The 101,250-nt window shown below is 44.5% G+C and overlaps 5 protein-coding genes across 16 annotated transcripts; 3 read left to right on the top strand and 2 right to left on the bottom strand.

Moving 5' to 3' along the window:
- Nucleotides 1-8,854: 8,854 nt before the first annotated feature.
- Nucleotides 8,855-18,175, bottom strand: RPUSD4 (RNA pseudouridine synthase D4). Its single transcript, XM_029956033.1, has 7 exons — nucleotides 17,982-18,175; nucleotides 17,455-17,620; nucleotides 16,174-16,375; nucleotides 12,186-12,279; nucleotides 11,966-12,110; nucleotides 10,699-10,796; nucleotides 8,855-10,202 (listed from the first exon to the last, which is right to left on the bottom strand). Exons 1-7 carry the CDS (start codon nucleotides 18,168-18,170, stop codon nucleotides 9,963-9,965), a joined length of 1,134 nt encoding a protein of 377 aa, XP_029811893.1. The 5' UTR covers nucleotides 18,171-18,175; the 3' UTR covers nucleotides 8,855-9,962.
- Nucleotides 18,176-18,281: 106 nt separating this feature from the next.
- FAM118B (family with sequence similarity 118 member B) lies at nucleotides 18,282-65,280 on the top strand. 5 transcript variants are annotated; one of them, XM_029956035.1, is made up of 9 exons: nucleotides 18,322-18,362; nucleotides 22,508-22,651; nucleotides 42,137-42,229; nucleotides 46,239-46,491; nucleotides 55,161-55,388; nucleotides 57,469-57,597; nucleotides 58,879-59,164; nucleotides 64,163-64,219; nucleotides 64,479-65,280. In XM_029956035.1, the coding sequence occupies exons 2-9, from the start codon at nucleotides 22,620-22,622 to the stop codon at nucleotides 64,490-64,492; spliced, it is 1,092 nt and encodes a 363-aa protein (XP_029811895.1). In that variant the 5' UTR covers nucleotides 18,322-18,362; nucleotides 22,508-22,619; the 3' UTR covers nucleotides 64,493-65,280. The 5 variants fall into 5 exon arrangements, with proteins under 5 accessions (XP_029811896.1, XP_029811895.1, XP_029811894.1 ...); XM_029956034.1 differs by having other exon boundaries at nucleotides 64,160-64,219; XM_029956036.1 differs by lacking the exon at nucleotides 22,508-22,651 and having other exon boundaries at nucleotides 18,282-18,362; nucleotides 64,160-64,219.
- Nucleotides 65,263-71,209, bottom strand: SRPRA (SRP receptor subunit alpha). Its single transcript, XM_029956032.1, has 14 exons — nucleotides 70,981-71,209; nucleotides 70,260-70,343; nucleotides 69,825-69,988; nucleotides 69,481-69,644; nucleotides 69,087-69,246; nucleotides 68,799-68,952; nucleotides 68,480-68,571; nucleotides 68,259-68,377; nucleotides 68,037-68,123; nucleotides 67,564-67,736; nucleotides 67,272-67,485; nucleotides 66,719-66,882; nucleotides 66,542-66,640; nucleotides 65,263-66,375 (listed from the first exon to the last, which is right to left on the bottom strand). The coding sequence occupies exons 1-14, from the start codon at nucleotides 71,095-71,097 to the stop codon at nucleotides 66,247-66,249; spliced, it is 1,920 nt and encodes a 639-aa protein (XP_029811892.1). The 5' UTR covers nucleotides 71,098-71,209; the 3' UTR covers nucleotides 65,263-66,246.
- Nucleotides 71,210-71,465: 256 nt separating this feature from the next.
- Nucleotides 71,466-78,749, top strand: FOXRED1 (FAD dependent oxidoreductase domain containing 1). Of its 4 annotated transcripts, none has more exons than XR_003900080.1 (12): nucleotides 71,466-71,583; nucleotides 73,521-73,741; nucleotides 74,424-74,534; nucleotides 74,800-74,918; nucleotides 76,063-76,157; nucleotides 76,435-76,536; nucleotides 76,886-76,962; nucleotides 77,145-77,305; nucleotides 77,436-77,565; nucleotides 77,798-77,902; nucleotides 78,227-78,385; nucleotides 78,507-78,749. XR_003900080.1 is itself a non-coding variant. In XM_029914670.1 (12 exons), exons 1-11 carry the CDS (start codon nucleotides 71,499-71,501, stop codon nucleotides 78,379-78,381), a joined length of 1,461 nt encoding a protein of 486 aa, XP_029770530.1. In that variant the 5' UTR covers nucleotides 71,466-71,498; the 3' UTR covers nucleotides 78,382-78,385; nucleotides 78,507-78,749. The 4 variants fall into 4 exon arrangements, 3 of the variants coding, with proteins under 3 accessions (XP_029770530.1, XP_029770531.1, XP_029770529.1); XM_029914670.1 differs by having other exon boundaries at nucleotides 78,127-78,385; XM_029914671.1 differs by having other exon boundaries at nucleotides 78,227-78,749.
- Nucleotides 78,750-82,311: 3,562 nt separating this feature from the next.
- TIRAP (TIR domain containing adaptor protein) lies at nucleotides 82,312-96,611 on the top strand. 5 transcript variants are annotated; one of them, XM_029956987.1, is made up of 7 exons: nucleotides 82,312-82,394; nucleotides 83,337-83,434; nucleotides 86,221-86,373; nucleotides 90,030-90,089; nucleotides 92,618-92,776; nucleotides 94,375-94,967; nucleotides 95,527-96,611. In XM_029956987.1, exons 5-7 carry the CDS (start codon nucleotides 92,710-92,712, stop codon nucleotides 95,692-95,694), a joined length of 828 nt encoding a protein of 275 aa, XP_029812847.1. In that variant the 5' UTR covers nucleotides 82,312-82,394; nucleotides 83,337-83,434; nucleotides 86,221-86,373; nucleotides 90,030-90,089; nucleotides 92,618-92,709; the 3' UTR covers nucleotides 95,695-96,611. The 5 variants fall into 5 exon arrangements, with proteins under 5 accessions (XP_029812847.1, XP_029812850.1, XP_029812848.1 ...); XM_029956990.1 differs by having other exon boundaries at nucleotides 94,375-94,953; nucleotides 95,527-95,642; XM_029956988.1 differs by lacking the exon at nucleotides 83,337-83,434 and having other exon boundaries at nucleotides 82,320-82,394.
- Nucleotides 96,612-101,250: the final 4,639 nt, after the last annotated feature.

Raw genomic sequence — 101,250 nt, 5'->3', positions numbered from 1 at the left:
TTGTCTCCGGCGGGCCTCCCCCCGGTCCTCACCTCCTGCTCCCTGCCTGACCTCCTGGCTCACATCAAAGAGGGGACCTCTTCCCCTTACTCTGCTCCCTGAATGGGTCCAGGCCATCCCGCCTGGGTCCTTGGAGCTGCTGACGGACAGGCGGTAATCGCTCCCAGAGCGCTGAAGGAAGGCTCGGTGCACACAGTTTCCGCAGTCAGAGCTGGCCTTCGCTGGTTCTCTGTACGGCGAGCCTGCTGTCCCGCTGTCCCCACCCTCAAAGCTCTTCCAGGACAGTCTGTGCTAGGAAAAGGGGTGCACAGTCAGCTCTGACACCCAAAGATGCAGGCGGAAGGCCCATGTGGGGCAAGGGGCCTGGGGGTTCCTACACCAGTGTCAGGAAGGCAGTAGAAAAAGAAGGGGTGAGGCCTGGCTCTGGAGGAGCTTATCACCCAGGAGGAATGGAGGAGGGAAGACCAGCAATAGAAGTCACTCACACTTCTGATGTGCCGAAAGCACATTACTGTAGCAGAGGCTACTAGACTTATTACCTTCATTTCCCCTCCATTATTTATTTATTGTCTTTAAGTTGATTTATTTTGAGAGAAAAAGCACAAGTAGGTGGAGGGCAGAGAGAGGGAGGGAGAGAGAGTCCCAAGCAGGCTGCACTCTGTCAGCATGGAGCCCAGTGCAGGGCTCAAACCCGTGAACCAGGAGATCGTGACCTGAGCTGAAATCCAGAGTTGGACAGTTAAACCGACTGAGTCACCCAGGTACCCCTTCCCACCATTATTTATTACATAGTATGTCATCAGCCTGTTTTTATTAGTCAGAATCATACATAACCATCAGTCAATGCTTCTGATCAATAAAGAGATTGCAGTTTTTTTACTACAATTGAGCCAAAATACAATCAACAAAGACCTAAGAACTAAGAACTTGACGTTAAGCTAAGCTGTGCGACCACGTGGAGGGTAACTGTGTATTTCCATTAGACATTTTGGTAGTTGAAAACAGCTTGACCATACATTCTGCATTTCTATAATGAACATAAAATGTAGTGCTTTTATAACTGAGTGTTTATGAATCAAATTCTATATCAAATTCACCGAGGGAGCCCAAACCACATCCTCTCTCTACTATCTCTCTCCACCAGAGAACAGAAAACTCCAGATTTTCTACTTAAAAAATATTAAGGGACGGAGACTTACAAGGTTGGGGTAACCAAAGTCGAGGTTATCATAAGGTTAAAGAAAGACAGCAAAAGACATCTGGAGGATACTTGATCCTTGATCAAAACCTGTAGCCACCTCTCTCTCTCTTTCGCCTGATCGAAAAACCGTGAGTCGTGTCTTTACTCTCTGCGTCTCCCTCTCCCGTCGCCCCTTTTTCTCTCCCTCCCTCAGGAAAAGAACCTACGAGGACTCACCAACCCGCGGGCCGGAGCGGCAGGGGCGGGACAGGACAACCCTTTGTCTTTTGACTGGAGCATTTAGTTTATGGACATCAAAGTAATTATTGACAGACAGAGCACAAGTTGGAGAAGGGACAGAGAGAGAAGCAGGATCCAGGCTCTGAACTGTCAGCACAGAGCCTGATGTGGGGCTTGAACTCACGAGCAATGAGATCATGACCTGAGCCGAAGTTGGACATTCAACCAGCTGAGCCACCCAGGTGCCCCTCTGGGTTATTTAAAATGAAGCAGATGCCTTGTTGGAATACCTTTGGGACAAGAGAGAGAAAGAGAGGGAGACACAGAATCTGAAGCAGGCTCCAGGCTTTGAGCTGTTAGCCCAGAGCCTGTCACAAGGCTCAAACTCATGAACTGTGAGATCATGATCTGAACCAACGTCTGACACTTAACCAACTGAGCTACCCAGGTGCCCCAGAAATCTCGATTTTGAACAGAGGGACAATAAACCCGGCTGCAGGATACTTACCATGGTCTAACAGGAGAACAGGAGAAACCTAATGGAGAACCATGGGGAGAGGAAGAGGGAGAGAGAGTTGCGAAGAGAGAGGGACGCAATACCTGATTGACTATTGAATATGGAAAACGAACTGAGGGTTGAAGGGGGAGGGGGAGTGGGGAAAAGAGGTGGTGGTGATGGAGGAGGGCACTTGTGGGGAAGTGTCCTAGGTGTTATATGGATACCAATTTGACAATAAACTATTAAAAAAAAAAAAAACCAAACAAACCTGTAGCCACTTTTTAGAGGAGGTCACCCAGAGAGGAATAAAATCTTGGAGACTGCTGCCATCTTGTGGCCTAATCAGAAATTGCAATTATTTTTCTCTTTCATTCACATTAGCACGGTAATAAAACTACATTGTAACCTGTGAAATAATCTAGATTCTACCCAGCAGGACTTTCAGAAATGGAAATTGACCACAACAGTTCTATGGGGGAAAGAATAATCTTTCCTATTCTTTTCTTTTTTAATTTGAGTGAGGGAGAACAGGCGCATGTGGGAGAGGAGCAGAGGGAGAGAGAATCTTAAACCAGCTCCACATTCTGCATGGAGCCCACTGCAGGGCTCAACTCCACGACCCTGGGACCTTGACCCGAGCAGAAATCAAGAGTCGGATGCTCAACTGACTGAGCCACCCACATGTCCCAAGAACAACCTTTTCAACAAATGGTGCTGGGGGCAACTGGCTGCCCCCCCTCCCAAAACTGGACACCTTCCTTAGATCATATACAAAAATTAACTTAAAATAGATCAGACCTAAATGCCAGAGTTAAGCTAGAAAACTACTAGGAGAAAATGTAGGAGGAAATTTCCATGACTTTGGGCTAGACAATTTTTTTTGTATATACAAAACCAAAAGCACACCCAACAAAAGGAAAAACGAGTTGGACTACATCATAAAGACTTCTGTGCTCAAGGTGATGTGGTCAGGAAAGTGAAAGCAAGAAGACACTTGCAAATCGTATGTCTGATCAGGGGCTGGTGCCAGAATAGATAAAGAACTCTTGCAACTTCATAAGAAAGGACAAATAAACTAATTTTTTTAGAGGGGGAGGGGCAGAGAGAGAAGGAGACACAGAACCGGAAGCAGGCTCCAGGCTCTGAGCTAGTTGTTAGCACAGAGCCTGATGCGGGGCTCGAACCCATGAACGTGAGATCTGACCTGAGCCGAAGCCGGAGGCTTAACCGACTGAGCCACCCAGGCGCCCCTAAACTGATTTTTTAAGTAGGCCCATGCACAGCACAGAGCCCAGTGTGGGGCTTGAAATCACGACCCTGAGATCAAGACCTGAGTTGAGATCAAGAGTTGAATGCCTAATTAACTGAGCCACCCAGTGCTCCCTAATAACCCGATTTTAAAATGGGGAAGATGTCTGAATAGATATTTATTCAAACAAAATATATAAATGGCTAATAAACATACAAAAAGATGCTCAATATTATTAACTACCAGCGAAATGTAAGTCAAAACCACAATGATAATGCCAACATATGGAAACAACCGGAGTGTCTATCGATGGATGGATACCAAAAATGTAGTTTATATACACAGTGAAAAAATAACCAGACAGTAACAGAAAGAAAGAGAAAGAGAGAGAGAGAAAATCCTGCCATTTGCAACAATATGGAAGGACCTTCAGGGTATTATACTAAGTAAATGAGTCACACAGAGAAAGACAAACACTGCATGGCCTCGCTTACATGTGGAATCTAAAACAAAACAGAGAGCTCATAGATACAGAGAATAGATTGATGGTTGTCAGAGGCCAGGGTTGGGGTGAGTGAAATATGTGATTGAGGTCAGAAGGTACGAACTTGCAGTAATTAATTAAATCCTGGGCGTGTCATGCACAGCATGGTGACCACAGTTAATAATTACTGTACTGCATATCTGAAAGTTATGAAGAGAGGAGCCTGGGGGGCTCAGTCGGTTGAGCATCCAACTTCAGCTCAGGTCATGATCTCACAGTTGGTGAGTTTGAGCCCCGCATCAGGCTCTGTGCTGACAGCTCAGAGCCTGGACCCTGCTTTAGATTCTGTGTCTCCCTCTCTCTGCCCCTCTCCTGTTCTCTCTCTCTCACTCTCTCTCAAAAATAAATAAACATTTAAAAATATATAGTTATGAAGAGCATAGATCTTAAAAGTTCTCATCCCAAGAAAAAGATTTATAACTATGGATGGTGATGGATGTGATGATCATTTTGCCATACACACAAAAATCGGATTACTATATTATATACTTGAAACTACTATGTCATATGTCAGTGGTACTTCTATTTAAAAACGACATAAGAGATTACTTCACATCTACTGGGATGGTGATCATCAGAAAGATAGGTAATAACAAGTGTGGGTGAGGAGCTGGAACCCGCACACATCGTGGCTGGGAATGTAAAATGGCGCAGCGCCTCTGGAATACAGTCTCGTCAGTTCAGCAAGTAGTAAGCAGTGTTAGCACGTGACCCAGTGATTCCACTCGAGGTATGTACCCAAGAGAAATGAAAACATACACCCACATAAAAACTTACAGATGAATGTTTCGTAAGAGCCAAAAAGTGGAAAAATCATTAACTGAGAAGTGGATAAACAAAAATTGGCAAATTTATGTCATGGAATACTATTCCACGATAAAATGGAATGAAATACTGATATATGTTCCCATGTGGATGAGCCTTAGGGAATTGTGTTGAGTGGGAGAAGCTGAGCACAAAAGGCCATATATGACATGATTTTGTTTATAGGAAGTATGCAAAATAGGCAAATCTCCAGAGACAGAAAATCAGTTGATGGGTGGTATTGCTGGATGTGAGTGGGAATGAAGAGTGACTGCTAATTGGGTGTAAGATTTCTTTTTTGAGAATGAAAATATTCTAAAATTGGATTAGATGGTTATCCAACTATGGGAACATAAAACCATTGAATTATACACTTTAAGTGGATGGATTTTATTGTATTGTGAAGTTTATCTCAAAAAGAGGTTTTTCAAATGGCAAATTTAATGTTTCAACCTAACCTATTATGTTAATTGGGCTCTTATAATATGTCAGGGACTATTCTGGGAATTTAATATGAGTTCATTTAATCCTTAAAATATCCAATAAAGGCACTATTATTTTACCCATTTTGCAGATGAGTGAACTGAGGCTCAGATAAGTTAAATAAATTACCTACTGTCATAGCCAGCATTTTAACCGGAAGCACATCTGGCTTCAGAGCCTGAACTGACTCCCCCCGCCCTCCTGCGTTACAGCTGCGTCTGTTCAGTAGTCACTTTGGGGGAATTTACAAGTATAGCTTGGGGGCCAGAGACACAACTTGAAAGACTTGGTGACTGCCCATAGGACGGTCACCGCCTGGGGGGAGGCAGACAGAATCACAGGCTCTGTAATGCTGTTTAAGATGTAATACTGTGACACTGGTTAAGATGCTCTATAGTATAGTATAGTATGTAAGAGTCACCTTAAGGTGGCGACCGAGCGGCCATTTCTCTGGAGGCTGGAGAACACGTGCACAGACAACCCCAGCCCCTCACCTGCAGACCTGGGATGTCCTGCCCCATTTGGAAGCAGCCAATCATGAAGCTCCAGCTTCCCATCACCCTGACAGACGAGGCAACCTGTTCCATCCTGCCAGGTCCCTGAAATGCCCTTATTTGATAATCTGCCCTCCCAAGATCAAACCCAGAACCCCCTCACCCATAAACCCTCCTCGCCCATCGCCTACAGGCGCGACTTCCCCGACTTCCCACTTCCCGGGTCATTGGACCTGGCCAGGGAACCGCAGAACCCAATAAAGGCTTTCTTGGCTCCATAACATGGTCTCTTTTTCCTCCCATCTCTGCCTCCATCTATTAAATCTTACATAGTAAGTGCTCAGTGATAAAGACAGTCACATGCTCTTGGTGCTTGGGGAACACCAGGATAATGGCTCTCCTCCGCATCACCTTCTGGGGATGCATGAAAGACTCTGCATTGAGAGGGCTACCCCAAGACCTGTTCCTTTCCTATTTATTGCCAACTCACCTCATCTCCTTGGTTGCTCAGACTCCCTGGGAATCGAAAGTCAACCTCTACCCCATATTCGATCATTTCTACCCCTTGGACTTCTGAGCTGCATTTTAAACCCATCTCGTCCACCCCAGGGCTATTCTCCCCAAAAACATTCTGCACACACCAACTGAGGAGTCCTACAGAGTGAGCTGGGAACAGGCAAAGAGCCCTGCAGGTGTGACAGTGGGAATCAGTCTGGGGGGAATCTTGAAGAGAGGTGGTATGAATAGTGTGGAGATTCTGATGTGTCGGCGTGTCTAGGCTGGAGTGTGTGTGTGTGGGTGTGTGTGTGTGTGTGTGTGTGCGTGTGTCGGACATACCGATGGGGGCTAGAAGCATGGGTTACTTGTGCCTTTAGGATGTGTTTGGGTACAAGTCACTGTGACCGCATCTACACAGAGAGGGGAAAAGCCCATGAAAGAGGAAGTTCACCCTGTGTGATCAGCTCCCATTAAAATCTATTCTCACCTCTGTGGACTGTAGCAGGTAACAGCATGCTGAGTGGGATTCGAGGGAGGAAGTGAACAGAAATATCTCATGGTACTTTGCCTAAAGGACCTTAGGCTGCAGTGGATGGGGGCATCTCTACAGAAAGCCACCAAGACTGTCAATCACTAGGGGACAGAAAGGTGAAGCGATCCCAGGGGAGCTGGGGGTGGAGAAGGAAACTGAAGGAATTTGCCTGGCCTTTGTCCTTGGCTCCTGGGAGGGAGCCTCTAAATCCACACAGTTTCCCACGTGATAGGAGCAGCTTTGTTATTTGGGGTGGGCCCTGATAGTGTGTGCTAACAAGTGACCCCGTGGCCTCCCAGGGAGTTTCCTGGGCAGGGCTGGCCTCATTAAAAGGTTAACCTTGTGACTGGAGGCTTGGGGCTTTGGATGGAGAAAAGAGCTAGATTGAGTTCAGTCAGCTGGTCATTGATCTAATCAATCCTGCGGAAGCGCTGAGCCCCAGTAAAAACTCCACCTGATAGTTTAAGTGACCTTCCTGGTTGGCAATACCCATCCAAGTGCCAAGAGGGTGCCGTGTACTGTCTCCTCAGGGAGAGGACACGGTAGCTTTAAGTTTAGGACCTTCCCAGACCTCGCCCTTTTGTCCCTTTGGCTTTCCCCACCTGTATGCTTTTATTGCTATTAATAAAGTGATAAGCATAGCACTTTCCTGAATTCTGGGAGTCATTCCAGTGAATTACTGACCGGGAACCCCCGAATTTGAGCTACTAGGCAATAGGCGTTCAGGACATGCTACCCCAAAGTAGGTACCTTGGCACACCGAATATTTCTGAGAAAATGGTAGAATTAGGAAGGTCACTGCCACCTCTCACCCCCTCACCCTTCATCCCCGAATTTGGGAGGTGCCCTCTCTGTACCCAAAGGAGGATCTCCTTTATCCAAAGGCAGAAAGATGCCAAGAATTCTAACATGCCTTGCTAGGGTTCCCTCAGTTTACAGTTACCTCACACCCCTTCACCCACCATATAGCATGACTACGCTTCCGCTCCTCATCACACCCAGCATAAAAATACACAAGTCTGGGGGCGCCTGGGTTGCTCAGCCAGTTGAGCATCTGACTCCTGATTTCAGCTCAGGTCATGATCCGTCTGTGAGTTCGAGCCCTGCATCTGGCTCTGCGCTGGCAGCACACAGCCTACTTGGGATTCTTCCTCTCTCTCTCTCTCTGCCCCTCCCCCGATTGCCTTCTCTCTCTCTCTCTCTCTCTCTCTCTCTCTCTCTCTCTCTCTCTCAAAATAAATTAAAACACATACACAAGTCTGGTTTTTTGGATCTTCATTTCCTTATGAAGACCCCCATGTGTAAAACTCATGCCACATAAATTTGTACGTTTTCCTCCAGCTGTATCTGGAGAAATTTTAATGTTTTAGATCCAGCCAGGGATCTCAGAGGGTTTGAAAGAGGACTTCAGCTGCCCCCATTCTGATCTCAGTCTGTACTTCCTGCTTCAGTCCTTTCCTCAAACAGGAACAATGGTCCTGACACCAACAAGACCCCACGGATTGACTCCAAGACAGCGATGGACCTGACCTTTACTGCCCACCTGCATGTACCCACCGGCCCCTGTCCCACGTTTTCCTCATATAAACCTAGGAGCATTTTTGGCACTTGGGAGATGGTCTTTGAGACGCTGGGCTGCTGTTTTCCTGGCGTCAGCCTCGCGAAATAAGTTCCTTTCCTGTTTCACCTCCACTCTCTGCCTTTGGGCGGACCTGGTCTGTTTGGGACCCTTTGAGGCGGGTGCTCTTGTTTCCCTTGAGCCCAGCACAGGTTGAAAAAAACATATTCCCCCCCTTACATTGGTCAGAAAGGCAGGGGATTGTCTGGGATCCCCTGAGCTTGCAGCTGGCATCTGGAGACGAGACTGGGGGGCAGCGCGCCCTTAACTATGGAAGGCTGGCCTTGCCCTGGGTAGTCAGTATGAAGTTACTCTGCACCAAGCCAGCACTTTTCCACCCCCCTGGGAGAAGGAGTCTGCATCCTACAGCCTGCTTTGTGGCAGCAGATGAAAGGTTGTGTCTCTGTACATCCTACCAGGCATTCTGGCTAAAAGGAGCCCAGAGAGCCCAGGGCAACAGACTGAGCAAATGTAAGATTGTGTTTTGTGGTGTCCCTGTCCTAGTTAGAACCACCCTGCCCTCTCTGACCTTAGGGAAATCTGGGGACCTGGGGATGGTCTCAACACTCCCTTCTGCATTTGGTTTCTGGAGGGAACTATCCCATCATAGGTGGAGGGAGGTGAGCTCAGGAAGAGGCGGTAGGATTGAAGAAGGAAGCACGTCTTCAGAGACGGGGTTCCAGAGCGAAACAGAGCACCAATGGGTGACCACCTAGGTTTGGGGACACGTGTTGTTTTACAAATCTTATTTAGTGAGCAAAATACTTGGAGATTTCACGTGAAGTACAGCTGATGTGCAAAGAACACAGGTTTGCACTGTGCAGGCCGCTTATACACAGATTTTCTTTGATAAATACGGTACAGTTAGTTCTGTCAATGTATTTTCTTTTCCTTATGATGCTCTTAATAACATTTTCTTTTTCTCTAGCCTACTTTATTGTAAGAATACAGTATATAATACACATAACTTACAAAATATGTGTTAATCCACTGTTATTGGTAAAGTTTCTGGTCCACAGTAGCTATTAGTAGTTAAGTTTTTGGAGAATCAAAAGTTATACATGAATTTCTTACTGTGCATTAGTGGGGGGAGGGGTCAATGCCCCCTCAAAGCTGTTCAAGGGCCAACTATATCTAGGTTTCCTAGAAAAAAATAGGAAATCTGTTTCCACATTGCGATACCCAGCTGGAGCTAACAGCTGCCCCCTCTGGATGGTGTGTGTGCTCCCCCCCAGGGCCTCACACCTCGCCTGCCGTTTACATCTGCTTTTCTTGCTTAATAAACACCCCTTGGCAGGCCCCAGTCACTCCTGGGGTGAGGCTCCTGGGCTCCAGCAGCAGAGAATCCTGCATTCTAGGATATGGGCCTACGAAATCTGAGACTAGGCAAGCGGGGCCAGAAGGTTTTGATAACAGATCCCAAATGTCCGTGAGGACAGTAACTGCTTCTGCATCTATCAGTTAGAGAGCCATGATATGCTCTTCCCAACCACAGGAACCTTCCTGATAGATCAAGAGCTTCACTGTTGGATGTAAACAGTTTCTGAGCACAGATTCTCTGCTGTAGTTCTTCTTTTCCAATTATTGACCCAATCTGCCTGCTCCTGGGCTCTCTTCCATCTTGGCAGGGAGGTTTCCTGCAGGCTCTTTCAGAGTATAGCCAGAGTACAGGTAAATATTTAGCCTCCAGTAAAAGCCCAGAAGCGGCTGGGTTTCTTCCACTTATTGCACCTGGACCTTCCGGAGTCTGTCCCCAGGGAGAAGTTAGCAGCGTCCACTAAACACAGTGAAGAGTTTAGGGGCTAAACTGCCCAACGGTCTTCACTGTGCTCTCAGACATTCAGCTTCGTTGTCCCCACTTTGATCCTGACTTGGCATCTGTAAGCCCAGCCGTCTCAGGGAGCATGCAAAGTAGTGCGGAAGCCTGCAGACCAGGCTGAGTTCCTCCTTCCTGGACTCCAGGGCGGGCAGGACCAGCTGGCGGGCGTGCAGGTGAAGGGGGATGTGGCGGGCCTTCGCCTGCTTCAGCCCCAGCTTCCTCAGGGTACCAACACTCAGCTTCTGTACAAAGACAAGACCTCTTCTTGAGAGCCAGGCCAACAGCTCATCCTTGAGCAGCGCGCAGGGCCAGAGGCCTTCCATCTAAAGCACCCAACACTAACTCCCCTGGAAGACGCAGTGGTGGAGAGCCCGTCAGGGACATTTCCAGGAAGGTTCGGAACCCAGGTAAGAGGACCGCCACACCAAGCAAGCTCGTGTCAGCCAGTGTTCTGGCCTGCCTACAGAACAGGCTGTAACAGCAAGACACAAAAACGCTCTTCGGCAATAGCGTGAAAGGCTGCTCCCCCCGCCCCCGGCCTCCTCATGAAACCTGAGACTAAGGGATGAGGCAGAGAGGTTTTGCTAACGGATCGTGCAGCTCCCTGAGAACAGTGGCTGTTTCTCTATAAGCTAGGGAACTTACACAGCCATGTGGGGACTCGCTTCAGGGTTTAACAAGGGGAAAGTGTTAAGTTCTGCCCCTTATCTGTTGCACATTGGGTCAAAGCAATATTACCTGGGGGGCCAGCTTATTCCAGTCCGAGTACTTGTGATCTCCAAGGATCGGGCAATCCAATCCAAAAGACAGGTGAACTCGAAGCTGATGTTTAATTCCTTTAAAAAAAAAAAGAGAGAGGGAAAAACTTGAATAGCTACAGAAACCATAGCACTGGTGACATCTGCTTCTAACCAAGTTAGATCGAAGCACCGTAAAACTGGCAAAGCCCCCCCCCAATAAAGTATAAAGAATAACAACAAACTGTAAGCTATTAGGAAGCAAACATTCTACTTACTGTTGAGCCTCTAAATTCCCCTCCCCACCTGCCGTGTTCCCTTGCACCACAGATAATCACTACCAGCAACTCAGTTTCCATCCCTGCTGGGCTTTGTTTTTTTTTAAATGACTTTATTACATAATGCTAAATAGTATTGCTTCCATGTTTTCTCACTGTAGGCAATATACAGAACATAAAATATATCATCTTAACCGTTTTCAAGTGTACAGTTCCGTGGCATTAAGTACCTTCACAGCGCCGCGCAGATGTCACCGCCATCCATCCTCAGAACTTCTTCCTCCTCCCAAACCGAAATGCTGCATCAATTAAACAACAGCTCCCCCCCAGTCCTCTCCCCCTTCCTCCAGCCCCTGGTAACCACTATCCTACTTTGTCTTTGAATTTGGGTATTCCAGGTCTCTCACTGATGGATCCATACATTTGTCCTTCTGTGTTTGGTTCTTTCACTTAGCATAAAGTTCATCCACACTGCAGCATGTGTCAAGAATTTCCTTCCTTGTCAAGGCAGAATAATATTCCATGCACGTATAGACCACGTTTTGTCCAGGGACATTGGGTTGACTTCACGTTTTGGCCATTGCGAATAAGGCTGCTGTGAACATTGGTGTACATTTATCTTCTCGAATCCCTGCTGTCAATTATTTTGGGTATATACCCCTGAGAATTGCTTGATTATATGGTAATTCTATGCTTAATTTTTTGAGGAACCACTTTGCAAATTTTTAAATAGATCTAAGCGAACTAATTATATCCCTCTGCTACCTAGTGTTTGCTTGTTTTTTTTTTAACAATTGTCCCTGTTGGAGCTCGCAGCCTCAGATTAGCACCAGAAACACACCCTCCAGCATGCCAGCTGCAATCCCAGCCCTCTCGCAATACCAGCTGCTCAGACGAAGCACAGAGCCCAGCACAAGGCCCTGGACAGAGCTGAGCGGCCCTGGGGTTTCACCGTCCCACGGATCCCACTGCACATCGGCGGCCCCTCACCAGTAACTGGCTGGAGCTCCAAGAGGGCGGAGGAGACAGTGCTGCTCAGCACCTGGTACTGAGTCACAGCCGTGTGCGCGCCCCGGCTGGCTCGGACTCTCACCATCTTCCCATTGTCCATGCGGTAGCCTGGGGACAGTGTCATCTGAAGCCAAAGAAATCAAGATATGTCGCAAAGGAAGAGCAGAAAACCCATCCCTCTGGGCCCCAGCTCACCCACCTTATAGTGCTGCTGCTGACCTTGCACCTCCTTCTCAATGATGGGGATATCCACGACTCCTGCCGGGGGCACCGGGACACGCACAGTGATGGCCCTGCACATGACACATAGACCCTCGCTTAAGCCACAGGGTGAGGGGAAAACTCCTCGGATTTGGCTACTTAGAGGTGTTAGCACTGGACCTTCTGCACTACCGTGGTCAGTTCTTAAGATGGGAGCATCTAAATGATCTTATCACAGCACTTAGCCTGAGAGCTTAATACAAACACATCCATTTAACTACTAAAGTAATGTATGCTAATTACAGAATGTGTGGGAGAAAACAGAAAAATTATATTAATATCATGGTCTTTCATTCTAGCCTTTAAAAATGAATATGTATAGTTTAAAACAAAATTAGGGTAATATGGTTTTGTATCCTGGTTTTTTTTTCTATTATTTTCCTTAAGTTTATTTATTTTGAGACAGAGACAGGAAGAGGGGGGAGAGAGAGAGAGTAGGGAAGGGGCAGAGAGAGAGAATCCCAAGCAGATTCTGCATTGTCAACACACTGCAAACTCACAAACTGCAAGATCACAACCTGAGCTGAAATCAAGAGTCACATGCTTAACCTACTGATCCACCCAGGCTCCCCATGTATCCCGGCTGTTTGGGTTTTTTTGTTGTTGTTTACTTTTTAAAGTTTATTTTTAAAGAGAGAGAGTGAGAGGGCGGGGGAGGGGGGAGAGAGAGAAAGAGACAGAAAATCCCAAGCAGGCTCCACACGGTCAGTGCAGAGCCTGATGCAGGGGAGCCCGATGCAGGGCTCGAACTCACGGACCACGAGACCACGACCTGAGCCGAAATCAGGAGTCAGCCACTCACCTGACTGAGCCACCCAGAGCCCCGTGTGTCCTGGTTTTTAAAAGACGGTCAGTTCTGACTGCACATGAAGTGGATGAACCAGTAAACGGATTCTCAGAACCGCTCCCGCCCGATCCGCCAGGTGAACAAAACAGGGGAACTGTGCTCTGAGTCACCGCAACAACTACCACCACGCAATAACCATTCCAGACCATGTCTGCCGAAGGTCTCCTTTCATCCCGGGGAAAAGACGCTCTAACCTGTCCTTTCGCTTATGCATCTTCTAGGTGAATCACAAAGGCGTCCTCCTGGGTACCTGGTGGCCTATCACTGACCGCCAAAAGCCCACTTGTAATCTCACACCCTGGACATTTCACTTTGGGTTGGTAGCAGTTTGGGCTATGATCTGACCTGTTCTGTCATACCTGGACTGAGTTTTAGCTGCCAGCTCACTCTTCCTAAGGATCTAACACTACTAATGTTCACTTACTACACACTCAGCGAATGTGAACAGGCACTGATTTAGGTGGGTACTAGTTCTCTATAGAAGAGCAAGACAAAAATCCCTGTCTTCGAAGAATTTGAAATCTACTAAGAAGATTCAAACAAATAACTGTAACGAGTTGCTATCAGAGTTAAGTCAGCAAAAGCTAACTGGTTGCCTACTATATTCTAACTTCTGGTTCTTGCACTTGGTATTTAAGGTCAGCATTAACTGGGTTCCAGTCAACTTTCCAACGTTATCTGTCACCATTCCCCACTCCAAACCAGACTGCGTGTTTTACCATTTGTACAATCTATAACACATTTCTCCATCTCATCTATCAAATCCTATTCACTCATCAAGACAATTAACTGACTTCAATTCTTCCATGAAGCCTAATCCTGAGAACGGTCAGTGATTCTGAACTTTCATAAACAATTTCCACAAATAACACTTTTTGACAGGCTCACTTATATGCATAAGAATCGTCTTAGTTTTCTGCCTTTCAGCTTTTACTGTGAGCTACATGCTGCGTTAAAACACTTTACGTGCACTGTCTCACTTACCTCTCTGCTCAACTCCATCATCCTCATTTTTCATATAAAGACAAAGCTTAGAGGAGTTTCATAACTTGCCTAAGAACTCCTGCTGGTAAACGCACAGCTGACACCTCAACACAGATCTTGCTGAGCACTTAGCTACTGCACTAAACTTCCTCCATCATCTGTAATCTCCTGGTACAGGGGTTCTTACATTTCATTCCTCATCAGAGTCATTTGTGGAACTTTTAAACTATAATGACGCTCACACCCATCTGATTTATGAATCAGGACCTCTGTGGGTGGGTCTCAGTGCAGAGATTTTTTGAAGGCTCCTGACTCAGAAAGAAGCTGTGAAACCTCTAACACAGAAAGAACGGAAATCCAAAAGATAAAAAGAATACCCATGAATCAAATAGAAAATTATAAATAATCCAATAGAACCTGAGTAAAAGAAATAAAGTTTGTTCACAGAAAAGGAAACTCAAAAAACATGAGAAGCCGGCAAACATGCAGACAAGTAACACTGCTAGTACATGGGAAACAGAAAACTGACCTTTGAAAAATGCATTGGGCTGCTATAAGGGGAGGTGGGTACTTACTGCTCTACTGGGAGGAAAATCTGGCCCACCTAATAGTTGTAACATTCAAATATTAAATCTTTCAACCTAGCAATTCCATCTTTAGGAATCTGTCTTAAAGATATACTCACATTTTCTTTGCAACAGGCTCAGAAAAATGGGAAGTTAACCAAACATCCATTAATAAGGAAATTATGACATAGCCATACAACAGAAGACTATAGAGCTCAAAATGTACACACAGGAGTATCTGGGTGGTTCACTGGTTAGGCTTCAGGCTGTTGATCTTGGCTCAGGTCATGATCTCATGGATCGTGGGTTCGAACCCTGCATCAGGCTCCCTGCTTATAGTTCAGAGCCTGCTTAGGATCCTTTCTCCCTCTCTCTCTGCCCCTCCCCTGCTTGTGTGCTCTCTCTTTCTCTCAAAATAAATTAAAAATAACTCTAAAAAAATTAAAAATCAATTAATTAATTAATTAAAAGCACACACAAAATGCTCTCCAAGATACATTTTCCAAGTAAAAAAAAGCAGGATCCAAAATAGTGCAAAATATATTGCCACATAATAATTCACTTACAAGTGCCCGGTATGACTCTGGAAATTTACACAAAACAGTAGAACAGTGATTGCCTCTGGGAGAAAATTGAGCAGATGCGGGAAAGCAGTAGGTATGTATCTTTCCTCCATTAAAAAAATGGAGGTGTGACTTCTGGGTGGCTCAGTCAGGTGTGACTTCATCTCAGACCACATCAGGCTCTGCGCTGACAGCTCACAGCCTGGAGCTTGCTTTAGATTCTGTGTCTCCCTCTCTTTCTCTGCCCATCCCCGACTTATGCATGCACGCACTCTCTTCTCTCTCTCATAAATAATAAATGAATAAACTTTAAAAAAATGGAGGTAAACCTAAATGTACTAACATGAAAAGATCTCCAAGACAGTTAAGTGAGAAAAGTACAGTGTCGAGGTGCCTGAGTGGCTCATTTGGTTAAGCATCGACTTCAGCTCAGGTCATAATCTCATGATTTGTGAGAGCACTGCGAGTGCTCTTTCTCTTTCTCAAAAATAAGTAAACATTAAAAAAAATAATAAAAGTACAGTGTACACTGTATAATGTAATACACATATGCACGTGCACACACACACACTCTGTATATACTAGACATGTATGTAAACACATTGAGTAAGGACCAGGAGAACAAAAACCAAACTATCCCAAGGGAAGGGAATAGAATGATAGAGTGGGTGGATTCTCCAGGAGGTTTTTTTGCTTTATCTTTGACTATTTTTCCATAGGTATGAAACCATGTGTTACTTATATAATTAATTTTCAGTAACTTTTATGTGCAAGCATAATTAGGAACCACTATTCTATCAGACTCCAATATTCTAAGCACTTAGCCTGTTTCCTATACTTCTCATATGCCCACAGATCCTAGCACAGTGCCTTCTCCTAACAGGGGGTCCTTCTGTATAAATGGATGAAGAGATAGAAGGATGCCTTCATTGATACCAACTCTACCACCAGTGATGGGCTTCATACCAATACTTCTTTGCCACCTGACGGGTTCTAAACAACTCTTGAACTTGATGTGCCACTTCCTTCTCCCATGCCAACACCATTACGCCTGTGGTTTCCTTGTCCAGCCGGTGGCACAGATGCAAGGGCTCTGCCTTGTGGCCACGAAGCATTTTTGCCAGGATAGGCAATACATCGCTGATGCAGAGCTGGACCCCAGGGCCACCTAAGAAGGGGAGGATCAGAGGTTTTAGTGGCCAGCAAAAGATCCCACCAAAGAACTCTGCTTAGGAAGAGTCAATGCTTTCTAGAGCCTTATTCCTGAAATGTGGTCCAGGAACTAGCAACATCAGTATGCCCAGGGAGCTTGCTGGAAAAGAATCTCAGGCCCCCAACTCAGATTATTAGATCAAAATCTGCATTTTAACAAGATGCCCAAGTGACTCACAGCCTATTAAACTTTGAGAAGCACTGTTCCAGAACATGTGGCTTTCTTCTCAGACATATATATACTTATTAATTTACTTGAATACTTGCAATAAAATCAGGAATCAAAATGAGGAAGTCTGATATTTCACTATATAAACACAGGCTTGAAAATTTGCCAAGTAAACTCAAGTGATACATACAAGACTGTGAAGCTCTTCTGAAGCAATACAGGCATCAAATCTTCCCTTAAGGAAGACAGACTTGATGTGAGACATTTCTCAGTACTATTCTATGCCTAAGTAGCCATTGACCTTGAGCAGATTAATCTTTCCAGGTTGCAGTTTTCTCATCTATAAAATGTAAATATCTGTATAACAATTATCTAACTGGGAATGAGAAGGATCACAGGACAAAAAGAAAACACACAAAACACATGGCGTTGTCTGACTTAATTTGTTCTGAATGCTTTTATTTATACCTCCCCAAAAAGCATTCTTCTAGTTCAACTATGCTTTTCCCTCCAGCAAATCCTCAGTTTTGATGGAAAACAACATGAAGACAAGAACCACACAGCCTTAGTGTCTCTCTATAAAAATCCCTGTGGAGGTCTGCACACAGTGCATTCCATAGATCACTGCTGACTGCCAAATGTTTGCAATGTAGGAACTGACCTATATATCCCAGTATCCTCAGTAGTGCCTTATATAGGACTATATAAGGTCCCTATAGGTCCTTAAGGTCTTACAGAGTACTCTCCCAAAGCTTAATTATTTTGAATGCAATGTTTCAAGGCGCCTCATAAGTAAGGTATCAGAGTTAACCACAGGAGTAGCGAAAACAGAACAGGCACGCCTCTCCTAACCACGTGGTCCTTACCATGCACAGGAAGACCGTAGGGTTTATTAATGACCACGAGTTCCTTGTCTTGGTGCACAATCCCTCGACTCAGTGCCTTAGCAAGCACGTTGGGGTGGACTCGCTGCAACTGCTGTGTGAACCGAACTAGTTCCTGCACTCTCCGCTGAACACTATTTGTGGGCACCTACGGGGTGAGAAGAGGCGACACGAAAAGACGGGTGAAGACCTTCAATAAGTCTGGGTGAGAATCCAGTCTGGGAATGACCATTTCTGCATTGGATTCGCGCCTTCCGCGAATAATTTGAGAGCAGCGGTGCGTGTCTGTCTTATTTTGTCCCATTGCAGTGCTCAGGAGCGAGGCCGCCAGAAGCCAGAGACACAGCCCCTAGGACGACACGGACCTCTTCCCTTTCCCTTTCTCCCCATTCTCCCACACTTCCTCCACATTTACTTAACAGCTGTCAGAGGACCCTCCTACCTCACTCCTAGCCAAGAAATCCAATTAACGCACTGCCTCTTGGGAGTTGTGGTCCTTTCGGACTCACCGACTGCTTCTTCGTCTTTTGTTCCTGTTTCTGGGCTCGGAGTTTCTCCGCTAACCGTTGGGCATTCAGGGTCCCAGAGGCAGCAGCGGCAGAACAAAATGGCTGGGAGACGAGAGTGAAGCGACGCCCTAAACACTGGCCGGAACCCCGCAGCCAGAGGCCCAGAGCATTACAGCTGGGCGCCGCCATCTTGTCAAAAAGGGAGGGGCGAGCCTAGACCACGTGCGAAAGAGGAGCTAGGGGGAGGAGGGGATGGGCGGGCTCTCAGGATCACGTGGGGTGGGGCGGGGCCTGGATCAAGTCACGTGGGGCGGTGCGCGCAAAGTGCGGCTGCGCCGGCCGGTAGCTGCAGCTGGAGCGGTGGCGTTTGGAGGAGACTCGGTGAGTGTGTTGGGAAGCCAGGCTGGGGCTGGGAAATGCCGGTTCATCTACGCTTTAATGTTTTCGCGTCTCTGGGGTTTCTTTTCTCGGAGAGCATTGTACTGGGAACCTTCTCTCCCTTTGGGAGAAGATCCCACTGACAAACACCTCCCCGCCCCCGCGCCCCGTGGAAGTGATGCCCCATAAACGCTTGACCCAGAGCCTTCTTGGGCGCCTACCTCGTCCCTCTTGGCAACCACATCTCTGGTGTCCGGCCAGTCCCCTGAGGAACGCGTCCTGTCACCTTTCATTTCCTTGCCGCTCGACCTTCGAAGATGCCCGGATCTCTGTAGCCTCTCCACCCCTCACCTCCTCTTTGTTTCAGGTTGTAACCTGTCCTTCTTTCCCAGGGATGATGGGGAGCTCCTCCGTTCTCCAGGGGTTCCAGCCCGTATTTCCTACGTCCGGAACACCTCGAGTTTCTTCTGTTCCTCCTCAAGAACTCATTTGGGGGGAGGGGGGAGTCTCCTCTCCCCCTACGCTTTCCCTGCTCCTTCCAAATAAGAGACTGAAAATACAGTACAGAGCACGCATCTTCCCTTCCCTTTGCTGCTTCCTTCATTTTTTCCCCTCCCTACTTTGCACCTGCCCCAGACCCTCTCTTACAAGGTGCAGTGTTGGGACTCCCGTGCCCAAACTGCAAGCTACTCCCTGTGATTTCACTCAGGGGTGGCTGAAAACATGAACATCTGGTCGGGAGTGATAATGCGAAAAATACCCTGGGACATAACCTGCCATTTGTTAAGAAACCTAATGGTGAGTTCCTAAGGGCTGTTCAGAAAACTAATGGATCTGTACTAGACGAAACAATTTTTTAAAGACTGCTTAGCATGAAGGTTCCCCGAGGATTTAGTTTAGGTAGTGGAATTAGGTTTGCAATTGCCCCCCACTTGGAAAGGGACCGTCAGAAAGGAGCCATATTGGGCATGCAATGAAGTTGAACAAGTAAGTGGAACCAGCCTATAGAAAACTTTAAGTTGAAGAAGAGTTGGAACTAGATGTGATAAGCATTGAGTGTTCGAAGCTTGTTGAGCAGGAGAGAGACTCCTTGAAGTTGGAATTCTGGAAATGAACCTGGCAGTTGAATGCAGGATGGATTGAAGAGGCAGGCTTTGCTAGCAGGGATATCAGCTGGGATATTTCAATCTAGACGATCAGGAAGGATGTTATGCTACATCCGGTAGTCTGTTCCCTCACACTGTACTGTTCTCTGAGTTGGAATTGCTTTTGAGTACAGGTCAGGATGGAGCATTGGCAGCTGCTGTTGAAGCCTGAGTCCCTGGAGGATTGCTCATGGGTTTGTTTGGGTTTATTTTTTGGGGTTTTTTTTTTGTGTGTGTGTGTGTGTGTGTGAAATCCACATCTGGCACACAGTAAACTCAGAACTATTCATTCCTTAGATGGCCTGCAGTGCCTCACCAGACATGTGTTCGATGTGTCTGAACATTCACATTGTCTTATTTCTGTCAGTTTTTGACCTGCAGAATGGAAGTGTGGGAGCAAATGTGTTTACAAAGAGTGGGAAGGAAGGCTTGTGTGTGTTTCTGTAAGAAGACAGGTGATCACAATATAAATTTGAAGAATCCTGAGGGAGGCTGGGAAAGAACTTTTCCCTTTTTTTTCTTCTCCCAATTTACAGATAAGACATAGATCTATAAAACGTGAGAATTACAATCTTTTACTGATAGGCTCCAGACGCAGGTTCTAATTTTATTAATTTCACTTAGGTACATGAAGCCTCCTTTTCCAATGTCAGGATTTAAATTCAGATCATTGTGTTAATTATGAACTTATGTTAGGTAGAGTACTTTTATGGTTTTAAGGTTTCTGCCTTAACTTGTGCTTCTTGGCATTCAAGAAATGACCCCTGTTCTTGCAGAATTGGCATTCTGTGGCACCAGACAAATGAAGAACCAACTCAGATGTCCATGCTGATGGCACAGAGCTTGTGTTCTTGGGTTTCAGGGTAACCCAAGGTACAGCCTGTAGTCCCTAAGAATTAAAAAAAAAATACTGGTCATATTTTTTTCCCCAAAGAAGGAACTTTCAGGTTTTTCTTTTCTTTTTCTGTAAGAGATATTTGAAGAACTCAAAGGTTTTGCTTGTTTGCTTGTTTTTCCCAGTACTGCTTTAGCCTGTATGGGTACAGAAGTTAGACCTTAATGCTTCTCCTGTGAGTCTAGGCATTTGGTCATTTAAAGTAGAGTTGCTCTCTGCATATACAAGAACTTATGCAAATATATTTTCTGTCTTTTGCTTTGTGATGCTATATTGCATCTTAATGCTATACTGTCTCCTTTCTGTACAGACAGAAAGCAGTCTGTTCTGTTTTCTCAGTATAAGGAAGAAAATTTGATTAGAGGGGTCTGGTGGTGTCTTCATCCTTAGAAAGTACAAATATCTTATTTACACAGATTTTGATATGTCATAATGTGTTCCCCAAAATAACCGTTTAAAGCAGCCCTTGAGGGGCACCTGGCTGGCTCAGTCAGTTAAGTGTCTGTCTTCCGCTCAGGTCATATCTTGCTGTTTGTAAGTTCAAGCCCATTATGGAGCTCTGTGCTGACAGCTCAGAGCCTGCAGCCTGCTTGTAGTTCTGTGCCTCCTCCTCTCTCTCTGCCCCTCCCCCGCTTATGTGCTCTTGTGGATGCTCTCAAAAATAAACATTTAAAAAATTTTAAAAAAAGAAGCACTTGATAATTCATTTTTGAGGATATTTCCTGCTGTGCAAGAATATGGTCACCTTTTTATATCACAAATATAAACAAAGAATGACTAAAAAGGGAACTTGTGTTTAAATATTACAAAGTGGAGATTAATTAGTGGCATGGGGGTAGTTTCTGGCTCCTTAAACAGTGATTTGCTAGTTGCAAATTAACCAGCAGTTCAGTTCCCTCAAGAGCAGGAAGTATTTGGATATCGTTTTATGGTGTTAGATTCAAGGAAGCAATTAGCAGGAGCTCCCTGGGGGTGTCCAAAAAGTGCAGTTGTTGGCAGCTGGGAGGTCTGGGGACTAGGCCCAGCTCAGCTGCTGTGAACCAAGCAATTTGGGCTCCAAGCTTCGATATGCTGAAGATTTTCCATTGACACTTAAGTGCTTTCTTAACAAATGTAATTTATTTTAGACTTACCTTGCATACATTTGGTATAAGCACAGAGAATCAGGATTCTGCTCTTGTTCCCAGAGTTTAACCTGATGCCACTGAGCTAACCTTTGTATTTGGAGGTCACCTCTTTGAGTGGTGCTGGAATATACCTTAAGATGTCCTCAGTGGGGCATGAGAGAGAGTGCAGATAGGGGGAAAAATACTAGAAAACAGTGGTTTTCTTAAACATTGTGTTATAACCTATATTCTGGATGTTAGTTCTTTTTTTCATGACAGCATTTTAAAGAGATTCCGTTATCCTCCTGCCCCTCATTGTACTTTTATTTGGCTCTTGAATAATGCTCAAGACAGGTCTGGTTTAAACTGGTCTTCCCACACTTTTCCATATCGTGGTGTGTGTGGAAATAATTGTTTCCTGGAAGAAAACTGGACGTGGCCCACAGAAGACAGCTGGCCGGGGAGCTGAGGCTGACCCCACCATAGGCTTAGGGGATCCCTAGCTTGTGGCTCGTTTGATCATTAGGAAGGTCAGCACTACAAAATCAAGGTCTTCGACCCAAACTCTGTTGAGAGGGAATTGTATTATTAGTTATATTTGTTAAGTCTGCTTCTAATTTATTTGTCTCTTATGTGCCTTTATGCTCTTGGCTGGTTTATATCTAAGGATCATACTTACCCTTAAAAGTGGCCTTTCTAAAAGTTTGTGAGAAGTGGTTCACTGATGAAAAGATGGGAAATACTTTGGTCACAATGTTTTGACCTCAGTAGATTATGGGCAGTCTTGCTCTGCCTGTTTAGAAGATAGAGAATTTCTTTAAATCGTGTGTTTTATGTTTTCCATGATAAAAGTAATATAGAAAATGTGTAAAATTTTTAAAAAGTGGAAAAAAAAATCACTGCTAGCTCTGTTTCTGAAATACAGTTAAAACGTTTTTTTCTCAGTTTTTTTTTTAAATCACGCATTTTCCCCCCTTAACTGTAAATTTCAAACCTTTACAGAAGTAGAGGACATAATGAACCCCATGTTTCCATCTGCCAGTTTCTACAGCCATCCCTCGCAGGGCCACTCTTGTTCTCCACCCCACCCTGACCTCCCAGATGGTTTTAAACCATGGGTAACACTTCAGTATGTACCTATACAAGGTAAGCACTGGTTTTTAACGAAAGCACACCACCATTATCACCCCTTCAGTGTATTTCTTAGTATCACCAAGCAAGCCCTTGACACAGGTTCGGTTGGGTTTCTCTTTTTAATAGTTAATGTGTTTGAATTGGGGTTCAAGAGAAGTTCCACGCATCATGCATATTTTTTTAATTAGAAGAAGAAAACTATGAGCTTTCAGAAAAGACATGTGACCTGTATCTGAGAGATGCTTAGAGCTCACTGGCTTAGAGCTTGTACTTGGGAGTCAGAAAGGTTTCAGAATCCTGGCTCTGCTGCTTGCTAGCTGTGTAACCTTGTGCAAGTTACTTAACTTCTCTAGATTCTTCGTCCTGTGAAATGTGGGTGATGTCTGCCTTAGGACTGTTGTAAAGAGTGAGTGAGTGAAAGTGGGGTAGAGCCATCGTGTAGAGCTTAGCACACAGTTAAGGCTCAAAAAATATTAGGAATGTCCTGCGTATAGTATAGCACCAGGCTTATAGATTTGTTTAAAAAGTCTTAAACAGAGTAAGAATCAATGGATTTGGAATTTAGTCTCATTCTGCCACTTAAGTGATACACTTCAGTGTTTTGGATCTTAAATTGCACACCCAAAAAGCAGGCGGGGTGAACAACGATGATTTCTAAAATTCCAGTGCTTGCTTAGAAGTAAGGCAGCTTGGTATTTTTAGAAAGAGACTGAGGTTTGCATCGGGCTTTGCCATTTATAAGTGTTTATTCTCCTTAGTTTCAGTTTTCTGGTATGTGTAACAGAATTAATAATATCTAACCTAGTAAGATTGTTGCAGTGAGCGAGGAGATCAATATATATGGTGCCTAGCATGTAGCAGGTATTCAGATTATCAGTCAGTATTTTATGATTATAAGTTAAAATAAGATCCATACATTGGAGCATTTTCAAGACTGGGAAGAACTATGTATTTTGTGGTGTTTATATAAATGGAGATCAGCACAGCATCTTAAGGGAAAAGGAATATACATCGGAACAGTTTAGTTGCTTAAGTTGAGTAAACCTATTGTCTGCATTATTAGAAAATTTGAACAGTAAGTTAAAAGATGTAGATTGTTGGTGTGTATCTCAGTTGTTAATGATTGGAACATGCTGTCAGTGTTTAATAATACTGTTAGTTTAATGAAAATAACCTCCACTGGCTATTAGTAGGGGTGTACTGTAACTGAGCTAGAAAACCAAATCCAGCTGTCCCTGGGTTACTCAGTTGGTTGAGCATCTGACTTCGGCCAAGGTCATGATCTCCAAGTTTGTGAGTTCGAGCCCTGCGTCGAGCTCTGTGCTAACAGCTTGGAGCCTGGAACCTGCTTCAGATTCTGTCTCCTTCTCTCTATTGCTCTCCAACTTGAACTTTGTCTCTCTCTCTCTCTCTCTCTCTTAAAAATAAACATTAAAAAAAAGAAAGAAAGAAAACCAAATCCACACTGGAGTCTACTGATCCCAGTGTACTAGGCAGCATTTCCCCAACTTGCTGGATGTTAAGAGTTGCCTGGTGTGCTTTTAAACCTCCAGATCACTCTAGGAATTTTGATTCAGTAAAATGCGAGTTAAAGCTCAGGAAATCAGTTGCGCTCCCTCCTTCCTGCCCAGCAAGGCCTGGGGCTAAAAAGTCATGTGTTTATGGATATGTCAGACAGAAGATAAGGTATAGAGAGAAAAATGGCAAATTTTAAATGTTGCTATTTTTTCCCTTTAAATTTTTGGTTTTTATCAAAGTAATTCAGCTGTATGGTTTAAAGAGTCTGATAGTGCTACAAGACTTAAAGGGAAAAAAAACCATTCCCTCCATTCTCCCCACCTCATAATCTCATTCCTTAGAGGTAGTCCCTCAGGCATTTTTTTTTTCTTTCCTCAGGTATTATCTGCATATTTCTTTTTTTAATGTTTGTATATTTTGAAGGGGAGTGTACGGGAGGGGCAGAGAGAGAGAGAGAGAGAGAGAGAGAGAGAGAGGGAGGAAAAGAGAGAGAGAGAGAATCCCAAGTAGGCTCCATGCTGAGCCCCAGGTGGGGCTCAGTCTCACAGCCCTGAGATCACGACCTGGGCCAAAATCAAGAGTTGGACGCTTAATGGACTGAACCACCCAGGCGCCCCTCCAAATCATTTGATACGTTATTTCTTGCTTTTTTGTCCCTGCAGTGTTCGGCCTGTTGCGCTAGATGATTTGTCTCAGCTCCACTCTTGTGTTTGGGTTGACCTTTGCCTGTTTTTCCCCACATACCTACATACCATTATTTTTTTTCCGGATGTTCCAGCATAATTGTCACGTTCGCATCAGTAACATTTTCTGTGAGCTCAGATGTGGTATTCGATGTTTCCTATGGAGAAGTTCTATCCAGGTATCATTCAGGAACATGCGCTGTCACCCATGTCCTGGTTCTTGGCTTATATGTTTATTTCCTAAGAAGTATTTGCCCATACACTTGTTTGATAGTTTGGAAATGTTATAAAGTTCTAGGTTGGAAATAATTTTCCCTCAAAATTTTGAAGGCATGGCTGTACAGTCTGGTATCTGTAACTGCACATAGTGATTCAGATCCATTTTTATGAGACCTCATTGTGTTGGCGTGTTTTTTTCTCTCTTACTGGAAGCTTTGAGAATATTCTATCCCTGATGTTCTGGAATCTCTTAATGACGTGGTATGAGTTTTTCCTCATCTGTTCTGGGTATTCAGTGGCCCTTTTCATTCTGGAAATTCATGTCCTTCAGTTCTGAGACATTTTCTTCTGTTACTCCCCTGATTTCTGTCCCTCTCCATCTTTTCTTTGATCCTTTTTCATAACATCCATTCTTGCTGTGTGGATAGGATAACTTCAAAGAGTTAAAGTTTTTCAGTTTTTGCTCTCTGCATTGGAGTAGGTATAAGATCCATTGCCAGAATGAATATCAACCCCCAAATAATGAATGGCAAGCCCCTGCACGTGATAGGAACTTCGTGCTTCACCCCACAGTTTAATAGATTGCACGAAGCTGTGCGCACCAGGACTGGGCAGGATCTAGCTAGCCTTCCACTCACTCCCTCCTCTGTCCCATTCACCCGATTTCGTCACTGCCCTCAGGCACTAGGAATTTACTGCTTCTTCATTCTACTATAGAAACATCTACTGCTGCTCTTTTGATGAATCCATAAGCTATTTGAGTACTATTAAAAGTTAATTTTACGAAGATAAATGAAGAAAAGTTGAAAGAAAAAATGAAAAGAGGGGCTGGTGTGTAATATAGAAAATTTACAGTGAAAGAGCAAGTGCAAACTCTAACAATAAAGTTTTTTTTTTTAATTGATGAGCACGAGGCCCGCATGCTTGCCCTTCTTCCAAGAGTTCCTCTTGAAAACTGCCAAAATAGCAGCGGTGCTTCTCTCCAGGTCGGATTACAGGGTGGTTTTCATTTGCTCTTTGCACTTTACTGTACTTGACATATTTCCCAGAGGCCCTTGGGGGGGGTCCTTTTCCTTCTCTAGTTGAGGAGGAGGGCCACTTTCTTTTCCCCCCCGCTAACGTGTCCGTGTGCGTGTCCCTTGGGCCCGCTGGTGCTTCTCCCTCCTGTTCCTCCTCCGTCTTGCCCTGACCTCCTTCGCTCTTTTAACAAAGTATGTTTTTAGGTCTTTCTAATCTTTTTTCCTCTCACCAATTTTTTTCCTCAGTTTTTTTCACTGCTACTTTTTAAGACGGATGCTACCTGCTTAGCAAAGCAGTGCTTTTAAAGCTATTTCTTCTGACTTAGCCTGATCTCTCTCATTGTGCTGATGGCCTCTGTGGCAGAGAATACCTTGATTTATTTTATTTATTTATTTATTTATTTATTTTTTAGCTCTCAGATTCTTGGCTCAGGTCTAAATAATGCTTTCATCTCAGGAGTCCATTTCCAGATCAAAGAGAATATGTTTTAGTTAATTTTTATTTGAAAAACAAATATCCTGAAAAGACTATCAAGCCCAATTGAGCTTACGAGCTAAAACCACTTTCCCGAGGTGCCTTTCATCCATTCTCTTGTTCTTAAGGATGATTGAAATTGCCTTATAAGTACATTTGTAAAGTATATGATAGTTCTTTCAAAATCAAAAAGGAATTGTGGGGGTGCCTGGCTGGCTCAGCCAAGCGTCTGACTTCGGCTCAGGTCCTGATCTCACATTTCATGGGTTCGAGCCCCACATTGGGCTCTGTGCTAACAGCGCAGAGCCTGGATTCTACTTTGGATTTTGTCTCTGCCCTTCCCCCACTCATAGTCTCTCTCTCTCTCTCAAAGATGAATAAATGTTAAAAAATAATAAATAAAAAGTCATTGTGTTGGTGCTTGCAACGGAAAGAAGGAAATAATCACCTATAACCCTGTGACCCAGAGATTACTTCTTCGGGCCACAGACCTAACACCACACGATAGGGAACAGGTTGTTGAACTGCTTTTTGACCTTTAAGTTTAAAGTATGTCTTAAAGTACCTTAAAGTACGTGAAGGACTGTGTAACAGGCATCTCCTGGGTCTGAAACACAGGAGAGATCTGAGCTGAAGATTGAGCTATGGGAGTTGTTAGCATTTACTTGGTACTTTAAGTCACTGAAGTGGCTGGAAGGGCAGGCGAAGGAATAGAGAAGTGATTCGATGGAGAACTGAGAGTTCGCTGAGGACCCTCAATGTTTAGGGATTGGACGGAGGAGGAAGAGCTTCCTCAAGAGGGACAGGAGGAAAGTCAGGAAAATCCTCTGTCCAGGAGAGAATGGAGTTAAGTGTCAGATGTTTCCAAGACCCAAAGAAGATAAATAAGTACTAATTATTTCACTTGAACACAACTGTTGATCTTTCCTGTACCAAATACAAACATATTACACTTAGCACGGTGTTTACAGTTCTCCCCTAGAAGGTGGAGACTTCTGAAGGGGATGGCCCTTTAGGGCGTGGTGAGATCTTAGTCATCTTTGGTGGGAGGGTATTGCATTGTGTGTTCACAGCATGGACTCTGGAGTCAGCCTCCCATTGTGTTAATAGCTGTGTGACCTTGACTTATAGCAAGTTACCTAACATCTGTGATTCATTCAGTGCTGTTATCTGTGGTTTCCATGGTAGGTGATGATAATAGTGTCTGCTTCATAGAAGAGTGAACATTTTAAGCTGCAGACACCAATGCCTGCCTCATTGTAAATACTGTGTAGCGTTTGGTGGAGGTGAGGTGGATGTGGTAATAGTAACATTGTTAGCATAGAGCCTGGCATTTAATGGGCATTTGAATGTGAAAACTCAACAACTTGGGACTAATAGAGTCGCTGTCGTTTTCAACTTTGTAAGCATATGCAGGATGTAGCCATGGCCAGGCCACAGCAAAACTGTAGAACAGAAGCGGACAGAATTCAGTGCATGTAGCTTTTATAAAACAAATCTATAGAGTTTTCACAAAAGTACTATGTGATCTTCGTTGATAAACGGAAAGATAAAGATTTCTGTAAGATTTAATGGATGGAGGCAGAGATGAGAGGAAAGAAAGAGACCAAGTTATGGAGCCAAGAAGGCCTTTATTGGGATCTGCGATTCCCGAGCGAGGTTCCGTGACTCCGGGAGTGGGGAGTCAGGGAAGTCGCGTCTGTACTGGAGGGGCGAGGTATTTTATGGGTAAAAGACTTCCGGTCCAGTCCTGGGAGGGCAGACCACCAAATAAGGGCACTTTAGGGACGTGGCGGATGGGATAGGTTGCCTCCTCTGTCAGGGTGATGGGAAACTGGAGCTTCATGATTGGCTGTTTTCAAACTGGCGCGGAACATTCCAGGTCTGCAGGCAAGGAGTGCGGGTCGTAGGGTTGTAGGTGCACGGTGTTTTTCCTACCCACAGCAAAATGGCCGCTCGGTCACCATGCCAAGGTGACTCCTAAGGTGACTCTTACAATTTCCAAAGCAGGTGAGAGTTTTTATGTGTAGTGCTGAACATTCGTCTTAAATGGTGGCTGGTGGATATCAGTCACAGAAGGTATTTATGTGGCATAAAGTAACACTTCACCCATTCATCTCGTTTTTATAGCTTATAAAATTAAAGGTATCTTTTAGACTTTAATTTGATCTCTCAGACCTTAAATTAATTAATGGTAGGTGCATTCTCATCCAGCTAGCAAATATTTGAGCATTTACTGCACTGTACAGACACTTAAATGTATAACAGAGATTGTGCTGGGGGCTGGGGAAAGGACTGTAAATAATACAAACTGTACTTTTCCTTAAAGAGCTTTAATTCTTATGGAAGAGGCCAGTAATTGCAAGTGTTAGATGCAGATAAGGAGCTGAATGGGGTGAGGGGGTAGATAACCAGCCTCTGTAAACCAGCGGAGGTAAGCAGAGGCTTCAAGGGTGGAATGGAGACAAATACTTGTAGAATATACCACCATAAGCCTTGTTCGGTGGGTGTGCCCCATGTGGCTGTAGAGCCTGGAGAGTGAGGGGGAGGGCTGGCTGGGATGTGGTACAGAGGACTGCAGATGTCAGGTCAAGTCTGTCTTGTAGCCATGATGTGAGGAGTTTAACTTTTTTTTTTTTTTAACATTTATTTATTTTCGAGAGACAAAGACAGATCATGAGCAGGGGAGGGGCAGAGAGAGAGGGACACAGAATCGGAAGCAGGCTCCATGCTCTGAGCTGCCAGCACAAAGCCAGATGCCAGGCTCGAACCCACGAACTGTGAGATCATGACAAAGTCGGATGGTCATCTGACTGAGCCATCTGAGTGCTCCAGGAGTTTAATTTTATTAACCACAGTGAGAAGCCATTGAATATTTTAAACTATAACTGAATCCACTTTGTGTTTTTAAATGCCTTTTGCTGCTACATAAGCTTCTTCTCTAGTCATGTGTAAAGAAAGTACTTTAGATAGATTTACTGTCTAAGATACAGAAGCTGATATCTTAGCCCAAAATAGAGGTACTGATGTCCTTGAGTCATTTGCAGGAAAGAGTTCTTGCCTTAAGAATCCACCGTTGGGGCACCTGGGTGGCTCAGTTAAGCGTCTGACTTCAGCTCAGGTCATGATCTCACGGTTTGTGGGTTTGAGCCCCTTGTCGAGTTCTTATGCTGACAGCAGCTCAGAACCTGGAGCTTGTCTTCGGATTCTGTGTCTCCCTCTCTCTCTGACCTTTCCCTGCTCACGCTGTCTCTCAAAACTAAATAAAAAACATTAAAAAAATTTTAAAATAGAATCCACCCTTGAATCAGTTTTCATCTTGGATATCAGAAACTTAACTTATATACATAAAATGATTTCTGTATAAAAATGGTCAGTTAGTCTCTGAGGATAGTCTTGAAACCTTCAGTCTGAAATCCTTTTGCCTGCTAGAATCAGGTTATCGTCACTCATTGCCATATCTGGAAAATGATAGTCTGAACACACTGTTCACAGGAACGTGACTTTTCCCACATTTCACTTGAAACAAGAAATGGTTTTTCATGGTTTTTGCTTTATTAAAAGCATTAATGGGAGGAGAGTGCACCTGGGTGTCTCAGTTCGTTAAGAACCTTACTCTTTTGATTTTGGCCCAGGTCATGATCCATGATCTCTTGGTTCGTGAGTTTGAGCTCCGTTGTCAGTATGGAGCCTGTTTGGGTTTCTCACTCTCTCCCTCTCTCTGCCCCTGCCATGTGCTCGCTTGCATGCCCGCGCTGCGCTCTCTCGTTCTCAAATAAATCTTTTAAAAAGTATTAATGGGGCATTTCTTTTAATAGGAAATGCTTTTTCTGTCATATGGGAAATTCTTGGAATTCTAATCATGAGCAGCATTTTGCATTTGAGTTAATGCATTCAATAAATCGCTGAATGCCTACTCTGTGCCAGGTACTGTCCTAGTGTTGTACCCAAGATTTCTTTATCATCCCCAAAACCCAGAAACCGCCAGGGAGACCGAGTCATGCATGCAAAAGCAAAGGGCTTTATTACGGGTTTAGGCTCGCTGGCGCCTAAACTCGGGCTCACAGACTTTACCGGCGTGGTGGATCCATGCTGAGAGCCCCGAACAAAGGTGGGGCAGGGCCTTTATGAGTTTGGGAAGGGGGAGTTACAGGAATCCAATTATTATTGACAGGTTTATCCAATTACAACATTTAGAGTGTTAACCAATCACAAGAGTAGACCCAGGACCCTCACATAGGGTGTAACTAGCCTTAAGCAATAGGCCTGCCCTTAGGAATGTTAAAAGTATTACAAGGGTGGTCCCTCTTGCCTTGGGCAATGTGTGCCCTTCTATTGTCTCAAACCTGTGTCCTTACATTAGGATCTTGGGAAATATTGTGAACTTGTAAACAAGATCCCTGCCTTTGAAAAGCTTACTTCCGGGGCGCCTGGGTGGCTCAGTCGGTTGAGCAGTCGACTTTGGCTCAAGTCATGATCTCACAGTTCGTGAGCTCAAGCCCCGAATAAAGCTCTGTGCTGACAGCTCAAAGCTTGGAGCCTGCTTCAGATTCTGTGTCTCTCGCTCTCTGCCCCTCCGCCACTCATGCTCTGTTTCTCTCTGTCTCAATAATAAATAAAAACATTAAAAAAAATTTTTAAGAAAAGCTTACTTCCCAGTGGGAAGAGGCAAATGGCAAATAATAAACATAATTAGTGTATTTATGTTACTAATAAATGTAATTAGTATTTTAGAGGGTGGTGTGTGCTTTGAAATAAAAAGAGCAGTTAATGCATTGAGTGGAGAAGTTGCACTTTTAAATAGGGTGGTCGGGGTAGCATCATTGAGAAGGTACAATTGGAGCAAAGACTTGAAACTTGGGAAGAGCATACCGGGCAGAGGGAACAACCAATACAAAGAAAAGCCCCAAGGCCAGAGTGTACCAGGCTTGTTGAGGACCAGGAAAGAGGCCAGTGTGTGCAGAGGAAGGGAGGGAGTTCCTTGGCTTTCTAGAAACATGTTCCTCAGTCAATTTCGAAAAGTTCAGAAGCCAAAATAAATGAATAAGAGGGCAGAGAATTTCCATTCTGTAAGTTTTCTGTGGATGGTAATTGATGAATACCTAGATTCGGGTCTTGAATTAGGTAATTCCAAAGTAACAAAATTTAAGTTCACTTCATAGAGCAGCTAAACAAAAATATCTTCTTCTATGAATAAGAAATGATGTTTGATCACATGCTTTCAAAACCTGGCATTTAGTAGAAACTGAAACTTAACATTCCAGTTTATATATTTCCAGGTTAAGAGCCAGAAGGCTTTGTTTTATAACAAAGGATGGCAAGGGTGCCGAATGCTCTTGTCTTTGAGAGGGGCAGTGATAGTGTGGAGGTTTGGGCTGAGGGAAAAAGGGCCCTTTAAGAGCAGATTTGGTTTACTTCCCTTATTTCTTTCAAGCTCGGTAGCTCTAAATCCTTTTAACATTTTTTTAATGTTTATTTATGAGAGAGGGAGAGGTGGAGGATGGAGAGGGACCGAGAGCAACGCATTTAACACTTATTTTTGAGAGAGTGCACACATGCGCCCAAGTTGGGGAGGGACCGAGAGAGATGGGGACAGAGGATCTGAAGCAGGCTCTGTATTGACAGCAGAGAACCCGTGTGGGGCTCGAAGCCACGAACCATGAGATCATGCCCTGAGCTGAAGTCAGATACTTCACTGACTGAGCCACCCAGGTGCCCCCAGTGTCCTTTGTTTCAGATGCACAGTGCACTTTCTAAAGAACCAGTTCATCCAGGGCGATCACTGAAGTTACTCCAGTGATACTTGCCATAGTCTTTTCTCATGTTTCTGAGTTTTATTTTTCATAGAGTATCTTTGTGTACTTTCTTACACTTCTTTCTCGTCGATTCCTTTCCCAGTGTGTCATGGTTGTTTTTTATATTTGAGTGCTATCTGTGCATTGCTGTTTGTTGTTTCTAGCCTCGTTTCCCATGAGGTTGAAATTGAAATAAGATCTCTGAAGAAAAAACGCTCAGAAGAATGGGTCTTTGAGTTTCTGAAGCAAAACATTCTACAGTTGACCTTTGAACAACACAGGTTTGAACTGCAGGGATCTCCTAGTTTGCAGATTTTTTTTCATCATCATAAGTGTACTCTTCAATCCCTGCTCCCTATTTCACCCATTCCCCTCCCTACCCACCTCTCCTGAAAACCATTAGTTGGTTTTCTGTAGGCTAAGAGTCTGTATCTTGGCTTGTGTTTTCCCCCCTTTGCGCCTTTATTTTGTTTCTTAAATTCCACATATGAGTGAAATTATATGGTATTTGTCTTTCTCTGACTAACTTATTCACTTAACATAATACTCTTTGGCTCTATCCATGTTGTTGCAAATGGTAAGATTTCATTATTTTTTATGACTGAATAATATTACAGTATGTGTTTATCACTTTTTCTTTATTCATCTATTACTGAACACTTGGGCTGGTTTCATAGTTTTGGCTATTGTAAATAATGCTGCAGTAGACATAGGGGTGTGTGTATCCCTTTGAATTAGTGTTTTTGTATTCTTTGAGTAAATACCCAGTAGTGCAATTCTTGGGTTGTAGGGTACGTCTATTTTTAATTTTTTGAGGTACCTCCAAACTTTCCCACAAAGGCTGCACCAGTTTGCATCCTCACCAGTAGTACAAGAGGGTTCCTTTTTCTCCACATCCTTAGCAACAGTTGCTGTTTCTTGTGTTGCTTATTTTAGCCATTCTGCCAAGTGTAAGGTGATATCTCATTGTAGTTTTGATTTGCATTTCCCTGATGATGGGTGATGTTAAGTATTTTAATGTGTCTGTTGGATGTCTTCTTTGGAGAAATGTCTGTTCATGTCTTCTGCCCCCTTTTAATTGGTTTTTTTGGTTTTGGGGTATTGAGTTGTATCAGTTCTTTATATATTTTGGATACTAATCATTTATAGGACATGTCATTTGTAAATATCTTCTCTCATTCAGTAGGTTGCCTTTTTGTTTTGTTGATTGTTTCCTTCGTTGTGCAGAAACTTTTTATTCTTATGTTGTCCTACCAGTTTATTTTTGCTTTTGTCTCTCTTGCCTAAAGAGACATATCTAGAAAAATCTTGCTATAGCCAGTGTCAGAAAACTTACTGTTTTCTTTTCTAGGATTTTTTATGGTTTCATGTCTCACATTTAGGTCTTTATTACTTTTTTTTTTTTTTTTTTTTAGTTTATTTATTGTGTGAGAAAGAAAGAGAACCTGGGAGGGGCAGAGAGAAAGGAAGAGAGAATCCCAAGCAGACTCCTTGCTGTAGGTGCAGAGCACGTCTCGGGACTTGAACTTGTGAACCATGAAATCATGACCTGAGCCAAAACCAAGAGCTGGACATTTAACCGACTGAGCCACCCAGGCACCCCTCATATTTAGACCTTTAATCCATTTTGAGTTTTATTTTTGTGTATAGTGAAAGAAAGTGGTTTAGTTTCATTCTTTTACATGTGGATGGTCCAGTTTTTCCAGTACCATTTTAAAGAGACTGTCTTTTTCCATTGTGTATTCATTCCTCCTTTGTCAAAGATTAACTGAATAATTGTGAGTTTCTTTCTGGGTTTTCTGTTCTATTCTATTGATCTATGTGTCAGTTTTTGTGGCAGTTCCGTACTGTTTTAATTACTCCTGCTTTGTAATATAACTTGAAATCTGGAACTGTGATACTTCCAGTTTTGTTTTTCTTTTTCAAGATTGCGTTGGCTATTCATGGTCCTTTGTGGTTATGTACAAGTTTTAGGATTGATGTAGTTCTGTCAGAAATGTCATTGGTATGTTGAATGGAATTTCATTAAATCTGTAGATTGTTTGGGGTAGTATAGACTTTTTTTTTAACGTTTGTTTATTTTTGAGAGAGCACAAGCAGGGGAGGGGCAGAGAGAGAGAGGAAGACCTAGGACCTGAAGCAGGCTCTGCACTGTTAGCACAGACCCCAGTGCGGGGCTCAAACTCACAAACCATGAGGTCACGACCTGAGCTGAAGTCAATGCTCAGTAGGCTGAGCCACCCATTTGCCTCAGACAGTATAGACATTTCATCAATATTTGTTCTTCCAACCCATGAGCATGGAGTGGCTTTCCATTTCTTTGCATTGCCTTGAATTCCTTTCATCAGTGTTTTATAGTTTTCAGAGTATAGTCTTTAACCTCTTTGGTTAGGTTTATTTCTAGATATTTTGTTTTCAGTGCTATTGTAAATGAGATTGTTTTCTTATATGCAGATTTGTTTTTGATAATATAGGACTCTACTGTAAATGTATTTTCTCTGCCTTGTGATTTTCTTACCATTTTATTTTTTCTAGCTTATTTCTTATAAGACTACAGTACATAATATGCATAACATAGAAAATATATGTTAATCAACTGCTTATGTTACTAGTAAGGCTTATGGTCAACAGTAGGCTATTATAAGTTTGGGGGAGTCACAAGTCATGTGTGAGGAGACAGGGTTGGGATACCACCCCTCATTGTCAAGGGTCAACTGAACTTTATTTTCACTGAAAAAAGGAAAATGGTTTGCATTCCTAGAACTGCGAATTAGAAGTGCTTTTGAAAACATTGCAAGGCTTTTATCCTTCTTCCTCCAGATAGGACTGTGTATGAATCACCGGAAAATTTAGTAGTATACCCTCTTATTTTTGAAAGGAAATACCACAACCTCTTTAAGCCTCCAGTTCCATTGTCATTCTAAGTGGGAAGTTCAAGAGCCTAGCATTTAGTAGACATTATAGCTTATTGTATGCCAAGATTAAAAGAAATTGAATACACTCAAAGCAAGCTTATTCTTAAGTCACTCTTTATTGGGTGTTCTGATAAGCGAGTTTTTAACATAATTAACCTAAGATAGGTGTCTATTCAAATTTTTTTAATCTTTGTTTATTTTTGAGAGAGAGAGAAAGAGACAGAGAGAGAACAGAGGAGGGTCAGAGAGAAGGAGACAGAGAATCCCATGCAGGCTCCAAGCTGTCAGCACAGATCCCAACGTGGAGCTCAAACTCACAAATAATCACAAACTGTGAGATTACAGACTGAGCCAAAATCAAGAGTCTGACACTTAACCGACTGAGCCACTTAGGTGCCCCATTCAATTACTTTTTATATGCTATATCTGTTTGTGATAATTATGCGCTTGAATATGAACTTGAAAGTAATGAATAAATTGGACTTGAGTAATTTTTTTTCATCTTAATGTTGAAGAACATTTTCTTTTCCTTTTAGTTAACTCTAACAGTAATTATAAAACAAATCTACTTTGTTATCTTCTGTCCTTGGTTTTGCTATTTAATGGGGTTTGTGTATTACAGACCCACAATGTGGGTACGTCTGAGATGTTTCACCTTATGTTGATGTGAATTCCCTTAATCATTACTAACATTCAGTACACTTAGGGCTTTTTTTTTTTTTAATGTATGTTTGTTTATTTTGAGAGGGAGAAAGTGAGCCTGAGCAGGGGAAGGGCAAAGATGGGGAAAGAATCCCAAGCAGGCTTTCCATTGTTTATATCAGTTATTGTCAATTATAAAACCAAAGTAGCGTGTCATGTATAAGGAGCAAAATTGGTTTGTTTGTTTTTTTAATTTTTTTTTTAGAATGAGCATGGGCAGAAAGAGACTCCCTCCCTCCCTTCCTTTGAGAGAGAGAGAGAGATTGAGAGACTCGTAAGCAGGCCCCACGATTAGTGTAGAGTTCAGTGTGGGGCTTCTCTCACAAACCATGAGATCAGGACCCAAGCCAAAATCAAGAGTCAGATGCTTAACCAGCTGCATTTGCCAAACTTTATTTTGTCCAAATAGAACTTTTTTTTAAATTGTCAAACTCAGTACCATTTGAGTCAGAAACCATAAGAAAGTGAAAAACCGGAGGGGACATTAATTAGGTGGGATATTCTTAGTAAACATTTTTATTTTTATTATGGCAGAACAGTCTTTTCTTCTTTAAAACTTGTCAAATTAACTCAAAGAGTGACACTCTATAATGAGGGTATCTTGAGGGATCACCCAGACTGGGGTGGATCTCCGTTTGTGTGCGGCAGGATCGCATGTGCTCTTTTGGCAAGAACAGGAAGTCCTTGAGGGTGTTGCCATACATAACCCACACTGTCTTCTGAGGAGAAATTTAGTTTTCAAGGAGTCCATAAAACATAAAACCTTGCCCTTAAAGATTTATGTGATCTCATTTTCAATGAATAGCCTGTGGCATTTGTGATGAAATTGTATGATTGTACTATTTGATACATGTAAAATATTTTATTAAAAAATCTCCTTCCTGGGGCGCCTGGGTGGCTCAGTCGGCTAAGCATCTGACTTTGGCTCAGGTCTCACAGTCTGTGAGTTCAGGCCCTATGTCATGCTCTGTGCTGACAGTTCAAAATCTGGAGCCTGCTTCGGATTCTGTATCTCCCTCTCTCTTTCTGCCCCTCCCCTGCTCATGTTCTGTCTCTCTCTCTCTCTGTCTCTCAAAAATAAATAAATGTAAAAGAAAAAACCCAACAACAAACGATTCTGGAGGCACCTGGGTGGCCCAGTTGGTTGAACATTCAACTCTTGATTTCGGCTCAGGTCATGATCCCAGGGTTGTGGGATCCATCCCTGCATCAGACTCCATGCTGAGGGTGGCGCCTTCTTAAGATTCATTCTCTCTCTCTCTCCTTCTGCCCCTCTCTCCACTTGTGCTTGCTCTCTCTAAAAATAAAATTTAAAAAAAAATTGAAAAAGAACAATTTTGCTCCTTACATGTTGTGTGTTATTTTGGGTTTATAATTGAAAATCACTTATATAAATAACATCTGAGTTCTTGAGCCTGGAATACCAATGTGGTTGATTTTAGGACTTGAATAAAAAGACTATAGGATTTGGGGTAAACCTCTCAATTCCTGAGAGTTTTTCAGAAACCCTACATCTGATGAGGTCTTTCTCATAGTGGTCTATGTGGGTCATTGCTTGGTAAGACACCAAGACTAAGTAGTATCAATCTGGCATTTTATCAGTGACTACACTAAAGCAGATTTTCAGGAAATGAGTGTGACAGACCTTCAAGCACATACTTGAGATACAGAAGTTAAGAGCAAACTAAGTTAACCAGAGGTAGAGGCAGTACTTCAAGACTAGGGTACATGGAGGAATCCAGTTTTTGCACATCTAGATGTAATTCCTATATATCAGTTTCACCTCTCTGTGTTACAGGGAAGAAAATGGAAAATTTGTTTTACACATACAGGAAAGGTTGCAGACTACATTATAGAACTGAATTTATCAACCACTTTAGTAAAATTAATTTGTTAATTGCCAACAAGCCTGTTGACTATGGTTTTGTAGTGCTTTATACTGGGTATCTTTTCCTTCATCCCTCCCCCATAGTTGCTGAAAACCAGATGTGTTGGAATTAGTCCAAAAGCCACAACTAGAGAGATTTGGTTTCTTCCAAGTCAGAGGGTGACTGTCTTTTTCTCTTTAAAAAACGAAGTTAACCCTTTTCTGTGTTTATGCTAGAGAAATAAGCCAATCTTTATTCTAGTCAAGATTTTATGTATTTAATAGAATGGGGGGGGAAAGCTTACTGTAAATACAGCTGGTCTTTTTTTATTTTAATTTTTTTAATGTTTATTTATATTTGAGAGAGAGAGAGAGACACACACACACAGAATCCGAAGGAGGCTCCAGGCTCTGAGCTGTCAGCACGGGGGGCTCAATCTCCTGAACTGTGAGATCATGACCTAAATCAGATGCTTAACTGACTGAGCCATCCATGTGCCCCATAGCTGGTCTTTTAAGGCAAGAGATGTACTTCTTCCTCAAGCTAGTCATTTGTAGATTTTGTTTTATTTCTAGGCAAAAATGCCGTCATTAGGACTTTCCTCTCCCGTGATTTATTCCATCCACCCATATACCAAAATGTGTTATCCTGAGTTCCTCTGGCCTGTCAGCTGTTTGAGATGAAGACTGCAGCCTGGAAGCATGAGGGGGGGGACTTCACTCTCACGCAGCAAAGGGAACCAGACCAAGAGCAAGAGCTACTGCCAATCTTCAGTGTTTCAAATCCAGAAGTCCTCTAGTTTATATGAAGTTAATTTCAGCCCCCTTTCCACTTGTCCCTTTTTCGTGTTTCTTAATGGATTTTTTCCAAGGATGCTCTCACCATGATTTTCCCCTTTCATTCATGAGGTTGAAACATTCTATTTCTTGCCAAGCTGACGGGTTTCAAAGTATAAGTGTTCTATCCTGTATGACGACTTAGGCCCTAGTTTTGTTAATGAGGTTGCTGTTACTTTCCTCAGCATTTACCAAATACCTGCCTTTTATTTTGCTGAACTCTCATGGCCTTGAAGGATTTTCCGGTGGCTTCAGCAGTAATTGTAGTAACAGAGACACTGCACAGGTAATTGCCTTCACCGTCTTGTGGCAGACATGCGTTTCCCACCTCTCTTGTACATGGCAAGCCCCACTGAAATGAAAACTCAGACAGTGATCATGGAAAGAAGTTAGTGTGTGAACTAGTTGATGCATGTTAAGGATTCCTTGTAGGGGGCGCCTGGGTGACTCAGTAGTTAAGCATCTGACTTTGGCTCAGGTCATGATCTCACAGTTTGTGGGTTCAAGCCCCATGTTGGGCTCTGTGCTGACAGCTCAGAGCCTGGGGCCTCCCTGAGATTCTGTGTCTCCTTTCTCTGCCCTTCCCCCGCTTTCTCTCTCTCGCTCGCTCGCTCTCTCTCTCTCTCTCTCTCTCTCTCTCTCTGAAAAGTAAATATTTAAAAATAAAAGAATTCCTTGTAAAATTTTCATAGTGTGGAAGCTCTTTATAAGTAACTGCATGTTATTTAGGGTAAGCACTAAAATGGATTTTTTTCTGAAACAATACTCTAGAAGAAGTAAGATACAGTTTATGCTCCGATGCCACTAGGGTGTATATGTGAGATTGTATGAGCATCCTTTTGTCTAAAGGAAAGATGTTACCTGTTAGAAAACAGGATGTGTATAAGATTACATCTAACATGGCCGTACTGAATTTCTTCTCATTTAGTTCCTAAATAAGAGGACCCAAAACATTGTAGTAACAACTTGTTAGGACCTGTTGGCCATATTCAGTTCTCTTAAATTATGTAGATAGAATGGACTTTAAGAATAGTTGACTCTGGGGTGCCTGAGTGGCTCAGTTGGTTAAGTGTCTGACTTCAGCTCAGGTCATGATCTAATGGCTCATGGGTTTGAGCCCCACCTCGGGCTCTATGCTGACAGCTCAGAGCCTGGAGGCTGCTTTGGCTTCTCTCTGTCTATCTGTCTTTCTCTCTCTCTCCTCTCTGCCCCTTCCCTACTCATGCTCTTCTCTCTCTCTGTCTTTCAAAAATAATAAATAAACATTTTTTAAAATTTTAAACAGTAGTTGATTTTGTAAAGAAAAAATAAGAAAATTTAGTATTCAGGTGCAGACACCAAGAATTTACCATCTATTAGAATCCAGGGAAAGCAGCCTGGCATATTTTCAGAAGAAAATGATAGGACCAGCCTAGGTAGATTAGTGGTGGTAGGCGGTATGTAACAAATAGCGCCTGTCACCAGAAAAGGCTGCTTCATTCAGCTTCTGAATTAGGTGAGTGCAATGATTACATCAACAGAGTGCTGGTCATGTAGCAGCCATCAAGCATTACCCAGAATTACGTCATGTAAATCTGCTGCCTGGAATGTGGGATCTTCTTTTTTGATAGTTTTGGCCTGCAAATTAGAAACAAACGGGCACCTGCATGGCTCAGTCAGTTGAGCATCAGACTCTCGATCTCAGCTCAGATCTTGATCTCGAGGTCATGAGTTCAAGCCCCACATTGGGCTCTACCCTGGGCATGAAGCCTCCTTAAAAAACAGGTGAGACGCTAAAACTTGGAGAACACTTTTAGGTTGTAATAGAGAGGTTCAGAGCGTGGACCTGAAAGGCAGACCGTCTTGGTTTGAATTTTGGCACCCAGCCTTTCTGTCCTTCAGTGTTTCTCATCCCTAAAATAGGATGATAATGGTACTTTATGACTCTAACCTCTTCTTCACTCTAGAGACCAGACTGGATTTTAGAGTAGAAAATGACTTCACATAAATTAAAACTTAATGGGAATATTTCAATATTTTAGTGGTGATTAACTTCGTAAATTGGGAAGGTGTTGACTAATAAATGATTTGTACATTTAAATGAAGGAAGGGTGACATATGCCTACTGTGTTAAATGCCCTACATTTAACACAGTAGCTGGATTGTGGGGAAAATTTCTTGCATTTCATTTGGTTGTTTTCTATTTGTCTCATCCTAAGTGTTTCCTGAAGATTTTGGAGATTCTGGTTCAGTATTTTGGGTTTGGATCTTGAGAATATACACTTTTCTAAGTCAATTAATAGATTTTATCTTTAAGAACATGTACATTTAACAAACCTCTCAGATGATTATTAAGAGGCAATTTACAGAGTTAGTAATTTGTGTGTCTTCTTTGAGCTCCAGCTTTTTAACCAACAGAATCAAAGATTTGACTAAAAGATGGTACACTTCCTAACTCACTTTATGATTTTGAGATTCCTATTTAACTAATGAGAGAATTCTGTCATGTGTGATACAGTGTGGGGTGAGGAGCTGAGCCTTCTATTTATCAGAAAAATTAATTCAGTAACTGGTAAAAAATGTTTCCATAGAGAAAAAAGCTTTCAGATGAAATAGCAACCTCAAAATAATTTGTACTAATTCAGTTGTTTGTTTCTAAATATTGATAATGAAACAATAATAAATCACCCCAAACTCTGGTAATATGTATTGTCTTTATTGTGTGTGTACACTGTTTAAAATACTGCTATTGTAGAATTAATTGTCCTTCGATTTAGCAAATTTACTAAAATTGTGAGCAGGTAAAACTTCTCATTACGATTTTCATTCTAATTCACAGTAATTGTCTTTTGCTAGCTATTCCATCACTTGAGCACAGTTGGTCATTTTTTCATGCATCTTTGCTTGATAATACATACTTTCCCACTTACCACAGTGTCTCTCTCAGAGTCCGCTCTGTTTAGCTAAGGAGACATGCCCCACTGTGAGGACTCACTTGTTCAGCAACAAGGAATGTCTAACAGTAACAAATCATTGAGGCGGTGATGTTTTTAGCTGACAGTAGTAAGTAGATAATTGGGGGCTATTAGCACACTTATCCATGGGTTGTTTTTAATCCTCTAAGTCTTCCTAGGCCTATCCCATGGGAGAATAACCAGTATTTCTTAGGCTCCACAAAATGATGGCCAGTAATTGACATGAGTTGACATAGGTTTTTGTTTTGTTTTTGCAGGGAGGTGGGAAGGGGTGGGGGGAGCCTTCAGGAGCAGAAACAAGATGACACTGTGTAGCACCAGTCATAATTTCAAGGTGAATTTAATTCCTTACGTTTGGGATGCTTATTAATTAGTGGATTTCTGTTGTGCAAGGGATACCTCTAGAACACCTTTAGGATATACAGCTCATTAAAACTGTTTAATGTGTGTGCTATTTTGAATGGTATATCTTAACAGATCTAATTGTGGTCTGTGGTGTTTAATCTATTTTAGAAACTGGATGGCTTCTACAGGGAGCCAGGCCTCTGATATAGACAAGATTCTTGGATTCTTCAGTGATGGCGCACCCCCCACCAAAAAGCCCAGGTAAACAGGGGAAATTACCAAACTTGCCCCACATCCCAGTGTTTTCACAAATTAATATTGGCCTTCATATAAAAATTAAATTATTTTTTTTAGATTCAATTTTTATTTTTATCAAGAACATGTATGTAATTTTAAAAAGCAGTGCTTCAAAGCTTATAATGCCTTGTCCCTCTACAGAGAGAATCACTTGCAGCTCTTTAATTGGTTTCTTTAATACTTCTATCCATATTTTTAAATATTGTAAATGTACTGCTATTTTTTAGTGTTTGGTTTTATCTCTTTGCAGTTAAGAAGGATGAGCATTGGGCTTGCTCTTCGGGGTCTTTCCTCACATGCTGCCCTGCCTCCCAGTGTTTTATATCAGAACTTTTGGTTAAGGCAGTGTTTAATAGGTACATTGCAGGACTGTATAAATAGTATTCATAGGTGAGCCTAATTATGTTTCGAAATTATACTTTCTTGTCCAATTTTTCCTGCAAGTTATTAAAGATCGTCTCTCTTTTTTTTTTTTTTTTTTTTTTTTTTGCTTGGTTTGCTTAGTTTTCTCTGTGCCTATCAATTTATCTTCAAACTCTGTGATAGAAGAGTAAATCTCTTCGATATGCTGACACCCATCACTAATTTGCTAGTTTAAGTTGTTTCATGGGTTTTTCCTTGTGGACGGTGTTCCACTGGGGATAGTTCTCCAGGCCTTCTGCAAATGGCAGACATTTGCCATTTTCCTTCCCTGTGACCTCAAGGATTCCTTAACACCTCTCCTCTGTTTCCTAGATATCATGTCGCCCTTTTTGGTATAGTCCTTCATCTTGCTGAAGAATATTCTCATTAGCTTCCTTAGTAAGGATTTTTAGAAAGAGTTTTTGGAGACATTTGCAAATGTCATTATCATATTTGTACATTTATTTGATGATTTGGCTGAGTGTAGAATTCTAGGGAGGAAGTCATTTTCCTTAGAGTTCTGAAGTTACTGCTTATTCTTTGCTAGCAGCTAAGTGTTCTGCTAAAGCAGGGACTCTCTACCGATTCCTGGTTCTTTGTCCTGTGACCTCTTCTTTTCTCATTGGAAGTTTGTAAGGATAGTTACATTATTTTTAGCAACCTGAAGTTTCACAGTGATGTACCTTCGTATGAGTCTAAATATCAGGTGGCTCTTCAAAGCTGGCTACTGATAATTCATTTTTGAAAAATTTTTTTCTTATTTGATAATTTCCTTTACAGTTTTTTTCTCTATTGTGTTTTTGTAGAACTCTTGGTATTCAGACAATGGACCTTCTGGACAAAGACTCTAGTTTTCTTATATTTTTCTATTGCTTTTGTTTTTATCATTCTACTTTCTCATGAAATTGTTTTCTTCCAACCTTACAGATTTTTCACTTGTTTATATTTTTAATTTCCAAGAAATCTTTGTGTTTGCTTCCTCCTTTTTTTTTTTTTTAAGTTTACTTATTTATTTTGAGAGAGCAAGAGCTGGGGAGGGGCAGGGAGAGAGAAAGAATCCAAGCAGGCTCTGCACTGATAGTGCAGTGCAGAGCCTGATGCAGGGCTTGAACTCAAGAACTCAAGATCATGACCTGAGCTGAAATCAGTAGTCAGATACTTAACTGAGTGAGCCACTCAGGTGCCCCATGCCCATCCCTTTTTATAACATTCTGTTCATGTTTTATAGATGCCTTTTTTCTTTTTTAATCTATAGGAGATAACTTTTATTTTCAATTTTTCTTCTTTCTCTGGTATTGTTCCTTGTTTCCTGCAGGTTTCTTTCTAATTACTAGTTTATTTAGATGTAACTCTCACGTTGGGGGCTTTGTTCAAATGTAAGGTGACCTTTCTTTGTCTGCTCATATTTGAAAAGAGACGCTAAAGAGTCCATTGGAGAACCTGTATGTGTAAAGGACGTGGCTGCTGGTGCTGCATTGTGGGTGTGGGTCTGTAGCTGAGGAGGAATCCCCACCTGTTAGAGTCTGTGGGTCTTTTCTCTCCCACTGGCCATTTTCCGCAAGAGAAGATGAGTGGATGGGGAATAAGGTTGACTGCCAATGCCTGAGAGTCTTCCTCTGGGAGAAGGGGGCAGGAGCGAGTCTTAACATTTCATATACTGACTTTCACTTAATCTCCTTTCCCAAGCTGTGCACAGTGTTCTCCAATAGAGAACCCTCTGGTTCAGCCTCTCTGGAAAGCAAGCCTCTAGTCCTAGAATTCTAACTGCTTCTAAAACAGCCTTGCAGCAAATTCCCTATTTTCACCCCACCTGCCCCTCTATCTTCAGATTTATTTGGACATTCCCAAGGTACTATAGAGGGAGTCAGCTCTCACCTTACAGCTCCTGAAATCTTGTGGGCCTGTGTTGTCTACTGTCATCTTTTCCTATTCTGTTTTTTATGAATTTATGCCTTCTAGAAAAATTTCTTTATAATTACTGGTTTTAGAAAGCATCCGAAATGAAAAGTGAGGCAAAATTACACCTCAAACCTATAATGGATGAAGTAAAAAAAATTAAAATAATACAGCACAAGCAAGTAAAAAGTAGAAATTATTATTCTCCCCAATCCCCACTTAGTTCACAGTTCTTGTGAATCCTTCTAGAAATTTTCTGTATGTATTGGCTTATATTTTAATATCTTGATTCCCTTGAACTGAAACTCATTTTTCATCATTGGCTTCTGATACCTATTATCAAGTCTTTCCCAGTAGACTAAACTTTTGAGATTAGGGACTTGATTTTATTCATAGGAACATCGTTAGTGCCTACTCTTAAGTCTGGTGCTGTGTAAATTTTTTAAATCTGTTGAATGACTGAATGCGGGAGTTGGGGATAGGGAAGGCAGTTCTAAAGTTTGTTTTCCCCGAAACAGGTTTCCCAAGGCTGTTTCTTATGCCGAAATGCAAATCCTTTTTCTATTTTGTAGTTTTGACAAAAGATTGAGAAAGGCAATTTCTTGGAAAACACCTGCCATTAAAAAAATTAAAGTGAATAAACATATTTCAGACAGATTGAAGGGGTGGGGGCTGGAGAACCAAAACACAGAAGCTTATGCCCATGCTATCTCTTCAAAACAGGACTCTGTGGTACTTATCAGGATAGGAAAGGAATGTTTTCCCTTCTTGTCCTAGCTGCTGAATAGTTTTTTTCTTTGTTTATGTAGGTAATGTGAAGCTCCTGTGTTTTCACTGTTCTCTTAGCTACTTTTTTTTTTTTTGCCTCAAGATATCTAAAACAAAACTGAAATGAGAAATTTGTTCCCATATTTGACTATCTTTCTCCATTTTATCTTAATAGTGTTTACAAAATCTGGGCTTAAATTTGGCTTTCTTTTATCTGGTTTTATATTTCCCAACAGTGGAAATTTGTGTGGATTTCTTTTCTGTCTGGAGTCCATGTTTTCTGAAATTCAGTGTTGGTTTAAAATATAATTTAGTTAGTAAAATTCAGCTGGGCTGTAATATCATCAGATCTTTTCCTACTGTTTGTGGGTTTTCATAGGTTGAGAGGACTATGAGGGAGAAAATTGATTTTAAGAGTGCCTTTTAGGATTCCTGAAATAGGTTTTTCAGCAAGTCCTGGCACAGTATTCTGGTCTTTTTGCTTAAGATACTCAGGAGAGGATGGAATACCTGGCTGGCTCAGCCCGTTAAGTGTCTTGACTTTGGCTCAGGTCATGATCTTACTGCAGTTCTTGAGATCAAGCCCCATATCCGGCTTTGTGCTGATAGCATGGAGCGTGCTTGGGATTCTCTCTCTCTGCCCCTGCCCCCAGTCATGCTCCTGCATGTGAATGCTCGCACCCTCACTCTCTCTCTCCCCCTCCCTCTCCACCTCTACCCCCGCCCCTTGTTCTCTCTCAAAATAAACATTTTTTAAAAAGATACTTAGGAGAGGTATCAGGAAGTGATACTTGTTCTCTTTGCAGTTAGGAAAGCGATAGCTGAAAACTGTGATTTTTTTCAGCAGTCCTTCCATGTGCCTCCTCTCTGTTGGATGTTCCCAATCCTCTTTGGTTGACTTTTTCAGGAAGCTGCTTCCAAGCTTAAAAACTAAGAAGCCCCGAGAGCTCGTGCTGGTGATCGGAACAGGCATTAGTGCTGCGGTTGCCCCTCAGGTTCCGGCCCTGAAGTCCTGGAAAGGGTTAATCCAGGCCTTGCTGGATGCTGCCATTGATTTTGATCTTCTAGAAGATGAGGAGAGCAGAAAATTCCAGAAATGTCTCCATGAAGACAAAAACCTTGTCCATGTTGCCCATGACCTTATCCAGAAACTCTCTCCTGTGAGTACCCTCCTATATACCCTGGCATTTGATATTTTTTGAAACCATGGCACGTATGCCGAATCTAATAAGAATATTCATTTCAAGTTTATAGAGCTGCATAACATTTGGCTCTTCCACAAAATGTCTGTTTATGGACTCTATTCAGGGTAATTATCTTGACCCATTTGTGTGTGTGTGTGTGTGTGTGTGTGTGTGTGTGTGTGAGAGTGGTGGTGATGATGATGATGGTGATATTGTTGTCGAGTGATGTGGAAAAGTTAGAGTTCGGAGCCAGTGGCCAAGAAAGAATTCTTGAGACATCTACCATACAAAAAAGGTGGCTTTATTAAAGCAAAGGGATAGGACCTGTGGGCTGAAGAGCTGCACTGGGATTGTGAGGGGTGACTGATTATTTTATATATATATATATATATATATATATATATATATACACACATACATACACACATACACATACTACTTGGGAGCTGGGGGGAGTAAAGATTAGGGGAAGTTACCAAAGGGACTTTCATATGGTGAAGAAGACACAAGATTCTGAAGGATAAGGGCCTCTTTGTCTTGTATGGTCTTCAAAATGCTTTCAAAGTCAGGTTTCATTTAATATATTTATTATATGTTTGGAAATAATAGAGTAGCTAAAGCATGTTGTAAATCTTTTTCTAAATTTCATTTATTTTTAAATTTACATCCAGGTTAGCATATAGTGCATTTAAAATCTTCTATTTATTTTTTAATTTGCATGTTGTAAATCTTAAGTCATATTTTTGAAGAAAATATATCTCTTAACTCATGAAAAAGTAAACTATTAATGTTGATTCCCATGCCCTCCTCCCAGGCCCTAGGGCCTGTAGGAAAGAAATGTCATTAAGCGTTAGTGTAAAAGAGAGCCATGTAAAAGTCATTTCCCCTTGGTTCATGACTCATTTCAGAAACCTAGTGCATTTTCTGTCCTCTTTATTTCCTTAATCTTAGTTGTGATGAATTGTTACTAACCTGGAATAATGTAAATAATTAATAGGCTTCAAAGGGCTCATGGGACTTCTGTCCCATACCATATACAGAAATGAACTCAAAACGGATTAAAGGCCTAAATGTGGAGCTAAACCTATAAAACTCTAGAAGAAAACATATTTAAAACTTAATGACTTTGGATCTGGCAGCAGTTTTTTAGACATGACACCAAAAAAGCACAAGGAAGAAAAGAAACAATGGATCTACTGCACTTTACCAAACACAGAATCTGTTAGGCTCAAAGCCCACTATCTATAAGAAAGTGAAAAGAGAGCCCTCCAGAAGGGGAGAAAATATTAGCAACTCCCGTATTTCCCAGAGGTGTAGTATCCAGAATATATAAAGAAGTATTATAACTTAACAATAAAAAGGTAAATAATTCAATTTTTAAATAGCAGAAGACTTGAGTAGACATTGTTCCAAGGAAAATGGCCAGTAAGCGCATGAAAAGTTTGCAGATCAGAACCACCTGAGGTGCTGCTTCACGTGGGTGAGGATGGCCGGAGTCAGATGGTCAGATAATTAAGTGTTGGCGAGGATGTGGAGAAATTGAAATCCTCATGCACTGCTGGGATTGTGAAATGGCGCGGACGATGTGGAACACAGTCTGGCAGTTCCTCAAACAATTAAATATAGAGTTACCATCTGACCAGCAGTTCCACTTCTGGATACACCCAAGAGAAATGAAAACATATGTTCGAACAAAAACCTATAAGCAAACGTTGATAACATTATTCGTAATAGCCAAAAGGTGGAAATAACCCAGATGTCCATCAGCTGTCGAATGAATAAACAAATGGAATACCACTTGCCAATAGGAGGGAATTCAGTACCGATACATGCTGCAACATGAGTGACCTTAGCATAGTGTATGCTGAGCGGGACCCATTTACAGAAGCCCACAAATTAGATGATCCCATTCATACAGAATGTCCAGAGCAGGGAAATCTGTCAGAGAAGGTCTAATAGCACTTGCTGAGGATGGGAGCAGGGATGGAGGGCAGCCGGGTGATATTTAAAGAGTACCTGGTTTCTTTTTGATATGAGGAAATGTTCTAAAATTGACTGTGGTGGCAGTTGCAGTATCTGTGAATCTAAAAATAACCATCGAATTTACACTTCAAATTAGTGAATTGTATGTTATGAAAATTGTTTCAGCTGTAGAAATAAAGGTAGAAGGCTAGAAAAACAGTACGATCCAAACCTTAATCAGTAGGAAGTGAGAGTGGCTATATACATATCTAAGAGCAGGGAGGAAAGAAAACATAATTTTTGAATGTCTTAAAAAAAATCTAAAATTATTGTTACATGAAAAGTCAGTTAAAGAGTATATAGCCAAAAAGCATAAGGGAAAAAGTGTTAGGGAAGTGTGTCAGCCAGTTAATTTGAAAAAATCTTTCTGAGAAAAAAAAAAAAAGGAAAGAGCGTTCACAAGGAAAAGAGTACTGTGCTGGCCTGGGAAGACGGGTCTCGGCGATGAAGTTCTGTTTTGGACTAGGTGTAGTGTTGACATGCCTCTCCACTGCCCTGTCTGGAGTGTTCTCTGATCCATTACCAGTGAAAGTAATGAGATTTAAAGTCCGTATCAAACATACCAGGCTGGGATCACTAATTATCTTCGGGTGAAGACTTATTATTAGCCTGGAAGTGTAGTTGTGGGTTAGTTGTCAGTTGCATTAGAGGAGCACTTAATAATCAAACTCTTTGGTCTCAAGACTCCTTTCTTTATACACCTAAAACTTTTTGAGACTCTCAAACAACTTTTGTTTATGCGGAGTATATCTGTCAATATTCACCATATTAAAAATTGAGAAATGTTTAAAATATTAGTTTACTTAGAAATAGCAATATACCGGGCGCCTGGGTGGCTCAGTTCATTTAGCATCCATCTAACTTTTGATTTCAGCTCAGGCCATGATGTCACAGTTATGGGACTGAGCCTCACATTGGGCTCTGTGCTGACACTTGAGGAGCCTACTTGGGATTCTCTCCCTTCCTTGCTCATTCTGTCTCTCAAAAAAAGTTTAAAAAAAAGTAACAATACATGTTAATGTAACTAACATGTTTGTGAAAAATAATTATATTTTCCAAAACAAAAATAAATTAGAATAGTTTTGTTTCACACTTCTACAAATCTCATTACTTAAGGTTGGCTTAATAGAAAACAGCTAGAGTCTTATATCTATGTTCTAAGTCTTATATGTGTGTTATATAGTTGTTTTGGTTTCAGTATATGGGGAAAAAATCAGGTCTCACAGATATGTAGTTGAAAAAGAAAGTATTGGGGCGCCTGGGTGGCTCAGTCAGTTGAGCATCCGGCTTTGGCTCAGGTCCTGATCTCGCAGTTCGTGGGTTCTAGCCCCGTGTCAGGCTCTGGACTGACAGGTAGTTCAGAGCCTGGAGGCTATCTTCAGATTCTGTGCCCTCTCTCTCTCTTACCCTCCCCTGCTCACGCTGTCTCTCTCTCTCTCTCTCAAAAATAAATTTAAAAAAAACAAAACAAAAAGAAAGTATTTTAATGGTATTTTTAGATAATTACAGATATTTATTATTGATACTACACTGAAAACTCAGTAAGTGGCGGCTTTCTTCCTAAAGATTAATAGCAGTATGGAATATGAAGTCAAATCTATATTAATCCATATTAATGGTAATATGCAATCTAAACTTTTCCTGTTTTGTTGCATTAAAATCCATGATCCATCTTGCATTTTTTCTTTAATGTTTGTTTACTTTTGGGGGGGAGAGAGAAAGAAAGAGAGAACAAATGTGAGTGGGGAAGGGGCAGAGAAAGAGGGCAACAGACGATCCAAAGCGGTGGGCTCTTTGCTGACAGCAGAGAGTCCAGATACAGGGCTCAAACCCGTGAACCACGAGATCATGATCTGAGCTGAAGTCAGACATTCAACCAACTGAGCCACTCAGGTGCCTCGCCATCTTGCATTAGGATGAATCTTCCCCCCATTTTTCACCATTTTGCAACATCGTGCCTTTGTCATTTGGAAAACATTGGTTTGCTGAATTTTATGTATCATCTAGATATTGATTGACACATTTCACTACAGAGTCAACAAAATTGCATCCATTAATAACACTACCCATCCCTCACAGGTATTTGGAAGCGGTCAAGCTCATGGTAGCAGAATAAAGTTATCTGAAATTCTGGTGTTTGCTTGAAAGCTCAACTTTTGACATTGGCAGCCAGGGCAGCAGTGCTCAGCTGTTTTCCTCGAAATGGCAGGCTCGCTTTATTTTCGCAAAAATGCCTGAGACAACCCAAATCTGAATAACTGTAGTCTGTCAGTCATTCCTTCAAGCAAAAATAATGTTCGATGAGAACAGGCGGCCGGTCGAGCATCCCGCTCAGCCACACAAGCGTCTTGCCTGCAGTCGGCCATCATACTTCTGTCTGCAGCACAGGGCTCTCCACAGACACTACAGCAGAATGTGCTCAAGGGGCAAGGTTTAATACTGTTAACAACTTTTACTGTTTCATTAAGGGCATCCTTAAGGAAAATTGAATTGTTTTTTTAAGTCTTTGATAGTGAAGTGTATGGTGATGATTGGCACAGTCTGGACCCACTGCCTGGATTCACACTATGGCACCAAGTTTTACCCACCACTGCTTTTGTACCACCAGTGGAAATAGCACAGTTTAAAAGACAAAAATCACCTTAATATTATTGTGAAAATAATTGTACTTTGCAGACTCATTAAAGAATCTTAGCAATCCATGGGGTCCATGAACCACATCTTGAAAACCACTCTAATAGAGGATATGTAAGAAAAAAAAAAAACAGGCAACCCAGAGGCTTTAAAAAAAAAAAAAAAGACACACTGGGCACCTGGTTAGCTCAGTCGGTTAAGCATCCGACTTCGGCTCAGGTCATTTCCTGGTTCCTGAGTTCAAGCTTTCTGCTGTCAGCATAGAGCCTGCTTAAAATCTTCTGTTCCCTCTCTGTGCCCCTCCCTCCCTCACGCGTTCTCTCTCTCAAATAAATAAACTTAAAACAAAATTTTGAAAAGACACAAATTTGGAAATTTGAACACTAGGTATTTGATATAAAGGAATTAATATTACTGCATTTGGGGGGGTGTGATAGATGGTATTGCAGTTTTGTTTTCTATGTAAAGGGGAGCCCTTATCTTTTAGGGAACTGTTGAAGTGTCTGTATGCTTGGGAATTGCTTCAGAAAAAATTCCGTGGGGAGGAGAAGGTGGCAGGGATGTGGTAGAGGGGTAGAGGGAAGCTTAGGTTAAATAAGATGGGCCATTTGTAGTAATTGTTGAAACTGGATGATGGGTCTAAAGGAGGGGCATTATGTTCTTTTTACTTTTACATGTTTTGAAAATGTTCTTTTTTATTATTTAAGATTCTAACAGCCGTAATATGGCAGGGTTAATAGACCTGTCTACTGGGCCAGTTTCTCATATGGAGGTGACATTGTGCATTCAATGCAGAGAACTTGGTTTAAGACTCAGACTTGGCATTTCAATGAACTAGGACCCTGGGAAAATCGCTGGACTCCTCAGAGTCTGTTTTTGCACCTGTAAACACTGCTTAACTCATGTGAAGAGCAAGTGAGATAATGTATATGAAGTGTTTGGCACATAGTAAATGCACTATAAATGGTAATAACCTTGGTGGGAAAGAGTCAGGGTTTTGTGTTTTACTGTATCTGGCATCAGAAAGATGAGTTACAGAGTAAAAGGAAATGAAGTAGAATTGGATTCAATTCACTGTTTTAAATGAATGAGAACATGTCCATTAAATTGTGTGGGAGTTTGGCATTTCCTTTTGACCGTGGAACCTCCTTGTTTGTTTTCATTCCTTTGTCTTTGCTTAGACTGCTGGTGGGAAATTTAGTTCTAGGGTCACATGCTTTTGGAGAGAGAACTGTTCATTTTAAAGTCCGAGGAAATCAGTACAGCTGGAGTCTCTTTGCTTCCTCTCTGTGTTGATACGCAAGATGTGATAACTTAACGTGATAGAACCAAGAGATAGCTGAAGTAAATGACCTCTAACACTTATTTCCAGGCTTTGACCTTTTTTGTATTTCTTTCCTTAGGAGCAAGGAAATATTCATACCCCCGATCACCTGTATTATCTGTGTGCATAATGGTTAACTGGCTCTAGAATACAGTGTTATTGAATGTTGTGTGTATGAATCAAGAGTACAAAATGAAGATATGAAACACGTTAAAAAAGTTTTTAAAATCACTATAGTTTTTATTTAATTTGAGACTTAATTTTGCCTTTTTGAGTGGGTATTATTTATGCACATTTCAGAAATCAAAATGATTGAAAAGGCTTCCGTATATTGCAACATCTCACTCCCACCATGCCTTTGTCTCCCTCCTCTTCCCACACTCACCCCTCCCCAGGGGTCACCAGTCTTACTGGCTTTTTGAGTATCTTTTCAGTATTCCTCTTCATAAAACATGCACCACCACTGCCTCCATCCCCCATGTCAACAGGTACATTCTTTTTTTATTTTTTAAATAGGTTTTTTTTAAAGACTATTTCTTTATTTTGAGAGAGCGAGAGAGAGCACAGGAGGATCAGAGAGAGAGTGAGAGAGAGAAAAATCCTAAGCAAGCTCCACGTTGTCAGCACAGAGCCTGATGTGGGGCTCAAACTCATGAACCATGAGATTGTGACCTGAGCTTAACCAAGTAAGCCACCCAGGCACCCCAGGTACATTCTAAAGGTACTGTTCTGCACCTTGTTTGTTTATTTAATAGTATGTCCTGGTGATCTTTCCATACCAGCCTCCTTTGTGTGGGTTCTTGGCCATATCAGTCTCCTGCGTATGGGTACTTCGCTTGTTTCCAGTTTTTTACTGCTACAAATAACAGAGCAGTGGTAACCTTGTATATGGCGTTTCATTTGTTCGAAGTATATCTGTGGGATATATTCGTCAAAATGGGACTGCAAGACTGTAGCATCAATGGGTTGTAATTTTGGTAGATATTAAAGGGGCATCATATTTTTGATAAGTGTGACTATAAATTCTTCACAGTTTCTGATCAGATTGTTCATTCTGATAAAGTGTTAGAGTCCCCAGTTGGTTGTCTATGGGTTGCTAGTATGTGATATAATTATTAATGCCATTATGTAATGAAAATGGACACGTTGAAAAATATGACCCACATTCGTAGCCACATAAATATGGTCTCTAGCATCTAGTTAGCCCTCGGAGAGGATCTTTGAGCCTACTGACAAGGTATAATGAGAAGCCTGTCTAATGGTGGACACAGCACAGACTAGTGATTGACAGACAAGATAAACTTCAGAGTGTCTCACCATCAAATACAGAGCTACTATTTCACCTCTGTGCTCTAGTTTTTCTACACTTTAAATGTTTACCATTTTCTGGTAGGTATAATTTTTAAAGAATGGGTAGTTTTTTAAAATACCTGGAAAAGTTAGGAAAAGAATTTGGCAAATGGAAGTATATTTTATGAATCTCCTTATGTGGTTCCATGGAAACGGATTTTTCTCTGAGCATTGTGCTATTCGATACCAAAGGAAGGTAGGGGGACTACTTTGAGGAAAAACAGAATGAGCTCATTATCTACGTGTCTAGCAGCTAATTGCAATTGTTTGGAGTTTGAATCGGAAATATTGGAGCCTTTATGAACTGATTCTTGCTTTGATATTATCCAGTGAAATGGTATTGCAGGAACAAGATAGGGATCAGACCTTGGTTGTGGTACATTACATAGTTACCTTCCCGTTTGGAATTCCTGTGTCCCTGCAGCCACTTTGTCTTTTAAGTTATGAAGCCCCCTTCCTGGGGCACCTGGGTGGCTCAGTTGGTTAAGCATCTGGTTAAGTGTCTGACTTCAGCTCAGGTCATAGTATCATGGTTCATGGGTTCAAGCCCAGCGTCAGGCTCTGTGCTGACGGCTCAGAACCTGGAGCCTGCTTTGGATTCTGTGTCTTCCTTTCTTTCTGCCCCTCCCCCACTCATGCTCGTTCTCGCGCTCTCTCAAAAATAATAAACTTTACAAAAAATTTAAGTAAAAAAATAATAATTAAAAAACAGTAAAGCCACTTTCCTACTGTATTATATTTCCTCATTATTTCTCGACATTTACATACATCCAGAATGAACCTGGTAAAGTATTTATTCAGATAAACCATATGTAAAGAAGTAGAAAGTCTATTTAGAACTCATTAGTGTTTGGTATTTTTAATAGGGGCAAAATGCACAATTTTGATAACCTTTGTCATATACAAAGTATTTTTCCTAGCATATCTGTAAATGAATTCCTGAATTGTGCTAGGGGAAAAAAACAGGCAGAGAGGAAGTACGCAGTTTTTCCTGAATCCATAGCATCTGTCAAAAGCACTGAGGATTAGAAAAAGAGACACTACACCACATTTTAGAGCTGCCTTTTAATCTATGAAAATGCTTATTTAGAGAACTTTTTTTTTTGATATCATGTAATAGTATCGATCACTTACTATGTGCTAAGCACTTGGCATGCATCAGCCTATTTTTCTTATTATAACTCTTTGAGGTAGACAGTATTTTATCCTTATTTTAAGTACAGAGTGTTCTCTTCAAATATTTACTCTATAATTGTAATTAAGACACCTACCAAAACACCTGGAATTAATTTTTCTCTTTCAAATCCCTCCCCAGAGAACTAGTAATGTTCGATCCACATTTTTCAAAGACTGTTTATATGAAGTATTTGATGACTTGGAGTCAAAGATGGAAGATTCTGGAAAACAGCTCCTCCAGTCAGTTCTCCACCTGATGGAAAATGGAGCCCTGGTATTAACTACAAATTTTGATAATCTCCTGGAACTGTATGCAGCAGACCAGGGAAAACAACTAGAATCCCTTGACCTTACCGATGAGAAAAAGGTAAAAAGTAAAGGATTAGTCTCTTCTTCAGGCTACTGGGTTGTCTTCAGAAAAAACTGTTTTCTAGTTGGTGTAGTATACGTTTACTGGGATTTATGTCAAGGTAGAAAGGAAGAAACTGGTCTTTGGTTGGATTTTTTTTTTTTTTTTTGGTTTTTGAGATAAAATCAACATAAAGCAAAATGCACAGATCTTAAAAGTGTTCAGTTCTGTGAGTTTTGACAATGTCACCGAATTTCAGAGCAAGGTTTATAGAAAGTCATTTGAACTGTAAGATCTCTTTACCATTCACAGGTATCGGCTGAGTATAATACTGATTTAGAGTTCTCATAGGATATATTCTTCATGACATCTATTGGAAATGTATGAACACTCCTTTATGAGGTCTGAAGAGCAACTTTGAAGCCAAGTGACAGCTGGGTTAAAGTCAGTGTTCAGTGGAAACCTCAGGAGGCTTTTTTTACATAGTTCATACTGTACCTACACCATTCACCATGACATTATGTTGATCAAGGTCAACTAGTAAGATAAAGCTTTTTATTAGACTGGTCACTTGAGTATGTCATTTGAACTTTGGCACCAATAAGAGATTCTGTAGATACACCAGCATTTACTTAATTGATGAAATACGGTGAACCCACAAAAGGGAAAATATTTTTATCACCATAAAAAGATGTTAGAGACGTGATTGAAGAAGAAAAAAGAAAAAAACCAGATTGTAAAATGCCACCAGGTTTCATGTGCCCTGCTTTGTATTTTTGTAATTTTCCTTGTACACTTTTTCTAAGGAACCTGCCTTTGTGTCCAACCTAGAGCCCAAATAACTAGAGTTTGGATAGAAAAGTGTTTCACCTGCTGGCATTCACTGTCCCAGAACACTGCCTCTGCCAGAGTGGTGGCTACAGTACCATTCTTGAAATTTCTTGTGATTTTGCTGACCTCGAAGTCAGATTTTGGAAGGAAATCAGATGTTAAGGACACGTAACAGATTTGCTATTTTCTTTCTCGTTTTCATCTTTGAAACCTCAAGATTTGCTTGATATTTTTAGCTCACATGAGAGCCATACTGAAGTCTAGTAGCTAAAGCCATTGCCCGGTAGTCAGAATGGGGCCTAGTGTTAATTCAGATTCAGTATCTCTCTTCCTCTTTACTATTTTCCTGACCCATACCTAATTTCTCTAGAATGTTAAAAGAATAAAGAATAAAATTATGCTTTCTCAGGGCCTTGAGTCAATGGAACCGTGGCATCCAGGTGGCTCTTGTTACCATTGTCACTAAGTGATCGTTCTTCATTGGTGGTCTTTTAAGTAACTCAGGTGACTAAAGTGATTCTTCCATTGCAAACCACCCTAAAATTCTGGAGCATCAGATGTTTTATTTGCACATGATAATGTGAATGAGTGATTTGAGCTGGGCTTGGAGAGTCAGGTGGGCAGTCCTGCTGCTTTTACTGGTTACCCACATAGTTGCAATCACTTGGAGGCTAGACTAAGACCCGGTGGGTCAGATGGCCTTGCTTCTACATCTGGTGGTGCAGGCAGTTGGCTGGACACACATCCCTAGCAGGCCAGCCGAGACCGCTTCACATGATCGCTGGGTTCTAAAGGCGGCAAAAAAGAACAACTCACGCCAACATTTTTCGAGTTGTTGTGTGCATCTTGTTTGCTAAAATCCTGTTGGCTGAGGCAGGGCAGTGGCCAAGCCTGCAGTAAGTGTGAAAAGGGACTACGCGGGACCTGGACACAAGGAGGCTTGATATCTTGGGGATCAGATCTGATACAGCCATCCATGGCTGTTGTGTCTTACCAGAGGTAGGAGCCCTATCATTTCTGTACATGATGGCACGTAATCTCTCATCTTTGATGCTTATTTCCAAGAGAAATCCCCAGATGTGGCTGCCATCAGTCCTAATCGCCACACCTGAAATGGAAACTGAGACCACATTGGGTTTTGCATTCTTGCCCTGTGATGAAAAGTTATGTCAGCAGCCTGATCATCAAAGCAGCCTCTTTCCCATGGGGACCTTTAAGCAGGTGCTCAGCCCTGCCAACCCAGTTGAGCTGTATTTGTGTTACACAGGTTCTAGAGTGGGCTCAGGAGAAGCGGAAGCTGAGTGTCTTACACATCCATGGGGTCTACACCAATCCCAGTGGCATTGTCCTGCATCCAGCGGGGTATCAGAATGTGCTCAGGAACACCGAAGTTATGGTGAGTCATGCTGATCTTGCTGGTCTCAAGAAGGCCTTCCTGGGAAATCTCTAAGTATACTGTTGGTCTTCATGAAATAACATTTTCCCCATGAGTTAAAATTGGAAGTTTAAACATTCTTTCTCTGCTTCATAGCTTGTGGTTGCGCAGGCCATCTTAGGAATTGTAGAACGTCTCTTCTTCTCCTCAGGTATCAAGCCGAAGGGTTTTACTTTGTTCTTGATTGACAGCCAGCAGATGGCACTCTGTCATTGGCACATCCTTGCAGACAAAGAATATGTTATTACGCTTTGTCATCGTTTGGTGTAGCGTAGTATGAATAACCCTCTCTCTGCCAAAAACAATTTATGTACCTTTTTACTGACCAGTCACTCCTTGAACATACATCCTAAAGAGACTGTGTGTGAATGGTCATGGGCTTGTGTTGAATTATCACACTTATTCACACTGCTCAGTGCAAAGAAATGAAAAAAAATTTAGATAGGGTAATAAAAATGCTTTGTGGAAAAGCTTGTTGTTGCTCTTTGGGGACACAAATTTTAGACTTACTTAGAAGCCAGGGATCTGTGGGGAAAATTCACTGGCTCCCAACTCTCCAACTCTGAGAACGGTGTATACTGGCTGTTTTCAGGACTGGACAATAGTATCTTTACATGATGCAGCAAAAGAAAGACCAGGAAAAGCATAAGGGACTTTTTTTCACCTGTACTTTCCCTGACATTGGTTTTAATTGCATCCATCATTGACATTGAGTAGTCCCTTAAGCAGAATCCTTTCTGATGTATTTAATGTATGTGTATATAGATATATGTACATTTACGTACATATTGATGCTCTAAGTGTCTTAGACATTTTTTGAGCAAATCTGGTGATGGGATGATCTTCTCTGGTGATCCATGGTTCAGTTTGTAAAGCAAAAAAGGGATCCAGAAAATGGAAAGAGTAAGATACATTGAAAATTTCTCGTAGTGTTATGGCTTCTGGGTACGTAGGTTTGACAAATAAACTATGTAGCCAATAGACCAGTGTCAACCCAGTGAAAGCCTGAATAGAGAGTAGTAGAATGCTTGGTAAAGATAGAATTTTAGACTAATCATCAACTTAACAGGAATAAACAAGATCAGACTCCTTCGTGGAATGAATATACCTTCTTAAATTTTCATTAAGTTGTCATCAGTCTGCTAAATGTAGTAGTTGTGAGCCTGTTGACCTTTTTATTTCAGATATGCCTTGGGTGTGTCCTCATGGTGTCGTTTAATATGTTGTTTCTTTTCCTGCAAGAGAGAGATTCAAAAACTATATGAGAACAAGTCCTTTCTTTTCCTGGGCTGTGGCTGGACTGTGGATGACACCACTTTCCAAGCCCTTTTTCTGGAGGCTGTGAAGCATAAATCTGACTTAGAACATTTCATGCTGGTTCGGAGAGGAGATGTGGATGAGTTCAAGAAGCTTCGAGAAAACATGCTGGACAAAGGAATTAAGGTCATCTCCTATGGAAATGAATATGCTGATCTCCCAGAATATTTCAAGCGACTGACGTGTGAGATCTCCACGAGGGGTAGATCAGGTAAGATGCACTTCGAGACTGAGAGTATTTGTGATGAGGAAAATCATTACCAACACAAGGACTATAATCTTCACCATATTTTGAAGGGAGATCATGGTTGGGCTTCGGGTTAGACTAAAATGCCATTTGGGTATTAGGAAAGTGGACCAAGACACATTCAAGCAGTTTAATATAGAAGTGGGAAGAATAAAAAAAATATTCAGCCTCACTAATTGTTAGTGAAATACAATTAAAATTTAGATTTCAGGGTGCCTCGATGGCTCACTCAGTTAATCGTCTGACTCTTGGTTTTCGCTCATGTCATGATCTCATGGTTTCGTGAGTTCAGGTCCCGCTTCAGGCTCTGTGTTGTGCTGGGAGTGCGGAGGCTGCTTAGGATTCTTACCCTCTCTCTGCCCCTCCCCCACTCATGCTGTCTCTCTCAAAATAAATAAACTTTAAGGGGCTCCCAGGTGGCTCAGTGTCAGTCTAGTGTCTGACCCCTGATTTCGGCTCAGGTTGGAGGGGTTATGGGCTCGAGCTCTGCTGCGGGCTGCTTGCTGAGCATGGAGCCTGCTGAAGAGTCTCTCCCCCTGCCCCTCCTCCCCACTCCTGTGAGCCCTCTCTGTCTCATTAAAATGAAAAAACACCCCACAAACAATACAACTTTGCTGTTGCATGTAGTATATATTCTTGAAAAGTTATATGTTAATAGGTATTTTCATTGTCAATCTGAATGCATATTGGGGGCCTAATAAAAAGTACAGGCAATTTTAATGTAGAGAGAGCTTTTCTTAAATCTGATATTATTCCCTGATTTCTTTTCTGAGTCACATTGCTTCAAGTGGAATTCTCCTATAATGAGAAATTCCACAACCTCTTATGTATCAATGGCTATGCTTTGATGAAACCAGGTTTGTAAAAGGCATCAACATAACTAAACACTAAAAAATATATCAAGCTTTTCTCCCGAAGATTTTAGAAACACCCCCCCCTTTTTTTTTTCAATTTTACTTATTTATTTTGAGACAGAGCAGGAGAGGGACAGAGAGATGGGAGAAAGCGAGGGGAGGGGAGGGGAGAGAAAGAGAGAAAATCCCAAGCAGGATCCACACTGTCAGCACAGAGCCCAGTGTGGGCTTGAACTCACAAACTGTGAGATCATCGCCTGAGCTGAAACCAAGAGTCGGATGCTTAACCGACTAAGCCACCCAGGTGCCCCAGAAGGCAGTTAGCCTACAGGTTATATTAGTCTCCCGTGTCCAGTAGAACGACTCATCAGGTTCATACATCGCCTGGTGCTCATCACCCCACGCGCACTCCTTAATCCCCGTCCCCTGTCTCACCGATCCCCTAACCCACTCTAAGTTGGTTCTCTGTAGGTAAGAATCTGGTGATTTGTCTCTTTCTTCCCCCCTTCGTTCACTTTTTTGTCTTCTAAATTGCACGAGTGAGATCATATGGTATTTGTCTTTCTCTGACTTATTTTGCTTAGCATTATGCTCTCTAGCTTCCTCCATCTCATTGCTAATGGCAAGATTTTATTCTTTTTTATAGCTGAGTAGTATTCCAGTACACACACACACACACCCCCCTTTATCCATTCATCAAGTGATAGACACTTGGGCTACTTCCATATCCTGGTTATAAATACTCCTGCTACAAATAGGGTGCATGTATCCCTTGGAATTAGTGTTTTTATATTCTTTGGAAAAATAGCCAATAGTGTGATTGCTGGGTTGTAGGGTAGTTCTGTTTTTAACTTTTTGAGGAACCTTTACACTGCTTTCCGCATTGGCCACACCAGTTTCCATTCCTACCAACAGTGCACAAGGGTTCCTTTTTCTCTACATCCTTGCCGACTCCTGTTGTTTCTTTTGTTGATTTTACCCAGTCTGACAGGTGTGAGGTGATATCTCATTGTAGTTTTGATTTGTACTTCCCTGTTAGTAAGTGATGGTGAACATCTTTTCATGTATCTGTTGGCCATCTATAGATCGTTTTTGGAGAAATGTCTGTTCATGTCTTCTGCCTGTGTTTTGTTTTTATTTTTTAATTATTTGTTTAGTTTTTGAGAGAGACAGAACATGAATGGCAGAGGGGCAGAGAGAGAGGGAGACACAGAATTGGAAGCAAGCTCCAGGCTCTGAGCGTTCAGCACAGAGCCCAGTGCAGGGCTCGAACTCACGGACCGTGAGATCCTGACCTGAGCCAAAGTTGGATGTTCAGCTGACTGAGCCACCCAGGCACCTCTTCTGCCCAATTAAAAAACAATTGGATTATTGGGGGTTGGGGGGTTGGGGGGGTTGAGTTTTATAAGTTCTTTATGTATTTTGGATACTAACCCTTTATCATATATGTTATTTGCCAATATCTTCTTATGCATTCAGTAGGCTGCCTTTTTAGTTTTGCCTGTTTCTTTTGCTGTGCAGAAGCTGTTTATTTTGATGTAGCCCCAATATTTTATTTTTGCTTTTGTTTCCCTTGCTTGCCTCAGGAGACATATGTAGAAAGAAGTTGCTATGGCCAGTGTCAAAGAGGTTGCTGGGTGTATTCTTTTGTAGGAATTTATATGGTTTTTAGAAAAGTCTTTCAAAAGACAAACCTTTGGGTTTGTCTCTTTTGTGAAAACAATTTGCTATTCATTCTTGGGGATGCTTTTTCTGCTGTCCTGCCGTGTTTCAGATTCTCCTATCGTTGGCCCACACTTAGGACTTATCAGTAGGCTTTTCCACTGAGCATATTCTGTTGTAATTGAACAAGAGGTACCTACCCAAGCTCTGCATATTTCTGTTGATCTGCATTTTGAGATCTACCCAGGGATGATGCTATAATTAAAAACGGTAACAAAATCCCCCTGTTCAGCTGTTTCTGTTAAACAAAATCTTTCCTTGACAAAAATCATCAGAAGTAGTCAGAGTGGCACAAACTATTAGCTGTGAGGGCTTCCTCCTAAAGTGGCTTTCCCCAAAATGACCACTCAGTCGGGTATTCTGAACTTTTAAAAATGAAGGATTTTCAGTATGGCCGGGGGGCTTTATTTGAGTTTGTGATTTGAAATCTAGCAGAATAGTTTTAGGTTAAAAACAGTATTTCATTTTGAGACCAGTCAGGCTTATCTTCCATCCTTGGTTATGGTTGTAGTTTTTACAGATGTCCTAGTAAGAGGTCTTCTGCCGCTAACTCTGAACATTTGCTATGTTCCTGGCTTTGTACTCTACTTACTTTTGCATAGTGAAAGTTACTTGGATTCAGTTGATTCTGTAGGGCCTAGTACATTTATTTCAGAAAAATAAAGTAATGGGGAAAGGAAAAATAATTCTTCTATAATTCATTATTGTAATACAAGCAGTTATTTTGGTATATTTCTAATTAACAGTTTTCCTGTGCATTTTTTCATAGTTGGTAGTTGGTAGTCTTGGCATGCTTTTTATTCAGTGGTACATCTCCTACATTTTCCCACATGGCTAGTTTTCATAATCACTATTTTTAATAGCTATGTTATGATCCAGTGTGGATGTTAATTTACCTTATTTTCCCCCTATGTTAGCCATCTTCTACTTTTTTCCAGTTTTTTCTATTGTAAGCACTGTTGTGATGAATTATATCTTCATCCTTACATAAAGTTTTTCCTTTTGCCAGTAATTTCCTTAAGATGGTATAATTACTAGCCAAAGGGCATGAGTATTTCAGTGGTTGATAACTATTGTTAAAGTTTTTGTTTTTGTTTTTGTTTTACACAAGCAGGGGAGAGGGGGAGAGAGAGAGACAGAGACTCTAAGCTCTGAGCATGGAGCCTGACGTGGGTCTCAACCCCACGATCCTGGGATCATGACCTGAGCCGTTATCAAGAGTTGGACACTTAACTGAGCACCCAGGCATCCCACTAAAGTTCTTTTAAGATAGGGGAATATTTAATTTATAGTATGAGTGCTGTCTTTTATTTATACTCTGAATGGTCATAATTCTGATTAGTGTTTTTTTTCCATGTGTCCAGTTTTAAACTTTTCCCTACACTACTATCTGTCTCAGGGCTATCCAGTAGAATTTTCTGCAGTGATAGAAATATTCTATTATCGTCCCTGTCCAGTATCGTGACCAAATGCCTCATGTGGCTATAGAACATTTGAAATGTGGTTAGTGTGACTAATCAGGGACAAAATTTCTAACATGAAACTATATAGCCACGTGTGGCGAACAGCACCATATTGGACAGCTCAGATCTAACTTCTATTGTGTTGTCAGAGCATCTGCTAATTTTCACTCTTCTACTTGGTTGAGTTTGCTCACTTGCATGCTGCTCCCCATCCCTGGATTTTACCTAAACTTGGCCTTTTGGAGGAGTTAGGGACAACAGGCACCCTTTGCCCATTTTTTTAGTTTAATTTTTTTAAATTTTCAGTGTTTATTTTTGAGAGACAGAGAGACAGCGTGAGCAGGGGAGGGGCAGAGTGAGAGGAGACACAGAATCTGAAGGAGGCTCCACGCTCTGAGCCATCAGCAGAGCCTGACACAGGGCTTGAACTCATGAACTGTGAGATCATGACCTGAGCTAAAGTTGGATGCTTAACCAATTGAGCCCCCCAGGTGCCCCACACTTTTGCCCATTTAATGTTTTGTTTACAACCAGTATTAGTGCACACTTACCGCTTCCGTTAATTTAGTCAGAAGAGTAATCCAATTCATTCTCTCCACTTTTTTTCTGTATTCATTACTAAATAATGCCATTCTTATTAGACCATGTGATTTTATTCCCCTTTGGTTGCTTGGTTTTCATTTTATTAAGAGTTGGGGTGTCTGGGTGGCTCAGTTGCTTGACTGTCTGACTCTTTGAGGTCGTGATCCCAGGATCATGGGCTCGAGCCCTGTGTTGGGCTCCACACTGAGCATGGAGCCTGCTTGGGATGCTCGCTCTCCCTCCCTTTGCCCTGTCTCCCATTCATGTGCTGTCTCTCTTAAAAAATAATAGTTTAGCTTTTCAGGCTAACATCTGACTCTGATGTGCCTTCTGTTTAGCAGGGATGGTGAGAGAAGGTCAGCTCAATGGCTCCTCTACAGCACACAGTGAAATAAGAGGTATATTATTTCCTGGTCTACTGATTGTCAGTTTTGTTGGCAGAAAAAATGTTTCCCTGGGGTTTGGTTAAGACCTTGGAGAATGACTTACCTCTCCTACTTGTTAGGGATTCTGTATTTTCCTATTGAGTGTATCACAAGATTCCTAGTATCTGTGATGCCTTGTCTTCTGATGGGTTAAGCTTGACTTAAATATCTGCAGCTTCAGATGTATACATCTGTTTTGTGAGACATTTTATTCTTTTCTTTCTCTCCACAGACTGTAGAACATGAGAGGGCTAGAGAGAGCATCACCATTAGACCAAATTGTCAGGCCCGACTGTGGAGAGTATTTAACAAGTAAACTTACAAGAACCCAACACAGCTCCGTGGAAGTACCGAAACCCAGCGGTTGAAGGTCGGGGGTAGAGTTGGGGTAGGGGGTGTTCCAGCTCAATCCTTCATGCCCACTGGTTCTTGATCTTCTGCGGCCTATTCCAGTTCAAGAATCCCCCAGTGACAGTGGGACCCAATGCAGCTCCCCGACCCCTGGGTGGACATGCCTGTGTCCACACAGCAGATCAGTGCAACACCACCACTGACTGTGGCTACCGCCCTGCATGAAGGACTTGGGATCTGGATGCCGTGGGACCGCCATGGCCCTTGTTGCAGTTTTGTACTCTATACTTGGTTTTTCAATTAAGCGTAATGGCTTTTTTAAAACATGACTTGAAGCTCTAGTTTTCTAGACCTTTTACAGTGTACAGTATTTTACATAACTGAGCTGTATTAAAAGCTTGTTCATTTACTTCCCAGGGCCCTGGCTCTACTTTTAGAGTCCCTTTAGGACACAAACTTGCAGGGGCACTAGAGGAGCCTAGTTTTTGTACCTTAATTTAAAAGTGCTGTTCTTTCACATTGAGGTGGGTGAGCTTGTGCTCTGGACAACCATTTGTCACCAGTTCTTGTTTTGTTTCTCTTCATACCATAAGGCCTAGAACCGAAGTTAGCATGATGTGGGGTCTTAGCTTTGAATCTTATGTAAAAGAATTCCGAGACATAAAGGCAATTTATTTATGAAATTTATTTTCTTATATAAATTATGTATTTCTCTGGGCAGACAGCTTTCACCTTATTGCACTAATAGCACATCTGTAATACCAAGCTACAGGACAAGTCTTAACAAGAGGTTTGTATTCTTCAATGTAGCACTTGTCTACCAGGCACTGTAGAGAGAAGAGGAAAAGGCAGGATCCGCTCAAGTGAAGAGTGGGGTCGGGGAGGGGGGCAACTCGTCTACCCTTCTGACAGTTGGTTTTCTCCCAGGAAGGGGAACATGCAAAGCTTACATCTGGATTTTGGGAGCAGGGAAGAGTTGGAAGGCTGAGAAGCCCGATGCAACACTGCAGCTCAGCTCCCTATAATTTTGAGAAGCAGGAGCTCCTTTGTTCATTTATAACAAATCACTCTGGCCTTGGCTGACGCTTGGAGGAGACAACGGGGATGGGGTCATCATCGGAATTAGCAGCAATTACGAACCGGCCATACTCTGCCACAGTGTGGTGGGTATCATCTTGGCCCCGGGGACCTGAAGCTGTATCCAAGGGAGAACCCAGACTTGGCTCCCGAAGTCTCTTAACCTATTCAAACTGGGTCTTCAGACTGTTCATTGTGCTCAGACATCCCTGTGACTGTGCAAATTAGCGAAGCTCTGATGTCGGATCTGCCACCCACTGGCCAGAGCTATAGTGAGACTGAGTGTGTAGGCAGAGTGATGGGAAGGGAATGCCTGAGTAGGGGTGGGGGTGGGGGGTCTGTCAGGGAAGGGGGTTATGGGCAGTGACTGTAACATGATTAGGCCCTCCTTGCAAGGTGGAGGCTGGGCTGCCAGGGAGTGGGGCGGGGGGGGGGGGGCACAGCCCCTGGAGCTCCCCTCACCCTACCTCTGTACTACACTGAAGAGAAGTCACTCACATACTCTAAAGCACATTCTTGATGCAGGGAGGCTTTGGGGGGAAGCAGTGATTTGGTTTTAGGCAAGAGCCATGTTAAGCCTTCATGAGGGCAGCCACCACAGCCTTAGCGTTGAGACTGCGTAGGTCACAGTAGGTCTGGCCAGTGCCCACAAAGACGATGGGTTTGCTTGTGATGTAGGTCATAGAAATAGCAGCTCCCACCTGAAGTGGAGAAAGGGGACACCCACTCAACTCAAGGCCACTTCTTTTTTTCCCCTCAGTAATAGGAACTTTTGGAGCCAACAACATATCCTTATAGCATCAGCTCCCTTTTGAAGGCGGCCCTTCCCGCCCCTGTGTCACTCTATTCTGTGTCATCCATATTTACCTTGTCGTCAATGGTATCAAATTTGGTAAGGACGATGCCATCAATGAGCCGAGGTGTTTGAGCCATAGAATGGTCTGCCAGGGCTCTGTTGAACTTGACCTGTAAGGGAGAAACATGATCTAAGCACCCAACTGTCCAAAGAGAAGGCTGGAGAACAAACTAGGCCCTAGTCCTCACCAGTTGGTCCACGGCCTCATTGCCTACTAAGGCCTCCCCCACAAACAGCACCAAGTCAGGTGTGTTGACGGTAATGAGCTTTGCCAGGGCAGTCATCAGAGGGGCATTGTCTTGCATGCGGCCAGCTGTGTCCACCAGCACCACATCGAAGCCTTGGTTACGTGCTAGAGAGAAAAAGTGGTCAACTCAAAATGTCTGGAAGGTCCTGCTCATTCCCAGCTTTCTCTCAAGAAGTCATAACCTGGCTCTATTAAAAGCCTATGTGCTTAAAGTTATATGAGCAAAAAACTTTTCTGTGCTTGGCAGTCAAGAACATTCAGGAAAAGATGGCAACAGGAGAGCAAACAGGTTTCTTTGGTGGGAAGATATTAGTTTTGCCTGCAGCTAGTACTCCTGTTACCCAAAGCAGAGCACTGCAAGTTCCAATCCTGACTTGTTACCAAGCAGTGAGCTGGTACGAGGGTACCCTGACTCTGCCAATCCCAAGGAAACCCAAGGCATGACGGGGCCCACACGAGCGCCCCCCGCTCGCCCCACTTTCTCTGCACCATACCAAAGGCAATAGCTTCCATAGCAATTCCGGCAGCGTCCTTGCCATAGCCCTTTTCAAACAACTGCACCATAGTGCGGCCACCATGGCTCTCTGGGGGGTGCAGGGCACTCAGGCGCCGGGTGTGCGTACGCAGCTGCTCCACGGCCCCGGCACGAAATGTGTCACAGGCCGCGATGAGGACACTGAAGCCATTCTCTAACAGCCAGAAAGAAATCTGGGGGGGGGCAAAGAAATCAGTCACCTAGAACGGGAGTTAAGACATGGAGTGAAGAAAATGGGGAGCTGTACTAACCTTGGCAAGATTAGTAGACTTGCCCACTCCATTAACACCACAAAAGGTGACAACATAAGGGCGCTGATGGCGCTGCGCATCCATGATATCCCGCAGCATGTCAACGCGGCGCTGTGGCTGGAGAATCTGCACTAGGGACTCCTGCAGGGCCTGTTTCACTGTGGAAGTCACCGCTGCAAAGGGGGAGGTGGGTCCATGAAACCCAAGGAATATACTCCAAGGACACCCAGCACCTAACGGAGCTCAGAGCTTGTCCCAGGAATCCACAACCAGAGGTGGTTGTGTTCCAAGCACTTTACAAATGTTAACTCATTTAGTTGTAATAACTCTTAAAAGTCTAAGTTCCACAGAAGATGTTTCGAGGTGAAGGAGTTTGCCAGAAGCCACACACCTAGCAAGAATGGAGAGCAAAGCTCTTCACCTCCTAGTAAGCATAATGTCTTGAGCACTTTCTGGTTTAGGGAGATACTTACTGCTGAATGTCCCCATCACCTTCCCTTCCAACTTGTTGGCCACAGATTCACAGAGCTGGACTGCAATGTCTGCTGCCACATTCTTAGCTAGAGAGACAGGGACAGGTGTGTGAGGTCCATGTCCCCAGTAAACAAGCCACAGTACAGCCGAGATTCCCCAGTGTTCTACTCTCTGCCATCCATGTCCCACACACACGAGTCCACCTACTCCTCAGAACTTACCAATGAGATGGTCACGCATCTTGTCCAGCACGGATTCCATGTCTGCTCGACTCAAGCTCTTGGACCCCACAAGGCCCTTCAGCATCCCAAACATGCCACCCAGAGTTCCCTTGGTCGCACTGCAGGCACAGGAAATCACAGATGCGTACAACGCCAGCGGGCAGGAGTCCTTCTCATCTGTTCTGGAGCCACATCCCACCCACCACCTGCAACTCCCCTACCTGGGTTTGGTGGACTTTTGAGCAGCCCCTTCATCGTCTGAGCTGCTGCAGTCCAGATCCTGGAGCTGCCCCCCAGGCCCGGTACCTCGAATCTGGAGCATACAGGGAAAGGAACAAGATAGGATCAGGAACTCTTGAGGGCTGAAGGGAAAGAAGCCCAGGATTTACTGTGTCCTCACTGTTCCGTCTCTGATTTGGGAAATTCCAAATGTAACCCACCCCTTCATTCAAAGTAACCACAGGTACTACCCTCCTAGTCTCTACCTCCTCCCCAGTTGCTAATTAATGGTAACGCTCACTGGCCCTTGTTGCCTCTTACCAAGTTGATGTCCTCAGGTGGGGCAACTTCAGGGGCTCCGTTGGTGGTGGGGGTGCTATAATCCAAGACTTCCTTGTTAGCACAGCCGCCCAGTGCCCACACCCGGGGTGCTTTTTTACCCTTCTCCTTTGGAGCATCCGATTTCATGGACTTGCTGCAAAGAGTTACGGCACAAAGGATTACTGTGGAGTAGGAGAGGAAGCATCCTCCCAAGAACCAGGGAGAAGAGCCCCCTTGCCCCCAGTGTGGCTAGATAACAGTATTTGTGGTGACAGTTGGGATGCTCACCTGGACTTCTCCATGCCTCTCCCATGCTTCTGAATGAATTCCTCTCGCTTCCTGCGTATCAACTCCTCTTTTGAAAGTTCTACCCCATTCTCAGGCCCCACCGGGAGACCTGACTTTTCAGCAGGGACCGCTTTGCTGGTAACCAAAGGGCCGTCAGAACCTGTTCGGAGAAAACGAAAAACTACTAAATTTCAACAACGGGAAATAGTCTTCCAAATCCTTAAGCGGAAGCTAGGAGCAAACATCCTGGGGCTCACAAGGGCTGGGGATGATCAGGTGATGGGCATCTGAGCAAGAGAGGAAAGCAATGGCAAAGGGAAAGACGGAACGTTTTCAGCCCTTACTACCACAGTAACTTTTCATGCCCTCCTATGTCCAAGGAGCTCAAACTCACTCTCCTTCTTGGCCCCCTTGTTTTTTTTGCTGTTCTTTGCTTTTTCCTTGGGTTTTTCACCACGTGTCTCAATCATGGACCTCACAGGTTTCTTGGCCTTTTCAGAATCTTCAAATTTCTTCATGGTTGTGGGAGCACGGATCTTACTGGTCTCCTCTGCTTCACTAGAAAGAAGAGAATGATCAAAGTCCAGAGAAGGGATCCCCATACCAAGAGGTCTGTTAGAACTGGGCAGCAAATTCCGTGTGTTTCAATAAATGATTCGCTACCCTTCACCTGCCCTCAGGAAGGAAGGGAGCTCATCAGGTCATGGAAATCAACTGTGCAGAGGGGAGGCCTCTCACCGAAGGAGCCGCAGGAAGTCATTTTGGAAATCAAAAGTGCCATTCAGTAGACTTAAAGCACTTTGCTGCTGGATCTCTGTGCGGTACTTGTCCCGAAACAGCCGGTGCACATCATCTATCAATTTGTCTACATACGTCAGTGTTAGGATCTTCTGAAAACCAACCTGTTCAGGGAGAGAAACAGAGCCAACAGATCTGCTTACAAGCCAACTCACCCCAGGCCTCCAGAGACTGGCTCAGCAGCCTGGCAGGTTTCCCTGACCTGAGGGGCAGCCAAGGTCTCTGCTTGGGCTCAGGAACCTCTTCCCTTTCCCCCTCCACCCTCTGTCTTCTCAGTTACTTCGCTGAATACACTGGGTACAGTTAATGAGGGCTCTCTTAATCGGGACTGTGTTGGAAGTGTAATCGTTATTCTTCGAAAATAGCCCCACTTACCACAAACACCAGCTCAAACTGGTTGTCCAATTTGTACTTGAGTGTGAGTGCCTCATGGGTGAAGGAGTTGTTACCTCCCCTTTCCTGAAAAAAAAAGAGTAGAGTTCAGACTACCCTTTCCTGAAAAAAAAGAGTTCAGACTACCCAGAAAACCCAGACTTGGGCCCCTCAAGGACTACCTATGGGAATTAACCAGACACTTCCCTCAAAGTCAAACCTGTCCCCAGGACAAGAGGATGCTGGGGCATTGCTGTTTAGCATCCCATCAGGGAGAAATGGAGGTGCCAACTTGCGGGGAGGAGACGGGCAAGGGGCAAAGAGGTTAGAGAGAGGGCAAGACACGTGGGAGCAAAAGAGACGTAATCACACAGATTTACTAGCAGCTGTACGCTATTTACAGCTTTTTAAAGGCATTTTTCCATAATCTCACCCAGCACCCAGCCTTCGACGCAACAGAAAATCAAACTGCTAGGGGGTCAATGGAGGGAACTATGGGAAATCTCAACGGCTAGAGTCCCAGAAACGGAGGGGGCGGGGGGCGTCGCAAAGTTGCAAGACGGTCCCAGGGGAGCGGGAGAGAGAAGCGGAGTCCTGGCAACGAATGAAGCGGCCAGTCTGGGATGAGCGGAGAAGGTGGGAGGGAGGCGTGGGGGTCAGTTGAAGGGGCTCTGGGCCGTGTCAGGGGGCCGAGCCCAGAGTTCTGATCCCGCGGGGGCGATACCTGCAGCAGCACAGAACGAATCAACGCATTAACGGGCCCGGTGCATGAGTCGCTCACGCCCTGGAAGCACCAGAGCACAAGCCCGCCTTTGGAGAAAATGGTGAAGAAGTCGAGCATGGCGGCAGCGGGAAAGGAGCCGGGGCCAGGGCCGGGAACTCAGGCCGCGATCGCCGCCGCTTCCTGCTGCGCCAAGCGCGGGACACGTCACACTAGCGGCCCCGGAAACCGGCTCAGCCGCACTTCCGCTCCGAGCTGCCGTGTTTTTTCTCCGCCTCCGCCCGAGGGCGCGCAACATGACGCAGGCCCCAGGCTTGCCAATGGCGGGTGGGGGCGGGCCTGGGCGGGGCTCTCGGAGAGGACAGCCTACGGCGCGGAGGGGCGGGGCCCTCGGGGACCCCTGGCCCAATGGGCGAGCTCTTCTGAAGGGCCTGCGGCGCGGAGAAGTGACGGCAGGGTGTGGGCTGGCGTAGGGAGAAGGGGTGGGGGCTTCTCTTTGAGGGCCGGGGTTCGGTGTGGCCATGCTTCGCAGTGCGTTGCTTCTGGGCTTAGGCCGGGGCCCTTTGGGCCGAGGTCTAAGCACACACAGAGGAGGCTCTACTTTGGGTAACGTTGAGGGCCGCGGAGGGTATCGTGGTTCTTGGGTGGCCCCAATCTCCAGCTATGCGACCTTCAGGACTCATGAGCCGGCCCACGATGTAAATAAAGACAGTGGGTCGGTTGGGAGAAGGGGGTAAGCTTGCCTGCCTGAGCTTGTAAAGCCTGGGCATCCCAGGATGCCCCTTTCAGGCCACAAATCCCAGATCAATCTATGCCTCAGCTTATCACCAGCATAACTGAGAGCCAGGTTGATTGGTTGCAGAGCTGTGCGTTAAGTCCTGCTCGCGTGCGGGATGCTGTGCTTCCTGTGTGGCTGTTAAGGAGGGAAGAAGAGAAAGGATTGATTCAGTATGCGTCCTGGAGGTGCTTGGAGTGCAGCTGGAGAGGGAAGACCTCTAGACCAGTTCAAGACCGGATAGAATCCAAATTGGACGAATGCCCTGCACTGCTGGTCCCCGAAGCTAGTGTAATTGGAGAAGTACAGTGACCAGATGGGAACTGAGATCAGCCTTGAAAGATACTGTTTACTGGCTCAAGGAAGGTGTGTGTTACAGGTTCTGCGGAACTGAGCGAAAATTAGAAGTATTGCTTTTGTGCACGGAGCTAGCAAAGGCCACATAGGTACAGAGTTTGTGCAGAAATAGGAAATGTAGTGTGGACAGCTGAGATAAGCCTAGATCAAAGAAAGATTCCAGCATTGCCCAGAAGAGTTTGAACTTTGTATTGGAGTCAGTGAGAAGACTTGGAGATTTGTGAGTTAGGCATGAAAGATGAAAGGATTCACTGATACAAGGCACTGACATACCAGCATACCAGGTTCTGTGCTAGGCGGAAGACTCATTGGGGAAGAAGGTAGGCTTAGTACCATACGAAGCAATCACACATAAACTCAAAATGGCAAATGTGTTGCATGAGCTAATAAGACTGTGTGACAGGAGATTCTGACAGTGCACAAAGTCAGGAAAGACTTCTCTGAGAAGACGATAACTGAGCTGAAAGCGAAAAGAAGCAAGAAGTTAACCAGGCAAAGAAGTGCACACGGTTTCAAAGCAGAGAGAACCCTTGTGTAGATTCCCTGATGTGAGAAGAAGTAAAGCACGGTCATGGCTGGAGGGGGAGAGAAGAAGATAAACCAGAGCCAGATTGTGCTGTGCCTCATAGGCCCTGTTGAAGATATTTGACTTGTATTCTTAGAGTAATGGAAAGCCGCTCAAGGCTTTAAGCAGGAGAGTGTGTGATTAAATTATTGTGCTTAGAAAATACTCTAGCTGTGATGCAGAAGAGTCGGGGGGCATGAGGGGGATTCATGGGAACAAGTCTTTTGCATTAGTATAGGTGAGAGATATGGTAGTTGAGGCTAAGGTGGTGGTGGAGACGGGGAAAGATGGGGGACAGATTGGAGAGATCTTTAAGAGGCAAAGGCATCAGGACTTGACAATAGATCGGACATGAATGTAGCTTTGCTGGTGGTGACAGATGTCCAGGATGAGATGCCACTCAGAGGTACTGTGCTTCAGAGAGCACTGAAACTTGGGGATGTGCCGGGACCTATTGGTCCAGGAGCCTGGGACATCCAAGAGGAGAGGACAGTGCAGCTGAATATATGAGCCCTGAACTCAAGGGAAAGAGCAGTCTGCACAGGAGATAAACATGCACAGTCACCTGGCCTAGGGAGATAGTATGGAGGGTTCATTTTGAGAAGTTAAATCTTGTAGTACTGGGCATGATGCATGAGAACCGGAGAGAAACGAGTGGCATACAGACCACATAGTGAAGCCGTGGAGCCCTGCTGGGTGCGAGCTGACTTATGAGAAGGGACGGCCGTGGGAACAGCCAGTTCAGTGTCCGGTTCTGTTTTGCCGACCTTTTCCTGTGCCTATCCTCTAACCCCCTACCCCTGCAAAGAAAATGTATGGCCCTCTGACCATAACTACGTCCCACAGACTGGGAAAGAAAGGTGTCCGAGATTAAGAAGAAGATCCAGTCAATCCTGCCCGGCGGGGCCTGGGATCCACTGTACAACACCAGCTACCTGCCCCCTGAGCATGCGGATGTGGTGATCGTGGGGGGTGGGGTGCTTGGCCTATCCGTGGCCTATTGGCTGAAGAAGTTGGAGAAGCCACGAGGTGCCATTCGGGTGCTGGTGGTGGAACGGGACCACACGGTGAGGTGTGGGGTAGGGCGGCGTCATGACTGGGGCACAGACTCATATTTTATTAAGGGGCAAGGGGAGGGGAAGGAAGGAAACACTTAGATCTTTGGAGGTCTAAAGGGCAGGGACTGTACTTTGACTCTTGTTGAGAAATAGTTTCAGGTTCTTCCCTCCAATTAGAGACTTTGGCCATAAAGTTGTTGCTTTTAAAAGTACATTTCACAATATTGGATCTTTTGGGTGCCCATAGGTGCCCTGCATTCTAGCTGTAATCAACACAAAGAGCTTTCCCCGCTCCCTTCCAGGTTCCATAACTTCTGAGTGTTTGCACTTTAAATGTTTCAATTTTAGCCATTGAGAGTTGGCCACGAATCTTACTAGTTTGGTCTGTTTTCCAATCAGTAGATGAAGTGTTAATCTCCCACCCTTGGACTTCTAGGCCATTTTGTGCCCCAGTCTCCAGCCCTTTTAGATGACTGGCTCTCTCTGGTCTGCACATCTGCTAAGAAGGATTTTAATCATTGTTCTTTTTGGGTGCTGGTGGACTTGCATATGGGTTTATCCACCTCAACTCCTCTTAGATTATAAGCGTGCCAGGTAGGACTCCCCATAACCCATAGGTGCTTCCGTTCCAGTATTCTGCTTCCATGTGACAGGGTACTGGTCTCCCTCAGCTACTTTGGTCTTTCCGCAGTATTCCCGGGCCTCCACTGTGCTTTCTGTGGGCGGGATTCGTCAGCAGTTCTCAGTGCCTGAAAACGTCCAGCTCTCCCTCTTTTCAGTTGACTTTCTACGGAACATCAACGTATGTGCAAAGAGATTTGGGGCCTGGGGTGGGAGCACTCCTTTAGCCCAGAGAGAGGAGCAGCCCAGTTGGCTGGGGGGTGGTCAGGGAGCAGAAGCAGTTAAGGCCACCAGTTTTCTCCCCAGTGGTAGTACCCGGAGGGGGGCGCTACTCTGAGCCCTGGAAGCTGGTGGTGAGGAGTCCAGGAATGCTCTTCTTCCCTCCTTTAAATCAGCTTCTCTAAAGAACTTTTTTTTTCTCTTTTTTGCACACACACACACACTAGGAGTACCTGGCTGTAGTCGATGACCCTCCCCTGGACATCCAGTTCAACCCGTCGGGTTATCTCTTGCTGGCTTCAGAGAAGGGTGCTGCCATCATGGAGAACAATGTGAAGGTGCAGAGGTGGGTGCCTGGCACGGCCGCCCAGCTGCTCCAGCTGCGTGCACAGTGAGCACCGACACCAAGTTAGGCACTGAAACCGGGGTGGGGTGTGATGAGACAGGTGCCTGCCGTGGAGGAGCTCCGTCCATCAGGAAGCGCGCGCACACACACACACACACACACACACACACATGCAGACCTCTAGTACCCTGTGCTAAGTGCTCGAACACAGATATGGACAGCACGCTGCTGCGGTGGTTCCTAAACCGGCCGGGTCACAAGAACCACCTGGGAATTTCCAGGCGTAAACAGCCAGAGCCTCTAGGGAAGGGCCCAGGAATCTGTAGGCTTTTCCTACAAGAGCCAGACGGTACACATTTTAGGCTTTGGGGGCCATTTGGGCTCTGCTGCCATCATTCAGCTTTGTAGTTGGAACAGAAGCAGCCAGAGACTAGGTGTAGGCAAAAACAGAAATGAGTCAGTGTGACTCAGGTACAGAAATTGAGGCAGCAGGCTGGTTTGCATGAGCCCTCTCCTGAGGGAGTCTCTCGATCAGTCAGGAGCACGTGTCTTTAACAGACTTGCAGGTCTCACTAGGGACATCGGGTAATGTCCCAGATGGAGCATTTATTCATTTGGTCACCAAAACATCCCCATTTCACATGTGGGTAAACTGAGGCATGCGGTAGCTAGCAAGTGGTGGCACTGGGATTTGAACCAGGCAGTCTGGTATGCAAGTGAGTTGTTTTAGGATCTGCGTTGCTGCCTTTCGGGGACAGTTTCCCATAGGAGATAGTCGTGCTGGTGAATAGGACTGTACTAGAAGGTAGACAGGAAGGCCATTCCAGGCAGAAGGGAAGGGGACAGGCAGAGGGAACACAGCGGTCTGCCCTGTTGTGAATAGTTAGCGGGTGACAGGGAGTTTAGTGTGGTCAAAGGGATGCCAGGGTGTAGGAAAGGAAAGGGGGGTCAGATGCTGAAGCACTGTGAGTAGGAGGCTTGGCCTTTACCCATTCGACAGGGAGGAAAACTTGGGGGGTGTGGGGCAGAGAAGTCACATGAATGAGTCGGAGTCCCCACTTGTGGAATTGGGATCCATGCTTCGCCCCCTCTACATGATCCTCACCTCTTGACACACATGCACACAGCCGCACGTTTCTCTCAGGCAGGAAGGAGCCAAAGTTTGCCTGATGTCTCCTGAGCAGCTTCGGAACAAATTTCCCTGGATAAACACAGAGGGCGTGGCTTTGGCATCTTATGGTAAAACTCGCTTGCAGAGGGAATCGGGTTGAGGGGTGCCTCAGGTTGGAAGTCCCAGCACCCTGTAACCGCACTGAGGAGCAGTGACTCCCCCTGGCCAGCAGAGCCCGCCTCAGGTCCCACTAGCTCTCTGTCCCTCCACACGATTTGACTCTGGTGCACTCGGTCAACATGACTTTCCCTGGCTCACAAGCCCTAAGGAGGAGTTTGGGGCGCAGGAAATCCAAAAGGAGAGGAGGGTGCTAATCCCGCTCATGAGTCCTCTCTCTTATTACAGGGATGGAGCAGGAAGGTTGGTTTGACCCCTGGTGTCTGCTCCAGGGGCTTCGCCGCAAGGTCCAATCCATGGGGGTCCTCTTCTGCCAAGGAGAGGTGACACGTGAGTCTGAGGCCCCACGCCCACTGCTCCTTTTCTCTGCCAGCTGGGCCAAGACCTGGAGGGGGTTTTATCTTCCCTCGTGGGCTAAGCAAGAGTCGGTGCGGAATGGGGTTCTCCCCGAGGCCTGGGTCTGAGCTTCCAGACTCCAGCTCTAAGTAGGCTTTTGCACGACTCGTGTTGTGCTTGAAGGGTTCAGCTCACTCCTGTCTTACGTGCGGTCACGTTCATGCTGGTTCCCCCATTTCTGTTTGTGGGAAAGCTCCGATCTTCAGCCCCACTTTCCTCATGAGACCCATGGAACCCCAATCTTGTCCCCTTAAGGCCTCAGGAACTTTTCTTTTTCCTGCAGGTTTCGTGTCTTCGTCTCACCACATGGAGACCATGAGTGGGGAAGAAGTGAATTTGAAAAGGATCCACGAAGTCCATGTAAGTTTCTGGCCTGTGCACCTTCCTTACCAAAGTCGGGGGATGGGAAAGGTAACAACTGTTTTGATCTTTCTCTACCCACTTCCAGGCTGGGTAAACTAAGACTCAGGAAGAAATATACCTCTCATAGGGCGCAGTGTGTGGGCTAGGCCCTCCTTCCCCTCCCCCTCTGGTGCCTGCAGGTGAAGATAGACCAAAGCCTGGAGTACCAGCCCGTGGAATGTGCCATCGTGATCAACGCAGCAGGCGCCTGGTCCGGCCAGGTTGCAGAGCTGGCTGGCATCGGGAAGGGGCCACCCGGCACCCTGCAGGGCACCAAGCTACCTGTGGAGCTGAGGAAAAGGTGACTTCCCTCAGGGCAGCTGAGGAAGTTGGGGAGAGAGGGAAAGAAGCAACATGAGAGTTTGGTAAATGTGGTGGGGGGGGGGCGGCGGTGCTCTTCCCAGCATTTCCTGAGCTGCTGGTTGTGGCAGGTATGTGTACTTGTGGCACTGCCCCCAGGGACCAGGCCTGGAGACCCCGTTCGTTATAGACCCCAGTGGAACCTATTTCCGCCGAGAAGGATTAGGCCAGAACTATCTGGGTGGCTGTAGCCCCACTGAGGTAAGCCGAACGGGGTTGGGGTGCTGGGCAGGTGATGTTGTCCACTGTCACTGAAGAGTCAGGCCCTTTGGATGGCCCAGTGCTCTCACTGACTTGCAGCCCCTCTGGGTTTGAACTGGGATCTTTTCTCCCCGTCCCCACCTACTGAGGGCATCGAGTAAAGGGGCCAGTGAGTCTGGGTCAGCCCTGGCATCCTAGGCAACACAGGCCATGTCCCCACCTCTCACTGTAGGAGGAGGAACCGGACCCAGGGAACCTGGAGGTGGACCACGATTTCTTCCAGGACAAGGTGTGGCCTACTTTGGCCCAGAGGGTCCCGGCTTTTGAAAGCCTGAAGGTAACTAGGAGCCGGAGGAGCCTGGAGCATCTGGGTCCCCTTGGAACACTTGTCTGCCGCCACACGCCCTCCGCCTCACAACTGCTAAGGACTCTTGGTCCAGGCAGCCATCCCACTGACCCCTTGGTGGCTGGGCAAGGGGGCTGCATCTGTTGCTGGGGCAGGGCTGAGGGTGGCACATGTCGGCACCATCCCAGATGCCCTAGTGTCTTGTATACCCGCAGGTTCGGAGCGCCTGGGCCGGATATTACGACTACAACACCTTTGACCAGAATGGCGTGGTGGGTCCCCACCCACTGGTCCTCAACATGTACTTTGCCACAGGCTTCAGCGGCCACGGGCTCCAGCAGGCCCCTGCCGTGGGGCGGGCTGTGGCGGAGATGGTGCTGGAGGGCCACTTCAAGACCATCAACCTGAGCTCCTTCCTCTTCAGCCGCTTTTACTTGGGGGAGAAGGTCCAGGAGCGTAACATCATCTGAGCCTGTAAGCGCTCTGCTGGGCCCCGCCGCCCTGCCCGCCACCCGTGGCCTCCATACTGATCCTCCTCACTGCTGGGTTCTGCCCCAGCACCCAGCCAGGCTCTTCATCTCTCTGGTCCCCACAGGGCTGGGCGGCCAGGCGGGGGTGAGACCCCAGGACCACCTGCCAAGGCAGTGTTGCCAGAATGGAATACCTGAGCAGTAGTCTGAGACCACCTTGATCCTGGTACTGAGCCAGGAAGATTGCCTCTGCCCTGATTGGCAGGCCCCCCAGAGCCCGGACAGGGAGCCCTCCAGGGCGGCTGGCCCAGCTTTAGTGATCGTTTACCCACTCATCCGTCAATAAATGTGATTACTCTCTCCACCCAGCCTTCGGCCCCTTCTCCTTTCACCTGACAGCATTTCCTTCTGGAGCACCCGAGAGCCTTTGGTACCAGGCTGGGAGGAGCATGGCCGTCTCCTCCCGGCAGCTTTCTCATGTCCTAGGTGTAGGCAACTTCTTTGCAAACTGGGGCCCCTCTTCCTGAGTTCCTGCAGGGCTTCGGTTGCAGAGGGAATGGAGGTCTCATTCATTTATTCAATGTTTATTCAGCTCCAGCGCATGACGAGGCCCAGGGCTACATGTCAGAGATCTGCCAGCCAGCGGGGCATCCTCTCTGTCCTTTCTTGTGATCTGTGCCTGCCGCCCTGCCCAGTGCAGGTGGGGTGTGGTCCCTGCAGCACCAGGACTGAGCACAGGTCACGGACACCTCTTCTCAGCTGGGCCTGTCTCCATGGAGCTTCCCCGGGGAAACTGATCTCTGAGCTGAACCCATTGGATGAGTGGTTGAACCAAGTGAAGGCACAGCAGACAGGGGGCAGGGTGGGGAGCACAGGCTTTGGGGAAAATGTGTACACAGACGCCCAGGACCAGCACTTGGCAAGATTCCAGGACTAAGTGATGCCCTGGCTAGCCCATGGAGTGAAGAGGGGTAGTGAGAAGCAGGGCAGGGCTAGGGGCTGAAGAGCCAGGTGGGGGTGTATTCCGTGTGCTTTCAGTAGGGAAGCGACATGCTCAGATTTTCCTTTTACTTATTTTTTGGGTTTATTTTTTTATTTTGAGAGAGAGGAAAAGAGTACACACAAGACTGGGGGAGGGACAGAAGGAGAGAGAGAGAATCCCAAGCAAGCTCTGCGCTGACAGCTCAGAAACCATGAGATCATGACCGAAGCCAAAATCATGAGTCAGCCCCTCAACTGACTGAGCCACCCGGGCGCCCCAGATATTCCTTTTAGAAAACATCACACTGATTGCCTTGTAGAGAACAGGTTATGGTGTCAAAGCAGGAGGCCAGATGGCAGAGACAATGGGGCCCGCGCTGTCATGGGAAGAAGCTTGTGTATCCAAGAGGTGACAGTAGTAACAAGCTTGTGGGTTGGACAACTAGATGTATGTCTTGCCTGTCATAGATGTGAGGGTGCCAGAGAGAAGCAGTGTGGGGGACAAAATGAGTGAGGCAGTTTGAGACCTGTCGAGTCAAGGGTGCCTGGTAGAGATGTCTCAGCGGGAGTTGAAGTTATTGTCATGGCGCTGGGGATGATCCAGACTGTGGAGATGTGAACACCATGGTGATGCAGGGCATCCCACAAGGAGAGAACAGTAGGGAACCAAGGGGGACGCTGGAAGGACCCCAACAACATTTAAGGGGTGAACCAAAGGAGAGGAAGCTGAAGAGGTGGCCAGAGGCAGGAGAAAAGCCAGGAGCATGAGGTGTCACGGAAACCTAGAAGGAACGGTGGATGATACCCATGCATGCGTCCTGGCTGGATCGGTGCCAAGTAGGCCAGTGGGGACCCGAGGGAGAGCAGTTCTGGGAAGAAGGTGGTGTTCAAGGTGACAGTTGTTCAGAAGGGAGAAGTGAATGGGAGTAGAAATAGCTAGCAAAGTGTTCATTCCCCCTGAAAAGCGGCCTTTGGGGAGAAGAAGGAAACACAAAAGATGGGCCTGACTGATTATCGGTTGTGTAAGGGAGGGAGGCCAGGAGAGATGCCAGGGAGGTAACAGGAGGAGCCCCTGTGGGGGAAGAGCCAGGACTGATCAGGTGAGCAAAAGTGGAAGAGCCACCAGTGCTGAAATACAGGAAGGAACTTGGCCAGGGGCACGGGGCAGGGACAACTCAGGCCATACTCAACATCCGTGTTGAACCTGTAAGGGAGCCTGGTCAGGTGCCAATTATTCACTCCCCCTTCCTTCTGTACAGATACCCCCATCTATGGGTCGGCAGAAGAATGGGCTTCATCTGGCTTCACCCCAAAGCGACATCAAGATGACAAATACTGTATTTATTTATTTATTTATTAACGCAATAATGAATCTTCCATACTTCCACAGGGTTTTTTTTTTAAGTTTATTATGAGAGAGAGAGTGCGAGCAGAGGAGGGGCAGAAAGATGGAGAGAGAGCCACAGAGCTTTATTCAAACTTGTAGGCGAGCACTCTCACCATTGCATTCATGCCTCCCCTATCACTCTCTCTCGAGAGTCCAAGTCCAAGCCGTCTTTCCCTACGCCCCAACACTGAGCTGTCCGTGTTTCCTGGAGTTAAGTCGGCTCTGCACTGGAGCCCAGGGCCAATCCCTGGCCTCAGACTTTTCAGTCTAATAGGAGTGCTAACCCTCATCAGCTCAACTCCAGGCAGCACAAGGTATTACAGGGATTGTAGAGAAAGAGGTGGGAGGGGCAGGATTAAGAAAGGATTTCCTTTGCCAGCTGCAGAACTGAGCCTTCCCAGAAGGTGTCTGAGGAGCACAGCAGAAAAAGGGAGGACACCGTGGGTGGAGGGAAGAGCAGAGGTCAAGAACCCTGCAGGGAAAGCTGAGGTTGTGTTTCATAGGGTAAAAGAAACCTGCACTTCCTACCTACTTTATCTCATGGACTCCTCCCCACAGCACCTGAACCCGATCCTGTAATTCAGTGATAAGTGAACCCAGACAGGCTGCACACTTCCAAGGTCAGAGGGCTAGTAAGTGCTGAGCTCTGGATGTGAACCCTAGCGATCTTACTCCAGAGCCCTCCTGTCCAGCCTTATAACACACCACCTGCCAGGGTGAGCCACTAATTCTCTCGCTGGCTGGTGAGGAGAGTAGGAAATTAGACTGAAAGCGAGATCGTGAATATTCTGTCGGTCCTGTTAAACCATCTGCATCCTCCAGGCATTTCCTGCACACAGTTGTAGGAGCATTTCCAAACTGGCGTGTCAAGGAACACTGCTCAGGAAGACCCTGATATTTCCACCACGGTGAAACAAGTTTTGGTGAAACAAGTTTGGGAAATGCTACATGTTGCATTTCTTCCCCCGCCCAACCCGGGTTCCTCACAATGCAAACGGGCAGGGAAAGAAATCCTGCATTCTGTTTAACCCCGGATTCCGCCAACGTCTTGCTCACTACATTTGTGACATTGTGCTCTGTCACCCTGCAGAGCAGGGCTCCGAGCGCCCCTTCGGGAATCCCAGGGGGAGAGCAGCGCAGCGCGGGGTCTGGCGTCTGCTTCCAGCCCCCGCTTCAGTGTCCCGGGCGGCCCCTCTGCACCCCGAGAGCCAGCTTCCCACCTACCGCGTGGCCTCTGCACAATCTCAAGCTCCACTTTTCTTAATTGCAGAAAAGAAAAAAGGTACCGCGTCTTGCCTTGCAGGGTGTCAAGAGGACTAAATGAATGGAACGAGGGTTTCCTTCCTTCTCCCCGACGCGGAACAGTGTCCCGCTGGGTTTCGGACAGCCCCTTCTCCAGGTTTCCGTGGCGCGGCTCCCGGGCCGGGTGACGCGGCGGCGGGAGCTCCTCGCACGGTCAGGGCGCGGGCCAGGGAGGAGGAGGGGCCGCAGGCCGAGCCGCCCTGCCGCTTCCGGAGGAGCCGGGGGAGCCGGGCGGTCACGGCCAAAGGCCTGCGCGCTGCCACTTCCCCTCGCCGGGGGCGGCTGGCACCGCGAGGGAGCCGGAGCCAGCACCGCGGCGGGGGTCGCCGCCACCCACGCGCAGGTGACCGCTGGCGGGGACGCGGGGGCGGCATCGGGGAAGGGGGTCACCGCGGGAAGTGGGCGGGGCGGGGGAGGGTCCCCGGGGGCTTCGAGACCTCTGCGCCCCGGCCGTGCCTACGGGACTGGCCCGGTCCCTGCGGCACCTTGCCCGGGACACCGCCTTCCTCTCTCCTGCCACCCTTTCTTGGCTGCTTCCCGCACCCTGAACACGGAACACGGAACTTCGGCCCCCCCGAGAAAGTTGTCACCTACTCCGTCGCAAAGGAGTTCGTGCAGGGAACCCCCCCTCCTCCCCCACTTAGTTTGGGTTGAAGAGCCCGGCTGGGTCAGGTTGTTTCCATCTTTAACTGTAAAGAGTGTCTTTACCACGGTCTCTCGCAGCCTTCTTTGCTCTTCTGATGGGTTAATGTGTGGGGCTGTTTCAGCAAGCAGATGGCTTTAGTTAGGGTTCATGACCTATGGAGGCACTCCTTTCATGAACATTTATCCAGGGCTGGGCTACGTGTGCAATGCTGGAGTGACAGCCTTGGGCAGGACTGGTTCAGCCCTGTCCTCTCCTTGGAGACGGGTAAATTAGAAATTACAACTCGCCCTGGTAAATGCCACCTAGAGAGGGGCAGCCCCGCCGTAGCTAGGACACCTAAGCGGGGGGCGCCTAGGGTCAGGAATGACTGGCTGGCAGAGAAAGTCACATCTAGTTTGGTTGTTTGTTTCTTAAACTTTATTTTAAATGTTTATTTATTTCTGAGAGGGGGAGGGGCAGAGATTGAGAGCGGGACAGAGGATCTGAAGGGGGCTCTGGCCTGACAGCAGAAGTCAGATGCTTAACCAACTGAGCCACCAGGCACCCTTTTTTCCCCAACTTTAAAAAAATATTGCAATACGACCTGCGTACAGAGAAGTGCACAATAGTAAGTTTACGGCTTACTCTGTTTTCACACAGTGAATTTCCTGTGCAACCTGCATCCAGAAAAAGAAGAAAATACCACTAGCCCTCAGACGCCCTCCATGTCCACTTCCAACTGCTACTTTCATCTAAGGGTAACTACTACCCTGGCTTCTCACACCATAAAACAGTTTTACTTGGTTTTGAACTTTTGATAAATGGACAGTATGTGAGATGCGGCCATGTTACATTTAGCACTAATTCATTTACTCTCAACACACCTATAATTTTACACTGTACAGAGAGAATGCAATTTATTTCTCCTTTCCACTGGACACTTGGATTGACGGACATGGGTGGTTTCCTGTTTGGGCTTTTTTTTTAATAGTGCCACAAGGCATTCTTGTGCTTGTCTTTGGTGAACATAAAGAAGCAGTTCTGATGGGAATGTTCCTAAGTGTGGAATCACTGGATGTGTTCAGCTTTAGCATAGTTTTAGGCCAAATGGTTTTCCAAAGCGGTTGTACAAATTTACAGTCCCAGGAGCAGTGTGAGTTCCTATTCCTCCACACCTTGGCCAGTACGCAGTATGGTCCATCTTTGTCATTGTAGCCACTCTGCTCAGGGCATGGGCTGTGGTGTTGCTCTGAGGTGTTAATTTGCATTCCTCTTATGACTAATGAATCTGCATCTTTTCATGTATCTGTTGGACATGTGGATAGCCTTTTTGCAAAGTGTTCAATTCTTCTGCCCATTTTTTCAGTAGCTTGTCTCTTCTTACTAGTTTGCAAGACTTCTTAAATATTCTGGATGTGAAACATTCATTACATATATATTTTTTTTTTGAGACAGAGACAGACACGAGTGGGGAAGGGGCAGAGAGAGAAAGAGGCACAAAATCTGAAACAGGCTCCAAGCTCTGAACTGCCAATGTGGGGCTCGAACCCATGAACTGTGAGATCATGACCTGAGTCGAAGTCGGCTGCTTAACTGACTAAGCCACCCAGGCACCCCTGCAATGTATTTTTAAAATATCTTCTCTGTCTCTCAGGAGATTGCCTTTTTCATTCTCTTAATGATGCCTTTCGATGAACAGGAGTTCAGTTTAATGTTGCCCAGGGTATCATTTTTTTTCTTCTTCTGGATGGCTGTATTATTTATGGCTAGTTGAGAAACTCTTTACTTACCCCAAGGGGTGGTAGGTGGGCAAAATGAGTGAAGGTGGTCAGAAAGTACAAACTCCAGTTATGAAATAAATAAATCCTGAGGATGTAAATTTACACCATAGTGACTAAACAACTGTATTGCATATTTGAAGGTTTCTAAGAGAGTGGATTTATTCTCATTAGAAGAAAAAAAAGTGTAATTATGTAGTGATGGATATTAGCTAGATTTATTGCGGTGACCATTTCATAATATATACATATATTGGATCATCATGTTGTGCATTTGAAACTATTATGTTATATGTCAATTATGTCTCAATTTTATTTTGATTTTTTTATTAAAAATTTTTTAATATTATGTTTATTTTTGAGAGAGAGACAGAGAGAGCATGTGGAGGAGGAGCAGAGAGCAGGGGGAGACAAGAGGATCCAAAGCGGGCTCTGCATGACAGCAGAGAGCCCAATGCAGGGCTTGAACTCATGAACCGTGAGATCATGACCTGAGCTAAAGTTGGACACTTAACCGACTGAGTCACCCAGGTTCCCCCATCACAATTTTAAATAATCAGAAGAAAAGTCAGAAAGATAATGTCCTATGTTCTCCTCTAAATGTTTTATTGTTGGGGCACCTGGGTGGCTCAGTCGGTTAAGTGTCCGACTTTGGCTCAGGTCATGATCTCATGGTTCATGAGTTTGAGCCCCATGTCAGACTCTGTGCTGACAGCTCAGAGCCTGAAGCCTGTTCTGGATTCTGTGTCTCCCTCTCTCTCTGCCCCTCCCCTGCTTGTGCTCTGTCTCTCTGTCTCTCTCAAAAATAAACATAAAGTAATAAATAAATAAAAGTTTTATTGTTATTCTCACTTCCATCTACTTGAAATTAAAATTTTTGTATGTCTGAAATAGGGTCGAATTTACTTTTTTCCACAAGGTTATCAAAATTGATGCAGCACCATCTGTTAAAAAGACAATTTTCCCCACTGCATGGCGGTATCAGCTCTGTCATAAATCAGGAGCCTGCAGCGATGTGGGTCTGTTTCCGGATACCCTGTTCTTTCGTCATCTGTCTGTCCTTGTGAACCATGAGCACGCTGCCTTAATTGTTGCTTTATAAGATCTATGATTCTGGTAGTGGAAGCCCTCAGCATTGCTCTTCTTTAAGATCTTAGGGTTTTTTTTTATTTAACTATACCTCCCAAAGCCTTTTTTAAAAATATATAAAAAGTAGTCACTTTGTAAGCTCAATAGAGTATTAACATAAAAGGGTATATAATTGGCATAATTTGCAAAGTAAATACAAAATAAATTCATGCCATTTTAGTTTAAGTGAGCTTTAGTACCTATATGATATAGTTTCAAAACAGAATTTTAAAAAATTTTTTATTATTTATTTTTGAGAGAGAGAGGGGCAGAGCATGAGTGGGGGAGGGTAAGAGAGAGGGCGAGACACAGAATTTGAAGCAACCCCAGTCTCTGAGCTGTCAGCACAGAGCCTGATGCAGGGCTCGAACTCACGAACTGCAAGATCATGACCTGAGCCAAAGTTGGATGCTTAACCGACTGAGCCACCCAGGTGCCCCAAGTTCAGCATTTTAACCAACACCTATTTATTATCTCCCAGTTTCTGTGGGTCAAGGGCCTGGGCAAGGCTTGTCTGATGGTTCTGCTGGGGTCTCCCCGGGCTCCCCTCCAGGTAGTAGCTGGAGCTGCAGGGCTGTGGGGATGGAAATGGGGAGAGATCTCCTACCAAGCTCTCTTGACTTGTTCTTTGTTGGCAGAATTCATCTCCTTGCATTTCTAAGACTGAGGTCTGTTTTCTTGCTGGCTGTCAGCTGGAGATCACTGCTCTCCTGGAGGTTACTTGCAGAGATCACTCTGCTTCTAGAGGCTGCCTGCAATTTCTCGACACTGGCCTTCTCATGACACGGCTGGTAAGTTCTTCAAAGTCAGAATGGGAGTCTCTCTCCAGTCTGCTAAGTTAGGACTTGAACACAGACACACATGTGTCATATATAAGTATGAGTCAACGTTCACATATATGCTACATTCACATGTACATATCTTTTTAATAACTATTTTTTTAAGTAATCTCTACACCCAATGGGGGGCTCGAACTCATGACCCCAGGAGTAAGAGTCGTATACTCTACCGACTGAGCCAGCCAGGCGTCTCACATGTACACATCATATATAGTAAATATACATAGTGTGTATATATACTTATAAATGCATGTAGAGACATACACATCATATATAAAGTAACTACTCTATAAGCCACTCTCAAACACAATATTGTGTCTATCAAGCTATTAATTAAATTGAGTACTTTATCATTACTGTTGCTTTTGAGAGAGAGAGAATCTTAAGTAGGCTCCATGCTTAGTGCAGACTGATGCGGGCTTGATGTGGGGTTCCACACACACACACACTTCTCCAACCTTGCCCTTCCCGCCTTCCTCCTATAAGGACCCTTGTGATTACATTGAGCCCTTTAGGGTGATCCAGGATACTCTTACATCTCAAGATCATTTTTTTCCTAATGTTTATTTATTTTGAGAAAGGAAGAAAAAAAGAGCAAGGGAGAGGCAGAGAGAGAGAGAATCCCAACTAGGCTCTGCACCATCAGCACAGAGCCCAACACAGGGCTCCCCCTCACCAACTGTAAGATCATGATTTGAGCCAAAATCAAGAGTCAGATGCTTAACTGACTGAGTCACCCAGGCGACCCTCAAGATCCTTAATCTGATCTGCAAAGTCTATTTTTGCCATGTAAGGTAGCATATTCACTAGTTCTAAGGATTAGGGTGTGGACCGCTTTCAGGGACCATTATCCTATCCACCAGAGAAAGTGATTCCAACCTAACAGAAATGTAAGATACATATTCTAAGCATATGTCTTCCTATGTTTCAGTACATTCTCTGTATTAATAGATATTGGAGACCCAATAGGATATTGGATAATACTTAATACACTTTGTATTTTGTACAGTGAAACTTCACAAAATTTTCCACATATAATACATTCTACATATAACATTGCAAAAACAGTCTAAAAAACACAAATGGGGGGGGCGCCTGGTGGCTCAGATGGTTCAGTGTCCAACTCGACTTTGGGTCAGGTCATGATCTCATGGTTTGTGAGTTCGAGCCTTGCATCAGGCTCTCCGCTGACAACGTGGGGCCTGCTTGGGATTCCCTCCCTCTCTCTCTCTGCTTCCCCTTCGCGCGCGCTCTCTCTCTCTCTCTCTCTCTCTCACACACACACACACACACACACACACACACACACACACCCTCTCTCTCTCTCTCAAACTTTAAAAAAATTTTTTTATGTTTTTTATTTATTTTTGAGAGACAGAGAGAGACAGTGTGAACATGGGAGGGGCAGAGAGAGAGGGAGACACAGAATCTGAAGCAGGCTCCAGGCACTGAGCTAGCTGTCAGCATAGAGCCCAATGCGGGGCTCAAACCCACGAACAATGAGATCATGACCTGAACCAAAGCCGGATGCCCAACCGACTGAGCCACCCAGGTGCCCCCCAATATAAATAAACTTTAAAAATAAAAATAAAAAGCACTAACGGTATCATACTGTTGCTGTTTTAAAAGAAGTTTTCACTAGTTTTTTAAATCGAGAATTTGTAATTATCTACAAGGTAGGTATTTAGGTATATATCCTTTTACTTTATGAATTTTTGAAAAGCACGAGGAAAAGTGACTACACATAAGACCACACAAGTCCATGAATAGACAGAACTAGTGATTAGACTCTCCATTTGGAGATTTGGGTTCATATATTCTCATCTATTTGACAATGATATCTCCTATAGCTCATTATATATTACTAGTGCTAAATCTCGTAAAGATTAAAGCACATTTAAGTATGATAGCCCCACAACTTCAGCCGTACAAGAACTGAAAGATAACAAGGAAGGTGTAGTGGGGGGTTAGAGTCCAGGAAGTACAGTGTGTGGGGTTAATGGGACTTGTCTGCCATCTTCGTCAAAGATGCTGTTATTTCCTGTGTTTAAACTTTTCCATAACATTAGTCAAAAGGCTTATTTATACCAGCCCACTTACAGTGGCATATGCTGTTGGGCAATTGGATTTCTTAATCAAGCAATGAAAAGAGGCAATTACCAAAAATCAGCCTGAATTGCCAAAAGGGCAAGTCATGTCATAAAATGAGAAACTGAAACTTTTAAATCTACATCTGTTAAGATTAAAGTATTATGTTAATTTCTAACCTTTAAGCTATCATTAAAAATATCAAATGCTTCTCTAGTTTAGAAGTATATGGAGACCACAAAATGAATTTTAAAATTAAAACAAAATTGACAAAATATTGGAATAATATAAAAACCCAGACACGTTATGTCCGACTACTGGGGCAGAGAAAGGACGTCTGGATTGGTTGAAATGAAGATGTTGAGGGACACGAACCATAGACCTGGAGAAGGGTTCCAAAATCAGTGGTTATCGGGCATTGCCTTCACTTCAGTGCACCACTCAGGCTGTCTGAAATCCAAAGAATACGAGGTAGGAAAAGAACCACATACACCAGCCAGAGTTTGCCTTGTTGTGTCCCCTTGGCTAGGGTAGCAGCCAGCTGCTTGTCTCTTTCCATATGTCTCTGATTCCTGTGCCCATTCCACCTCTTTCTGCCCCCTTGCTGCAGGGGTTTAAGATCTCTCTTTTTTTGCACTTTCATACAGTTTCATGAATCATCAGTATCTTGTCTGATAGTCACTGGCTTGGCATAAAGGTGTTCTGCATTTAGCCAGGAACAGAGCAGCATCCTCAATAGCAAATAACATTCTTTCAATTTGGAAACTTCTTTTTTTTTTTAAACTTTTAAAAAAATGTCTTTATTTTATTTTGAGAGAAGGAGACAGAGAGTGAGCAAGGGGGTGGGGCAGAGAGAGAGGGAGACATGGAATCTGAAGTAGGCTCCAGGCTTTGAACTGTCAGCACAGAGTCCCACGCGGGACTCGAACCCGCGGACTGTGAGTTCAGAGCTGAGTCAGACGCTTAACCAACTGAGCCACCCAGGCGCCCTGTCAAGCTGTTTCTCTGGGAGTTCCCTGGGGTCTGCTTTGACCTCTGCGGATAGGCTGAAGTGAGAAAGCAAGCCTCTGCCCGCTGCTCCAGCCCTTGAGAACCGAGCCCCGAGCCCCGAGCCCGAGCCCCCCCCCTCCGCGAGCTCGAGCCCCGTTCTCTGTTCTCCACCAGCCCTCCACATCATTGTGGTGGGAAGGAAACAACAAATGCCCATTGAAGAGATAAGTCCTTCACATTTCCATTTCAATTCAGAAGCAGTTTGACAATCCCCCCCTCCAACTCCCCAAGTTCCAGAATTTGGATAACACTGATCTTAAGATTAGTTTGGGGAAAATGGGTTCCCATACTAAGTCTTCTAAACTGTGAATATCATGTATCCTTCCGATATGTAGATGATTTTAAATACATGCGAACCCACACTATTTTCTGAACATGATATGCTGTGAACCATTAGCACTTTACATGAAGTATCTTGTGTGGTCTTCACCATGAAGCTGAGCAGTTCTAGTCTTATTTTTGTTTCACAGGTGGAGAAGCTGAAGCTTAGCCAGATGAAGTAGCTTGCCAAAGGCCACAGTTAATAAGAGGTAAGCATCTAGGCACTCTACCTGCAGAGTCTGTAGACTTTACCACTTTGTGACACTACTCTAGGGAGGTAAGCCATGTGACACTAGCTCAGGGAGAGGGGAAGGAAGGGAGGAAGCAGGGGGGAGAGAGGGAAGCATGAGTGTTTGAATGGGTAGGTGGATGGAAGGAGTCATTCAAGGGAAGGCAGACTGGAGGAAAAATATCCTAAGGTTTCCTGCAGGTGCTCTCTCTCTGCCATTCAGCATCTGCCTACCTGGATAATAATTAGTTGTCCAAAGAGCAACTGTCCTTTCTCCATCTCAGCATTGACACAGGAAGTTCTTGTTTGTAAAGCCTACTTCTCTTTCTATTTTGAATATTAGCCTTGCTGGGTAGAGTATTCTTAGCTGCAGATTTTTCCTGCTCAGCTCTTTGAATATATCATGCCTTCTGGCTTGCACAGTTTGTGCTGAAAAATCTGCTCCTAGCCTTATGGGTTTTCCCTTATAAGAAACCATCTTCTGTCTCGCTGCTTTTAAGATTTTTCCTTATTATTCTATTTTGCCAGTTTAATTATATGTCTTGGTGTGGATTTCCTTTCGTTGGTTTTGTTGGGGATTCTCTGTGCCTCCTGGGTCTAGATATGTTTCCTTCCCCAGATTAGGGAAGTTTTCAGCTTCTATTTCTTCAGATATATTTTCTGCTTCCTTTTCTCTCTCTCCTTCCTCTGAGAGCCCTATATTTTGAATGTTATTATGTTTGATGAAGTCACTGAGATCCCTAAGTCTATTCTTGTTTTGCATAATCCTTTTTTCTCTCTTTTGTTCAACTTGATTACTTTCTACTACTTTATCTTCTAGGTCACTAATTTGTTCTTTTGCTTCTTCCATCCTGCTGTTCATTCCATCAAGCTGTGTTTTCAGTCTCATTTACTGCACTTCTTTAAATCTCTGATTCTTTTTTAACTCTAATCTCTGTGGTAAGGGTCTCCTTGAAGTTTTCTATTTTTTTCTCAAGTCTACTGAGCATTCTTGAGTGTTACTTTAAATTCCCCATCAAACAGATTACTTATCCCTGTTTTTCTTAGATTTCTGGCTCTGGCCTTAAGTTGTTCTTTCATTTGGGATAAATTCCCCCATCTTCACATTTGGTCTAAGCCTCTGCCTTCTTCTCTGTGTTAGAAAAGCAGGTTATGTCTGCGGCTCCCGAAAGCAATGGACATTATGAAGAAGAGGTCATGGAGTGCCCAAGGCCTGGGGCTTCAGGGACAGTCTCTGGGGTGTGCTACATGCACTCAGCTGCTGTGTTGTGGCTGCTCTATCCTTCAGGCCAGTTGTCTGCAGAGGCTCTCCTGGCCTGCAGTGGGCTAGGTGTTCAGCTCTGGTCTGCTTGTTAAATGAGACCTGATACTATTCCTAATAGAGCCAAAGCCCGGCAGAACTCTCTGGTCAGGAGATGTGGTGTGGGCAGGGGTTTGTGCTGGTCTTCCAGGGGAGGGGCCCTCTGCCCCCTGTGCTGGGACTGAGACATGCTTGCTGGAAAGGGGCAGCCCCACCAGAGAGCAGGGGAGGAGTGGGAGAGCAGGGCTGGGGTAAGCAGGTTAGGCAGCCAGTGTCCTGCTAGGCTGCTTCCCCCGCCCAGTGGTTCCCTGTTTGTGCTGAGATACAGGGGGGAGGGAAATGGTGCAGGCTGGCTCCTTTGTTGCAGGAGAGCTCTCTCCGTGAACTGCCTCTCAGGAGAAGGGCAGTAATATCTCTTTTGTGCCCCAGGCCCTCTTCAGATCACTGTTCCCCATTGCTCTCCTTGCTGGCCCACTGGGAGCAGGGCAGCACCCTCCGGCTCTCTCCCAGCCAAGCCCTCCAACCTTCACAGCTCCTGCCTTTAAGCCCCGCTAATTGCAAAATCTCATGAAATTCAGCTCTCTCGCTTCCCTAGCCCAATGGCTTTGGGGGAAACGTTCTCCTTGCCCCCTTGCGTGCATCTCCGAGTGTTGCTGCTCTCTCTCTCTCTTGCACTTCTCTGTGCCTGAGGCCCCCTCCCCTCTGCAGCAGCCAGGATCTCTTTTCCCCCCCAAACCACATCTCCACGCTTCCTACCTTCTTCACTGTGGCCTCTTCTCTCCCTTTAGTTGTGGAGTTTGCCCTGCCAGTCCTCAAGTTGATTTCTGGGGCATTTAGGATGACTCGGGAGTCATCTGTGTTCCTGGGTCCTCCTACTCCAATGCCATCTTCTCCCCAACCCCCCACTCCTCTGACACAGGAAGTCCTTCCCCATGGCTTCCTGCCAGCCACCCTTCCCCACATCCCCAGGCAGCACAGGACAGTTCCTCAACTAGTCAATGCTGAGCTCCTACTCTGTGAGTCTCACCACATCACACAGATCTGGGTTTTTCTGGAAGTCCGCTCCAATCACAGTGGTGGATAAGGGATAGGGATGAGAGAGAGATTGAGCCTCTGTCAGGCTCTAGGAGAGAACATCTAGAGCCCACACACTGGGACTAGGAGTAAGGTAAGTACAGTTTTTGTGATCCTCTCTCTGTCTCTTATAGGATGGCTGTTCCATAAGGTCAAGACTGAGTCCCCTCCTTTCTCCCACTTTACCAATGCCTGGTCTCATGGGGTTAGTTTTGAGCCCAACACCATGGCATCATCAACCTCCTTCTCAGCTCCTCGCTCCCGGTCCAAGAAGCCTCTGGGCAAGATGGCTGGTGAGTGGAAACAGACTTCTAATTCCGCTCTGGTTCACAGCTATGAGTGTAGTCGTTAGTATTCTTGTACGTGAGGTGGATGGGCTGCCTGGCCCAAATGCAGCAGGAAATGCTGGGGAGGCTGAAGATGGAGGGCTCCTGCCTTGACCTCGGAGCCCGGATGCTTTGTGGTGAGTGAGGAGAGGCAAGCATCATAGAACCTTCAGTCCTATGGGCTCACAGCCTTTCCACGCATGCTCAGTGAATTTCCTAGCCTGGAAACCATTGTGCTGAGCACTTAGCAGTGTGTTTCTTGTCATCTAAGTCCTTCAGAACCATTCAGAGGAAGGAGCCAGGCAGAGTGAGAAAACACATTAATCTCCAGAACGGTAAACTTTCTGTCCCTATCAGACGCTGGAGGGGTGCCTGCATGGCTCAGTTGGGTGAGCCATCTGTCTTTGGCTCAGGTCATGATCTTGCAGTTTTTGAGTTCGAGTCCCGCATCAGGCTCTGTGCTGACGGCTCAGAGCCTGGAGCTTGTTTCAGCCTCTGTGTCTCCTACTCTCTCTGCCCTTTCCCTGCTCACACTGTCTCTCAGAAGTAAATAAACATTAAAAATATTTTTTTCTTTAAAAAGCTTGAAAAGCTAGGCTGATAATCATTATGGAATACTTATAATATACCAGACACTGCATTATCTCAGTTAATCTTCCACAACAATTAACATGTGCCCATTTTACAGATGAGGAAATGGGAGACATTGACTTGCTTCGGGTCATACAGAAAGCAAGCTATAGGTCCACAATCAAATCTATGCCTGGCTCCGAAGTGTAGGTTGTGAATCACTAGGCGGCTCTCTGCTCTTCAGGAGCTGTGAGCAGTAATCCTCTGCCATACTTTTGTTTTACCACTTAGCAACGATCTGGGATTTCTCAGGGCCAAACAGATGCCAATCCCAGCCCTCTTTCCCTCCCAAAACAGGTTGCCACCCTTAATCTAAATCCACTTCCCCTCAGTGCAGAAAGTGGGTTTGTGAACGGATTGATCCTCACCAGCTTAACACAGCTCTACTTTCAGACTAGCAAGCAAATGGTTGGCTAGTGAGCGCTAGTGGGAAGTTCTAGGTAGCGGAAGTAAGCTCAGAGTACCAGAAATCGAAGGGCCTGGAATAGGGCAAAGCCATCTTTCCTAATCAGGCCGGCGAAATAGCCAGAGTTCTTTCCTTTCTCTTTTTTTAGTTTCATATTGTTGTTATACAAAAGTTTTTTTTTTAATTTAGTTATTGACATATAATTGACATACATTATATTAGCTTCAAGTGTAATGATTCAATATTTGTATATATTGTGAAATGAAAGCCTGTATGTTGTACATTACATTCTCATTGCTCATAAAAGAGCCAGAGTTTTTATGATTTTCCAAACCTTTAAAGCTAATGGGACCTTGAAGGCCAGTCCTGAAGGACGGATAGAACAGCAGAGCGGTAGGTCTCTGTGAGTCAGGGGGCATGTTGGCTGGTGCAGGGCGATGGGCTGGACCTGCCAGTTTTGGGGTCCTCTGTCCAGGGCAGGGCAGTCCGGTGAGAATCCCAGGCTTGAGCGGTGTTTCTCTGCCCGCAGACTGGTTCAGACAGGCCCTGTCGAAGAAGCCCAAGAGAATACTGGAATCCTCGGAAAGCCCCTCCAGTGACGTCTCACAGCCGAGCTCCCAGGACGACACCCCGCGCCTGGGCCTCAGCTCAACCTCGTCTCCTACCCCCCAACCGACACACGTGGGCGCCAGCGGCAGCGGCCGCTGGAGCAAGGACTATGACGTGTGCGTGTGCCACAGCGAGGAGGACCTGGCAGCCGCCCAGGAGCTGGTCTCCTACCTGGAGGGCAGCGCGGCCAGCCTGCGCTGCTTCCTGCAGCTCCGGGACGCGACGCCAGGCGGCGCCATCGTGTCCGAGCTGTGCCAGGCACTGAGCAGCAGTCACTGCCGCGTGCTGCTCATCACACCCGGCTTCCTGCAGGACCCGTGGTGCAAGTACCAGATGCTGCAGGCCCTGACTGAGGCTCCCGGGGCGGAGGGCCGCACCATCCCCCTGATGTCGGGCCTCACCAGAGCCGCCTACCCCGCTGAGCTACGGTTCATGTACTTCGTGGACGGCCGGGGCCCCGATGGCGGCTTCCGCCAAGTCAAGGAAGCTGTCATGCGTTGTAAGCTATTAGGGGTAAGGGAGAATGGGAAGGTGGCTCCGCCACAGGAACTGCTCCACTTTGGCTTTTATGGGACAGCCACTGTAGCCCAGCAGCTCAAGATGCAGTCTCTGGAAAAGCCTGGAAGTTATTTGGCCCCTCTAGACTTGGGCTTCCCCACTGGTAGAGTGAGGATAGTATATACCTAAATGAGTATATACACTAAACAAGTGCTCAGGCTATGGGCTGGCACATGTAAAATACTCCTCACAGGCAGGGCCTAGCCTATCAAGTCTTCAATAAATAGCCATTCTCATTATAGGTATTAATAGTAGTTGGGTATTAATAGTTTCTCTCTCTGAAGTCAGGTTGGAGATGTTCCCCCCGACCCAGGAAAATTTCATGAGGGACAGTGGTGCAAAATAATGGGAAAGAATTGTGTATCTGTGGGTGGGGGGGTTTCTATTACAGTGGGGTTGGAAGTAAAATAGATAAAAAGGTAGAAGAGGCAAAGAGGCAGGGCCCACTGCTGGAGACAGGTGCTGGGGTTTGGAAAGAGTGACAAGCCCTGTCGTTCTGTTTGGTCCCTTTCAGATCTGCAGACCATCAGTTGACACCTCTACCACCATGGGACCCAGAAAGTTGGAGCAAAGCTGGAAATTGAGTTGGAGAGCCCAGGGCGTCACAGGGCCTGGGATTCCGGTGGCTGCGACAAGGTGTAAAGAACCAGGCATAAGGAAGCAGTCTGCACTTTGTATGTGATCCTGGGCTCAGACGGTCCATCAGGCTCCCATTACTGTGGGCTCCCCAGGAACGCCCTGGGGTAGCCAGGGACTCCCCCATGAAGGCCACGGGGAACCTGGGGACTCCCCCCAGGGAAGGCATGAGGAAACTGGGGACTTCCCAGAAAGGCCATGGGGGAAGCCAGAAAGTGTAGGTGGTGGGAGGTGTGGATACCAAGATGATCACCAGTGTTTTGCGTCGTGCCTAACTGGACACATGAAGCCTGGCACATGCCTACATCTTGCCCTGGAACTGGGCATCACTATGGAGACGCCCTCCCCCTAAAGAGGTCATCCGCCTGATTCATGACTAGAAGCCTACACCGCCTGCTTCAGCGGGGATGAGGTCCCCATTTGTAAAATATGATTTGCCATTTGTATATATTGTGAAAAAAATTTTTTATTCTTCATTATTTTATTACATACAAAGAATATAATGGACACTGGGCATCAGGAGAAAGCAACAGGTGCCGAGTCCTTCACATCACACTACCACCCTTCTCTTTCCCAGGGACGCTGTTCACTTCAGAAAGCTACATGAAAAACGTGCTCAGCCCTGTTCTGTACTTTTACTGCACGTGTGTCACTAAGACACACATAGAAACTACTCTGAATAGTCAGGAGGCGGCAGGGAGCAGGTGGGGGGAGGCAAGGAAAAGCTCAGACCCTACACCTGGGTCAGGAGCCCACCCACCGAGCCTTTGACTCCTGGGGGCCTCATCAAAGGTCTGACTAGAACCCACGCTTTTACACGCTGCTTTACGTCTGCACTGAGAGAGGAGCTGTTTTCTTCTGGCAGATCGCGGTGCACCTTGTGGGACGGAGTTTCATTAACCTGTTCTCAGTGGGTCTGCTGTGGCACTGAAATGAATTTCTAATATATTCCCCTGATGTGTACTTTTGTGCCCTCTCTCTCGCTTCTCCCTACCATGTCCCCTCCTTTTACTGGAAAAAATTCATATACATACATATATACACACATATATATGAGACATAATTAATATTATCATTAGTTTCAGGTGAAAAAAATGATTTGCCATTTGTATATATTGTAAAAAAACTTTTTTATTATGCATTATTTTACTATGTACAAAAGGACCAAAGAATGTAATGTACACTAGTGTACCTTCCACCCAGCTTAAGAAGCTAAACCTGGGGCACCTGGGTGGCTCAGCTGATTAATTAAGCCTTCAACTTCGGCTCAGGTCATGATCTCATGTTCTCGAGTTCAAGCCCTGTGTCGGGCTCTGTGCTCACAGCTCAGAGCCGGGAGCCTGCTTCAGATTCTGTGTCTCCCTCTCTCTCTGCCCCTCCCCCACTCATGCTCTGTTTGTCTCAATAATAAATAAAAACATATAAAAATTTTTTGAATTCTGAATTTATCAGTTAGCTTTTCACTTATACATCCCTGAGAACCTTTTTGCGTTTACATGGATTTGTACTGTACTTAATGGTATTATAATGTTCGTATTCTACAAATTACCTTTTTTTTTAACCACATGGTAAGATTTATCCATGTGGATGCATGTAATGCAAGGTTCTCTCATGTAAATATACTACTATTCAGTCACACGTTCCTTTACAGACAGACATTTGGTTATTTGCCATTTGTTGCTCGTAAAAACAATGAGTTTATAAACATTTTTGAGCATGTTTCCATGAGCAAGATTTTCTAGGACTTAGCCTAGATTGGGAACAGCTGGGCAATAAATACACATCTTCAGTTTGGGTAGAAAATGCCAAATTTTCTGCCAAATTGGCTGGGTCGATGTGTGTTCCCACCATTAGTGTGTAAGATTTCCCACTTTTTCATGTTCTTACTAACACTTAGGATTATCAGATTGGAAAATGTTAGTTGATCTGGTGGGTGAAAACTGGTATCCTTTTTTACTTTTTAATCTTGTTGGTGTGTGTGTGAGAAATTCCATGTGTGTCATAAACCGAAGAGAAAATGTGATGAATACTCATACCCACCACCCGGGGGCTTCAACAATTACCAGCTCAGAGCTAAGCTTCTATCAGCAATCACCCTACTCATTCCCTCCCCACCAGATTCCTTTGAAGCAAATCCCAGGCATTATTTTGTTCCTACTATGTATGTTTTTAGAAGTTGTTTTAAAGAACAGAATGTTTTATTTTTTAATATAAAAACTTTTGCCTATTACTTTGTAGTCTGTGTTTTTGTATCTTATTTAAGAAATCCTTCCCTATTCCTATATTTTCTTCTGGAGCTATTTAAGAGGGGAAGCTGGGAAGCTTTGTTTGGGATTCTGCTGGTGTTGCTCTCGGCTTATAAGTAAAAGGTCCAATTTCTTCTTCCCATTTGAATGGCCACTCTTTTTTTTTTTAAGATTTTAAAAAATATTTTTGAGAGAGAGAGAAAGACAGTGTGAGCGGGAGAGGAGCAGAGAGGGAGGGAGACACAGAAACTGAAGCAGGCTCCAGGCTCTCAGCTAGCTGTGAGCACAGAGCCCGATGCGAGGCTCAAACTCATGAACTGCGAGATCATGACCTTAGCTGAAGTTGGACCCTTAACAGACTGAGCCACCCAGGTGCCCCATGAAGGGTCACTCTTCACTGACTATGAGTCTGTCCTTTCCTCCCGCTGACTGTGATGTCACTGCTGCCATTACGTTATGTGTGGGGGTGTCCTCTGTGTGTTTGTGAATCCCTGCATCAGTGACACACTGGCTCACTTACTATGGCTTTTAAGGAAGTCGTGGGACACCTGGGTGGCTCAGTTAAGCATCTGATTTCAGCTCAGGTCGAGATATCATGGTTCGTGAGTTCAAGCCCCGTGCTGGGCTTTTAACTGCCAGTGCGGAGCCTGCTTCAGATTCTCTGCCTCCCTCTCTCTCTCTCCCTCACTCCTGCAGGCACGTGAGCACGCTCTCTCTCTCTCTCAAAAATTAAATAAATTAAAATTAAAAAAACATTAAAAAAAGTCTTGATGTCTATTAGTATTTTTACTGGGCTTATACTGAGTTGAGAGAGTAATTTGGAAAGAATTGATATTTCTTATGTTGAATTTTTCTCTCCATAAAAATGGTGTGTCTCCATTATTGAGATCTTTAAGTGTATTTCTTTTTTAATGTTTTTAATGTTTTGTTTATTTTTGAGAGAGAGAGAGAGAGAGACAGCATGAGCAAGGGAGGGGCAGAGAGGGAGACACAGAATCCGAAGACAGGCTCCAGGCTCTGAGCTAGCTGTCAGCACAGAGCCCGACGCGGGGCTCAAACCCACAAACCGTGAGATCATGACCTAAGCTGAAGTCTGACGCTCAACCAACTGAGCCACCCAAGTGCCCCTAGGCCTAGCATTTTCTTTATGGAAAGATTTAAATCCACAATTTCAATATCTTAAAGGGTTATAGATCTATTCAGATTTTCCATTTCTTCTGAAGTCAATTTAGCCAGAGTAAACAGTCAATGAAAAATATAAGTAAGACCAGCTTGAATAAGTTTTCAATTTCCATTTCCTGGATCACATAGAACAGATCTGAATTCTAAACCTACACGAAGACTGGCCTGTGTTTATGAATACTCAGGGGATTTTTTTTCTTCCCACCATATCCAGATGTTGAGGTAGATAAATTTGAGTATCTTGTCCCCTTCAGGGGGACAGCTTTTGTTTAGTTTTTAAAAGTTGGCCCTTTTACTGAGGTGGTGGACCTTAGAGATTTTGGCTCTAAGGAAAATGCTCTCTTCCAATCCCTCACCATGTATAAGCCCCCGGGTCTTGTCTTCTGTGCCTTAAACATCAAATTGAAAGCCCAAGGCTCTTGATTTCCAGAAATGAGCAATCACTCCTAGCACTTAAGCCTCAGTATCCACCTATCATTTTATAGATTCATGTTGCCAAATTTTTCATTGCTGAAAATGTTATTAAGACAGCAGCAATGTAACCAAATGAATGTTTTAAATTTTGCACCCAGAACATTCAGGTGTTTTTAGCTGATCCGTTTTTAGGATATCTGGTCTATCATAAGGCCTGAAATGGAAATGTTTAGTCTTTAAAATAAAAAGATTTGGGAGAGGTTTGAGCTTTCTCAACAAGACTGAAGGACTAATGCTTATAGACAGACGAGGGCTTTCCAGTGTTAGCCTTCTCATATAGCAGTGAAGCTCTCTGCGAAGAGAGAAACAATCCACATCTGTGCTGGCCAGTGTGACAGCCAGCAGCCAGAGAGGCCAGCAAGGCACCTGACACATGGCAGTATGGCCGAGGGATTGAATTTCTAAATAAATAAATACAATAAAAAAAAAGAGACATTTTGCTCTAGTCTTGCACAGTTTGACTTCCTACTTTATATTCCCAGAAGGTGGGGGATGTTATCCAGGAAACTTGCGGATACGCAGCATGTTTTGGGCTGAAAATGACAATTCCAGATCCCAAGACTCCCTTACTAACGTTCTCTACTTCACAGTACAATTAGCCTTTTCTCCAACTCATAATAGTATTTCTGGTAGAAATAACCCCAAACCAAACTGTCATTGACATACAGTATACTTCGTTTTTGACTAACTGAAAACTGCAAAAATTGCCTCTCCCATAATCTGAAAAATACAAACTCAAAATAAAACTGAGATTAGCAAAAATAGCACAACTTCTGATGAACTAAATTTGATAAAATTTCTATCTGTCAAATTATCTAATCTGTCAAATGGACTAGCCTGAAATAATGGCCACAAAGGAAACTTACAAAAGGAGAAATGGATGGTTCAGTTGGTTAAGCATCCGACTTCCACTCAGGTCATGATCTCTAGGTCTGTGAGTTCAAAATCTGCATGGGGCTCTGTGCTGATGGCTCAGAGCCTGGAGCCTGCTTCAGATTCCGTCTCCCCCGCCTTCTCTGCCCCTCCCCAGGTTGTGTGCACACTCTCTCTCAAAAATAAATAAACATTAAAATTTTTTAAAAAAAACAAAGGGAGAAATTATAAGTAAAATTTTTATATGGCAGGGGAAAAAAGGAAAGAAAAGAAACTCTGACAGATGATTTATATTCTAGCTGCACATCACACCCCTGGAATCGCATAGCAGACCTATGGGCAAACTAGGTAACACAGGAGGCAGAAGCCCCCAGCCTGGTAGAAAAGAAGGTGATGGACATGCATTTCTGCCCTGTTCACTTACCTTTCTTTTCAGCACTAAACAAGACGAAAATTTCTGTGAAATGAAAATGGCTGCAAAATGGGTGAACAATGGAAATGGTTTAATGGCTCTCTTACAAAAAATCGGCCAAGAAGTAAGATTGGCTCAACAGATATGTTTCAGAAACATTCCTTCCATACTAAGTAATGTTGGTATAATTCTTAATAAAGACGTCAGGGGGCGCCTGGGTGGCTCAGTCGGTTAAATCTCCGACTTTGGCTCAGGTCATGATCTCACATTGGTTGGTTCGAGGCCCGCGTCGGGCTCTGTGCTAACTCAGAGCCTGGAGCCTGCTTCCGATTCTGAGTCTCCTTCTCTCTCTGCCTCTCTCCGCTAATGCTCTGTCTCTCTCTGTCTCAAAAATGAATAAAACATTAAAATAAAA

Source organism: Suricata suricatta, chromosome 11, assembly GCF_006229205.1.
Source record: "Suricata suricatta isolate VVHF042 chromosome 11, meerkat_22Aug2017_6uvM2_HiC, whole genome shotgun sequence".
NCBI lineage: Eukaryota > Metazoa > Chordata > Mammalia > Carnivora > Herpestidae > Suricata > Suricata suricatta.
This window is presented reverse-complemented; position numbering and strand designations above follow the sequence as displayed.

Coding starts and splice junctions, on each gene's coding strand:
- TIRAP (XM_029956986.1), top strand. CDS start 94,263: ATGTTGGCTGGTGCAGGGCGATGGGCTGGACCTGCCAGTTTTGGGGTC. Junction 94,968..95,526: donor TGCGTTGTAAGCTATTAGGG/GTAAGGGAGAAT, acceptor GGTCCCTTTCAG/ATCTGCAGACCATCAGTTGA.
- FAM118B (XM_029956034.1), top strand. CDS start 22,620: ATGGGTAACACTTCAGTATGTACCTATACAAG. Junction 22,652..42,136: donor TCAGTATGTACCTATACAAG/GTAAGCACTGGT, acceptor AATCTATTTTAG/AAACTGGATGGCTTCTACAG. Junction 59,165..64,159: donor CTCCACGAGGGGTAGATCAG/GTAAGATGCACT, acceptor CCTTCTGTTTAG/CAGGGATGGTGAGAGAAGGT.
- SRPRA (XM_029956032.1), bottom strand. CDS start 71,097: ATGCTCGACTTCTTCACCATTTTCTCCAAAGGCGGGCTTGTGCTCTGG. Junction 68,378..68,479: donor CAAAAGTCCACCAAACCCAG/GTAGGGGAGTTG, acceptor CTGTGCCTGCAG/TGCGACCAAGGGAACTCTGG. Junction 66,641..66,718: donor ATGAGGCCGTGGACCAACTG/GTGAGGACTAGG, acceptor TCTCCCTTACAG/GTCAAGTTCAACAGAGCCCT.
- FOXRED1 (XM_029914670.1), top strand. CDS start 71,499: ATGCTTCGCAGTGCGTTGCTTCTGGGCTTAGGCCGGGGCCCTTTGGGC. Junction 74,919..76,062: donor AACAATGTGAAGGTGCAGAG/GTGGGTGCCTGG, acceptor CGTTTCTCTCAG/GCAGGAAGGAGCCAAAGTTT. Junction 77,903..78,126: donor CGGCTTTTGAAAGCCTGAAG/GTAACTAGGAGC, acceptor GTATACCCGCAG/GTTCGGAGCGCCTGGGCCGG.
- RPUSD4 (XM_029956033.1), bottom strand. CDS start 18,170: ATGGCGGCGCCCAGCTGTAATGCTCTGGGCCTCTGGCTGCGGGGTTCC. Junction 17,621..17,981: donor AAAAGACGAAGAAGCAGTCG/GTGAGTCCGAAA, acceptor CTCACCCCGTAG/GTGCCCACAAATAGTGTTCA. Junction 12,111..12,185: donor GTCAGCAGCAGCACTATAAG/GTGGGTGAGCTG, acceptor CTTTGGCTTCAG/ATGACACTGTCCCCAGGCTA.